Here is a 144,179-nt window from a genome sequence, read left to right as displayed (position 1 = left end):
ATCACACTTGGCTGTACTGCCAAACTAATCTGTGAATATGTTCTGCAATTATTTCCTCTCTACTTACCTTCTACACTGCCTTCTCTCACCCTCCAACCTCACTTTTCCTGCTCACAAACTTCCCTGTTAGTTTCCCTGAAGCTCAGCACAACTGAACAGGAAACAGGTGCTCGCTCTTTCCCTGGTCTCCCAACCTGCCATCCTCTTCAACCAACAGAGAATGTTAATCAGGAAACATGGGAATAATTTCATAGGAAATAATGCCCACAGTGCTGGCATCTAATGCAAATTTCTTATATAGGAGTATAGTTTTGCATTTAATTACACCCATTCTCTACTGCTTATAAACATTATCATATGAGAAAACTGAAATGTGAGTTAACTGTATTAGAAACTATGTTAGAAATTAACTCTAAATTTTTTAAAAATACTAAAATATAAATGGTTAATTTTGGCAATCTTCACAAATGACCTGTGTCCTATTTTTGCTTTTGAGTACTTCCCAACCTCTCTACTGACCTCCACCTCCTCCCCCATCCTTCACTCCTACTCCCTTTCTACATCACTGCCCCCTTTGCCCCTGAAGCTCTCTCCCTTTGGGAGCAGTCTTGTAGACTGACATTCAATCATGTAAGAAATGTTACTTATTTCAAAATGGTTCTGTAGGACAGGCCTGAATGGCTTCGACTGCCTGTGACACTGACATCCCACATGGGCTATTGTTCATGTCCCAGCTACCCTACTTCTAATCCAGCTCCCTGGTATTGTGCCTGAAAAAGTATCAGAGGACAGCCCAAGTGCCTGTGTCCTGGCTCCTTCATGGGAGACTTGGATGAATCTCCTGACTCCTGTCTTGACCCAGCCCAGCCCTAGCTGTTGTAGCCACTAAGGATGTGAACCAATGGATGGAAGATTGATATCTGTGTGTGTGTGTGTGTGTGTGTGCGTGTCTTTCCTCTAACTCAGCCTTTCAAATAAATAATTTTTTTAAAGTTTTAAATAGGGGTCCACACTGTGGTGCAGCTAGTTGACAACATCCCTTGCAGTGCTGGCATTCCATATTAAGTACCAGTTCATGTACTGGTGACTCCATTTCCCATCCAGCTCCCTGCCAATGGCCTGGGATCAAATACTTGGACCCCAAATGGAAGATCTGGCTCCTGACTCATGACTTCAGTCTAGCACAGCACAGGCTGTTGTGGATATTTGGGGAGTGAACCAGCAGATGAAGATCTCTCTTAGAATAGAAAAAAGAATAATATCAAAGAGAACAAATAAAAAATTCCCTCTCTGTCATTCTGCCTTTCTGTTAAAAAGTTTTAAAAAATTAAAAAAAAAAACTGACCACAAATAATTCTGACTCATTTTGACATAAGATGGACCCAAGAAAGCTCCTGCTGACTTTGTCTAGAGCCTCCTCAATCCCTTTCTGCAGAAAAAAACTATTTCTCTTGCTTTCCAAGCACCCAGAGCCAAAATAAGCAGTGCTACCCAGTTTAACTCTGTTCAGGCTGCTCCAGCATTGAAGGAAAGAAGGAGAAAGGGACACAAATGCATGGTGCTTTATATCATAGTTTCAGACCAGAGTCTCATGGTTGGGGGGTGGGACATTCTCAAGATGGAGACTTAGGTGCTCCAAAATGGAGTCTTTACTGTCCAAGTGTTACTTCTTTACCAGCTTATGTATCTCACACAAAACACTTCTCTCTTACACATTTTATAAAACTTGCCAGAAACCTATAGCCATGAAGGGAATGATGTGCCAAGGACAGCCAGTTAGCCTGATGAGTCTAAGCATCCTGTTATCAGCTTTTTCCAAGTCATATTAACAGACAAACAACATGGTTGATCAGAAAGTGGTCTTACAGTTGTTTCATGGGTGTGAAGCAGCTCTTCCCACCAGAAACACAAAAATGCTGGTCCATTTACAAGCACTGTGATAAGGAGGGCACTGGAGAAAAGGTAAAAAACACCACACTGGGGTTGAGAGGAGAAATGCTGTCACCCTAACACCCTCTATCCAGAAATCACTTTCTGTGTTTACTTCCTAGATGACCCCATTATGCTAAATGAGTTTCATAAACTAGTAATCTGGAGACAATGACATTCTATCAGAACACTGGAATCACTCAGTTATTCATGTGAAAACTGCATTACACTGAAACTCACTCAGCAATAGTTTTCAAGGTCACATCTTCCTCTACATCTCTGTGGGGGGAGAGGTGAACTTTTTTTCCCCCTTTTCTTTTTTACCCCTCCTCACATTAACAACTTGTATAGATGCTTCCACAGGCCATGGTCTTTATGAAAATGTTGAACTAATATCATCCTATGTCAAAAACTGTCATGGGTTAAACACAGAACCCAAAATAAAACAAGTAACTAGACTTCTTAATTAATTCAGTGTGGGGTCCAGGGCTGTGGCAGAGTGAGTAAAGCTGCCGGCTTCAGTGCCAGCATCCCATATGGGCCATGCCAGGTGGATTTTTTCAAAGGGAGGGGGGAATTTTTTCTAAGTCCCAGCTACCCCCCTTCCAATCTAGCTCTCTGCTATGGCCTGGGAAAGCAGTAGATGATGGCCCAGGTCCTTGGGCCCTGCACCCAGTGGGAGACCCAGAAGAAGCTCCTGGCTCCTGGCTTCAGATCAGCCCAGCTCTGGCCATGGCAGGCATTTGGGGAATGAACCAGCAGATGGAAGACCTCTCCTTCTCTCTCTTCCTCTGCCCCTCTGTATCTCTGACTTTCAGATAAATAAATAAATTTTCTTTAAAAAAGTATGTACTGTAAGATAATCAGCTTGGTGGAGCACTGGGTGACTAAAGAACTGGGCAGAGAAAGTGCTACTTTTCTGTATTTTTTTAATAGTTCTCCATTTCATGCAAATCCAGATTAAAATGGCTCCCGTTGTTGACATGCACAGTTCACTTCTCACTTTGTAAAGGGATCAGTGACAGGCAATAACAGTTGACATCCTTCCTAATAGGAGAAGGAAGAAGGGCTGATGACAGAAATTGAAAAGCAGCCAATTAAATCATCAGCTAAGATTCTATGGCCTCAAACTGCAGATTGAAAAAGTCTGTTAACTAAACAGGGAAGAAGGATCAACCTGCAAAGTTACTGCTCACCCTTCACGCTGTACCCTCTGGCGAAAAGCTCAGCACGCAGGGCCACAGCTTCCAGGTGTGTCCGTGGGGAATCCAACAGCCCGATGAGGTGCAGAATGGGGGCCATGGAGCAGCTCCTATTCTGATCCTCCTTCCCACCCCTGCTGCCTCCAGCACCCCTCTGAAGGCTGCTGAGCCGAGCCCCGCCCCGCAGAAGCAGTAGCCAGAAGGCATTTTGTGGCCCACCCAAAGTGGGAGCCAGGCTTATTTAAATACAGCGAACTGGGAGCCTCACTGCCTTCCTTCCCTGCCCTCTCATCTGCCTTGCTTGTGCAGTTGCCCTGACCAGTGCTCTGTTTTGTAACCACCAAATAAAGCACATTAAGGAAAATTTGAGCAAGATAACATGCGGACCGGCCAGGCACTGGGAGGCTGGGCAGTGGTGGTGGGAGACACGAGAGCCAAGGTCCCAGCCCTGACCATGCCCTGGGAAGTCACCAGGATCACTGAGAAGCAAGTGAGCCACATGGCAGAGCCACCAGCCACCCTCTCTCCCACCCCTCTCCCACACACACATCTGTGCCCCCTTCTGCTCTCCATACTTGCCATGGAAAAGTCCTGGGAGCACGTACCCCTTCTTCAGGACACTTAGGGACCAAAGCGGAGAGTGTGGGGCAGATAAAGTCCCTGGCATGTGGGACCCACAGGCTGCAGATGAAGAGGAACAGAAGCAGCGGGTGGCGGCTTGGGGTGTTTCCGCAGACTTCCTGGGATTGTAGTGCAGAGCAAGAACCGCAGTGAATGTGGGAGAAGGAGCAGCGTGGTCTCTCTGGCTGACTCCAATCAGTCAGAACTTCCTCTGTTCTCAACTCTGCGCCAGAGGGCAGGCACTGACATGCGCAAATGCAGGCACAGGTACTCCCACGTCCACACGCACAGGCATTCGGAACGCAGAATACGTCAGGGCACCTGGTGACTCTGGGAAATGGAGTCCAGGCCGCTCATTTCTAGAGACAAGCGGGCGATCCCCAAGGGCTTCAGTGTGGCGTGGATGGAGAAATACTGGCCAGCAGAGGACATTCGCTTCTGTTCACATCCATCCTTCTTTTCCTTCCCACCCCAAAATCTCAATGATCAGTTGTGTTCTTTCCTGAATAAAATCTTAAAGAGTGGTACTCACTTCTGCTAACTGACCCAAAATCCTAGCTCCTTCATAACCTCTATCTTCTTCCAGGAACATCTTACTGGTTGCATTCTTTCTGGAAACTTCTTTCAAATAATAAATGATTATGAAAGCAATATACCTTTTAGCAGAGGTGTAGAGGGTATAGTTTAACATGAAAATTTGATAATACAACTTTTATTTGTGTTTATTGATGTTTATAGTTCTTCTCAAATCATTTTACACCTCTTTTAATTCCTCAAGCATAGAAACAAACAACAGAACTGGATATAGAACTAACATTGCTAAGTATCTTCTAGGAGCAAGATTAAGTGACCAAATGCCTTACCTCATAGCATTTATACATTAGATTAATTCTGAAGACAGTATAATCAGGAGTTCACAAAGGGGAAACTTAGGTGCAAAGAGTTTAGAATTTGCCATGGCAATATCATTAAAAGGTCTAGGTTAAAGGCTAACTAAAATATAATATTGGTCTAAGAAATTCTTTTGTCTTGGGGCTCAGTTTCTAAAACCCCAGATTTGTCATCTGGGTTAAAAAAGTGAAAGTGAGGCCGGCGTAATCCTCCACCTGCGGCACCAGTACACTGGGTTCTAGTCCCAGTCAGAGTGCCGGATTCTGTCCCAGTTGCTCCTCTTCCAGTCCAGCTCCCTGCTGTGGCCTGGGAAGGCAGTGGAGGATGGCCCAAGTGCTTGGGCCCTGCACTCGCATGGGAGACCAGGAAGAAGCACCTGGTTCCTGGTTTTGGATCAGTGCAGTGCGCCACCCACAGTGCACCAGCCGCAGAGGCCATTGGGGGGTGAACCAATGGCAAAGGAAGACCTTTCTCTCTGTCAATTTCTCTCTGTCTCTCACTGTCTAACTCTGCCTGTCCAAAAAATAAATAAATAAATAAATAAATAAAAAATTGAGAGCGAGGGAGGCTGGTGCCATGGTGAAGCAAGTAAAGCTGCCTCCTGCAGTGCTGGCATCCCATATGGGCACATATGGTTTGAGTCCCAGCTGCTCCACTTTGGACCCAGCTCTCTGCTATGGTCTGGAAAAGTAGTAGAAAACTGCCCAAGTCCTTGGTTCCCTGCACCCATGTGGGAGACCTGGAAGAAGCTCCTGGCTCCTGACTTTAGATGGGCACAGCTCCAGCCATTACAGCCAGTTGGGGAGTGAACCAGCAGATGAAAGACCTCTCTCTCTCTCTCTCTGCCTCTCCTGCTCTCTCTGTGTAACTCTGACTTTCAAATAAATAAATGAATCTTTAAAAAAAAAGTGAGAGAGGAAAAGTTCCTACAACAATAATCTACACTGTGGAGAACGACATAGGATTATAACTTGTCTAAAAAGGAAGGCAATTCAAAGTTGCTATTACTCCATGATCATTTTCATTTTTTTATGTTTAATATCAAGATAGCATATATATATTATGCAATCTTAGGTATATGTATGATTTTTTAAAATGTTTAAGTAGAAATGCAAATTGATAACTGGATGACATGGAGTTCTATATTTATGATTGCTTCTGTCAATTATAGTTCATGGGATTAGATTTGTTGCTGGATTAGGAATGCTTAAATATTTATCCATTGGCTTCACACTAATCTTTACTGTATCAGGCAATATTCTTTGGGTAGATTGCTCTTTCTTTCCAAATTGAAAATTTCATGAGGGCAAGAAACATGTTTGCCTTGAAATTAACTCAGCATCTGGACAGAGTAAGTCTCAGTTCAATGAATTAATGAGGATATAAAAACAAGCAAATAAGAGTTGTGACCCCCAAGAACTGCCTAGTAGAGAAGACAAGGAAATAGAAATCTATTTGAAGACTGTCACAATTAGGGTTGAAGTGTATAAACAGGAACCATCCAGGCCAACAGGTCAAATGCTCACCCTTCCTATGTAAGGCATTCCACTCATTTATTTAATAAGCATTTATTGAGCAACCTTCTGTGTTGTATGTGGAAAGAGCTACCAGCCAATTGATTTCCCTAGAAATTTATGTAAGAGACAATGAACAACCAGATACAGGCAGGGAGAGTGGGCTGAATCACAAAAGGCTTTGGACACAAAGGTAAGGAAAATAAAAGACAGGGAGTAAATTAGTCTATTAAAGATAATTTAGTAGGATCCACGCAGAGGTACTGTGTCAGTGAGAATGAAGAAAAGGCAAATATTACATTGAGATCTACATGTGGAATCAACGGGAGTTCAATGCTTTAATATGGTGGATGAAGGAGATGGAAACTCATGTGTAAATCTTAATTTGGATTTTATTTTTAAAGGACAAGATGTTCTCATTACATTAATGTTCATCAGTAACAAAAGGCTACCTCCAATCAACTTACAAAGTTTGCATAAATCTAGAACACAATCTCATGGGTAAATGATATGTATAAGCCCTGTGTAAATCATCAAGCCTATCATTTTAACTGCTACCATATACAATGGTCCTCACTATGATGCAGTTACTTAAAAATTAGAAGACATGGTGTCAGCACTGTGGTGTAGTGGGTAAAGTCTCTGCCTGCAGTGCCAGCATCCCATATCGGCACCAGTTCAAGTCCCAGCTTCTCCACTTCTGATCCAGCTCTCTGCTCTGACCTGGGAAAGCAGTAGAAGATGGTCCAAAGCCTTGAGCCCCTGCAACCACATTGGAGAACCAGAAGAATCTCCTGGCACCTGACTTCATATCACCTTAGCTCTAGCCATTGCAGCCATCTGGGGAGTGAACCAGCATCACAAAGATTTCTGTCTCTCTCTTTCTCTCTCTGCCTCTGTAGTTCTGCCTTTCAAATAAATAAATAAAATCTAAAAAAAATGATGATGAGAAACTATTTAAAAAAAAAAGGAAACTAGAAGACATAATCAGTGGCTATACGAACAACCTAAATAAAATTCAAAATCTTACAAAATTATATAATTCATAGCTGAATTTGGAATAAGCAATCTCAAGTACTCAAAGTACAATGAAGCAGGACATAAGTGAAAATGTTCCCAGAATAGTCAAAATATGCATTATAAAGTCCAAGCGAGGTGTCGTGCCATTGGCTCAGCATCATGGCTCTTAAACTAGCTCATAAACTGGTGACTCTGGCAGGCATGAATGGGCACAAAGAGAAGAAGAAAGCAGTAGGTGTGAACTGTGAATAAATACACAGGGCTCCAAGAACAGTGATGCAGAGCTCTGTGACCCCTAGCTGGATGTAATATGCAGGCAGGCATTTTGATTTCTGAGAGACTACCATGCTCTGAGTTGTCAGGGGCCATCAGAACTGAGCAGAATCAACACATTCAAGGCCAACATCCACAATTCATCTAGTGATAATGGAGCACAGGAGCTTGGCTTTATGGGTACAAGTAAGCCTCACTCCCTTACTATATCTTTCTGTTTGGAGCCACTGGAACTGGAGAGCACATGGGGTCAGAGGGGGTAGAGGAGCATGGTGTGTGGGGGTCTAAATGTGGCAGCAGTGTGCAGAGGGAGGTGTGGAGGGGAAGGAGAAAACCAAGAGCATCTAACACTATGGGCATAAGGAGCAGAGGAGGAAGGGAGACAGGGATGATTTGTCTTCATTATGCCTGGTACTCTCCTGGGTATAACTGGTACAACCTGAATGATGTGAATATAGTGCTTACCCTAAAGACACTTCAGTCCTGGGATACAGATGACAAAGACCTAGGCAATTACAAAACAGTGTGATAAAAGGTTAGGTGCACAGTAGAATCACTACATCATTTGTGAATTTCACATCCATGTCAGGTAAGAACAATTGGGTTAAGATCAAATCTCAGAGGAAGCAGAGCCCAGAAATGACACAGTTGTCTGAAAAGAAAATAGGCAGGTGATAGACAGAGGCTTGGTAACTGCAGCTGAGGCCAGAGAGTGGATCCTGACTGGGAGGCTGTCAAACTGTCATTAACCTGTACCAGGCTGAGATGTCCTAGCTTCTATCTTGCTGCTCATGTCTGTAGAGAGGCATAACAAGAGAAACTCATCTCTGGCTGTGGTTGGCCAGAGGGACAGTGGGAGGTCCTGCATTTGAGGCCAGAATCATTTTACCCTGAGGTTTCCTCATTCATAGGAAGGCTCTTTTATTTTCTTTTTTGCATTAAACTCTTCTGCCACCAAATCTCCCACATACCAACAGAAGGCAGATGATAATGACTTATTGAATGAACAGAATCTTGAGGTGTCAACTAAATAGAAGACTCATCTTATGAGTCAATACTCACCTTAGAGGTATACTACAATATGAGAAAATTGAGGCAGGGGATTTTGGTCACACTCTACCTAAGAGTCCTTCTTAAAAATCAAAATAAATAGGAGCTGGTGCTGTGGCGCAGCAGGTTAAAGCTCTGGGCTGAAGCGCCGGCATCCCATATGGGCACTGGTTCAAGTCCGGGATGGTTCTTTTCTGATCCAGCTCTCTGCTATGACCTGGGAAAGCAGTAGAAGATGGCCTGAGTCCTTGGGCTCCCGCACCCACGTGGGAGAACTGGAAGAAGCTCCTGGCTCCTGGCTTCAGATCAGTGCAGCTCCAGGTGGTGCAGCTCCAGCCATTGAGGCCATCTGGGAAGTGAATCATTACATGGAAGACCTCTCTCTCTGTCTCTACCTCTCTCTGTAACTCTGTCTTTCAAATAAAATAATTTTTTAAAAAAGCAAAATAAATAAATAAATAAATAAATAATCCCTTTCACAGCTCAGAAGTGCCCAGCTGCCAATCTCCTGAGTATAAGCTCCCAGAAAATGACAAATCCCCTAAGACTAGAGGTGGGCAAGTACTATCTTGACACTTTCAAAACCATTTGAGGAGAAAAAGCCCCACCCTACTAGAACCCATTTGTCCAAGGATACAGCAGAAGCCTCAGAGGCTGGCCTCATTGCACATTTGCCAACAGGGTAGGCAGGGCACAGAAGGCATGAAGATATTTGTGGCCTCATGGTGCTGGCTTCAGCTGTTGAACACAAATGGGTGATAGGCAGGAGTTTGAGCTAGTCCTACCTCTGCCTCGCCAGCACTTCAGTAAGCATGGACCAAATCAGCATCTGGAGTGCCTGCTGAGGCCAGGGGATACATGGGAACCTACAGTCAAAGGAAGTCTGAAGCACTAGCTTCAAGGTGGAGAGTTGCCATAGCAATAACACTTTTAGGGGTTGATGTGACAGGGATAGCCCTGGGAAGGTGAGCTGGTCTCCTAACCCCATGTCTTTCCATTTATGCTCCTCTGACCTACAACAACGTGGGAGAGGGGTGACAGTATGAAGCTGCCAGATGAGATTCTGGTTAATGTAGGCAGGTTGTGGGTCCTAGTGCCAACAGTATCTGCAATGTTGGATGCTGGCCAATGTGGTCACCCCAGTGCATGATCTGAATGAGGGTCTGACAGAGGGAGAGTGGGGCATGAGGTTTGCAAGGCAGACAGGTGAGCAAGTGAAGCAATCTGACTTCTTACCTGGGAATACTAGAAAAGAGGAGAAATTTGCAGGCTGGAAATGGAGCAAAGAGACAGCAAATAATACATCCCTGTTGCCCCTTTCCCAAGATGCACACCAAGGTAAGCAACTGACCCCTTAAATCAGAATTGAAGGTATTAGTGATGTTGGAAGTTGTGAGTGAAGGGCCCAGTGTGGCTAATTGTCTGTCTTTCCTGCAAAAGGTATAGCAAATGATATCTACTTAAAACATACACATAGCTTGAGGCTTAACTGAGAATTCTTGCAAAATATAAGTACAACCTTATGAACTTGAAAGATGCTAAATGTGTGGCCCCTCATTGGGGATTTGGAGTTCTGTAATTAGAGCTAGATTTTGTCACTGGTGGTGCACATTGTTGTCTCTACTAGAATCTATGGCCACTCATGGCATTTACCCTTGTTGGCTATTTCCTCAGATTCCCAGCTAAAAGGCACCAAACATGAATACCTTTAACTAAAGAGTGAAATCTGTCTGAACGGCAGCAGATTGTGATTGGATAAATTTTTATTGTAGCATTTCTACCAGAAATCGCCTTCATCAAAGCATGCTTTGTTCTGCCTTTATCATACACAGTGATGGAGCAAGGACAAAAAGCATTGCATTCATGTTGACCTCTTACATAACAACAAGCAGGCCCCTGTTTTTCTGTCTTGCCAATACAGCTCCAGCCTACTTTAACCAGGCCTCTCCTGCCTTGACTTTTGGACACGTTACTATCAGAAGACTCCCACTGTCAGCCCGAGATCTCACTCCTCTCAAGCTATCTCCCAATATCTCAGCAGGTCAGCCTCACAGTCCAGCCTCAGCCTGAACCTCTTCCAGCTCACACTGTTATCTTAAGTGACCCTGAAATCTAGCCCAAACTCTCCCTCTTTCTCATCATCCCAGCATTAGCTCAGATCTCCAAGCCCTTTCAGATGACTTTGTGCTATATAAACCACTGTTCTCTAAGGCAGGGGATCTTCTGACTGCTGTATGTTCACTGGCAACTCTCTCCCATGCACTCACCCATTCATTGTCCTATATGGGGTCTAGAGCACTCTAGGGAGGGATACAGGAGACATCAAGTCTCTGCAGCTGCATGATGTGTTGTTGATTGGGCTCATAAGCTCAGAGTAGGGGAACTCAAGTGTAGCCCACTGGATACAATCTGATAGCACAGTAGTAGTAAAAATGGTAAAAATAGTATTCATTGAGTCATTATATATTAGACATGGCTATTAGTGTTTTAAAATGTGTTGTCCCAATTCATTTTTGCTTAAGCACTAGATACTATTATTGTCATCATTTTCCAGGTGAAGATGAATGAATATTACCCAAGATACTATTGCTAAACAGTGGCAAAGCCAGCATTCAAACCTGGAAGCATTTCTTAATGATGATGGTTACTTTTGGTTGGATTTGTCAGAGTCCAGTTGATTATACATACTCTATATACTATCTACACACTTCAGAAGTTTTTTTTTTTTTTTTTGACAGGCAGAGTCATCCTCCAAGTCCTTGGGCCCCTGCACCTGCATTGGAGACCTGTAAGTCTCCTGGCTCCTGGCTTTGGATCGGTGCAGCCCTGGTCATTGTGGCCAACTGGGGAGTGAACCATCAGGTGGAAGACCTCTCTCTCTGCCTCTCCTCTCTCTGTGTAACTCTGACTTTCAAATAAATAAATAAATCTTTAAAAAAAAGCACTAAAATTCTAAAGGAGAGCAATCAAGTTTTAGTTACATAAGACTGAATAAATCAAACAAATTTATGGATATATGTTTTTATTTAAAATATTGTTGGTTCTGTATTTGTTTCATCTAAGTTCTGGAATATATCTGTCCTTTCTATTGATTATTAAGCTTTGATATACTTTTGTATATAGATGGAGTGTTCACTTTTTCCCCTAATTAATTCTTCTAAAATGTAAAACTTTTAGGAGAATTTTTAGTTTCTTATGACATTGTGATTGTGTGAGTTCAGTAAGAATTTGTACTCATGTTATCATGTTATAACTGAGAACATTAGCATATCACAAATTAAGCACAAGATAAATGGCTTCAAGTGTTCCTAGACTTTAAGTGAGTGACTAGAAGTTGTTACTTCTTAGTAGGTCTCCCAAATATCAAAACATTAGATACTGAAGTTAAAAGAAAATATAAGGGGCTGGGCTGCAGCAGAGAGGTAAAGATGCCACTTGTGATGCCAGCATCCCATGTGGATACCAGTTCAAGTCCTGTCTGTTCACTTCTGGTCCAACACCCTGCTAATCCACCTGGAAAAGCAGTGGATATGATCCAAATCCTGTACCCATGTGGAACACTCAGAAGAAGCTCCTGGCTCCTGGCTTCAGATTGGTGCAGCCCTGGTCATTGTAACCAACTGGGGAGTGAACTAGAAGTTGGAAGACCTCTCTCTCTTTATGAGGCTGTCTTTCAAATAAACAAAAATCATAAAAAAGAAAATATAATTCCTTCTTAGATATTTAACTTGGAGAGATTCTGAATCATAGCTCATTATATGTGTTTAATGCATTTAACAAATAGATTATAATGTACTTGCTTTTTAATTGCAACTTTGTTCATTGTTTTTAGATTTGCTAATTTTAAAAGTTTTATAGGGAGCTGGTGCTATGGCATAGTGGATAAATCCATTGCTGCAGTGCTAGCATCCCATTCAGGCACTGGTTCAAGTCTCAGCAGCTCCACTTCTGATCCAGCTCTCTGCCATGGCCTGGGAAAGCAGTGAAAGATGGCCCAAGTGCTTGGGCCCCTGCACCCACATGGGAGAACTGGAAGAAGCTCCAAGGATCCTGGCTTTGAATTGACCCACTCTGGGGAGTGAACCAGTGGATGGAAGACTTTCTCTCTCTGCCTTTGCCTCTACACAACTCTGCTTTTCAAATAAATAAATCCTTTTTTTAAAAAATGTTTTATGGGGCTTATTAATGTATGATTAATCAACATTTCTAGTTTCCTTATATAATGTCAATAGTATAATATTTGGCTATTATGATGTAACTCTGTTCATTCTTTAGGATGACAACTCATGTCATGATCAATTCCTGGCTTATGCCACCATCTGAGAAGTGAACCAGCAATAGAAAATCTCTGTCTCTCTTTCTTTCTCTGTTAACTTGATTATTAAGTAAATAAATAATGAATAAAAGAAACACCTAAAACTTTGTCTCCTTTCATTCTTACAATATGCCAGTCAGCCTCAAACCCTGAGGTTTGAGGAATAACAAGAAATAGAGGCAATTGAGACAAAACTTCTATAATAAAAAGTCAGGGCTCAGGCTCTTGTCTGTGTCTCTTAGCCCAAAGTTTCCTTGCTTGTAGGGTATCAAAAAAATTTGGGACCAATACTGTGGCATGGAAGGCTAAGCCTCTACCTGCAATGCCAGCATCTCATATGGGTGATGGTTCTAGTCCCAGCTGCTCCACTTTTGGTCCAGCTCCCTGCTAATGGCTTTGGAAAGCAACAGAAGATGGCCCATGTCTTTAGGCCTCTACATCTATGTCAAAAGAATCTCCTGGCACCTGGCTTCAGATCAGCTCAGCTCTGACCATTGTGGCAATTTGGGGAGTGAACCAACAGGTGGAAGACCTCTCTCTCTCTCTCTCCCTCCCTCCCTCCCTCCCTGTCTGTCTGTAAACTCTGCCTCTGAAGAAAATAAATAAATCTATTTTTAAAAAAGGGAATGATACAGCTGGCCTGACAAGCTAGTAATCGCTGGACAAAAGAAGTCATTTGTTTTTGCAATAGATAACCCTGTTAGCCAAAGTTGTCTGGAAAGGTTTATTTAGGGGAGTTTCAGATCCAGGTAACAAAAATCCAAGTCTGGGCAGTAAATAACTACCATTTACATGTAAACCCCAGACAAACTGAAGCCCACCTGGACATCACAACAATCCCCCAAAGAACATGTCATTGCCAACCGATAAAAGGAAGATCACAGCACCACTGCACAATCAGGAACTTGGCCAAAGCTCAACATGCACCTGTCAGCGCCAATTTTAATGTATAAAAACATTTACCTCTAACTTCTTGGGGAGCTCTGAAATCAAGCAAAAGGTTCTCATCTGTCGCTCCCCCTCTTCACAGAGGAACAACACTAAACCCTGCACTGTTCTTTTGTCTGCTCGGCCCTTCCCGGGTTTGCTGCTGGTTCTTCCCGGGTTGGCTGCCGATCCTTCCACCTCCGTGGAGGGGCGGCACCCCCCGCCGCTTTCCCCACTTCCGCGGGGGAGTGGCACACCGCCGGCCGGCTCTCTCAGGGGCTGCTCAGATGTTCCTCAGGTGTTCCCTCAGATGTTCCTGGTGCATGTTGTCTCTCTCCTCCTTTATAGTCCTCTTCCACCAATCCCAACTCTGCTACCCACACGCCGAGTATGCTGCTCTCCTCCAATCAGGAGCAGGATCAGCTCTTGCAGGTTATTGGTCGAACTGGAGGCAGCTGTGTAAAAGTTGTTTCCTCCTCTCCCAGCGCCATATTGTGGGAGAGCAGATGCATAGAATAAGTCTTAATTCCAGTAACTTAGTCTAGTCCGAGTTGCTCCCCACACTCATCTTACTTTGGACTTTGCCACAAATACCTCAAGCTACCACCACTCAATGTCAGTGATTGCCTTCTGTGTGTTATGCAAGCACAAATAGGTTAGGGAGTTCTTTTTGTTTTGTTTTTGTTTCCATTTTAAAGATTTATTTATTTATTTGAGACTCAGGGTTACACAGAAAGAGAAGGCGAGGCAGAGAGAGACAGAGACAGAGAGGTCTCCCATCTGCTGGTTCACTCTCTAATTGACTGCAATGGCTGAAGCTGTGCTGATCTGAAATCAGGAGCTTCTGCTGGGTCTCCCATGTGGGTGCAGGGCCCAAGGACCTAGGACATTTTTCACTGCTTTCCTAGGCCAAAGCAGAGAGCTGGATCAGAAGTGGAGCATCTGGGACTCAAAGTGGTGCCCATATGGTATGCCAGCACTGCAGGCAATGGTTTTACCCACAATGCCACGGGGCAGATCCTGGTTAGGGGGTTTTATAACAACATTGCCAATGAGTTTGGGAGGATTGTTCTGCAATAGGAGCAGAGATGGGACTTGAACCCAGGCATTCTGACATAGAATGTAGGCATCTCAAGCAGCGCTCCAATCACTGTGCTAAATCCCATTCCATTAGTTTGTTAAGTTAAATTGCTATTTGAATGCCAGAGAGACTGAGAAGACAGCAGAGATGATCCATCTGATGATTTGCTCCCAAAATGCCCAGAATAGCTGGGGCTGAGTGAGGCCAAAGCCAGGAGCCAAGAACTCATTCCAGGTCTCCCTTGTGGCTGGCATGGATCTGAGTAGTTTAGCCTCCAAGGGTGCACATTAGCAAAAGGATGGAATTAGGAGAAGAGCCAGGACTCTGTCCTAGGCACTCTTATAGCTAAATGTGGGTGTCCCAAGTGACAGCTTAACTGTTGTGCCAAATTCCAGCCCAGCTAACTTTTTTGAGATATTTTCCCTCATGAGCCTCTTTCTTTACTTAGAAGAGGGAAAACTGATTTTTCTTTGACAAATGTTGTAAATTAAACAAGGAAATTCTCACAAATGAAAATGAAATAACTCAGTAGTTATTTTAAATACATTATTTTAAAGTTTGTTTTTAATAAATTCAGGAAAGAAAGAAGCTAATAGATTGTTGGTTTGGGTATGAATAATATATCTAAACTGAGCATAATGTGAGTTTTAACACCTCTGCTTTTGAAGACGTTTACAACCACGTTGAAGTTGTATAGAAGAGAATGATATAGAATTAATGAAAGCATGAATGCAGGAGAACAGGTTTTTCTTTTCACCTCAGGCTCCAATGCAGGACCATCAAGTCCGTACTGCAATGTTCTGATACACTATGTATATTTTCACACTATTTTTGTCTGCCACTCTCTGAATCTATGTTGGAATTTCTGCCCCAAGCCCTCTTGAGTCTGTAGAAATATCACAGCATGATATAGCTCCATCCCATTAACACACTCAAGAATGGATATATGACTCTTCCTTAAACTTTATATGAAGTAACACAGAATAACTAACCTGGAAGCATTTCAGAAAAGGAGATAAACATTCAGGGAAAAAGCATTTGGCATGGTAGTGAAAAGACCCACATTCCATGTTATGGTACCGGGGTTCAAGTCCCAGTACTGATTCTGATCCAGCTTCCTGTTCATACACAGCCAGGTGAGCAGCAAGCTCAATAGTTATCTCTTTGTTACCAGCGTGGTGGATTCAGAATAAAATTCTGGCTTCTGACTGCCCTGGCCGGTCCCAGCAGGTGCAAAGACAATCTTTCTCATTCTCTCATTCTCTCTCTCTCTCTGTGTGTGAGTGTGTGCCATCTGTCTCTCAATCTGTATCTCCACCTTTCAAATGAAATATTTTTTAAAGATTTGTTTATTTGAAAGGGAGAGTTGCAGAGAGGAAGAGGCAGAGAGTTTGAGAGAGAGGTCTTCCATTCACTGGTTCACTTCCCAGATGACTGCAACAGTTGGAGCCACACCAATCTGAAGCCAGAAGCCAGAACCTATTCCAGGTCTCCCACATGGTTGCAGGGACCTAAGGATTTTGGCCATGTTTTACTGCCTTCCCAGGCCATAGCAGAGACCTGGATCAAAATGGGAGCAGCTAGAACACAAACCAATGCCTATACTGGATGCCAGCACTGCAGGTGACAGCTTTACCGCTAACACTATGCCACGGTGCTGCTCCATGAAATGTTTTTTTAAAAATGAGAAACATCATGGACAAGGAAAATATTTTCTCCTAAGCCATCAGGGTCATGTTCAGCATCTTTACCTACATGTGGAAACTGCCCAAGTCTTCCAGAAGCTGCAATCATATCTTAGCTCAGTCTTGAGGGAAAAATGCTCTTGTTTTTCCTGTAGGTGCTGTACATACATCACTGGTAGTAGCAAACCTGTGCTTGGGTCCTCCAGGGTGAGTTTTGGTGCAAAGCTCACTGTTTAGCGGTGGCTTATTGCCCCCTGCTGGCCCTCTGGTGGAACTAATAAAGTTTTTGGCAGATACAAATTGTTTACAAACTTTAAAGACACTACATAATGATGAATAGCAAAGTTAAAGTGGTCAAAACTTCCCATTTTATAAAGCTATAGGAATGGAGAGACTGGTCCTCCTCTAACCTCAGCTTCAACTGTATCCCATTACTTTTTTTAAGTGCCATTTCATTTCCAATCATTTCACAATGTTTGCTAATGTCCTTTGTGATTTGTTTCTGTAGCTCTTAGGAGTGTGTTCTTATTTTCCACATATTGTGCACTTCTCAAATGTTCTGTTATTGATATTCAAGATGAATCTATTGTGATCATAGGATCTTCTTTTTTATTTTTATTCTTTTAATTTTTATTTAGGTTCTTTTGTGATGTAGCCAAAGGTCTTCTGCAGACAGTGATCTGTGAGCAAGTGAACAGAATGTGTATTCTTTTGTTCAAGTACTTGGTCAGTTGCTTTATCCTTTCCAATATTTTGCAAACCTGTTCTGTCCATTATTAAAAGTGACATATTTATATCTCCTAATATTAATTTTTTAAAAAATTATTAGATATAATGCTGAACTAGAGAGAGAGAGAGAGACCTTCCTTCTTTCAAAATGGCTACAAAGCTGGCCAGTGCTGTGGCATAGTAGGTAAAGCCACTGCCTGCAGTGCCAGCATCCCATATGGGTCCTGGTTTGAGTCCTGGCTGTTTCCCTTCTGATCCAGCTCTCTGCTATGGCCTCAGAAAGCAGTGGAAGAAGGCCCAAGTCCTTTAGCCCCTGTACCCAACTCCAGCCATTTTAGCAATCTGGGGAGTGAATCAGTGGATGGATGACCTCTCTCTCTTTCTCTCTCTCTCTCTGCTTGACTCTCTGTAACTCTTTCAAATAAATAAATAAATCTTTTAAAAAGGTGAGTTAGCCAGGAGCTGGATCACTAGAACTGTCAGGACTAGAACAACGCCACAACTGGTGGCTTTACTCTCTATGCCACAGTGCCCCTTCCTAATACTAGTCTTGACCAGTCTTTTCTCTTTGATTTTTGTCATTTTCTTTCACTTAATGCTGGGCTTCTTTGTTAGATACCTGCATATCTAGAATTAAAATCTTATCTGGGTTGATTGACCCTTTTATTACTCTATAATGTAATTTATCTGTAGTACCTTTATTTTAGAGTTTATTCTCTTATTAGAATGGTCAGCAAGTATATACATCTCTTTTATAATTACCTTACATTGCATATCCATATTTCATGCTTTAATGTCTAATACTTTTGTTTAGAAGCACGACTGTTCTGGTGCTTAAGGCTCATTTGCTCCATGATTCTGGCTTTTTCAATTTATCTTAAAGATTTATTTTATTTTATTTTGAAAACAGCTACATCAATCATGAAGGGAGTACAGTCCAGAGTAGGCAAACCAGCCCCTGATACAAATCTCCCCTGTGAGCTGTCTTGCTACTTCCTGAATGTTTCTTTGAATCAGAAATAACCTGAGCAACTAATTGCTGACCTGGTGTCATTGGCCTAAGGTGTTTTAGATTGGCAGAAACCAGATTTAAATTCCAACTGAAATCTAGGGAAATGCATTTGGTAAGTATCAAAGTGGTACATGGTACTACCAGGTATTATCTCTTTTTGTTCAGCTGTTAGTTGGCGCTTTTTTTTTTAACAGAGAGAGAGAGAGAGAGAGAGATCCATGGTTCACTCCCCAATTGGCCATAATGACCAGGATTGGGTTGGTCCAAAACCAGGTACCAGGAGCTTCTTCTTCCAAGCCTCCCACATGAGTTCAGGGGCCCAAATTCACAGATCATTATCTGCTGCTTTCCCAAGCACAATAGCATGGAGCTGGATTGGAAGTGGAGTAGCTGACAACATAGGATGTGACTTTACCCATTATGCTACAATGAATGCTGACCCCTGAACATTGCATTGGGGCTGGGGCTGTGGTGTAGCAGATAAAGCCACTGCCTGCAGTGCCAGCATCCCATATGGGTGCTCCACTTCCAATCCAGCTCTCTGCTCTGGCCTGGGAAAGCCAGTAGATGAGCTAAGTCCTTGGGCCCCTGCACCTGTGTGGGAGACCTGGAAGAAGCTCCTGGATCCTGGCTTCAGATAACCACAGCTCTGGCTGTTATGGCCAATTGGGGAGTGCACCAGTGGATGGAAGACCTCTCTCTCTCCCTCTGCCTCTCCTTCTCTCTGTGTGTAACTCTGACTTGCAAATAAATGAAATAAAATAAAAAGAAAGAGAGTTCTCCCTTTTGCAGTTAGGTATCTCTTCTCTGAAAAATTGCTTTCTTTTTTTTAAAGATTTGTTTTAATTATTTGAAAGACAGAGTTACACAGAGAGGTAGAGACAGAGAGAGGTCTCTCATCCTCTGGTTCACGTTCCCGATGGCCGCAACAGCTGAAGATGTGCCAATCCAAAGGCAGGAGCCAGAACATTCCTCTGGGTCTCCCACATGGGTTCAGGGGCCCATGGATTTGGGTGATCTTCTACTGCTATCCCAGGCCATAGCAGAGAGCTGGATTGGAAGAAGAGCAGCTGGGACTAGAACCAGTGCCCATATGGGATGCCGGCACTTCAGGAGAGGGCGTTAACCCACTGCACCACAGCGCCAACCCCAGAGAAATTGCTTTCTAATTTGGTTCTTTTACAGGTCTTGCCTAAACAGCAATTGTGATCAGAGCTCTATTCTTATTGCCACTTAGTGTGTGGGCCAGCCACACTAGTCAAACAGAACCTGAAGGAGAGAGTGGGAATGAAAAGAGGGACAAGGGCGCAGAGAATGGAGCCAAGACAACAAGGCTGATCAAGGCTCATTTATTCTAAAGTCCCAGCAGTATTTATACATAACCAGCTGCAGAACAAAGAAGCACAAAGAAGCACAAAAGATAACATACGTAAGCAACTTATCGGGGCCTCCGGTAGCACAGATGATTTTAATAGGGTGTTCCTGATTAACATCCTCCTTCAGTATGTGACTTTCTTATCCCAGGAATTCCACAAGCCAAGATTGGCCTTAACTTGTCCAAAGGCTGCCTACAGCTTAGCACTTATTTTCTAAAATTAAATTGTATTTGGAAACTACGAAAGAAAAAGATGTTTTACTATAATACTGCTTGACCTCCTTAAGACTGAATTAGAAATGGCCATTTAAAATATCTCTGAATGGGGCTGGGGCTGTGATGTAATGTGCTAAGCCACAACTGCAGGTACCTGCATCCCATGTGGGCATGATTTCTAGTCCTGGCTGCTCCTCTTCTCATCCAGCTCTATGTTGTGACCTGGAAAAGCAGTAGAGATTTGCCAAGTGCTTGGGCCTCTGCACCCGCGTGGGATACCCAGGAGGAACTTTTGTTCCTGACTTAGGATTGGCCCAGCTATGGCCATTGTGGCCATTTGAGGCATGAACCAGATGGAAGACCTTTTGCTCTGTCTCTCCCTTTCTCTGTAACTCTGGTCTGGATGGAGGCTTCTTGGTAATAGAGTTCAGTTGTTTGCAGTTGATTGTTACATATTTTCTCATGAGCTGTCAGTGAGGTCTGCCTTCTATCATTTCCTTTCAGTGGGCTCCTGAACTTCCATGCAAACATAGGTCATTCAAAACACCAGCAGCAGTGAGTGTCAGCCAAAATATGAAAAGAGAATGAAAGATCTCAGTAAGGTTAAAATTATGTTCTGTGTATTAAGTACAAGGAATCAGAATCAACCTTTTGAGTTTTCTTTCATAGGAAAATTGTTCAAAATTATAGCTTTAAGGATCTGTTACTGAGTCATAGCTGGTAAAACCACTGCCTGCAGTGCCATTATTTCATAAGGGCATTGGTTTGAGTCTCGACTGACCCCGCCTAGGAAAATCCTAGGATTTGCCTAGGAAGGCAATAGAAGATGGCCCAAGTGCTTGGGCCCCTGTACCCATGTGGGAGACCCAGAAGAAGCTCCTGGCTCCTGGCTTTGGATTGGCCCTCTTCCAGCAGTTGTGACCATTTGGGGGAGGGGAAACAGCCAATTGAAGACTTCTCTCTCTCTCTGCCTCTGCCTATTTGTAACTTTTTCTTTCAAATAAATAAATAAATCTTGAAAAAAAAATGTTGCTGCTGAACACTCCCAAAACTGCCTGGACGAATTGCTACAGCAACTTTAAATGGGTTCATTTTCTGAAGACATAGCAAGTCAATCACTGACTCTGCGGTGCGCCGGCCGCAGCGCGCTGACCGCGGCGGCCATTGGAGGGTGAACCAATGGCAAAGGAAGACCTTTCTCTCTCTCTCTCTCTGTCCACTCTGCCTGTCAAAAAAACAAAAAAATAAAAAACAAAACAAAAAAATATATATATAGCTTTAGTTATATACTATCTAGGTTTCTTCAGACATCTAGGTATTGCTGTTAAGTATAAACTGGGTAAAGCAAATGAGATAAATGTTTCTAAATATAAACTTAAGTACTCTTTTTTTGTTTGCTGATAGATCAGGATTTCTTTTATTTGTCAGTTTATAATGGCTAATCAGAATAAAAAATGAAAGGGACTCTGTGAAAAGGCTGGGGTCTCCCCTATTTATAGATTAGAACCCAGGTATCCCCTCTACCAAGCACCATACTAAGGTGGGCTGAAGGGCAACCCCCAGGGGACATCTGGAAGGACCTAGGCCTGCCACTCCTTTCCTCTATCCCATTTTTGGCATGTGATGAAAAATATTGCATTTTGGATTTTTCTCTCCTATCCTTGGATTTTAAAATCACCTTAAGTGTAGGTTAGAGGAAGCTCTGAGGGGCTCACTTAAGAAAGCCACCCTAATCCCTCTCTCCCAAGAAGGAGGGGGGGTTTCTTTTTTTTTTCTTTTTTTTTTTTTTTTTTGACAGGCAGAGTGGACAGTGAGAGAGAGAGAGACAGAGAGAAAGGTCTTCCTTTGCCGTTGGTTCACCCTCCAATGCAGAGAGCTGGCCTGGAAGAGGGGCAACCGGGACAGAATCCGGCGCCCCAACCGGGACTAGAACCCGGTGTGCCAGCGCCGCTAGGCGGAGGATTAGCCTAGTAAGCCACGGCGCCGGCCTGGAGGGGGGGTTTCTAATAGTGTTTCAAATGAGGCCAGATGCTTTTCCTGATCCCCCTCCTACCACCACCACCAATGTCATGGAGCTGTGACCCCTTTCCTGGGAAACTAAATGCCAATAAGCCTAGAAAACTAACTTTCCACAAGTCCTTTCCTCTTCTAACCAAGAACTCAGACTCATCTCTCCCCAGGTTTCTTTCCTGATCATTTAGCACCAACAGGAGGTTCTACTACTTCCTTAGTCAGTAACAGACAAGCGAGGGAACCATGGGGGGAAAGGAAGACTCCGGTGTCTCCCCCCTCTTTCTGCTGGTCTGAGGACCAGGAACAGTAAGATCCTCCTTCTTATACATATCCCTCCCTCATTTTCCCATCTCAGGACAGATATATACAATTTCTTCAATATTTACACACATACCTGGTAACACAGAAAAGGAAAAAATAGAATCTGTAACAATAATAAAAAATTATTTCTGGTTTAAAAAATGATCTGGTTCCTTCCAGGGCAAGCAATTGCACAAATGTCCAGAGTCTGGTAAAGGGATTAGGGAAAAGGTGGTCTTAAAAGGTAAAAGAGGTCGAGTTACTACCCCAGCCTCAGGCCCCAACTCTCCGACTCCCCAACCCTGTTGCATTTTATAAACACTCAGCCTCTGGGAATTTGTGTTTTAAAAAATGTCCATGCAGGGGAGGGGAGCCCCTTGAGGGAAGGGATGTGGCCACCTGGGGCCCTTTGGTGTAGACACAGTGGTGTGGGAAAGGGGAGGCGCTGAAGGCTCACACCATAATCTCATAGGTGGTACCACCTGCTAATGACAGACAGTTTCTTGACTCCTCCCCTTGTAAGGCCAGGGGAGGCTGAGCCTATGCTCTTGGGTTGCCCATTGGATTTGCTGTGGGTGGTATTGAGCTGTACTCCATCTTTAGGTGTCAGTAGTGGCTGCAAGGCCACTTCCTCTATCTCAGAGACACCAGGTAGGGCTTTTTGGCTGCTGTAAGATGTTGAATGGCCCAGATATAGGGTGGTTGGACATGGTTCAGGGGACCCTAGTCCCCAGCTCCTTAGCCTTTCTGGCTTCCCAAAATGGGGGACAGCTGGGTGTCCAAGTGGAGTCTTGCCCAATGGTGATCTCTTCGAATCACCTGAGGAGGAACTCGTATGAGGGGCATGGCCCAAGCCAGGTGTTGACTGAATGCCTGAGTCTCCCAAGCCTGATTCTCCCTCATGGACTGAGAGAGGGGGTGAATGGCACCGTGGCTTCTCATTGATGGAGGGAGGCCACAATGTGGCACCACAAATTGTCATAATGGACTGGTGAGGGCTCTCGTGTTGGACCTGTTGTCACCAAACGTGGATGCCTCTCAGCTTCCCATTGCTGGACCAGGCAGGCTGACAGGAAGGCAGAGGTATAGCTTAAAGCTATGTCTGGCTCAGGCCCTGCCTGTACTGATTCAAAATCAGGACTGTCCAAAGAAGTGAGTAGGCTGTCATAAGACAGGCTTCTGTTGCATGTCTGGTTGGCCAGGCTCTTATAGGAGGTGGAAATGGTGCTCTCTGGACAAATGGACTGCAACTGGTCCAACACAAAACCTGTTCTATGGGCCGACTTGAGGCTGGAAGAATGAGAGCCACTGGAAAGTGAATTGAAGTCAAAGCTTTTGCCAAAGTGGGAGAACAGAAACTTTAAGTAATTTATCCTATGTGAAGCAAGTAGAAAAACAAGCTGTTTTTACCTTTTGAAACTCTTGGAATTTTCCTCTCTCTTTGCTTCCCCAATTAAGCTGCAGCTGTCTCCTGACTTGACCTGATGCCCTGACCCTGTCTCATGCAGTTTCTTAGCTGTACTTTCATTGGTATAGTATTACAGTCACAAATGCAAATAATGAAATAAAACCTTCAGATAACCGGAATGACCAAGCAAAAGTGACAGCCAAGCCCCAAACTGTTGACCATTCGTGGAATCCTTCTTTGGCAGAGTTTTGAAGTGCTGATACTGACCGACTCTTCTTTTCCCTCTAAGCTCTATAAAGGTCCTTAAAGTCTCATTATTTGCAAGACCATAAAAATAATGATGTCATTGTAAGATGATACAAATACATTAACAGAAGTTAAATTTCCATCAATAAATTTATGGAAAATATGCATTTGAAAAATTTTATTTAAGTCACACAAATTTCATATATTTCATATATACAGATTTAGGGACATAGTGACACTTCTCTCCTCTACCCTGTCTTTCAATTTGCATTTTTTGAAGACATTTTTGAAGCCCTCACATATATTATGTCACTTAATATTTAAAAAAAATGTATTCAACTTTGAAATATCAAAGTATTATTCCTTCTTAACTCCTTAGGTGAGTACAACAAAATCTATTTTTTTAAAAATTTATTTATTTTATTTGAAAGGCAGAATTACAGAAGGAGAAAGGACCAGAAAGAGGGCCACCAAAAAGTTGGGGGTTAACCAGTACGCTTTTTAAAAAAATCATACAGAAACAGGGTCAGCATCCTGGCAGAGTGGGCTAAGCTGTCAACTGCAATGCCAGCATCTCATGTTACAGCATCGGTTTGGGGCCAGACCAAATTCATCTTCCTCATGCTTCCCAGGTGGATTAGCAGGAAGCTGGATCAGAAGCAGAGCAGCCAGGAATTGAACTGGTGCCCATATGGGATGCTGGTGTCTCAGGTGGCAGCTTAACCCACCACATTACAGCACCAGCCCCTACAGTAAAATCTTCCAGTTCATATTTCATATATGAAATTATAATTTAGCACAATACCAAAATCATACTGTTGAGAGTGAAGTTCATCATACTGAATTTATTTTTAAGTGGTTTTAAATGAGTGTGTTTCTTTTTAAAAAAAAACATTTTTTAAATATAATTGAAAGGCAGAATGACAGATTTTCCAACTTCTTATTCAGTCCACAAATGACTGTAACTGCTTCTGCTGGGCTAGGCCAAAGATAGAAGCCTGGAATTCCATCTGGGTTTTGGCAATGGGTGTCATGGTCAGGTCACAGACATTTGAGGCAATATCTGCTGCCTCTAAAGGTGCATCAGCACAAACCTATATCAGAAGCAGAGCAGCTAGGACTTTGAGCCAGCACTCCAGAATGGCCCAGTTTTGCTCAGACCTCTGCACTGATCTGGGAGACCTGGATGAAACTCCTGGCTCCTGACTTTAGCCTGGCCCAGCCCCAGGTGTTGCAGCCATTTGGGGAGTGAATCTGCAGATGGAGGACCCCTCTGTCTCTCTCTGTCTCTCCCTCTCTCTCTCTAACTCTGACTTTCAAATAAATAAAAAATAAACCTTAGAAAATTTAAATCCCCTTTATTATATAAACCCTCCCCACATTAGGTATAGAAGGAATATATATGACAGCCATGGTTATTCATCCAAGCTTTATTGAGTTTCTGGATCACAGTCCTGGACATTACAGACATTTGGTGAGCAAAAACCAGTGAAAAGGAGCTCATCCTCTCTCTTTCTCTCTCTCTCTCACTCTCGCTCTCGTTCTCATTCTCGCTCTCCCCCTGTCCCTGTCTCTCTCTCTTTCTTTGTCTCCCACTCCCTCTCTCTGTCTCTCTCTCATGTGCATGCTCTCTTCTCAAATAAGTGAAAAGTATAATTAAAAATTATAACAGATGGTAATTACTGATAGGGTAACTTTTTGTAGAAGACAAGGGAGAAAAAGTGAGTTTGTCCTTTGAAGAATTTACCAAAATATTCTGATGGATCCCATACAAAATTCTGTAAGTTTAAATAAGTAATCACAAATAATGAGTATTTCTTGCTCTTCTGTCCAACTCTCTCATTTCTCTCCCTACTCAAGGCTGCTCAGCCTTCTCCAAGTACCTCTAACACTAGATTGATTGAACTTGTGGAGGAAGCGTCTGCCTCTCCACTGGCCCCTGTACCCATGTAGGAGACCCAGAGGAAACTCCTGGCTCTGGGCTTTGGCCTGGTCCAGCCCTGGTCACTGCAATCATTTGGGGAGTGAACCAGAGATGGAAGATCTCTGTCTCTGTCTCTCCTCTCTCTCTGTAACTCTGCCTTTCAAATAAATTAAATCTTTTTTTTTTAAAAAAAGACTAAATGTACAGCTCAGTAGTGTTACACAAAGACACACACACACACACACACACACACAAACAATTTTCTAGAGTATTATCTAACAAACTCCATTGTTACTGGATAGCAAATCCTTCCTGCCATCCATAACTACCTTTCTACTTTCTATTTCTAGTATTCTTACTGCTTTAAATACTTCATATGAGTGGAATCTCAGTATTTGTCCTTTTGTTACTTATTTTTGTAGAAATTTTGCTTAGCACAATGTCATCAAAGTCCATCCATGTCCCAGAATTCCCATCTCTTCCATAGCTGTATAGTATCATACTGTGAGTATATGACACATTTCCTCTATAAACTCACCTACTCTTCTTCCAAATTATGACTACCCTTCTACAAACATCTACCCTTCTAAATCTTGGCTATGGTGAGTCATGCTATTTGAATAAAACTCACACATCTTTTATATTGTGCTTTGAATACTTTAGATATATACTCAGAAATGAGATCATAAGATCATATAAAATTTCTGTCTTTAATTTTATTGAGAACCTATATACTGGGAGCTGGCACTGTTGTGTAGCTGATAAAGCCACCACCTGCAGCACCAGCATCCCATATGGGCATCAGTTCAGGGCCCAGCTGCTCCATTTCCAGTTCAGCTCCCTGCTAATTGCCTGTAAAAGCAGAAGATGGCCCAAGTGTTTGGGCCCCTGCACTCATGTGGGAGACATGTTTCCTGGCTTCAGTCTGGCTCAGCTCCAGCCATGAGGTTATTTGGGAAGTTAACAAAAAGATGGAAGACCTTGCTTGCTCTGTCTCTCTCTCTCTCTCTAACTCTGCCCCTCAAATAACTAAATAACCATTTTTAAAAATAACCTACATACTGTTTTCCATAATGGTTGTACCATTTTACATATCCACTCACAGTAAACATGTATTTGAAAATCTCTGTATCATCACCAAAATATGTAATTGCTGTACTTTTTATATCACAATAATGGGTATGAAATCATATTTCTTTTAAGAATTAATTTTCATTTCTCCTATTATTGGATATATTTACATATTTTTTTGGTGGCCATTAGTCTCAGCACTGTTCTCTCCTTTTACTATATACTTTGTTAGAACTCAAGTACTGGGGCTGGTGCTTTAGCACAGAGGGTTAACACCCTGGCCTGAAGTGCTGGCATCCCATAAAATTTCTTTTCTTTTTAAACTACTAATTCTGTGGTATTTTTTTTTTTGGACAGAGTGAACAGTGAGAGAGAGAGACAGAGAGAAAGGTCTTCCTTTGCCATTGGTTCACCCTCCAATGGCCGCCATGGCCAGCGCACTGCACTGCTCCGAAGCCAGGAGCCAGGGTGCTTCTCCTGGTCTCCCATGGGGTGCAGGGTCCAAGCACTTGGGCCATCCTCCACTGCACTCCCTGGCCACAGCAGAGAGCTGGACTGGAAGAGGGGCAACCAGGACAGAATCTAGTACCCCGACCAGGACTAGAACCCAGTGTGCCGGTGCTGCAAGGCAGAGGATTAACCTAGTGAGCCGCGGTGCTGGCAGTTCTGTGGTATTTTTATGCAACCCAAAACATAGTAAGAAAACAAATCAATAGTTGTTATCCAGTCTTTATAAAAGAAAAATGAGCAGAGGTCCAAGCACATGGAGTGATTTACAAAGCAAAGGAAAATACATTTGCTTATTAATTCCTTTTTAAGTATTATTTATTGAAAGGCAGAGTTAAAGAGAGGGATATACAAAGAGAAGAAACCTTATATCCACTGGTTTACTTTGGTCCAGATCAAAATCAGGAGCCAGAACCTTCATCTGGGTCTTTCTTCTGAGGGGCAGGGGCCCAGGCATTTTGATCTTCTACTTCTCTCTGAGATGCATGAGCAGGGAGCTGGAATGCAAGTGGAGTAGGCTGAACTTGAACCTGTACCCATGAGGGAGACTCAGAGGAAGCTGCTGGCTTCTGGCTTTGGATCAGTGCAGCTCAGGCCATTGCAGCCACTTGGGGAGTGAACCAGCATATGGAAGACCTCTCTCTCTCTCTCTCTCTCTCTCTCTCTCTCTACCTCTGCCTCTTTGTAACTCTGCCTTTCAAATAAATAAATCTTTAAAGAAAAAAAAAAAAACTAGGGATGCCTTGCCACACCCGGCAAATTAGTTCCCCAAATTATATTTGAAATAGCAACATAGTAAGGATGCATTAGTGACTAAAACAATTAAATTCAACCAGTTGTAATTATCACTCACACTTGATCTTAGCCAAAAGGCCGAGAAGCGATCCGTGAATCACCCACATTGTCACTAATGTGCTCTGGAGGCTTTGCAGATAGAAGTTGATGTGTGTATACTCATACTTTTAAACTTTAATTAATTAAATTATTTGATTAGAATGATTTAATAAATTACTAAAATTAAAAAAATTTTATTTTAAATTAACTATATTTAAATAATGGTCATCACCTGTTAATTCAATAGCCAAACTAGTGCAAGTGTTGAAAAAATATTAGGTGTCATGAAAGACTGCCAAGGAACTGAAAAATCCACAATGATCACTGTGAAATTAATTTAACAGATAATGATAAAAAGATCAAAACAGCCTTCATCAATTTTTTTTTTTGTGGGAATAGATTTGTGATTTATGGGATAGTATTTTCCTATGTGTCACATCTTAAGAATTAATTTTGACTAAAATTAGTTTTTTTTTGTTTTTTAAAGATTTATTTTATTTACTTGAGAGGTACAGTTACAGACAGTGTGTGGGAGAGACAGAGAGAAAGGTCTTCCTTCTGTTGGTTCACTCCCCAGATGGCTGCAACATCTGGAGCTGCACCGATCCGAAGCCAGGAGCCAGGTGCTCCTTCCTGGTCTCCCATGTGGGTACAGGGGCTTTACTGCTTTCCCAGGCCATAGCAGAGAGCTGGATTGGAAGAGGGGCAGCTGGGACTAGAACCAGCGCCTATATGGGATGCCAGCACCACAGGAGGAGGATTAACCTACTGGCTCCGATGAACATTAGTTTAAAATGTGCAAGACCTTTAGGAAAACATGTCTCATGCTGACTGGTCTGTATTACTAGAGGTATAAATTTTTATATAACTTTTAGTTCTCATTCTTCATTGCTTATCTTTAGTAAATGTGAACATCGAATATCATAATACTCATAGGTGATTAATCATTTTTCTACTTTTCATCAGTTTTTTTTTTAGAGAAAGCATGCAGGTTTTTTTTTAAGGTTTTATTTATTTATTTGAGAGGTAGAGTTTCAGACAGAGAGAGGGAGAATAGAGAGAAAGGTCTGCCATCTGCTGGTTCACTCCCCAGATAGCCACAAAGGCAGGAGCCAGGCTGATCCAAAGCCAGGATTTCTTCTGGGTCTCCCATGTGTGTGCAGGGCTCCAAGCACTTGGGCCATCTTCCACTGCTTTCCCAGGCCATAAGCTGAGAGCTGAATCAGAAGAGGAGCAGCTTGGACATGAACCAGCATCCATATGGGATGCTGATGCCACAGGCAGAGGCTTAGCCCACTAAACCACAGCACCAGCCCCCTCATCAGTTTTAATGAATATTCCATACTATGGATTGTATTAATTTTATCTGTACGTGATCACCAGATATTTTCATTCTAGTTTGTGTAAATGTAAACAAATGTTTGTGTGACTGTGTGTGTTCCCAGATTATGCAGTGATAATGAAATTATTACTATGAGGAACCCTTGCTCTCATTTTCAACACTAAGTCCCTGTGGAGCTGGTTGCCTATGCAGCAGAGCCCTGGGCCCCTTACTAATGTGGTGGACTAAATATTTTCTCCCCAAGGTTTATACCTTAAATCCCTGAGCCCCTGTGTGACTCCATGTTGAGACAGGGACTTTAATGAGGTTATTAAAGTCAAACGTTATCAAAAGGGTGAGGCCATAATCCAAGCTGGCTGGTATCCTTCCAAGGAGAGGCACCAGTGTGGACAGAGGAAATGCCATGTGAGGACACAGCAAGACGGTGGCCCCCTGGAAGCCTGGGGGAGAATTCCCAGGAGGAAGAAATCCTGCTATCATTCCATGTGGGATTCCAACCTCCAAAGCCATGAGTCATAAGTCACTATCACTTAAACCACCCTATAAGTGGTATTTTATTATAGGAACCATGACAAGTAAGTACACTCTCATCTTCGTCTACTTTTCCTGCAGATAGCTAGAAGGTCCATGCTATGATGTAACAGCAATACAGATATTAAAACTGTGACTTCAGATGTCATTGCACCTAGACCAGGAAAAGAGAGAAAAAAGAAAAGAAGCCAAGAATAAATAAAAAATTTGTAAAAATCTAGACATAGAAGAATAAAAACTGAATGAATGTATTAATTTTTGAAAACTCCATAATCTGATAAAATTGGAAGTCTAAAATCTACTTAAAAGTGGTATCATTAAAAGCTGTTTAAGGTATACAAATTTCATGTATTTCATACAGATAGATTTAAGAACATAGTGATGTTTCCCACTCTAATCTCCATCCTGCCCCTTCCCATCCTTATTCTTCTTCCCTCTGCCATTTCCACTCATTTTTTTACAAAGATCTATTTTCAGTTTATTTTTATATTCATAAGATTCATTCTACACTAGGTAAAGAGTTCAACAAATAGTATGAAGAAAAAAACCCACTGTTCCTCAATAGTAGAGACAAGGTCTGTAAATGTTCCTTAAATCTTAAAATGGCAATTTCACTCCTTATGCATTACATTTTGGGTATTCTATTAGTAACCACAGGTCAGGGGAAATGTATGGTATCTGTCTTTTAGGGACGTTATGCTTATTCACTAAGCATAATGGTTTCTACTTGCAACCATTTTGTTGAAAAAGACATGAGTTTATTTTTTTTAACCATTGAATAGTATTCCATAGTGTATATATACCATCATATTTTTTATCCAGTCTTCAGTTGATGGACATCAGAGTTGAACAAAGCTGGAGGCAACACAATACCACTTTCAAGACATATTACAGGGCAGTTAAAATCAAAGCAGCCTAGTACTGGCAAAAAAATAAAAAATAGATGTGTAGACCAATGGAACAGAATAGAAACTCCAGAAATCAATCCATGCACACATCTATAACCAACTTATCTTTGACAAAGGATCTAAAACCAACCCCTGGAGTAAGGGCAGTCTGGTCAACTGCCCCTACTCCCACCCCCACCCCTAGCCCTCCTAAGATAAAAAAAGGCTGGGCCGCTTGTGTCTGGGGCCTCCCGCCATGTGTTCCACCAATGTGCACGCCTACAGTTGGTCACCCACCTCTGTGGATTTATTTTCTCTGAATAAATTCAGTCTGGCTGTAAATTCATATTCTGCCTCCTCTCTGTTCTGTGCCTCTTTTCCTAACACAGGGTGTGGAAGCACAAGCAGGAATATATGAGATTTCACATAAACCAGTGCTTGGAGAAAACTATACACTTTAATGAATATGCTAGAATTGAAGACAGAAAGCCCATCATTTTGGTTCATTCTTAAGAATATATGCACCATAAAAATATAGAAAAAAGAAAAAAGATAACAGTAGGCATAGGTGAAATACATACAACAAAAAACAGTTCTTAAAACAATAAAACTAATAAAAACTACCAAAAGTGAATAATGAAAGAGAAAAGTAACAAAATCGACCTCAGGAATCAAAATGAAATCATTATTTACTGAGTTTGTAGATCTTAGCAAGATATGAATTTTCTGAAATATTTAAGAGTAACTTTTTAAAATAGACATAAAAAAATCCACTGAATTTTGGAAGTCATTTTATCAAAACATAAATTTAATATAAAAATAGGAAACTCTTATATAAATGACATATATTTAATTGACATTTGAAAAACCATAGCAACCAACAAAAAGTATTTTATTATAAAGATTTTACTTTTTTAGGATTTATTTATTTCAAAGAGTTATACAGAGAGAGAAGGAGAGGCAGAGGCAGAGAGAGAGAGAAGTCTTCCATCTGCTGGTTCACTCACCAATTGGCTGCAATGGCTGGAGCTGCGCCAATCCAAAGCCAGGAGCCAGGAACTTCTTGCAGGTCTGCCACGTTGGTGGGGGGGGGGGGGCAAGGACTTCTGCTTTCCCAGGCCATAGCAGAGAGCTGGAGAAGTGGAGTAGCCAGGTCTTGAACCAGCTGCCATATGGGATGCCAGCATTGCAGGCAGCGGCTTTACCCACTATGCCACAGCACCAGCCCCCAAAAAGTTTTATAAGCAAAATTTTAGGCCTAGATTTAATGAACATTCTAAATTTTTTAAAGATGGAAAAAAATTTCAAAATTCTGCAGATTCACACAAAGTGAAATTAAACACAATAGTCTGAATTCCTTTTTGAAAACAAAATTAATGATCCAGGACATGACATAAAATAATAGGTATTTAAGGAGCATATGTTACATAAACAGATGTACAGGGGCTGGCACTGTGGTGTAGTAGGCTAACCTCTCCATCTGTAGCACTGGTCCATGTCCAGGCTGCTCCTCTTCCAACCCAGCTCTCTGCTATGGCCTGGAAAAGCAGTAGAAGATAGCCCAAGTGCTTGGGATGGTGCACCCACCTGGGAGACCTGGAGAAAGCTCCTGGCTCCTGGATTTGGATCTGTTCAGCTTTGGCCTTTGTAGCCATTTGGGGAGTGAACCAGTGGATGGAAGACTTCTCTTTCTGTCTCTCCCTCTCTCTGTAACTCTCTCAAATAAATAAAATTTTTTAAAAAGTATAAATATTTAAGTAAAATATTACATCAATTAAACCACATATGAAAGTATAATAGACTAATTACAAAATGAATATACTATAAGAAACTATTAAAAAGTAAAGATAAAAAGTAACACTAAAATAAATTATATAAATAATCATCCATGTGGGTGAAAAATACAAGAAACTCTATATGATTAATTAATTATTAAACAGTATTCAGTAAAATTCAGCATCTAGAAATCATCAAGCAAGTGATAGCATAATAGTAAAAATAGTACATTGTGGCCAGAGCTGCGGCTCACTAGGCTAATCCTCCGCCTTGCGGCGCCAGCACACCAGGTCCTAGTCCCAGTCAGGGTGCCGGATTCTGTCCTGGTTGCCCCTCTTCCAGGCCAGCTCTCTGCTGTGGCCCAGAGTGCAGTGGAGGATGGCCCAAGTGCTTGGGCCCTGCACCCCATGGGAGACCAGGAGAAGCATCTGGCTCCTGGCTTCGGATCAGCGCAGTGCGCCGGCTGCGGCGGCCATTGGAGGGTGAACCAACAGAAAAAGAAAGACCTTTCTCTCTGTCTCTCTCACTGTCCACTCTGCCTGTCCAAAAAAAAAAAAAAGAAATATAGTACATTGCTTATTCCAGTTAAGGCTGTGTACAATTTTCCTGTAAGTAGCAGTATAGTTAACACAGAGCCTTCAAACCTTTTTCATGGGAGGAGACCATCGCTCATTCTCTGCTCAACAATTTACTGGAGATGCAGTGAGGAAAACAAAACACAAAGGAAACATTAGATATGAGGAACGTTTTTTAAGAAACTAAATTGTCCATATATGTGGAAGACACTACTATACACAGAGATAATCAACATATTCCAAAAACAAATCCAAACTGATAAGCGAGTGGAAGACGCTCCTGCCTCCTGCTTCAGATGGGCGCAGCTCTGGCCATTGCGGCCATCTGGGGAGTGAACCATCGGATGGAAGACTCTCTCTCTCTCTCTCTCTCAACTCTGCCTTTCAAAAAAATAAATCTTAAAAAAAAAGAAACACATAGGAAACAATTTTAAATGACCAAATACAGACTAGGAAAGGATTTTTTAATTAGCATGACTTTTTATAAGAGAAATGAGGCAAAGGATCAATCTATGTAGTATTCTGAAACATTCTTCAAATCAGTGATTGCTGCAGGTCCCAAGCTCCCAGGAGGCGGGGGCATCAGGGAGGAGACAGCGCCCCCTGCTGTCCGGACAGTCAGGCCCGAGGACACAGAGGCAGGGTTGGACCAAGCCCAGGCCTCTCCCTTCACTACCCGCAGGGGTCACAACCCCAAGTGACCGCCCCCGTGCTCGGGGCGATTCTGTGACGTCGTGCGTGCTCACTGGCTGTGCGAACTGTCTATTCAGGCGCTCCGGGCTACACTGCAGAACCAGGCGGGCTCTTCTCTGGCCGCCACACTGGGCTTCGCTGCTGTGCGCTGAGGGAGGCCGCAGGTGGCTTAGGCTTCGGCAGTCAGTGAACGTCCGCACTCCTGAAGCCCTGCGGAGCGCCCGGGACTCCGTGGAAGCCGGAAATGGCGAGTGTGGGGGCCGTTCCCGGTGGTCAGCGGGATGTGAATGCGGCCTACAGCATACATATATATTATTCTAAGGGGGGAAATGTTATATTTTTCTGTTTCTATACGAGATGAATACAGTGGATACTTTTTCTCTTGGTAACGATTGACCTCACCTCTTTCAGAAGACATTTTCTTTCTCTTCTGAGTAATTCAAATAAAATCTGGCCCTTGTGAAACCCTGGAAATCTTGGCTGTTGAAATACCAGGTTAAACACATTCAGAGATTTGAAGTTCTTTTGTATGCTTCCAAGGTGCCTGAAAAAAAAACATGGTTTTTGATGAGAAGATGTACTTATCTTGGAAATTGTGTTCCAAGAGTAGCTTAATATTTTGTGGAATGAATGCTTATGAAGCTGACATGAGGCCATCTCAGAAGAACCAGGCAGGTTCCTTGAGTTTTTGCTTGCTTTTCTGAACACTGTGAATATTACACATTCTTTCTAAATTATTCTAGAATATACAAATGTCAGTTATGTGAAACACCACTGTACTGGAAGAATTAATACACTGCTTTAGTAATGTACCTGAGCTAATTGAGGCATTGGGGTGCATAAAAACCACCATAATTCCTATGACATTTTGAAATGAATTTATTATTTTTGAAAATGCTTCTTCAAAAACCAGTGTTATATTTTTCAAATCAACACAAAGCACAATGTTATTCTAAACTTAGTATTTTCAAATTCACATATTTAAAGTCATGTGAGCTGCAACTTCCCTGACAAAATTACTGCTTGCCAAATTTATACCTGTTTCCTCACCTGTAATTTTTGATATTAGAATTTTTAAATTTCTGTAAAGTAGATTTTGTAGAATGTAATGTGTTCACTGCCTTTGTGAAGTGGTATATAATTGTATAATTTCTGTGTGTAAACTTGGCTTAGGCATTCAATAAAGTATTCATATAAAGCAATACATATTAATGCTATAAAATATTGGAGTACATTTGTATCAAAACATAAGAGAACACCTTTTTTAGTTTCAGATACCTGAAGTACACAGATAAACTTATAAAACTGATGCAAATAATTCCTGACACTATACCATATGCTTTTGGGCTGTTTGGAGGGAAACCACAAAATTTTGCATTTTATCAAGTAAAATTGCTATGACTAAAAATACCAGAATGATTTGGATCCATAAAAGTTTGTAGGATAATATACTACTGACTAACTTGACTGTCAAATTCACGGCAGCTAGGTAATATATTTATGAATATGTCTTGTAGTTGAAATAAAAACTGAATAATGAGTCGCTGTACTTGAGGGAAGAAAAAGCAAACAATTTTTCAAAATTTTTTTGCAAAAATGTTAAGATGAGGCTAATTTTAAATGTGACATCCATTTTATAGTGACCTATTAATTTTATCAAGGGATATTTTTCCAATAGGAACAGATTTTAAACATTCTAAATTTAGAAAATCTTGAAATTTTCTTTAGAATATTTATGAGATTATTGTCAATAAACCTATTCTTTAAGATCCTGTGGCCTTTTGATATTTTTATTTTTATTGTGCCATGGACCATTTGCAAACAAGTCAACTTAGTTTTCTTGGTTATTAGTTGAAGATTTAACATCACGACTTTTGAGGTCTGTGGTTTTATTTGTAAGCTTGCAATTAACTGTTTTTGCAAGGGCAAATGTATTTTTTTATTAAATAAAGTACAATAATGGTGAGTGTACCAAAATGACATCACTTAACTCTATGAGAAATCCTGCATTTTACTCTATAGTTAATAGTTTTATTATTTATTAGATATTCATGTTGATCATAGATCAAAGTTGTTTCTGTTTATACAGATAATTGTAGAATGCTAATGGAGTATCTTCTTTAGGATAGGTGGAATACTTCTGTAGTTAAATTGGGAAACCTTGTTCAGCTGGTTTTAGGTACTGATGACAATTTGAAGTAAAGTTCCTCAGGTATGTATAGGTGCACTTAACGTAGTCTTTGCTTAATGAAATTGTCAGTTCCAATTTATTTGTGAATTTTAAAAAGGCAAATTTTAGGCACATTTTCTTAACAGACACCAAGCAAAGTCCTATTAAAAGATTGAAGTGAAGAATCGAGACCTTGGTGATTAAAGACATTTATTTTTGACATTGAACAGATTGTTTGCCAGTTACTATAGACTCTGAATCTAACATGTCACAAGAACTGGACGATGCTAATGAGGAAAATGAGAGTATATATATATATGTTTTTAGCACTCTTCTTTCTCAAAAAGTGAAAACTGCCTCATACATTTTTGAAGAATCCAGTTCATTTCTAAAGTTGTAGCAGAACAGAAATATGTAGTGAACATGTCCTATTTTAAATGTTGATTATTAGATTAATCCACCTACTGTTGGTCATAAAACTACACCTATCAAGTGTACCTGGAGCACTGACTTGCCATTTGGGGGACCGTTAGGGTCCTTTGGCTTGGAAAGGTGTCCCAGCAGCCATGGGCCAGAAGATGTGGCCTCTCACACCAGTGAGGTTCAGAGTAGTTTATTTTGCCAGTGTAGATGGGCATGTATTTATGCATTTTTGAATTTGTAAAATCAACAATTTTTCAAAAAATTTAAATGTAATATACTAGCTTACTTACAAAGGTACTTGGACAGAATCTAAAGCTGCTACAATGTGAAAAACTGTAACGTGGTAAGATGAAAATGCAACTTGTATAACCAGAGGAATAAAAATTTGGGGTAGTTTAAATTGTTTCTTCTTAAGTACGTTGATTTGGATGACATGAAGGTCAGTTCTCTTAAGACACGTGCTGATCATAAAATGGTTGAATGCAAAAATATCTGTAATTTCATATGGAATTATTACAATTAGGTTTACTGGGTTATTGGCCTCCTTATAAGAATGCAAGTATGTATTGTTTAGAGTACATCTATTTCACGTTGAAAAAAAATGAGTACACTTCAGATTTTATTTCAAATTGGAGTCTAGATTACTTTGCCAAATAAATGTATTATTTTCATAATGCAATAAAGTATAAATTAGAAGATTAGAAAAGAGTAAATAAAGCAGCACGTGTACCTCAAAATAATAATATCTGGTTCTTTATTATTTTGGAGTATATTTCATTGGAAGACACATTTTGTTTAGAATACAGAGTGTCATGTGGATTGTTGCTGTTTTTCTCTACACAAGCCCCAAAGTGTAACCTTTGAGTGATTTCTTCAGCTCTAATCAGTATCAGCATTGCATATGAATGCCAATATTGTCTAGTCTGCATCAGTTTATGGAGGTGGTAGGATGACTTTGAAGTGGAGTGGTATTTCCTAATGAGCATCTTCAGTCTTTGGAGAGTTGGGTAAAACCACACCAGGGTTTTGTTTTTGATAGCTATAGACATCTTGGTGCTGAGGGATATAGAAGGGGACTATTTCCTTGTTCTGCAAGGCATGTGTGAATGATGTGGGAGCTATACGACATCTAGTTTTGGCTCTGAGAGTAGTTGATGTTGATTGAATATTTCCTAGCTCCTGATTTGTGGTTGTGAATGATAACTGCACCACTTCTGATCCAGCTCTCTGCTATGGCCTGGGAAGAAAGTAAAGGATGGCCCACATTCTTGGGCCCCTGCACCCATGTGAGAGACTCGAAGGATGCTCTTGACTCCTGGCTTCAGATCAGCATAGATCTGGCCATTGTAGTCAATTGGGGAGTGAACTAACAAAAGATCTCTCTCTCTCTCTCTCTCTCTCTCTCTCTCTCTCTCTCTACCTCTCCTTCTCTCTGTGTAACTCTCACTTTCAAATAAATAAATCTCAAAAAAAGCAGCAAAAATGGCCCAAGTACTTGGGCCCCTGCCAACCATTTGGGTGACCTGGATGAAGCTCCAGGCTTCTATTTATGGCCAATTCCAGCCCTGGACATTGTGACCATTTGGAATATGAACCAGCAGGTGGAATATCTATCTGTCTCCCACTCAATAACTCTACCCTTCAAATAGATAAACATTTAAAAAAAAAAAAAGAAATCTTAGAAACCAATGAAATGTCCTTTGTGGGTTCATCCTGTATTTACATAGTATTCAAGTGATTGTTCAGATGGAGCCTTGATATTCAAGACACTATTGTTATTTATCTGAAAAGAGTAAGTGGCATAAATGAGATGTGAACCCAAGTTTCTTAATTTCAAGCCCAGTTCTCTATGACTTGTTAACATGTAAGTGGAGATCTTAAAGTGGGTCCTCTGTAATAAGTGGAATGGTATAAATGGAATTAGCAGGAGAGCCCAGTAGTAATAGCATCAGAGAGGAAGAACAAACCTGAAGAAAAAGAAAAACACTGGCAAGCATAGGAAGAGGAGTTTTAGCAAAGTGATCACAGTACTTCTCCTGGTCTCCCATGGGGTGCAGGGCCCAAGCACTTGGGCTATCCTCCACTGCCTTCCCTGGCCACAGCAGAGAGCTGGCCTGGAAGAGGGGCAACCGGGACAGAATCTGGCGCCCCGACTGGGACTAGAACCCAGTGTGCCGGCGCCGCTAGGTGGAGGATTAGCCTATTGAGCCGTGGCACCTGCCCACAGTAGAGGTTTGAGGACATATTCGATAAAGGTAAGGTACAGGAATGAAGGCTGTAAGATATTGGGATTTAAGTAGAAGGGTGTATAAAGGTATGGATTTCAAAGGAATTCTAAAAAGTTTGTTGAGTTTAGTTTTCTCCTTTGCAGGAGCTACAAACTCCAGACTCCTGTTGAAAAATACTCAAATAATTTGAATGCTGGAAAAAGTCTGTACAGCAAATACTAGCATTGTGTCATCTACTTCCACCCTAATATGCAGAGGTGGCAAGTTACTCTTCAAGCACTTGGGGCATGCAGGTTGCTGAAATGCATAGAATAATGGTTTAGGGCAAATGTGCCTCACCTCCCCTTCTTTTCTCAATTTTCTTATGTGTTGTATGTAGGGTAGGTCAAGAAAAAAGGATTGGGAGGAAATTAGTTATAGAGCTTCAGTGGGTATCTGATTCTATGCCTGTGATGCAGGCAGATGATGGAGAATCGTATATTCTGCTTTTCAGTAGAAGGGAAATGAGAGCTTCTACTCTTATATATGTGAGCTAAGCCTTTTTCAGATTATGTGTCTAATAGCATGGATAAAGGGTTGAGAATTACTGCGAGTCAGCTTTATTAAGCTTTAAAGTAGCTGAGAGAAACTATGTTATAAACAAGCAGTTTACTTTGATGAATTGTTTTGGAGATTTGTAGTCTAAGAACAATTGACTCTTTTTTAAAAAAATATTTTATTTATTTGATAGGTAGTTACAGACAGTGAGTGGAAGAGACAGAGAGAAAGGTCTTCCTTCTGTTGGTTCTCTCCCCAAATAGTAGGTTAAACCTCCAGACTGTTCCACTTCCAGTCCAGCTCTCTGCTATGGCCTGGGAAAGCAATGAAAGATGGCCCAGATTCTTGGGCCCCTGCACCCACGTGGGAGACTGGGAAGAAGCTCCTGGCTCTTGGCTTCGGATCAGCGCAGCTCCAGCCATTCAGGCCAATTGGGGATTGAACCAGTGGATGGAAAACCTCTCACTCTCTTTTTCCTCTCCTCTCTTTGTGTAAATCTTTCAAATAAATACATAAATCTTTTTTAAAAAAACACAACATATACACTTTTGACTCTTTTACATTATCCTTTCAAAATTTTCAGGTTGCAGACATTTCCAGTATAATTTTTTTTATTTTTTAAAAGATTTTTACTTATTTTACTTGAGAATTAGTTACAGTGAGACAGACAGAGAGAAAGGTCTTCCATCCATTGGTTCACTCTCCAGATGGCTGCAATGGCCGGAGCTGTGTCGAACCGAAGCCAGGAGCCAGGAGCTTCTTCCTGGTCTCCCATGTGGGTGCAGGGGCCCAATGACTTGGGCCATCCTCCACTGCCTTCCTGGGCCACAGCAGAGAGCTGGACTGGAAGTGGAGCAGCCAGGAGTAAAACCAGTGCCCATATGGGATGCTGGTGCCGCAGGCAGAGGATTAACCTACTGTGCCATGGCGCCGGCCCCATGGTATCATTTTAGCATAAAAGGGACAATGAGGCTTCTCACTAAGTGAATCCCATGCTGAGTGACAATATGGCTACTTTTGAATTACACAGTTTAATATTTGAATCAAAGGTAAACAATCGAGGAGGGACACTGTATCCTTTTTTTTTTTTTTTTTGACAGGCAGAGTGGACAGTGAGAGAGAGAGAGACAGAGAGAAAGGTCTTCCTTTGCTGTTGATTTCACCCTCCAATGGCCACCGCGGCTGGCGCGCTGTGGCTGGCTACCCGCGCTGATCCGAAACCAGGAGCCAGGTACTTATCCTGGTCTCCCATGGGGTGCAGGGCCCAAGCACTTGGGCCATCCTCCACTGCACTCCCTGGCCACAGCAGAGAGCTGGCCTGGAAGAGGGGCAACCGGGACAGAATCCGGCGCCCCGACCAGGACTAGAACCCGGTGTGCCGGCGCCGCAAGGCGGAGGATTAGCCTAGTGAGCCGCGGCGCCGGCCTCACTGTATCTTTTTCTAAAAAGATTTATTTTTATTTGAAAGACAGAGGTACAGAGAGGTAGAGCCAGAGAGGGAGAGAGGGAGAGAGGGAGAGGGGGAGAGGGGGAGAGGGGGAGAGGGGGGAGAGGGGGGAGAGGGGGAGAGGGGGAGAGGGAGAGAGAGAGAGAGAGAGAGAGAGAGAGAGAGGACTTCCATTCTGCTGGTTCACTCCCCAGATGACCCCAATGGCCAAAGCTGAGCTGATCTGAAGCCAAGAGCCAGGAGCTTCTTCTGGGTCTCCCATGTGGGTGCAGGGGCCCAAGGACTTGGACCATCTTCTACCCAGGCCATAGTCGAGAGCTGGATTGGAAATGGAGCAGCCAGGACTGGAACCAGTGCCCCTATGGGATGCCAGTACTGCAGGCTGGGTTTTAACCCACTGCGCCACAGTGTCGACCAGTGCCCACCCCAGGACAGTGTATTTTTACAGTTTATTTTTGTGTTATCAAATTTTTTTCCATTCAGGTAACAAAAGTTTTCTTAGTTGTCAGATTTTGAGTTGATGGATGAATGAATTCAGATGGATGAATTGTAAAGATAAATCATTTTCAAGGTCTGTGGATACATTGGCTTTCACTCTTTGGTGTGAAACTAAGAATGTGCTAGTGTGAGTACTGCAAAGGCAGAAATAGGTAAATAAAAGATTTTTTGAAACAAATTTCCAATGTTGTTAAACCAGGAAATTTTACTTAATCTAGAAATATCCAATCTATTACAAGACTATTTTTAATGAAATTAATTTATTCATTTAATAAATACATATTTTTCGGGGCCAGTGCTGTAGCATAGTGAGTAAAGCCACTATCTGCAGTACCAGCATCCCATGTGGGCTCCAGTTTGAGTCCCAGCTGCTTCACTTCCAACCCAGTTCTCTGCTATGGCCTAGGAAAGCAGAAAATGGCCCATAATCTTTGGGCCCCTGCACCCACATGGGAGACCCAGAAGGGGCTCCTGGCTCCTGGATTTGGATCGGCACAGCTCTAGCCATTGATCCCAACTGGGGAGTGAACCAATGGATGGAAGACCTCTCTGTCTCTGCAAGTCCTTCTCTGTGTAACTCTTTCAGATAAATAAATCTTCAAAGAAAAATACCTAAAAATATGTAAATATTTTTCCTGAGCATTTTTCATGTGTCTTTTGGCCATTTTATATTTCCTCTTTTGTTAAATGCCTGTTCATCTCTTTTCCTATTTTGTTCTACTCCTCTGTCCCTTCACCTCTCAAATATATAATTTTTAAAATATGTCAGATGATTCAACTAAGACAAAGGATAGAGACCAGTCTTCAAACTATAATTTATGTTATTGGTAATCATTTGAAAAACTGAATATAGTAATTTGTAGCGTCAATGAGCAATGGAATGATTTTCCTCAAACTATAATTTTGGACAGTCTGAAGTTCTACCTGTATTTATAAACTAGCTGAGAGAAATGTATGGAGAATTCTTAACGGACCTATAGATCTATTTTCTACATATTCCTGGTACTATCCATGGGTCAATTACAACTTTCCAAGATCTATTGAGAACCATATTTTATCAATTACAAAAAGTCATATTAACTTCTTTTTGTTTAAGGACCAGGTAAATATTAACACAAGCCAGCCATAGAAACACAAATACATAAAATTACTTATATGTGCATACTGACAAAGTCAAGTTTGTATACACCAAGAGTACAACAGTGGTTACCATATGTTTGTAGAAATGGTAGTGTACAGATGAAGGCAGACATTTCTCAAAGGGTACAAAGTTTCCAGCAGAGAGAAGAAATTAGTTTCATTGCTGCCCTATACAGTGGAGACTACTATGTTTTGCCGATTGAAATTTACATGAGTGGTTTCTAAAATACATGGAGATAAATTAGACTGATACTGTAATTATAGAAGGTATATATTGATTAAAATGTTAAATTTTGTTTACAAATATATGCAACCTATTGTCAGTTGTAAATAAAAATTTAAAAAGGCTAAAAATAAAAGTGCCACTGTCGTGAAGTGGCTAAGACTTTGCTTGGAATGCCCCCATCTGATGCAACAGAACACAGTGTGAGGGCTTTCCCTGCTCTGCAATTCCCATCATCTTCTAGCTAATACACCCAGCAGGCAGTGGATGATGGCCAAAATATTTGGATGCCTATTACACAAGTGGGAGACTTGGATGGAGTTTCTGACTTGAGCCTGGCCCAGCCTTAGCCATTATGAACATTTGTAAAGTGAAAACAGGAATGAAAAATGTTTGTCACTCTGCCTTTCAAATAAAGAAATGTTTTTAGGTCAAAGATTTTCATGTAGTCTAAAATAATAACATCAAATAACATACTGTCTGAAACAGAAAACCTTTACACTCAAAGACACAAAATGTGAAAAGTAAAAGGACAAAAAAGCTACATCAAAATGTCAGAGAGATGGCTATACTGGTTGGCCATCCTAATATTGGGCAGAATAGAATAAAAATGGCAAAACCTGTTAGTAGAGACAAATAAGGGCATGACATAATAATAAAAATGTTAAACAATGTGGATACCATAATTATATACATTATATAAAGAAAAAGACAAAGGAATGGACAAACCATCAATAGCAGTGCTTATGGATGACAATACCCCCTTTCATAAATGAACACAGTTAGGAAAGCAACTGAAATGGATGTAGACCATTTGAACATTATAAATCATCAATGGCAAATACTACACCATTGAACCAGAGAATATGCATTCAAGTGTATATACATTTTTTTAAAAGAAAACAATTTTCTAGGTTATAAAATGTCTAAACAAATTTACAGGATAAAAACCATGTAAAATATTTTCTCTGACCATAATGGATTTCAGCTGAGAAAAAAGGTGAGTGGCCCAGTGGTTAAGATGCCACTTGGTATGGCCACATCCCATACCAGAGTGCCTAAGATTCAGGTTTGCTCAATCCACCTTCCTGCTAATGTGCATACCAAGAAGCAGCAAGTGATAGATCAAGTACTTTGGTCCCTGCCATCCATATGGACTGAGTTCATGACTTCCAGGTTTGCCTGTCCCAGGGTCATCTGTTGTGGGTACCTGGGAAGCAAATCACCAGAGGAACAAAGTCTCTGACTTCCAGACATATCTTGTATGCATGATGGGTAAGGGGTACAATAAACCTGAATGCCAGTCCCCTCTGATAGGCAGTAAACTCAATGGAGAAAATAAATGAGCTCCTACCCACACCATCCACTGTTCCTTGCACAACCTAGCTCCCCAGACATCCAGGAGCTGAAACCATCTGCATCAGATCACAGACCACACTCAAAATTTGGCTAGAATGTGTGAAGGCTGGCTTGTGCCCTCACACATAATCCAAACTGCATCTATACAGTAAAATCATTCCCAGTCATACCCTTTATCCAACTGCAATCATTCCTGAGACTTGCCTAATATGGAACCGAGACCTAAGAAGCTATGCAGTACCATCACACCCTGTGAGCATGGCCACATCTTCTGTTCTGTCCACTGCTAGTCCCCTTTGAAGTCTTACCCTCCACCTGATTGCCTGAAGAATCTTGTTGGACCTTAACAATGGCTATTTCACTTTTATTTGGGTTATTTTCAATAAATTAAACACTTATCTGTCTTTAAATTTTATCTTGGTATTCGAGGTTGGAATCTTATAACAATTGGAAGTTGACTACTGTCAATGAGCTGTCCCCAGTGGGTTGCAGTGGAGGTGGAAGGGATGACAATCCTGTCCTCTTGATGGAAAATAGAAAAGGAGCAAATGCAGCTAGATCATTTGTTACATTTTCAGTGAAGGCACCAAAGAAAGACCATGCAACCCGGGTAAAAAGTCCATCCGTGTATGTCCTGAGATGCCAGAGAGAATTTATAAATCAGGAAGGGAATAAACACAAATTTTAAATAATTTGCAGGTGACCTTGAAGAGAGGGGTAGTATACATGTCCTGGTTTCTCCGTTGCAGGGGACACTCTGTATACATTTCAGTACAAGTTCTTGATTTTGTGAAACCATAATTTTTCCCTGATTGGTGGTAACTAATAGAGTACCTAAAATGGATTGTTTTAGAATGAAATTGGCATTTTCAGATTAGATCATTTGCAGCCCTTGTCTCTACTGTTGAGGCAGTTTCTTTTCTTTGTATTATTTGTTGGACTCTTTACTTGGTGTAGAGTTAATCTTATTAGTATAAAGTAAACTGGAAAAAATTTGTAAAAATTAAAACAGGGAATAGGAGGAGGAGGAAAAAGGGCAGATAGGGTGAAAAGTCTATGTTCCAAAATTCATATTGATGAAAAACATGAAATTCATATACCTTAAATTTCTTAATAGAGTCCCCATCTTTGAGAAACATTTAAAGGGATAGTACACATTTAAAAATGTGGGCAACATCAGAGAAAAAATGAGCTGCAATTTATAAGACATAATGTTATCTTTATTTTATGGGTGGTATGTGATACAACACCTGAATATGGAAATAGGATTCTGGTAGGCAAATCTAGACACACACAAATACATCTAGGTCAGAGATTCATTCTATACCCTAGGAAAAACACTCATAACACAGCACTGGGGGGGAGGGGACAGGATTAAGACTGTCCCATGATTTCAAGTGACATACTTGTGATCACGCCATTCATTTGTGCTAAACTGGAATGGAATCATGGGTAGATAAAAAACCACTACACCAAATAATTTGTAATTGTGAAGATGGTATTTCAAGTGTTATAGACTGAGTATTTAACAAATCTTACATATGGCACCACAATTCATTTACTTGGTCCCACTCAATAAGTGGAAACAAAACAGTGCAGAATTCTTATGCAAAAAGAGAAAAAAAAGTAGTTTTGAAGAACTCTTATCAGTTTTTTGTCACACAGTATTACTCCATCATGTTAACTGCCTTTTATCTACTAAGGTGTGATTCCAGTAAAGGGTTTCTCCACACAAATTATATTTGTTGAAGACTTTTAAGTGGAGTTCCAAAAGGGAAAAAGATCTTCTACAGAGTGGTTTATCCCCCCAATGGGCAGAATGGCCAAGACTGGGGCAGAACAAATCCAGGAGCCTGCAACTCTCTCCAAGTCTCACACGTGGGTGCAGTGCCCCAACTACTTGGGTCATCTACCAACTTCCCAGTAGCATTAATAGTGGCTTGGGTATGACATGGAGCAGCTGAGACTAGAGTTGGTTCTAAGAGATGGTGGCATTACAAGTAATGACTTACCCTGCTGTGTCATAATGCTTGCCCCAAGTTACATTTGCAGTACATTCTGAAATTTTATTGAAGTTTACTGTATAGTAGTGGTTTTCCCACTTCTATTTGTCCTAGGACTTTTACTATGTACATGTTCTCTGATAAGGAGAAATGACTTATGGCAGAATGTTTTCTGAGGTATGTTCACTTCCTCATCTCTAAAGTCTCTTGGTCTAAGCTAACTACTGACTTTGGCAAAGAGATTACTCATATTCAATATAAAGCTAGAGCTTTCTTTTCCTTTGTGGAAGCCTTCTGATGTCCTTTTCATCTACTTAAAAGATTTTTTAAATACTATATTCAAAAGGTTTCCCTGCTTTGTGAAATCTAAGCCTATGTACGATTCAATTCCAGGATATGCTTTACCACATTCATTAACTTCACAAGATTTCTCTGCTTTGTGAATCATCTGATATTAAGGAGAATTGATTTCTGTTTAAAGATTTCAACATTTATTTCAAAGAGCCATACAGAGATAGGAGAGGCGGAGAGGGAGAGGGAGAGGCAGAGAGGGAGAGGCGGAGAGGGAGAGGGAGAGGCGGAAAGGGAGAGGTCTTCCATCCACTGGTTCATTCCCCAATTGGCTGAAACAGCTGGAGCTCAGCCGATTGAAGCAAGAGCCAGAAGCTTCTTCCAGGTCTCCCAGATGGGTGCAATGGCCCAAGAATTTGGGCCATCTACTGCTTACCCAGGCCATAGCAGAGAGCTGGATTGGAAGTGGAGCAGCCGGGACTCGAACCAGCACCCATATATGGCAGTGGCCCCATCCACTACACCACAGTGCCAGCCCCTGGCTAAAGGATTGTCCACATTCATTATATCTACAAGATTTCTCTTAGTTCTTTGATGTGTGATGAGGTGTGAATTCCAGAAAAATGCCTTGTCACACATATTACATTGATTTCTTGGAAAACAATCTTCTACAATTGATGTATTCATGGTTTCATTCCCACTTGGATTCTGTTAAGAGGTACCCTGGTAGAAAGCTTTTCCAGTATTTAGTGTAGTCATAAGATCTTCGATGCTGTATGAATTTTCTGGTGTGTTATGAGGTTTGACTTCTGGCAAAAGGCTTTTCCACACTTGTTGCATTCATAAGGTTTCTCCCCTGTGTGAATTCTTTCATGCCTACTGAAAGATGACGCAAAAGGCTTTTGCACACGCAGTACATTCCTAAGGTTTCTCTCCTGTGTGAACTCTCTGGTGTCTTAGGAGATGTGACTTCTGGTAAAAGGCTTTTCCACATTTTTTGCATTCATAACGTTTCTCCCCTTATGGCGTCTCTGATGTATACAGAGAATTGATTTATGGCAAAAGGCTTTCCCACACTCATTACACTTATGAGGTTTCTCTCCTGGTGTGTAATTAAGTATGACTTCCAGCAAAGGTGTTTCCACATTCATTACATTCATAAGGTTTTGCCCCTGTGTGAATTCTCTCATGTGTACTGAGCATCAATTTATTACCAAAGGCTTCTCCACACTCACTACATTCATAAGGTTTCTCCCCTGTGTGAATTCTCTCATGTTTTACAAGGTCTGATTTGCACCAAAAGGCTTTCTCACAAATATTACATTTATAAGGTTTCTCTCCTGTGTGAATTCTCTGATGCAAGATGAAATATGACTTCCAGCCAAAGGCTTTCCCACATTCATTACATTCATAAGGTTTCTCCCCTGTGTGAATTTTCTGATGTGTTAAGAGGTGTGACTTCTGGCAGAAGGCTTTTCCACATTCATTACATTTGTAAGGTTTCTCTCCTGTATGAATTTTCTGATGTGCACAGAGGAGTGACTGATTACTAAAAGCTTTTCCACACTCCTTACATTCACAAGGTGTCTCCCCAGTGTGAATTCTCTGATGTCTAGTGAGGTATGCCTTTTGATAAAAGGCTTTTCCACACGCATTACATTCAAATGGTTTCTCTCTGGTGTGAATCCTCTGATGTGCTGTGAGGTGTGATTTCCGGCCAAACACTTTTTCACATGTGTTACACTCATAGGGTTTCACAACCATTTTCATTCCAGTGAGGTTTGACTCCTGGTAAATGTTTTGTCCACACTCATTGCACCCAAAGGGCTTTTCTCCTATGTGAGTCCTGTAATGGATCATGCAGCAAGATTTACAGCTAAAAGATTTCCCACAGGCTTTACACACATAAGGTTTCTTTCCAGTATGCGTTCTCTGATTCACTGTAATGTCTGATTTGTTACTGATAGTTTCCTCATACACACTGAATTCAGAGTTTCACTGTTGTGTGAGGTAACAAACCCACTTGCTGCTTACTGAGGTCGGAATTTTTATGGAAAGTTTTCTTTCCTATGTGAGTTATCTTTCCAACAATGACAGCTGACTTCTTATAGGTCTCTTCCATATGCTCTCTCTCAAATGTAAACACTACCTTCTTCCTTTTTAAGGCTTTTGTTTGTGCACTGTGTTCTAATGGTAATGGCTGCTCTGCAGTCTGAATCTTGTGAGGTTGACTAGAAGGTTCACAGCATTGGGAAGAGTTCCCAGGTACATTACTGTCACCAGATTTCTCACCAGTTTGCATCTCACTAGGGTCATTAGGGAGATACACATCATGGAATGTTCTGTATGCCTCAGGTTTCATTCTCTTTTTGATAACTGATTTTGAAATATGGCTTGAACTTAAATTAGGTATTTTTCTTAATTCAACTCTCTTGTGAACTGATGTATTGTTATTTGTCATTACACCTGGAATCAAATTTATGTCTTCACTTTCCTGGTTGGGGCCACTGAGGTCATATCTTTTCTGGGCTGCTGAAATGAAAAAGCAAACAAAAACACTGTTCATGAATCACATCTATGTGTTTCTCTTGGAATGCTCATGTAAAAGGAATGAAGGGACTTGATATCTCAGTGTCATTTAGCTTTAGTATAATTTGTAAGATATTTATGACCACTAAATGGCTTTTCCTCTTAATACATTAACATAATAAACCATACCAATAGGTTTTCCCAATGTTCAGTCATGATCTCTTTACTATTTTAAATGTAAAAAAATGAGTTATATGGTAAAGTGGGTTAAACGAGTGCTTATAATGTCTGCTTCATATAATGGACACCTGTACCCATTCCACTTTGAGCTCCAGCTACACTGCTTCATATGCCATTTTCTGGAATGTAAACTGGGAAGTGGCATATGATGGTTCATGTGGTTGGATCCTACACACATTTGAGAGACCCAGATGGGGTCTTGAGCGACCCAGGCCTTTGTCTTTACACTGAGTGCTTTCAAGCAGTTGATTTTTCCCTGTCCTTTTTCCTTACCTTTTTTTCTCATAAAACTTGTGTTTAGAGATTGTCCTGTGGTGTATAAAGTTAAGCCTCCACCTGCAGCAACAACATCCCAGGTGTTCACTGGTTTGAGTCCTAGCTGTTCAACTTCTGAACCAGCTCCCTCTTAATGGTCTGGGAAGGCAGTGAATACACAATTATTCTTAAGTGCTGAAACTTAACTGAAAAGTGATCACTGTTAAATATAAGAGTGGGAATAAGAGAGGGAAGAGATGTGCAATTCGGGACATGCTCAAGCTGACTTACCTCAAACAGTAGAGTTAGAAACATACCAGGGGATTCCAATTCAATCCCATCAAGGTGGTATGTACCAATGCCATCTCACTAGTCCCAGTGATCAATTTCTGTTCACAATTGATCATAATGATAGGACTAAGAGCCAAAGGGATCACATAAACAAGACTAGTGTCTGCAAATACTAGCTGATAGAATAAAAAAGGGAGAGAACGATCCAACATGGGAAGTGAGATACACAGCAGACCCATAGAATGGCAGATGTCCTAAACAGCACTCTGGCCTCAGAATCAGCCCTTAAGGCATGTGGATCCGGCTGAAAAGCCCATGAGAGTATTTCAGGCATGGAAAGCCAAAACACTCTAGAGAAAAAAAAAAAAAAAACTAAATGAAAGATCTCCGCGAGTGAGATCCCAGTGGAAAGAACAGGTCATCAAAGAAGGAGGTACCTTTCTCTGAAGGGAGGAGAGAACTTCCGCTTTGACCATGGCCTTGTCTAAATATGATCAGAGTAGGTGAACTCAGGGGGCTTCCATAGCCTTGGCAACTCATGACAAGAGCCTAGGGTGATTACTGATGCCATAAACAAGAGTGTCACTTTGTTAAGTCAACAACAGGAGTCACTGTGCACTTACTCCTCATGTAGGATCTCTGTCCTTAGTGTACTGTACATTGAGATTTAATGCTATAACTAGTACTCAAACAGAATTTTTCACTTTATGTTTCTGTGTGGGAGCAAACTGTTGAAATCTTTACTTAATGTATGCTAAACTGATCTTCTGTATATAAAGAGAATCGAAAATGAATCTTGATGTGAATGGAAGGGGGGAGGGAGAGGGAAAGGGGAGGGTTGTGGGTGGGAGGGACATTATGGGGGGAAGCCATTGTAATCCATAAGCTGTACTTTGGAAATTTATATTCATTAAATAAAAGTTAAAAAAAAAAAAGAAAGATGGCCTGAGTACTTGGGCCCCTACAACCACTTAGGAATACCTGATGAATCTCTTGTCTTGTGGATTCAGTCTGGCCCAGTCTTGGCCATTGTGGCTATTTGGTGAGTGAACCAGTGGGTAGAAGATATCTCTCTCACTCTTTGTATTTCACCTTCCCAATAAAATAATTTTTTAAAAGCATTTTGTGTTTTCCTGCTATCTTTCAGTCTAGAAGATAGACCAGTTTATTGGATCATTTACTTGCAGGTAGTGGAGAGGGACAAGTGCTTATATCCTAAGCAAGATCATAATTTAGGAAGAGAAAATGGACCTATGGTTGTTTCATGTTCAGTCATCTCGTTTGAATGGCATTTGTGGTTTTTCTAGTGAAAATCTGATTTTATCTGTACTCTGATGACAGCTCTCTCCATTTTCACAGGGAAACATGACATCTTCAGCTTCTCTGAACCACAACAGATAAAGAAAAATCCCAATACATTCCCTGAGTATTAGCTCCCTACCAGATTAAGGTACTGTTTTTGTAATGCAGTGTCTGCTCATCTTGTTTTAGAATTGTTTACTCTAGCTCATTCTGAGATCAACAGCCCTGCTTCTCTCCTATCAATTGCCTATATACACAATCCTCCTTGATAATTTGAGTTTCTGAAGGCCTTTGTTTTAAGTATTGTAGGATAAGTTGTCTCCTAGTTTCACAGAATATTGTTTCTCTTACACCTTTATCTTTTTATTTTTCAATTACATTGAAAGAAGGGAGAATTCACACTTCAAACTCAATTAGTAAACAAAACTGGGCCATTCAACAAAAGCATGGTCTGACTTGAACTCAGGACCCAGAATCTCCACTTCTGTTAGTGAAGAATTATTACTGGATATCAAAACAATCAAACAGCATAGTTACCAAGAGTAGGAGAGGGAGAGAAATGTATACTTCTGAGTCTTCCCTGGATACTACAGAATACTTATGTCTGATTCATGAAACCAGCTGTATTCTGGGCTGGGATTTGGAAAAGTTAATGAGAAGAGACCCAGTCAACATCTGCTTCACTCTTTCTGTCAAGGCCTCCCTGTACACTATGTGCAGACTGACCTGGGAGCCTCTGATATAGGCCTTCTTCCACTATCCATGGTTCTGCTCCTTGCTCCAACTTGCAGATCAAGTGAGGTTTGGTAATGCAGTGCCCTATTAATGGGAAAATAATGTAAGACTTGGTCAAATCACTAACTTAGATTATTTAAAGGATAACAGGTAGGTCTTGCAGCTGTATGATGGAGGTTCTGATTTGAATCCTTTCCTAGAAAGTTGATACTCATTCTTTACAGACTCAAATTCTATACCCATCCAGCATGAAACTTCAAAAGCATTCACTGATTTGTCAAATCAGAAAACGTTTCAGTTGGGCACAGCAGGGGTGTTACTCACCTAAGGACTGCAGGTTGTTGTAGATCTCTAGCATTGTATCCCTATACAGGATTCTCTGAGCACTGTTCAAGTTTTGCCACTCCTCCCAGGTGAAGTCCACAGTCAGGTCTTCAAATGATACCAACACCTGTAAAAAAAAACATTCATTAGGGGTCGGCACCATGGCTCACTTGGCTAATCCTCTGTCTGCAGCACTGGCATCCCACATAGGCACCAGGTTCTAGTCCACAGCAGAGAGCTGGACTGGAAGAGGAGCAACTGGGACTAGAACCTGGCACCCATATGGGGTGCCAGCGCCACAGGCAGAGGATTAAGCAAGTGAGCCATGGTGCCAGCCCCAAGAATTTTTTTCTTTTTTTTTTAAAATTTTTAATTTTTTTAAACTTTTATTTAATGAATATAAATTTCCAGAGTACAGCTTATGGATTACAATGGTTCCCCCCCCCCATAACTTCCCTCCCACCCACAACCCTCCCCTTTCCCTCTCCCTCCCCCCTTCCATTCACATCAAGATTCATTTTCAATTCTCTTTATTTACAGATCAGTTTAGCATATATTAAGTAAAGGTTTCAACAGTTTGCACCCACATAGAAACACAAAGTGAAAAATACTGTTTGAGTACTAATTATAGCATTAAATCTCAATGTACAGCACATTACGGACAGAGATCCTACATGAGGAGTAAGTGCACAGTGACTCCTGTTGTTGACTTAACAAAGTGACACTCTTGTTTATGGCCTCAGTAATCACCCTAGGCTCTTGTCATGAGTTGCCAAGGCTATGGAAGCCCCCTGAGTTCACCAACTCTGAACATATTTAGACAAGGTCGTAGTCAAAGTGGAAGTTCTCTCCTCCCTTCAGAGAAAGGTACCTCCTTCTTTGATGACCTGTTTTTTTCACTGGGATCTCACTCGCGGAGATCTTTCATTTAGGGTTGTGTGTTTTTTTTTTTTTTTTTTTTTTTTTTTTTTTTTTTTTGCCAGAGTGTTTTGGCTTTCCATGCCTGAAATACTCTCATGGGCTTTTCAGCCAGATCCGCATGCCTTAAGGGCTGATCCAAGAATTACTTTCAATTAACTTCATAGCGTGTGTTTCTTGCATGCCTCTGGTAAGATGCTGCTACTTTTGCGAGCTATAACAGAAAGCAAAATCTAAATGAAAATATCTGCCTCTATATTAATTGAATAATTCCAAAATAAATCACTACAATAGAGTATCCTTTATTATTCTGTAAGTAATCCTTCTCCTAATAATTCTGAAAGAAATGCACAGTATGATCTGCAGACATAAAGTATGACCATATTATTAAATTAACATGTTAGATGGAGGCACAGTTTCAATATCAATCACCATAAAGTTAAAAGTTTTAAACAGATTTTTCTATATTCTCAGGTTGCAGTTCACTGAAACACCAAAAACATTTTTAGATATTTTGCATGAGTATGTTTTCCTGAATAGGATACAATGTAAGAGCACAAAGAACATGGGCCAGTAATTCTTCCCACCCCACCCTCCCTCCTGCCCTCATTCCTACCCTTCTTCCTCCTTCCTCTCATATTCCATTTCTTCATTTTTTACAAAGAACTATTTTCAATTAACTTTATACTCATAAGATTAAACCTACACTAAAAAGGAGTTCAAACAGGGGCTAGTGCTGTGGCACAGTGGGTAAAGCCGCTGCCTGCAGTGCCAGCATTCCATATGGGTGCCAGTTCAAGTCCTGGCTACTCCATTTCTGAACCAGCTCTCTGCTATGACCTGGGAAAGCAGTAGAAGACTGCCCAAGTCCTTGGGCCCCTGCACCCACATAGGAGTCCTGGAAGAAGTTCCTGGCTCCAGGCTTTGGATCGACACAGCTCCAGGCATTGCAGCGAACTGGGGAGTGAACCAGCACATGGAAGACCTCTCTCTCTGCCTCTCCTCTCTCTGTGCAACTGTGACTTTCAAATAAATAAATCTTTATTTAAAAAAATAGCATGAAGAAAAAAAACACACTCTTCCTCAACAGTCAAAACAAGGGCTGTCCAAAATCATCACATAAAAAACACACACACTCTATTAGTTACCACATATCAGAGAGAACACATGGTATTTGTCTCTTTGAGGCTACCTTATTTCACTAAATATAATGGTTTCCAGTTGCATCCATTTTGTTGCAAATAAAAGGATTTCATTTTATTTTTTACTGCGTTCTAGTATTCCATAGTGTATATATACCATAATTTCTTTATCCAGTCTCCAGTTTATGGACATCTGGGTTGATTCCGTATCTTAGCTATTGAGAATTGACTGCAATAAACCTGAGCATACAAATCACTCTTTCATATGCTGATTTTGAGCCAGTGCTGCGACTCACTAGGCTAATCCTCCACCTTGCGGCACTGGCACACCGGGTTCTAGTCCCGGTTGCCCCTCTTCCAGGCCAGCTCTCTGCTGTGGCCAGGGAGTGCAGTGGAGGATGGCCCAAGTGCTTGGGCCCTGCACCCCATGGGAGACCAGGAGAAGCACCTGGCTCCTGGCTTCGGATCAGCACGGTGCACCGGCCGCTGTGGCCATTGGAGGGTGAACCAACGGCAAAAGGAAGACATTTCTCTCTCTCTCTCTCTCTCTCTCTCTCTCTCACCGTCCACTCTGTCTGTCAAAAAAAAAATGTAACTTTTGCTTTTCAGGAGTTTACAATAGAGGAACATATGCTGATTTCATTTCCTTTAGGTAAATTCCTAGAGTAAATTGCCTGGGTCATGGTGTAAGTCAATATTCAGATTTCTCCAAAACAAAATTCTATAAAAGGATTGGCTATTATGGGGGAAGAGAAATTTCAGTATGTCATGACCATGGCCCACTCATCTTTGATATTATTTCTTTTGAGATGATCATATATCCTAATCCATTCAGGGAAACTCTTACAGGGAATATGATGTCAGCCAAGCAACTGGGAGTAGAGATACACTCTGTCACTTCTGAATACGGTTCTACTTGGTTCAATTCCCTCTTCTGTGTAAAGCAAAAATAGCCAACATAGTTCCAAAAAAGGCAATTCTAGCATGCTGACAAAAATAGATTTCATACACATCTTGATGGTGGAAGCCCTGTGGAGGATGATTGTTACATAACAATAATTTACTTCACTACCCTGATATTCTGAGGCACCCAGAATAAGCATCTGCTAGAGCAATTGATCCTCTCAGAAAATGGCACTGCAAGTCTACAGAATGGCCCTATGGGCTTTTCAATAGTCTTAGAGACATGTATCAAAAAATGCCACAGTTAATCCATAGTTCACACTAAGTGTCTAAGAAATTAAGAACTATATGGAGTGTAGACAAAGCATGATGTTCTAATTGAGAATGTGTTAAACTTGGGTTAAATATCAGTTTATAAATAAATAATAATCACTTCATATTTCATGTTATAATATGAAGCCATAATTATGAATTAAAATGTTGAAAATAAACAGAGGAGAGAAACAGTAACAGCTGGTGGGGAATAACTCATATAAATAGCCTCTATACTGCATAGGAAACAAAACAGGGGAAAAACTATAAAAAATTAAAACCTTTTGTATGTGAAAAGAATCTCAGAGTGAAAAGGAAACCCATTTGATGGGAAAATATTTGTAAATTGTAAATTGATAAGAGAATAATATTGGGAATATATGGTATACAGGAAACTCCTGCAACCTCAAAGCAATAAAAACAGATTTTAAATGGGCAAATTACTAAAGAGACATTTCTACAAAGAAAATACATAAATGGTTCAACCCACTCCTCTGCCCCCACCAGATGTTCATAGGGATGGGGTTTTATATCATTTATAAGAGCATAAACAAAGAATGCAGGATATGGTTTCACTTTAGATTTCTTGAGCTTTTGGAAAGCTACAAAAAACATTAAACAGAGTCGAAACTATGATCGAAAGGCTGTGAAAAAGGACCATGAGGGAGGGAAACAGGAGTGCTGGCGCACAAAGGGCCACATCTGTCAAGGGAAATTACACAGCAGCCAGAATGGGAGATCAGATGGAACCCTGAATGAACCATGTTACCTTCTTTTCCAGAAGAAACTAGACACATTCAGAGAAAAAGATAAGAAATCATCATTGAAGCTGTGATAGCAATAGACAAGAATTTATAGAAAATGATCATACATAGTCATTTTAAAAATGGCAGAGAAAAAAAAAGGGTGCAGACATTTAGCCTAGTGTTTATGATGCCATTTAATTAACCCTAGCCGGTGCCACGGTACAGTGGGTTGATCCTCTGCCTTTGGTGCCAGCATCCCACATGGACACCGGTTCTTGTCCCAACTGCTACACTTCTAATCCAGCTCTCTGCTCTGGCCTGGGAAAGCAGTAGAGGATGGCCCAGGTCCTTGGGCCCCTGCACCCATGTGGAAAACAGGGAGGAGGTGCCTGGCTCCTGGCTTCGGATTGGCCGCAACAGCCAGAGCTGCGCCATTTGGAGAGTGAACCAGCAGGTAGAAGACCTCTCTCTCTACCTCTACCTTTCACTGTCTATAACTCTAACACTCAAATAAAATTAATTAAAAAAAAATTAACCCTATTTCTACCTCAGAGTGCCCAGGTTTGATGTCCAGTGACAATTTCTGATACTAGATCTCAACCAATGCAGACCTGAAGAAGTGGTAAAGACATCATGTGGGAGGCCTAGACTCCGTTCCTGGTTCCTGGCTTCAGCACTGCCCCAGCCCTGCTTGCTGTGGGTATTTAGACAGTGAATTAGTGCATGGGAGCTCCCCAGCCAGCCTCTCTCTCTCAAGTACATAAACATTTTTACATAAAGCAGAACACTCAAGTAAGACAAAGAATAGAGAATAGTCTTTAGCTTTGTCTATGATTATGCTACTGAGAGACACTGGAAACATTAAAATAAAATTATTCTGAGTGTGGCTTAAGGTGAAAAATGAACAATGGAATTATTTGCCCAAAAAAATAACTTTGGAAAGTCTGCAATGGAGAGTTTAGAACCTACAGCAGATACTATTTCTCAGACATTCCTGGTCCTATCCAAGAGTCAAGTTCAGCTCCACAAAACTATTAAGCCTATACTATTTGAGCAATTCCAAAACAATTAACTGATTGTCTTTTAGCAGAATGCTGAGTGTTTAATTTCCAGGATGGCACTAAAAAATTGCCTACTCCATCATCTGAAGACTGTTTCACACATCATATCCCACACAATTTAGAATATTCTCAGGCTGAAACTAGAAACATGTAACAAGTGTATATTTTTGCTATGGCAACAGAAAGAGCAGAGATCAAATTGCCTTCTCTGAGACAATTCTAATGTTTTATAATCATGCCAACTCCATCATGTTTGTGTATATTCTCTGAAGGTTAAATTTTATTTGTGTTTACTTTTACTTTTCCATTTTAATTACAAATCACCTGAAAGCTCCTAAAATAAAAGCTGAAAACAATGTGAGAAAAAATAAAGTATGCAACTTACAGGAGATGTATTCACTTCCTTTGTTCTTGGAAACATGTGAATGTTCCTCAAATTATACCTGGAATAGGAGGTATTTGGAGGGAATTAAAAGAGAACTGTTCTGACTTCATTCTAGATTATGCATTGCCAAAAATGACTATGATAGAACAGGCAAATAATGGATACTGGAAAACACCAGCTTCCCTCTGAGGCATAGTCCTTAAAACATAGGAATATGCCACAGAGAGCACTCACAACTCTATTAATCGATAGAGATGAAACACAAGTTATCACTGGGTAAATGAAAACATTTATTTTCTACAACTTTTGTAATTAAAAATGTTACAGCAAAGAAAACAATTTAAAATGCTAAGGGTGGGGGCCAGTGCTGTAACATAGTGGGTAAAGCCACCGCATGCAGATCTAGCATCCCAATGAGCGCTGCTTCATGTCCCAGCTGCTCCACTTCCGATCCAGCTCTCTACTATGGCCTGGGAAAGCAGTAGAAGAAGGCCCAAGTCCTTGGGCCCCTGCACCCACATGGGAGATCCAGAAGAAGCTCCTGGCTCCTGGTTTCAGGTTGGCACAGCTCCAGCTTTTGCTGCCAATTGGGGAGTGAACCAGCAGATGGAAGACCTCTCTCTCTCTCTCTGCCTCTCTTTCTCTCTGTAACATTGACTTTCAAATAAATAAATAAATCTTAAAAAAAAGTAAAGAGTGATTATTCAAATAAGTCAATTTACCAAAGACACAGATATCAGTTTTCATAGAATTAAATAAACTGGTTTTTATTGAAATTTATACTATAGAAAGTATTTCATATGATTCATATTTTTAAATATAATTTTGGCCACAAATATGAAGTTGCAAAATGTGTACTTTCTAGAGAACTTAGAGGTATGAAAAAAATAAGAGTTGTCTAATGTATACATTAAGGTGAAATCCTGTGTGGTACATATATATTACTAGAAAAATAGTGAATCCTGCAAGGGTAACAGACCAAGATCTCAGCTGAATGTCAAGTCAATCAGAACTCAGAAAGAACTTTGTGGAGAATGACAGTCCACACAGATTTTAAATAAAATACAGGGCTGTCTCAAATGGAAATAAAACCAAGAAGACTGTATTAAAATCTACGTAAAGCTACAATAACAGATGTTATTGTATGTATGTACAAGTGTCTCCAAACAGTTCAGGGAAATAAAAGGAGGCTTAGATTCATTCCAGATGAATTTGCTCAAGTTGGATTCAATTACAAATGGAAGTAACCCAAGCAAAACAATTCAAGAAGCCAAAAAAATAAACAAACAAAAACACTGGCAGATACTCAATCCCCAGAAGACTGCCTGGATTTTAGGTCACTCTTTATCATATCAGCAGATCACTGACAGTGGGGGCAGCTCCAGACCTACACACAATTAAGTGCATGATGCTCATGACTATAGATGTCACCAGGGACCCACTCCCTACCCTGGAAAAACACTCATGCAGGGCTGGGGGGACATCATGACTGACACATGAGCCAAGTGGCATGTTTATGGTCACACATGTGGGCTGTGCTAGAACAATGTGGGAGAAGAAATGAGGGGAAGACAATAAAATCTAAACCAAGTCAATGATTTTGGAAAATTATAAAGATGTTATTTCTTGCCAGCGTTGCGGCTCACTAGGCTAATCCTCCGCCTTGTGGCGCCGGCACACTGGGTTCTAGTCCCGGTCGGGGCGCTGGATTCTGTCCCAGTTGCCCCTCTTCCAGGCCAGCTCTCTGCTGTGGCCAGGGAGTGCAGTGGAGGATGGCCCAAGTGCTTGGGCCAACAATTTACTGGGTCATTACAGCCTAACAGCTAAAAGAAATTATATAGGAGGCAGCGCTGTGGCACAGTGGGTGAAATTTTTGCCTGCAGAGCGAGTATCCTATACCAGTACTGAGTCCTGGGTACTCTACTTCTGATCTAGCTCCCTGCTAAGGCACCTGGGAAAACAGCAGAAGATGTCCCAAATGCTTGGTTCCTGCACCCACATGGGAGACCAGAAGCTCCTGGCTTTGGATCAGCTCAGGGGATTCAACCATCAGATAGAAAAGATCTCTATCGCTCTATGTGTCTGTGTGTCACTCCCTCCCTCTCCCTCTCTCTCTCTCTATCTATGTATATAGACACACCCCTCTTTCTATAACATTATCTTTGTCTTTCAAATAAATAACTAAAGAAATCTTTAAAAATAGGTATGTGATATAATGCATGCCATTAATTAGCTTAATTTATCTGTTCTACAGTGTACAACTAGTTCCAAATTTCATTTTATATGGTAAAGGCATGTCTGTCAATTTAAGATATACAATAGGTATTTTAAAAGATAAGCAAAGAGATGTAAATTTAAATAGATACAGAAATATAGATTATCATAACACACAAGTCCAAAGAAATCTAGCATAGTTATATTCATTTTAGACAAATCAGGATTTAGGTCAGATATATTTGCAGTTACATAATGATACAGCAGGTAGTTCTCTGAAAAGACATTATAACGCTTTGTATCTACACATATAATAGAACATCAAACTGAATAAGAGGAAAACTCATAGAATTGCAAAGAAAAATATGGATACACCATTGCTAAACAGTATAAACAACAGTATACCTAACAAACAAGTGGTCATTATTATTTATCAATGTATAATCAGAGAGATGCCAGTTAACATTAGATAGAAGAAAAATCAATAAATAAGGTCACTCCAAGTTTTGGCATATAATAAAATAAACAAACATACATCCATGAAAAGTTATATAATATTTCTACTTTATCAACACTTCCTCCTACTAAATTTCAATTATTCACAATCTACAACAAAATTTTCCCAATTTGTAAAAAAAAAAAAAACCAAAAACCAAAAAAAACCCCACAAAGTTATCATGCATTACCTCTTGTGGAATTAAAACAAAAAAAAATAACATTATCACCAATGTCAAAAATAAACTTGAGGGGCTGATGCCATGGTACAGCAGGTTAAGCAGCTGGTTAAGCTACCAGCTGCAGCACAGGCATCCCATATGGGTGCCAGTTTGATTCCCAGCTGCTCCACTTCCAATCCATCTCCCTGCTAACGTGCCTGGGAAAGCAGCAGCAGATGGCCCAGGTTCTTGGGCTCTATCACCCATGTCAAGACCCAGATGAAGCTCTAGCTTCTGGCTTCAGCCTGGCCCAACCCAGGACACTGCAGCATCTTGGGAGTGAACTCTGCCTTTCAAATCAATAAACCACTAAAATAAATAAATGAATAAATAATCTTGAAACAAGCTAAGTTCCATAAACAGCAGGAGCTGTGAGGGAACTGGGTAAACCTACAGCCTCAGATGGCAGCAGGCGGCAAGTGGAAAAGCCAAGCCTGAGGCAAAAAACAAAATTAATATAGTACCAACAAGTGACATCAACTTCTTGGAAAATTCATGAAGGCAAAACCAAACAAGCCTCTCCTTTGGGAGAAATTGACAATAAGCCACAAAGAACATCAAAAAGATTCAGGACTTCATCATCTCTGAGCGGAGAAGCAGAAAAGATCAGGAACACACCTGAGCTCACCAAGGCCCTTTTATTCACCTGGGTAACTATCCTATGACTGTCAAGAATTCTCTTTCCCGTTTCAGGCCTTATTGAATAACTCAGGTTCCAAGCAAGACAATAAAAAAATCTAAATTCAAAGCATGAAACACAATTCCTAAATAAGTGGGCAAAATCTAACAAAAAAGCAGCAAGCATCCACAAAGCACACAAAAGAACCAGTTCTGGGAAGCAGTCTGCTTAACCTACAGTTCACAAAGGGACCCACATTCAGAAGCTGACACAGGTTTCCATGCCTTGGCAATCACTCTCCATGTGGAAATGGGAGGCTTATGCGAGTTGGAGAATCAGGAAAACATACATAAGCAGCCAGAAAACCTAACTCAGAAAGCTGACATTTCTACTTTTCCTTCCCAGCAGTGTGGAATGATCAGTGGGCTTGATTCAGAGCAGCAACCCAACAATCATCCAAAATCAGTTTAATGTTCTAACCCAGGTGTCTTTGTTTGACATCACTTTTAACACTAAATGTACAATGTTTGCTGAACACCAACCGATTCATCTCCAGTTAATACCATCTCCAGTTAGCAGGAGCCTCAAAGGTTAAAGACTCAGTGCCAACACACAGTCCCACACAGGTGTCAGTGGAAAGCACCTGTTTGCTGTGGGGAATCCCACAGGAGTCCCAAAGACGAGTCGCAGATCACCGCTTACCCAACAACTAATAGCAGGTGGACCATGGAGAAATTTTTGGTAGTCCCAAATGAGTGAGAGAGCCCTGCTAACCACAAACAAGCTAAAATAAGAATGGAGTTACTCATGCTAAACTAGGAGCTGATGACACCACTTATGCTAAGTTTAGTGTCTGCCAAGAAAGACACCTCCTCATCTGACTGAACAGTCACCTCCGGCAGTCAGATAACGTGTGTGCTAAGGATGATAACCTCAAGTCCCCCTCAATACTAGCATGGTGAACCGACAGCACTGGACACAGCTGATACGCCCTGTCCTAGTCAGCAGACTGGTGGCGCCCTGGGAAGTTCCAGAACATGACTGATAGACACCTGGACCCCAACCAGGTGCCCTTTTTCCCTGGAGTGGCAAGGATAAAAGGAGAGCTCTTTTCACCACTCCTCATCCCCTTGGGGATGATGGCCTAGTGAACAAGGCAACTACTAGACCAAACTCCATCAGAGCTGATGTCATCAGCCTACTGCCAGACCTCTCAGCAGGGGACCTCTCCAACTCCTCATCTCCCTTCCAGCCTACTGCCCACAGTGACAGTCATCCCAAGACTTCCTGCCTGTAACTGTTCTGAGATCAATCTCTCCAAGCGGTAAGAGACTTCAGACCCTGGACTCTTGACTTCTCATGACCCTGATACGATCCTTGAGAATGCATTTATAATGATATTCACTATGTGTAATATTAAGGAATGTGTCTCGACCCTATGATTAATACCATATGCTTTGCTGTACTTATATTACTATAGTTGGATTGCCTTTGAGATTGCTTTGATGCTAGGTGTGTGTTAAGATCTGTGGATTGGGGTGGGCACAGCAGGTTAAAGCCTTGGGTGAAGCACTGGCATCCCATATGGGTGCAGGTGTAGTCCTGGCTGCTCCTCTTCCAATCTAGTTCTCTGTTATGGCCTGGGAATGCAGTAGAAGATGGCCCAAGTCCTTGGGCCCCTGCATCCACGTGGGAGAGCCAGAAGAAGCTCCTGTCTCCTGGCTTTGGAGCGGTGCAGCTCCAGACATTGTGGCCACCTGGGGAGTGAACCAGCAGATGGAAGACCTCTGTCTCTCTGGATCTACCTCTCTCTGTGACTCAGTCTTTCAAATAAATAAAATAAATCTTTAACAAAATGATCTGTGGATTAATGAACATAACTATATAGATTGGTATGCAGAGTAGTGAAGCCCTAGTGTGAATTGGTGTGAGCAATAAAAACCTTTCATTGGAAAGACAGTCTGTCCATGGGTTCCTTCTTCCCTGTGCTCTGACATGCCACCCTTAAGCCCTGACAAGCTGAGTGACAGTAGGCACTCAAGACATTTGCTCTTTCTGGTCACCTGCCCCCACATCTAGGGATCTCACCCAGTCACTTCATTAGCATAAACTTAGCTATTATCTGAAAAGGCTGTGTTATGCAGAATCAGAGCCACAAGTATAACTCAGGAAATTCTAAGGGTTTTAGGATCTCTGTGCCAGAAAGTGAGGGCAAATCCAAATAAGTATTTATTATACAAGGAACCCTAAGGAACTCTTTAAATTCATAAACTTTCTCATTCAACAGAATCTGACCGTCCCAAACACTCTCTATTGATCAAACTATGATGACAAAACCAATTCTGAAGATGTAAAACTAAACTGCTGTGTGCCCAAAATGTATTTGCTTTCTAGGTCTCACATCACTTAGCTAGGGTAGTTTTCTTTGTCCTGAAGTTTTTCCTCCCTTCACAAGGCTAAGAGATTCCAGAGTTCATGGATCCCTTCTGCCTTGTCCTTTCAATGTCAGCCTCTACTTTAGCTGATAATTCATCTCCAAGGAATGAGATTTAGAGTGAGGAGGAGAACATTTTACTTTCCCAAGGTGTTAAGAATATAGATGGAGGATATACAGCAGAGACCCTCAACCTCAGGGCACCGGCTACTCCCAGGACAAGCCCTCCTTCCTCCTGCTGCTCTCCAAGCAGACACAGTGGCTGCCATTCACTCCTATGGACTGTGATGACTGGGGGCATCTTGGGTCATTACCCACAGGTGGTTTTAAAAGGACATGGGAAAGAGTAACAGGTTTGTAAGATGACATCACTCTAACTTTCCAGACCTCAAATCTATGACACTTTAAGATTTATTTATTTATCTGAAAGGCAGAGTTACAGAGATGCAGAGGCAGACAAAGAGAGACCTGTGGGAGACCTGGAAGAAGCTCCTGGCTTTGAATTGGTGCAGATCCAGCCATTGTGGCCATCTGGGGGAGTGAACCAGTGGATGGAAGACCTCTCTCTCTGTGTCTCCTCCTCTGTGTAACTCTGACTTCCAAATAAATAACTATTTTTAAAAATAATGGAAGTGGAACAGCCAGGACTGGAATCAGTGCCCATAAAGGAGGTCGGCACTGCAGGCTGTGGTCTTACCCACTACACCACAGCACCGGCCCCCAATCTATGACATTCTGATAAGAATGCAGGAGATGTGCAAAGATTTTTTTTAATTACTTATTTTTTATTTGAAATGCAGACAAACAGAGGTCTTCCATTTATTGGTTCACTCCTGCAAATGCCTGAAACGGCATCAACTGGAGCAGGCTGAAGACAGCAGACCAAATCCAAATCTGGATGTCCCATGCTGGCAACAAGGACCCAACAACCATCATCACCTATGGTCTCCCAGGGAGTAGACCAGCAGGAAACTGAATCTGAAGCACAGGAAGGACTCAAACCCAGGCACTCCAATTGGGCTGTGGCCATCCGACATCTTCTGCTCCAAACATCCATTCCAGCACTATTATATTATATTATATTATACTATACTATACTATACTATATTATATTATATATAAACCCCTGGAGTATCTAGTAGGTATACTCTGCCTTTCTCTCCTATGAAATACCCAGAATAGAAAATAAACCTTTCAAAATGTTATAAATTATTCTGTGGAAAAAAAAAACAATTAAAATATAGAAGCTTAATTAAGTGTAGCAAGGGGAAAATATTTTATAGTGTTGTAAATTTCAGTGGGGAAGCTGGCATTTGGCAAGGTGGCAGAGATAAGAATATTTAGGGATTATCAGGCTTACCCGTGTGGATTAAACATGGTTTAATCCCATCTTAAACCCACGGGAAAATAAACCCAATTATGAGATATTAAGAAGTGGTACCATGGGGCTGGCACTGTGGTGCAATGGGTTAATGCCCTGGCCTGAAGCGCTGGCATCCCATATGGGCGCCGGTTTGAGACCCGGCTGCTCCACTTTCAATCCAGCTCTCTGCTAAGACCTGGGAAAGCAGTGGAAGATGGTCCAAGTCCTTGGGCCCCTGCACCCACGTGGGAGAGCCAGAAGAAGCTCCTGGCTCCCAGCTTTGGATCTGCGCAGCTCCGCCCGTTGCGGCCAACTGGGGAGTGAACCATCGGACGGAAGACCTCTCTCTCTTTGCCTCTCCTCTGTGTAATTCTGACTTTCAAATAAATACATCTTTTAGATGTATTTATTTATTTGCAATAAATATTTTGAATAAATCTTATTTTTAAAGATTTATTTATTTGAAATATTTCAAATAAATAAATCTTATTTTTTTTAAAAGATTTATTTATTCATTTGAAAGTCAGAGTTAGACAGAGAGAGGAGAGGCAGAGAGACAGAGGTCTTCCGTCCAATGGTTCACTCCCCAGATGGCCGCAATGGCCGGAGCTGCGCCAATCCGAAGCCAGGAGCCAGGAGCTTCTTCCTGGTCTCTCATGCAGGTGCAGGGGCCCAAGGACTTGGGCCACCTTCCACTGCTTTCCCAGGTCTTAGCAGAGAGCTGGATAGAAGAGAAGCAGCCGGGACTACACCTGGAGCCCATATGGGATGCCAACACTTCACGCCAGGGCATTAACCTGCTGTGCCACAGCGCCAGCCCCAAATAAATAAATCTTAAAAAAAAGAAGTGGTACCACGTGGGACCTTAGAGGAGGTGATGAGGATACAGCTGCTCATGTTTAACGGCTTTACGCCTTATCTACAGAAGGGCCCGCATACAGAAGCCCTTTAGCGTTGGCCTCTCCTGTGCTCCCTTCCTTGGCCACTTGGTCTCGGGGCCATCTCAGGCCTCTGTCAACAAGGCCACCACCAGATGCTGCCCCTGAAACTTAGACCAAAACCCTAAGACGAACTTCAGCAACCTGTAACACTGTTATTACAGCAGAACACAGACTCGGGTCCCAGAGGAGGGCTGAGCACCAGACTGCAGCCTTGCGACTCTGATTCCCAGCTCAGGAACCGGGGCCCTCGGGGAGAGGAACCACAGGACCCCAGAGACCACAGCGCCCCCCGCCATGAACGCCTCACGTGCATTCCGCATTTCCTAAGGACACTTCCGTCCTCACCGCACAATCTGAGAAGTGGGGCTATGCACCCGGGGCAGCACGGAGAGCGCTCTGGGTCTGAGCCGAAGTCGCAGCGTGAGGAGCAGGACAAAATGGCCAGGGTCCTGGCTGTAGGCCACATTCACATCCCGCTGACCACCGGGAACGGCCCCCACACTCGCCATTTCCGGCTTCCACGGAGTCCCGGGCGCTCCGCAGGGCTTCAGGAGTGCGGACGTTCACTGACTGCCGAAGCCTAAGCCACCTGCGGCCTCCCTCAGCGCACAGCAGCGAAGCCCAGTGTGTCGGCCAGAGAAGAACCCGCCTGGTTCTGCAGTGTAGCCCGGAGCGCCTGAATAGACAGTTCGCACAGCCAGTGAGCACGCACGACGTCATAGAAGAAGCAGCCAATCAGAATCGCCCCGAGCACGGGGGCGGTCACTTGGGGTTGGTAACCAGGCGGGTAGTGAAGGGTGAGGTCTGGGCTCGGTCGGAGGCTGCCTTTCCGTCCTCGGGCCTGACTGTCCGGACACCAGGGGGCGCTGTCTCCTCCCTGATGCCCTCCCCGCCCCCTCCTGGGAGCTTAGGACCTGCAACACGTGCTTCAGGAGTGACCATTTACCAAATGTTTATTGGATGCAGGGTCTTTTTCCTCATAGGCTTGCGTTATTCTTAGGTATTGATTTCAAAAATATTTCAGGATATAGGCTGGCGCCGCGGCTCACTAGGCTAATCCTCTGCCTGCGGGGCCGGCACACCGGGTTCTAGTGCCGGTCGGGGGGCCGGATTCTGTCCCGGTTGCCCCTCTTCCAGGCCAGCTCTCTGCTGTGGCCAGGGAGTGCAGTGGAGGATGGCCCAAGTGCTTGGGCCCTGCACCCCATGGGAGACCAGGAGAAGCACCTGGCTCCTGGCTTCGGATCAGCGCGGTGTGTCTGCCATAGCGCGCCAGCCGCGGCAGCCATTGGAGGGTGAACCAACGGCAAAGGAAGACCTTTCTCCCTGTCTCTCTCTCTCACTGTCCACTCTGCCTGTCAAAAAAAAAAAAAAATTTCAGGATATGACATAGGTTAATCCTTTTTTCATTTGTCTTCTAAAAATTCCTGCTGCTTTTAAAAAATAATTCCTGGGGTGATGATGTGGTGTTGCAGGTAAAGCCGCCGCGTGCAGTAATGGAATCCCATACTTATCCCATATGGGCTCTGGTTTGTGTCCCGGCTGCTCCGCTTCTGATCCAGCTCTCTGCTGTGGCCTGGGAAAGCAGTAGAAGGTGGCCCAAGTTCTTGGGCCCCTGCACCCGCGTGGGAGGACCGGGAAGAAGCTCCTGGCTCCTGGCTTCAGATTGGTGCAGCTCTGGCCATTGCAGTCATTTGGGGAGTGAACCAGCGGATGGAAGATTTCTCTCTCTCTGTCTCTGCCTCTCTGTAGCTCTCTTTCAAATAAATAGACAAATGTTTAAAAAAAAATTCCATTCCTAATCTGTGTCTGGTCATTTAAAATTATTTCCTATGTGTTTCTTGCTGGTGCACAGTAACTCACTTAATTGCATATATTGCTCCCTTTCCTAGTAATTTCACTTTATTCGCTTATCAGTTTGTATTTATTTTTAGATTATGTTATCTCTGTATATAATAGTGTCATCCACATATAATTTCTTAAAAATTACTCTTCATAGTTAATGTTTCCTTAGTTATATTTTCCTCACGATGTCTCCAATACAATTGTTGAGGAGAGAGAATGAGAGATGGTTTCTTTCCATGGATAAAGGTTTGAAGGCTCTGTTAATTATACTGTTACTTATTGGGCTAATTGTAAACAATCTTAATTGGAATAAGGAATGTACTATTTTTACTATTCTGCTATCCCTTGCTTCATAATTTCCAGATGCTGACTTTTATTAAATACTTTTGATGGAACAAAGACATAAGGCTCAGCTATTCTTGCTCACTGCCCAAAACATCGACAAACACTGGAATTTATTCCTTGCCCTTGAATCTAAATTGGATCTCATACCCTATCACCTTCATACTCCATCCCTCAAGGCCACCTGAAAGACCAGTTCCAGGAATTACCTCCACCTGCTACCCCTAGCCCACCCCCACCATCCCTAGTCCTCCTAGAATATAAAAGGCCCAGCCCCTGGGTGTTGAGGCCTTCTGCCATGTGTTCCATCATGTGCACACTGATAGCTGGTCACCTACCTCTATGAGTTTATTTTCTCTGAATCAATTCTGTCTGGCTGTAATTTCAAACACTGCCTCCTCTCTATTCTGTGCCTCTTTTCCTAACAAATTTTTAGTATTTAGTCTAAATGATCACATAGAGTTTCTTGTATTTTTCAGACACATAGAGGAGTTACAGAATTTTAGTGTTATTGACTTTTATCTTGACTTTTTAATAATATAGTATATTCATTGCTATTAATCTATTATGCTTTCATGTGGTTTAGTTTATGTAACAATATTTTGCTTAAATGTTTCCGCTTTTTTTAAAGATTTTATTTATTTTTTGTAAGGTGAAGTTTCAGACAGAGAGAGGGAGATACATAAAGAGAGAAAGGTCTTCTATCCACTGGGTCACTACCCAAATGTCCACAAAGGCTGAAGCTGAGCCAAAATGAAGCCAGGTGCCAGGAGCTTCCGGGTCTCCTCCACTGTTACAGGGGCACGAGCACTTGGGACATCTTCTACTGATTTCCCAGGCCATAGCAGAGAGCTCATCTATCCATTTCTTCTAGGTTTCCCAATTGGTTGACATCCAGCTCTTTATAGTAATTGTTGATGTTTTATTTAATTTCTGTAGCATATGTTGTTATATTTCATTTTGCATCTCTGATTTTATTGATTTGGTTTTTCCTCTTTTTTTTTTTTTGGTCAACTGAGCCAATGGCATGTCAATTTTGTTTATGTCTTTCAAAAAAAAAAACAGCTCTTCATTTCACTGATCTTTTGTATTGTTTCTTTGGTTTCAATTTTGTTTATTTCTTTTCAAATTTTAATTATTTCTTTCCTCCAACTAATGTGGGGCTTGGTTTGTTGTTTTTCAAAGTCCTCTTTTTTTTAAAGATTTATTATTTATTTGAAAGTCAGAGTTACACACAGAGAGGAGAGGCAGAGCAAGGGAGAGAGGTCTTCCATCTGCTGGTTCACTCCCCAATTGGCTTCAATGGTTGGAGCTGTGCCTATCCGAGGCCAGGAGCCAGGAGCTTCTTCCAGGTCTCCCACATGAGTGCAGGGACCCAAGGATTTGGGCCATCTTTTACTGCTTCCCCAGGCCATAGCAGAGAGATGGATCAGAAGTGGAGTAGCTGGGACTTGAACCAGCGTCCATATGGGATGCCGGCACTGAAAGCAGCAGCCTTTCCTGATGTGCCACAGTGCTGGCCCCCCTTGGTCCTTGAGATGCATTGATAGCTCATTTATTTGGTACTCTTCCAGTTTGATATCATACCGGGGATTCTGTGCAGTGAATTCAGGCAGAGGGAGAGGCTGGGCAGCGACCACAGTGCTGCCGAGTGTGTGTAGGGGCTGAGCGGCAGCCGCTGTGTGCACGGATGGGACAGGTTGCCTGGAGACCCCGACCCAGCCCACACCCCCACAGGTGGCAAGGGGCACAGGGAAGACTGTCCCAGCAGTGGACTGAAGTCTGCAGATTGCAGAGCTGACCACGGGGAGGTGCAGGGCCCCCTGCAGGGAGTTCCAGCAGTTCCACCAACTCCACCTCCCCTTCTCGGGACACAAGCTCCACGCACTATTCCCCAGCTTCTGAGGCGTCCGGCTTCCACTACACAGGGGGCAGAGCCAATCAGTATCCTCTGTAGCATGGAGGGCAGTGACCTGGGGTTGTTCGGCCTGCGGAAGTGAGGGGAGAAGCTGCTTCTTCCACCTCCGTGACTTCCCCTGCAGCCGAGGCCGCTGCACCTGCTGTTCCCACAGGGATCCGTGAGCTGGAGCTGGCAATGACCTGCTGCAGGTGTCTCCATTTGCTGACTGCTTGTTGACTCCTGGGCCCTTGTCTTTCTTCGCATTCTTGGGTCATTGTTCTGTTCGGTCATTTACGTTTTATAAATTGATTTGAAGAGTGCCTGAAGATATTAAATAACTTCATCTTTTTTGATTCATTGTCTTGTGACTATGTGTCTCCTAGTCTGCCTGTTTTCCACTAGTATTTTCTCTTTGTTTCTTTCTGGTACTTACTAGTCCAGTTGGTTTTATATACGGATCTGCTACCCAGAAGTGTGCTACATCCAATAATCAGTTGCAGTTTGGGAAGATTAAGCTAGTTATCTTTGTATATAATAGTGTCTTCCACACATGTTGACAGTTGTATTGCTAAAAATCGGATCTTTTATCTTACATTTCTTTGTTTCCCTGACTATAGCTCCAGTACAGTGTAAAGGAGAGATCATGACAGGAAGCAGCCTTGTCTGGGTGGGCTCCTGAGGAAAAAGCCTTCAGTGATCCTGTATTAAGTAATCTGTTGAAGGCTAACTTTAGACAATCCTGATCTGATTAAGTGAATCATTATTTTTAAATATTCTTGCTAACAGTTTCTTTTTATGGCTGGATGCTGAATTTTATTAAATGCCTTTTAACATTTAAGCTAAATACTCCTGTAATCCCTTGTATTCTTCATCTACCTGGCCGATTTACATGTTTTTTGTTTCTTTGTTTGTTTGAGACTGTTAAATACTCTTGTACTTTTTAGTGTATCTTGCTTGTCATCGATCTATTAGGTTTTCATATGTCTCTTAATTTATATACTATTTTGTTAGAATATTTGTATATCTTTATGAACGAGAAGGTCTTTAATTTCACTCAATTTGTATCCTGCTTCAAGTTGCATCATATGTGTAATAGTGGCTTCCAAAAAGAAATTTTAAAATATTCAACTTATTTTCAGTTGGGGCAAGTGTGGGAAACATTTTATTTTTCTTTCCTTCCTTAGAAGTTTGGACTATTCCATAAATGTGGACCTTCAGTTTTGCTTGTGAAGCCATTTTCAAGTTCTCCTAAAATTGGCTCAACTTATTTTTAGATTATATAGTTTTTTTTTTAAACTTAAATTTTTTTTAATTTTTTTTTTTATTTTTGACAGGCAGAGTGGACAGTGAGAGAGAGAGACAGAGAGAGAAAGGTCTTCCTTTGCCGTTGGTTCACCCTCCAATGGCCGCCGCTGCAGCCGGCGCACCGCGCTGATCCGATGGCAGGAGCCAGGATCCAGGTGCTTTTCCTGGTCTCCCATGGGGTGCAGGGCCCAAGCACCTGGGCCATCCTCCACTGCACTCCCTGGCCATAGCAGAGAGCTGGCCTGGAAGAGGGGCAACCGGGACTAGAACCCGGTGTGCCGGCGCCGCAAGGTGGAGGATTAGCCTATTGAGCCACGGCGCCGGCTCTATATAGTTTTTTTTTTATTATTTATGTCCTATATGTGTTTTTGGGAAACTGGTTTTCAAAATATAGTGAATTTTGGTATCTGTAGTCCAATTTTTACTCCTAAGAATTTCATAAAACCCTCTTAGTATCTTTGTAAGTTCTATGTGCTCTATGAAAATGATTCTGTTTTAATTTCCTGAAATTGGCTATTAGCTAATTAATTTTCTTAATATTTTTAAGATATGTTTTATCCTTGTGTATTTCTGTGGTATATATGCTACTGTCAGCAGTTCATTGATGTCTGCTGTTATCTTTCATGACTTTATTTTATTCTTCCAGCTTTTTCTTTTTAGATTTTTAAAAATATTTATTTTTTATTTATTTGAAAGGCAGAATTAGAGAGGAGGAGAGACAGAGAGATCGTCTATCTGCTGGCTCACTTCCCAAATGTCCTAATGGCCTGGGCTGGACCAGACTGAAGCCAGGAGCCTGGAGACCCCTCCAGGTCTCCCACCCAGGCACAGGAGCCCAAGCACCAGGGCCATCTTCCACTGCTTTCCCAGGTGCTTTATCAGAGAACTGGATTGGAAATGCACCAGCTGGAACTCAAACAGGCACTCACATGGGATGCCAGCATTGCAGGTGGCAACTGAAACCACTATGCAAAAACTCCAGCCCCTGTCTATATTTTCATGTTATATTTCATTCTAACTGGGTAAATATATAGAAGCATATATGCTGCATACTATGGTGATACTTGGCTGGCTTCCTAGTTACATGTCAAGATTGTTGTGGGGCGCACCAATTAAAACACAGTGAGTCTTTGAGGTCAAATTGGAGTCTTTATTAGGCAACTGGCGACTGCCTTTCTTAAAGAGCAAGTCTGGCAAAAACAGCAGCAAGTTGCAATAGTGGGGGTTTTTAAAGGCAAAACCACATTCTGTTATCAGCAGTTCATCATGATACATGACCATTTGCTGGTCATTCTCTAAATGGTTTCAATAACCAGAGCTGGGCCAGCACAAAGCCAGGAGCCAGGAACTCCATCCTAGTTCACACAAGGAAAAATCATGACTGGCAGGAGCCCAAGTACTTGGGCCATCATCTGATAGTTTCCCAAATACCTTATATGGCATTTGTATTGGAAGCATAGCAGTCAGGACTGACACAGACATTCTGGTAAGGGATGTTAGCAGTGCACGTGATGACCTGACCTGTGGTGCCGCAATTCTGGCCCCATGCAATTCCGTTAAATATGTATTTTTCACAAAGTAAAAAGTGGTTATACTCTCTTAATCTTCAAATTCCTTTAACAGCAATAGCTAGAGTAGTGTTTGAATGAGCACTTCAAAGTCAGGCATCTTGGGACACTTTAATTAAGTCAACCAACAGAGAATCAACATTTAAAAGCTAACTGTTCTCAAGGGTGGCACTGTGGTGCAGTGGGTTAAGCCACTGCCTGCAATGCTAGCATCTCATATGAGTGCCAGTTTGAGTTCTAGCTGCTCCTCTCCTGTCTAGTTCCCTTCTAGTTGACCTGGGAAGGCAACGGAAGAGGGCCCAAAAGCTTGGGCCCCAGCTCCCATCTGGGAGACCTGGATGAACTTCAGGCTGTTGGCTTCCACTTGGTCTAGCCCTGGCTATTATGGCCAGTTAGGAAGTGAACCAGAGGAAGGAAGATCTCTCTCTATCCCTGGCTCTCTGTAACTCTGATTTTCAAATAAATGAATACACCTTAAAAATGTTGAGTTCTCACATGCCTTCCAATTCCTTCTTGTTTGAAGTCTAAGAAAACAGTCATCAAAATGTGCTTGCTTCATACTATTACCCCATCAATACCCAGCTGCTGTGGAACACATCAAGTACTAACCCACTGGGGAGCAATGTAATGCCAGTCCATGGATGGAAATTTAGAACCCCACACTTGGTGCTAGAGCCAGTTACTACCATTAACTCACCACGTTAATTTTTTCTAAATTCTGTGTCCCATGACATCACAGAGTTGTAAATCTGCCTTGGTAGGAGCATTTACATTGGCAAATCTTACAGAATATTCCCCTTCCTTGCTTTGGAGAGCTGATTTAGCAGCACACCACTTGAAACTGCAAACTTGAATCATAATTGAAATACATTATATGTGCTATGATGAAGCTTTGCAGACTTTAAGGAAGCAGTTAAGTCAGGCAGGTCGAGCCCAGAGGATATTTCTTTGTGACAGCAATGCAATAAGCATTTTGAAGTTTCACATATGTTTTTTATTGCTTTTAGAGTCCCACTTGGAGAGGGTAGCAGACACACTAAATCATACATACTGCCCGAGTGAGCTGGAACAATTGAGGTCATCTCTAAATGTTACAGCCTCCAAATCTGTAAAATTATTTCATAGGTTTTTATATATTTAAACATTTAACAAATCCTAATTAAGTACTTTCATGTGATCTATAATGGATTAGATCTGAGAATTAGATGGTGAGGATTAGCTTTTGTTAATGCAAAAAGTGTGTAATGAACATTTTACAGAAACCAAATTTATAATAAATATGTAGAAGTGAATGATAATTCTTTGGGTATTTGGATCTCTTCAACAACTTAAAGACACTTGAGAAAATTTTTGAGAACATGTATGCCTATACAAGCAGTTATATACAATTTTAGAAAATTCATGAACCATTGTATGCCATTCATTGCCTTTGTGTCTTTGTAACATTTATTAAAATTTTGGAATTTTACAAGAAAATGGAAATAATGTAGTGAATCACTTTCATGAATGCAGCAGAGAGAAACATTGGGGAATAGACTGAGGACATGGTTTGTTTAGATTTAGAGTCAGAGGATGTAAGTGTAGGGAATAACAGCTGGTATTGTGTACAGTTGGTTAATCTGCTGCCTGCTGGCATTCCATCTCAGACAAGTTCCCATCTCAGCTGCTCTGCATCCAATCTACTCCCCTTCTTTGTGCCTGGGAAAGCAACCAAAGATGGCTCAAGTATTTGGGCCCTTGCCACCCATGTGGGAGACCTAGATGTAGTAAAAGGCTCCTGGCTTTGGCCTGGCCCAACCCCAGCCATTGTGACCATCTGGTGAGTGAACTGGAGGATGGAAGATCTTTGTCTCTCCCCCTCTCTGTGTCACACTGCTTTTCAAATCAATAAACTAAATCTTAAAGAGTGAGGGAGTCAAATCAAAACCATAGATGGTAGTGGATGTTGTGGCATTGCAGGTAACACCACCACCACCTGCTAGCATCCCATATTGATGCCGGTTTGATTCCCGGCTGCCCCACTTCTGATCTAGCTCCATGCTATTGGCCTGTGGAAAGCAGAGTATGGAAGACCTGGAGGAAGCTCCTCTCCCTTGTCTTCAGCCTGGCCCAATCTTGGCCATAGAAGCCATTTGGGGAGTGAACCAGTGGGTGGAAGACCTCTCTCTCTCTCTAGACCTCTCTCTCTTAACTCAAATAAATAAATCTTTCTAAAAAACAAAGATGGTTTTGTGTGTTAATGTGGAGAATTGAGTGCATAAACTTTACTCTTGGGTTCAGATTTTTTATATTGCTTTTTTTTGTCTTTTGAGTGGCAGTGTAAGAAAAATCCACAAGTAATTTTCTTTTCTTTTCTTTCTTTCTTTTTTTTTTTGTAAGGAACATTCCTTTCAAAAGTCTGGAGAATGGTTGCATGATTTCCTCTAAGCTTTAGTGTAGAAGGTTTTCTAAATCCCCATAAGCTATTTCCCTTGTGTTGATTGTTCCCTACTTCTTCACTCAAAGTAATTGGTAAGTTTTACCTTACCTGAGAGTTTTCAAAATATTTAAATGAAGCATTTTAACTAATCTGCAGTAAAGCAGCGAAAACTTTCATTGCTTTTTATAAGCTTTGGACAGAAAAACATAAACTTTACTTTGAAGTGGTTTTTAGAATTCTAAATACAGGGGTCGATGCTGTGGCATAGCATGTAAAACTGCTACATGCAGTGTCGGCATTCCATATGTGTGCCAGTTCAAGTCCCAGCTGCTCCACTTCTGATCCAGCTCTCTGCTATGGCCTGGGAAAACAGTAGAAAATGGCCCAAGCCTTTGGGCCACTGCACCCACGTGGGAGACCCAGAAGAAGCTCCTGGCTCTTGGCTTCAGATGGGCGCAGCTCCGGCCATTGCAGCCATTTGGGGAGTGAACCGGCAGATGAAAGACATCTCTCTCTCTTTCTCTCTCTCTCTCTCTCTGCCTCTCCTTCTCTGTGTGTAACTCTGACTTTCAAATAAATAAATAAATCCTAAAAAAAGAATTCTAAATATTAATACAGAATAGATAACTACTATATTATCAAAGAAAAACTAAGGATTTATACTTTCAACAAATTCATAGTTTTATTAGAAGGAAAGGCTAATTATCTTACTGTGAATTTAGTATTAAAAGAAAACCTTTTCCATGCAAAATTATATATATTTAAAGTTTTATTTATTTGAGAGGTAGAGTTACAGACAGAGAGGGTGAGACAAAAAGAAAATATAGGAATTCTTCCATCCACTGGTTCACTCCCCAAATGGTGCAGTGGCTGGAGCTGTGCCGATCCAAAGCCGGGAGACAGGAGCTTCTTTCAGGTCTTCTTTGTAGATGCAGGGGCTGAAGCACTTGGGCCATCCTCTGCTGCTTTCCCAAGTACATTAGCAAGGAGCTGGATCAGAAATGGAGCAGCAGGGCAAGAACTGGCACCCATATTGGATGTTGGCACCACAGGCAGAGGCTTAGCCTACTAAGCCACAGCGCTGGCCCCACACAATTCTGTTATAATTTGTATTTTTAAGAGCAACAACTTTAATGGCCTCTCTTGCTGTGGAAAGCCTTTCCCACACAGCAGACAGTGTGGAAAGGAGTCTTAATTTCTCAGCTTCTGTGTCATTCTTCTAGGGAAAGATTTTGGTTGGCCTTGTTTGGACCTATCACTCCTGCCAAAGATGTGACAATCTATATCATCTATATCTATATTTTTCTATATCTATATCTATAGTCAACTTCAAAGTTAATGGAAATGCATATAATGAACAAACTATGAATGAATTTCAACTTTATTTTGCATAAACTTATCTTTTTAAAAAGTTGTGTTTATTTTCACCTACTTGAAAAGGAGAGAGAGAAAGAGAAGAGAGAGGGGGAACCAGATCTTCTATTCTCTGGTTCACTTCCTAAATGTCTGCTACAGCCAGGGCTGGTCCTAGCCAAGGCTAGGAGCCAGGAAGATGATCTTGGTCTCCCATATGGGTGAAAGATGCACAAGTATTTGGCATCATCTGCTGTCTCCCAGGATTCATTAGCAAGGAGCTGGATCAGAAATAGAGTAGCCAGGGGGCCAGTGCTGTGGCATAGCAGGTAAAGCCACTGCCTGCACTGCTGACATCCCAAATGGGCACCAGTTCAAGATCTGGCTGCTCTATTTCTGATCCAGTTCTCTGCTGTAGCCTGGGAAAGCAGTGGAAGATGGCCCAATTCCTTGGCTCCTGCACCGGTGTGAGAAGACCTGGAGGAAGCTGCTGGCTCCTGGCTTCAGATTGGTGCAGCTCCATCCATTGTGCCCATCTGGGGAGTGAACCATTGGATGGTGTCGCTCCCCATCTTCGTGGAGGAACGACACAGGACCCTGCGCTGTTCTTTTGTCCGCTCGGCCCTTCCCGGGTTTGCTGCTGGTTCTTCCTGGGTTGGCTACTGTCCCTTCCACCTCTGTGGAAGGGCGGTTCCCCCTGGCCACTTTCCCCACTTCCGCAGGGGAGCGGCACACCGCCGGCCGGCTCTCTCGGGGGCTGCACAGGTGTTCCTTCAGATAGATGTTCCCTTTAGATGTTCCTCGTGCATGTTGTCTATCTCCTCCTTTATAGTCCTCTTCCACCAATCCCAACTCTGCTACCCACACGCCGAGTACACTGCTCTCCTCCAATCAGGAGCAGGTCCTACAGTTTATTGGTTGAACTGGAGGCAGCTGAGCAGAAGCTGTTTCTCCCTTCTCAGCGCCATATTGTGGGAGAGCAGATGCATAGAATAAGTCTTAATTCCAGTAACTTAGTCTAGTCCGAGTTGCTCCCCACAGATGGAAGACCTCTCTCTCTCTCTCTGCCTCTGCCTCTCTCTAGCTCTGCCTTTCAAATAATAAATAAATCTTTAAAAAAAGAAAGAAAGAGTAGCCAGGACTTCAGCCAGCAATCCAGTATTGGATACAGGTGTCTCTAGTAGTGTCCAGCTTGCTGTGCCACAAGGCCTGTGCCAGAATTCTTTTAATTCTATTTTCTCATAATTTTTTGAAGTATCTCCAGATATATGTGTGTGTAATGTATGTATACATGTGACAGCAAAAGCATATATATATATATATAACATGTATATTAAGACACTAATACAAAGAACAAGTCATTTCAATATACATCTTTCAAATTAAGAGGCAAAGAATAACTTTATCCTCTAATCTAGACAGGTTGGGGTAAATAATAGTAAACCAAACCCTTCTATTCATCGTAAAACATATGCCTCTCTGAAGACTTACAGATTTTTAAAAACGTTATGAGGAATTAACATTTAATTTTACAATCTAATTCCTTTGATAGTATCCACAGGGACTGAAAGGACTGAGCCCTTGGGTGGATGCTATAATTGCATGGGGACATTTTGAGAGACGCAGTTAATTCTGAAAATGGCAGAGACATGAGCCCCTGGGGTGGGGTGGGGGTATAGGTTGAATGAGGTTTCTCTGATGAACTGATAGGGGTATAGTTCCTTGTCTTCATCCCTCTCCATCTTTATATCTGTGAAACCAACATCAAATTTACTGCTCCCACCACACCCACATAAACTGGCAGCAAGTGGCAGCAAATGCTTGGCAAACTCTTAAAGAAATTCTATTTCAGGCCGGCGCCGCGGCTCACTAGGCTAATCCTCTGCCTTGCAGCGCTGGCACACAGGGTTCTAGTCCCGGTTGGGGCGCCGGATTCTGTCCTGGTTGCCCCTCTTCCAGGCCAGCTCTCTGCTGTGGCCCGGGAGTGCAGTGGAGGATGGTCCAAGTGCTTGGGCCCTGCACCCCATGGGAGACCAGGAGAAGCACCTGGCTCCTGCCATCAGATCAGCGCGGTGTGCCGGCCTCAGCGCGCCGGCCGCAGCGGCCATTGGAGGGTGAACCAACGGCAAAAGAAGACCTTTCTCTCTGTCTCTATCTCTCACTGTCCACTCTGCCTGTCAAAAAGAAAAAAAAAAGAAATTCTATTTCAAAAATAGGGGAATGGGGAGCATAAAGAAGTGACTAGAAATTCAGAACTCAGCAAATGCTGGGACTTTATTTATATTTTTAAAGATTTATTTGAAAGACAGAGTTAGAGAGGGAGAGAGAGAGAGAGAGAGAGAGAGAGAGAGAGAGAGAGATGTCTTCCATCTGCTAGTTCACTCCCTGAACTGCCGCAATGCCTGAGGCCCAGACTGGCCAAAGCCAGAAGCTGGGAGTTTCTTTCCAGTCTTGCACGTGGGTGCAGGGATCCAAGCACTTGGGCCATCCTCAGCACCTTTCACAGATGCATTGGCAGGGAGCAGGATCAGAAATGGAGCAGCTGGGACATGAACCAGCACCCATAAGAGATGCCAGCACCTCAGGCCACAGCCTAACCCACTGATCCACAGTACCGGGACCTGCTGGGTCTTTCTTGATGAAGATTCAGTAGGAGAGAGAAGCAATGTGGAATCCAGGAGTATCAAAATATCAAAATCACTAAAACTAGAGTCCTGTTTAAATTAATATGGATGTCTTTCCAAAGGCTGCCTCAAAGAAAAAGATAAAAATCATGTTTAGCTATTTAAAATAAGACAAAATTAGGTGAAGCTATATGGATGTACTGGACTCAAGGAAAGATTAATATAAATTTGACTAGGAGCTGGCCCTGTGGCATAGCTGGTAAAGCTGCCACCTTAGGTGCCAGCATCCCATATGGGCACCGGTTCTAGTCCGGACTACTCCACTTCTGATCCAGCTCTCTGGATCCAGCTCTCTCTGCTATGGCCTGGGAAAACAGGAGAAGATGGCCCGAGAGTTTGAGTCTCTGCACCCATGTGGGAAGACCTGGAGGAAGCAGCTCTGGCTGTTGTGGCCAGTTGGGGAGTGAACCAGCGGATAGAAGACCTCTCTCTCTCTCTCTCTCTCTGCCTCTCCTTCTCCCTCTGTGTAACTCTGACTTTCAAATAAATAAATCTTTAAAAAGTAATAAATAAAAATATAAATTAGACTACATCAAAAAATGAAAATATACTATACCAGTATCAACTCTAGACAGATACATACTTTGTTCTTCCATAATGCTTTTGACTCTGTGACACCTCACAATTTAACAGGCACTTGAGACTGAGCAGCTGTGTTGCCGTGTAACAAGGAACCACCAGTTACAGTCACTCACAATTCCATGGTCACATTCCAGGCTGCACAGCCAGACCCTTCCCGCCACCCTGCTTCTCCACCTTCACCCCAGCAAGGAGGTTCTGGTGGTTCTGAGTACAGTAAAGCAATTAATGTAAACTAAAGCTTTAAGGAAACAGTGTAATTTAGTGCAAAAATTCTGTGCAGCAAGTAGGGTCAGTCAAGGAAGCCCTTGCCTGGCCACGGGGTTCTCAGACAGACTTCCTCTACCAAGCCTGGCAGCCAGTCCCATGGGGAGTTAAGGCACGGAAGCCACCAATGAATCAAAGAGCTCAGCACACAGCATGGCAGGTGCTACTTTCTCTGTCCAGTTTGTCTCTGTTGTGTCTCCTTGTGGCATGCTCGCAGCTCCACAGGCCTCTGATCTACCTGGCAGGGCAGTTTCACAGGGGCCAAGTGCTCTTCCCTGCCCTTGGGTGGGGATGACAATGTGAGGTGAAGCAGTGTTGACCTACTTGCCACCCTCAAAATCAGGCCCTGTATCTCTGCAGGATGCCTGGGCATAGTGGTCGTCTCACTTCCCACCAAGGCCCACATGGCCACCCTGTCTCTAACCAGCTGTCACAGCACCACAGTGACCACCATATCTGCATGGCAGAGAGGCAGGAGCTAAGAGTCTGGGATTCCCTTCCCTGTGAGTATCCTCCGTGCCCATGTCTCTGCCCTGTAATTTTGCTTCTTACTCCCTAAATGGTTTAATAGTGACTGGGGCAGGACAGAGGAGCAGGGAGCCTGTGGCTTGCAGAGACCCAACCTTGGCATGCACTGATGTTCTAAATGGTCTGTTCATGTCCTCCAGGGGGCACTTCTGGGATTTTTGCTGTTTAAAATGTGCAATACATGAAAGAGTCAACTCTGGGTGTACACCAAAGACTAAAGCCACTCACACCCCCACCAAGCCACAGAGGAATCGAGTTGCCTCCCCAAAACCCGCACGGAGGACTTTGAGCACCTATTCAGTCCTCCCAGACTGCCCTGCAGCAGGTGCGCTGGGCTTCCATGCTCCAGCAGGCTGGCCTCTGCTGCAGGCATCTGTGGCTGCAAGCTGGACCATATCTAAGCAAACCGAGGTGACCCTGGAGCCTGGCTGGGACTTGGGACCCAAGTGGGTCTCAAGTTGACAGAGGAGGTCTGGAAGCTAAAGGAAGGCTCAGGCAGACAGGGTGGGGTGAACTGTGTGGCAGTGTGGTGTGTCCCTGAGGCTCCTGGGCCACACCCGCCTCCACCGCCAAGTCTCCAGGTGTGGACTGTGGAGGGGGAGGTCTCACAGAGGTTCTGGAAGTTCTGACTGGACCAAGGCATGCACAGCACAGGGCGCCTGAAACAGGGTGAGTAGCAACCACAGGCAGGGGTCACTGCACCAGAACAGGCACACAGGCAGGGTGACGGCAGACAGCCAGCAGGGGACAGTGTCTCTGTTCCAGGAGAATCTCAGGCCTTTCTCTCCCGTGCAGGACCTGGGCAGCACTGCTGCTGTGGGCTTCGGCCCTGGCCAGTGGAAGGGAGGGGAAAGGAGACGGCCTTGGGCTGCCCCGCCCCATCCGGAGAAGATGGGTCCTGTCAGCGAAGCACCCGCAAAGACCGTGAAGCGCCAGCCCAGCACCCTGACTAGTGGCAGGGTCACGTGGGTGCGGTAGAGGAGCAGCTCCTTCCTGAGGTTGAAGTCGGCTTGCAGGAGGCCCAGCAGCAGCAGGACCCACAGTTGTAGCCGGAAGTGCAGCAGAGCACATGCGCCCAGGGACCACAGGCTGCCCTGTCTCTCGGGGTATCAAAAGGACACGCAGGTGGGAGCTGGGGGCTGGGCGGTGCACGAGGCTGCTCTACTTGGCCGCAGGCTGCTCAGACTTTCCTGCTTCCGGGCCGCCGATCTGGGTGACTGGGATGGTGATCTCCACCGACTGCGTGGCCGGCTTGGGCAGCGACGCTTCCACGGTGAGCGTACCCTCAGGGGACAGGGAGGAGGAGACCAGCGTGGGGTCCACGCCAGGGGGCAGCGTGTACTTCCGGGTGAAACAGCGGGCGAGGTAGTCGTGCTCATCCTGTCGCTCTTCGTGTTTGCCCGTGATCTCCACCACGCCGTCCTTGGTCTTGACCGTCAGCTCGGGCGCATCCTGGGCCCTTCTCCTTAAGGTGAGGCGGTAGCACTGAGGGCTTTAAGCAGGGGCATAAGGTGACCAGATGTGGGCCCACTGGAAGCCTCTCCACCCTGTTACTGGTGATCTGACTGGCAGCATGAGACCAAGCTGGGCAGGTGCTGCTGGCTCTGACCCGGCTCCTCCCTGCTCCCTATGCTTGGCTGAGAGCCCCTCCCAGGGACCAGGGGACACTGGTGCCAGGACTGCTGGCCCCTGGGAGAGTTCTGTCAGGCCTCAGGACCCACAGAGAGAAGACACTTCCTCCTCTCTGGAAACAAAGCTGCTCAATAGCTCCCTCAGTCCTTACTCCTCAGTGTGTTCAGGTCCCACGCACGGGGCCAGGGCAGGCCGACTGGGCCCCTCTTCCGTAGGGGTCCCGGGGCTTGGTGCTCAGAACACTCCTGTGAGGAGCAGAGTCAGAATTGGACCTGTTAAGTGCAGCTGTCAGCCTGAAGCCTGGATGCTTTTCTTCTTTCCAAGGAGGCTGCCTCGGCCAGCTCTCATCTAGGGGCTGTGAAGAGTCATTGGCTCCAAAAGCACTTTCATCAAAGTAGGATTTTTAATAAAGGAAAAATAAAAGTAACGCAAAGTTGAAGCACAATTTAAGAAGCCGGAGCTTCTATCCACCCATGAATACGGGGAGCACAGGAGCTTGTCTCGGATCTCAGAGTTCTATGAAGTGTCCCATCCTGTCTCTCTGTGGAGAGCTGGACATAAAATAGTAACTTGGTCAAATGTAGCACTCTAGTAATACAATACTCTAGTTAATAATTTGGGTAATACAGTGCTGCAGGCAGTTTTCTGTATTTAACCAATGCACTAGAACAGGGCAGCGTATTTATGTATAGAATTATGTACCTCAGCAGCAAAGCTATGGCTTACCAAGATTACAAAAATATTCCTTTATTTCAAACCATACCCCAGACAAATGATTGTTTTTTTTCTTACCTAGTAGGTGCCTTGTCTGACTAGAGGCCACTTTTGTTGGTGTTCCTAATGAAGAGGAGCTGCCTGAGCTCAGGTGGGCCAAAGTGCTAAAGTAGTGAGGTCTGCAGAGTGCGGAATGAACTTAGGAAGCGCAGAACCATGAAGCATCAGCTCTCCAACTCTCCCTCACTCCCTGAGTCACAGAAAAACAGCTATGTTTTCCAACTTTTTACCCAGAAGTTTGGAGAGAAGAAAACCTCAAGAGAAGTGTGATTTCTCCATGGTTTCTGGAAAGAAGTTATCTCATAGGTGCAGATACAAAATGATTGAAAGGTGGTTCCTGGGAAACACATGGATTGATACATAGACATTTTACTAAACTGGACAGAAATTTAGGCTGACAATTAAGATTTTTGTCTTTCCTCTTTCTGTAACTCTTTCTAAATAAATAAATCTTTAAAAATTTAATCTGGACAGTGCTGTGGCTCAATAGGCTAATCCTCCACCTGCGGCGCCGGCACACAGGGTTCTAGTCCTGGTCAGGGTGCTGGATTCTGTCCCGGTTGCCCCTCTTCCAGGCCAGCTCTCTGCTGTGGCCAGGGAGTGCAGTGGAGGATGGCCCAAGTGCTTGGGCCCTGCACCCCATGGGAGACCAGGAGAAGCACCTGGCTTCTGCCATCGGATCAGCGCGATGCACTGGCCGCAGTGCACCAGCCACAGTGGCCATTGGAGGGTGAACCAATGGCAAAGGAAGACCTTTCTCTCTCTCTCACTGTCCACTCTGCCTGTCAAAAAAAATTAATCTGGAGGTTTCACATAGCAATCCATTAAAGTGGTTATTTACATTTTGCAAAAATATTTGAAACTATAGTTACGTTGTCAAGTTTCTTCACATTATAAGAGGTGACTTTGAAAGCTGGTCTCAGTGTAATCTTTGCTACATTATTAATATACAGTTTTCAATCAGTCATTTAGCTGTGTCTGTGCAAAGGGATTTTGTAGAGACTGTTAATATTTACAGTCAGTTAATTTGAAGTAAAGGAGAGATCCTCAATAATGTGATTGGGCCTTCCTATCAGTTGAAAGTGTTAAGAGAGAAATCGTCACCCTAAAAGAGGAGAATTTCTGCCTCAAGACTGCAGCATCCAGTCCTGCCTGAGTTCCCAGCCTGCCCAGCTGCCCTGCAGACCCCCACTTCACAGGCTCCACATCACAGGAGTCAGTCCTTTGAAATCATGAATCTTGTATATCACACATGTCTGTTCTATTGCTTCTGTTTCTATGAAAAACTCTGACACAGTGGACAAATATATTGCATCATGATACTATTAAGAACAGAATGAAAAAAATGGTCAACGTAGCAAAAGAAATTGACTGCTTGGATTTTTAAACAACCATCTTAAGAATAGATATGTGGGTTGAGGAATTAGATAAGCCATTTTTAAAGATTTATATATTTTATTTGAAAGTCAGAACTACAGAGAGAGGAGGAAAGAGGCCTAGAGAGAGGAGGAGAGAGAGAGAGAAATCTTCCATCTGCTTGTTCACTACACAGATGGCAACAATGGCCAGAGCTGGGCCAGGCCAAAGCCAGGAGCTTCTTCTTCTGGGTCTCCAATGTAGGAAGCAGGGGCCCAAGAACTTGGTTCATCCTCTGCTGATTTTCCCAGGTCATTAGCAGGGGGCTGGATTGGAAGTGGTGCAGCCAGGACTCGAACCAGGCTGCAGTTTTACTAGCTACACCATGCTGCCATTAGGGTTTTTTTTTTAAGATTTATTTTATTTATTTGAAAGACAGAGTTACAGAGAGAGGTAGAGACAGAGAGAGAGAGGGGTTCCATCTGCTGGTTCACTTCCTACATGGCCACAAAGACCGGAGCTGCGCCAATCTGAAGCCAGGAGCCAGGAGCTTCTTCCAGGTCTCCCATATGGGTGCAGGGGCCCAAGGACTTGGGCCATCTTCTACTGCTATCCCAGGCCATAGCGGAGAGCTGGAGCAGAAGAGTAGCAGTGAGGACTAGAATCAGTGGCCATATGGGATGCTGGTGCTTCAGGCCAGGGTGTTAAGCCAGTGCACCACAGTGCCGGTCCTGCTGCCATTAGTTTTTAAAGAAGTAATGCAATACGAAAAGAATGCTAAAGTTAATTGGTTATTGCCAAGCACACATTTTTGGGTAGAATGGAGCAATAATTACATTGGAGAAAAATACATGGCTTTGTCAGTAGTGAAATATATCTTATTCTCCCTAAATGAAAATTTACTGGAAAGCATGGAAAATGTCTCAGAATGCTTTTCATAATAAGTACACAATAAATGATTAGAGAATGAAAAGAGTAATAAAGTTGCATGCTGAATATTAGTTATTCCACACATTATTGACTAGATGTCTTCTATATTCACCATTGTGCCAAGTTTTAGGAGTACAGGGGTAAGCATAGGGTCCTTCTCTAATGGAATCCTGTGGTGGAATGAGGTGAAAAGGTCATATCAAGATGGCCACTATGGTGAAAAGTTCATGCCAAGATGGCCACTGAGGTGAAAAGGTCATGCCAAGATGGCCACTGAGGTGAAAAGGTCATGCCAAGATGGTCACTGACAACAGAAACTGCCTGGCAACAGGCTGTGATTGGATGGCTTCAGAAACCACATGACAACAGAGGAAACCACATGACAACAGAGCCTGACTGATGGCAGGCCATGATTGGATGGTTTCAGAAACTGCCTGGTGACGAGAGCCTGACTGGCAACAGGCTGATTGGATGGCTTTGGAAACTGCCTTGCAACAGGCTGTGATTGGTTGGGGCATAGACCACCCCTTGACCGGATTGGCTGGTCTTGGTTATATAAGCTGTTGTACTAACTCAAATAAAGGAGTCTGTGGGCTGCTCGCCTCAGGCCTGCTTTCACCCAACTCCCAGGGTCTGTGTGGTGACTCCACACATCTTGCCCCCACCATGCTCCTCCTCTCAGAAACGAATCCACTGCAACATTGTTGAGAAATCAACGGCAACAGAATCCTATTGGACCCACGAACTGACAAAAGTGCTTCTGGAACACGAGAAAAGGAATTTATTGTCATGATTTATGTCAAACTCAGAAGGCAGTTTATTTCCCAGAACATTGAGTTTAGCTTAGTAACCATAATACCCACATACTTAAACCATTTGGGGGGCGATATGGAGATGAGTGGATAGTTGGGGTTGACAAACCGACACAAGCCTATATCCTGGAGTTAGGCTGTGTGACCTGGACAAATTGCTTAGTGTCTTTGAACCTCTGGATTCCCAACTATAAAATGAGAACCATACCTAACTGGCAGTGTGTGTGTTTGCATGCATGTGCACATATGTGTAGTGGTGTGGATAAATTACTGCTATTAGAGGAAGCAGCTATGTGCCTAGCATACAGAAATTTGGCAATAAATTTTAACTAAAAGGGATATACTCCATCTTTAAAAGCTACACAGCTTTGGGGTGACAATTTTGTTTAGCAAAGTAACAAACTCAGGGGAGATTCCCTTCTTCATGACTTTGGTATGTGCTTTTTTAAAAATTATCTATTTTATTTATTTGAAGGACAGACTTACAGAAAGATGTAGAGCCAGAGAGAGAGGTCTTCCATCTGCTAGTTCACTCCCCAAATGGCTGCAATGGTCAGAGCTCAGCTGATCCAAAGCCAGGAGCCAGGAGCTTCTTCTGGGTCTTCCATGTGGGTGCAGGGGCCCAGGACTTGGGCCATCTTCTGTTGCATTCCCAGGCCATAGCAGAGAGCTGGATCAAAAGTGGAGCAGCTGGGACTCAAACCGGCACCCATATGGGATGCTGGTGCAGCAGGCCAGAGTTTTAACCCACTGTGCCACAGCACCAGACCCCAGTATGTGCACTTACCATTAGTTTATCCAAACAAAAATCCCCAAGATGTAATGATAACACATAAAAAGAAAAATTTTTAGGAAAAAATACAAATGTAGGCATCAAGTATTGGTAGTATAGGCTCATAAGGATCAGAGACTCTTAGAACTGAAACAAGTACTGGAAGTCATGTAGGTCTCCTTTTACAGAAGTTTTCAAAGCAGAAAACCCTTTCAATAGGCACTAAGTAGTTAGAGGCAGAGGGAGAACAACCACCAGGCAGGAGACACATTCTCATCTCTCTTTTACCCACAGTTTATCTCTGTACTTTAGATCCTTGTCTTTCAAAGGAATAAATGCCATTCTAAAAATCAGTGTTACCACTTAGGTTGTGTAAAAATAAAAAAGACAATGCCTTTTCCACCCTGGTGCTCTGTCAGAGAGGGTTTCTGTCCCCAGGATGCTCATCACTGTGTGGGAGGCCCATGGGAATTCTAGGGGGTGGGGCCAGTCAGTCTGTCATTCACCACATTGGCCCTTGTGCTAAGTGCTTTGCCTGTGCTTTCTCATTTAATCTTTACCCAGGACTCTTTGAGGCACACACTTTTATTTTCAACATCATCCACCTGGGTTAATCAAGGCTTAGGGAGGTTTGGGAGTGTATCAAATCCATGGCGCTACCAAGTGGGAGGGTGGCATTTGAGGATGTTCAGTCTGGCTGCAGGGACCACAGAGATTTGGGGGTTTCTTGGCACTGCAGATTGCTAAATCCTCATCTTCCACCTTACTATCAGGAGTCTCTCTGCCCATTCAGGATAAATGATGCTGAATGCACGACTGATTCTCTAGCTGTCTGGTGGGCTATCATAGTCACATCATTCATAACAAACCAGCCCAGTATCGTGTGCTGATGCAGCTGGAATGGGTGTGTGTCTTGTGCTTCTGCAGAAGGACAACACCCGTGTGGGCTCATACTGTGAACAAAGGACCACCCAACAGGAGAATCCTGTAAGACCTGGATACAATCAAAACATATGGGCTTTGCAAATCCCTAAGGAAATGGCATGATCCAAACACCTTTAAAAGGCCACTACCTTTAGTTCTCATTGTTAACCTGTATAATGAATTTGAACAGAAGGTGCCTAGAGGATGTGAGGAAGTGGACCTTTCTCCACCATGGTTACCACAGAGCACACTAATGTCCCTGCAGTAACAGACAAGGAGAGTTGGGCAGAATGCTCTCGCTCACACATAGGAAACATAACTGCAGTGGTAAACAACACTTCCACAGATCCACTATTTGTAAAGAACACAGAAATTGAAGTTGTAAAGTTGGTTCTACCTCCCCTTAACCATATAACCTTAGGTTTGTCATTGAAGCTAGATGAACTTCCCTGTCTTATATAATGGAGCTGGTTTATTTACTTTTACTGTTATGGGCACCAAGTAAGAATAATTTGGACATGGATGTGAAAATTATCAAATTCTGTACAAATATATGATCAAGTGCACATGGGTATTTCACTGAGGTTGAAGCACATCAGCTGAGAACATTGCTGTCACCCAATCCTCCTGACTAGGAAGAGGTCACACACTGAATGGTAAAACTTGGAGGGACCTCTGGGAGGCATCTGATGATGCACTGTGGAAAACAAAGCCTTGGAGAGACCAAAGAGGATACTCAAACTCACAGAGTCTAATCAAAGCAAAGGGGAACTAGAATTCAGTTTTCTGGAATTTCAGCCTCATGCTATTGTAATGCATAGTTTATGGTTTTCTATATTTTAAATTTAAATTTTAAATTTTGAAAGCCAATCTTCTTTCAAAATAATCTAAAAGGAAAATTGTTCCGATTGACTCAGAGGTTTCTCATGGCCATCAGCCTTCTGAAAACATCCCAGGGTGATCCAAATGGAAAGACAGTGAACCATTATGGCGGCTATGAGATGAGGGCACAAGTCATGACAAACATCAATCTTGTTCCTAAATGATGTAATCATAAACAGTGTGACTCTGTTCCCTGTTACTCAAGAAGTAACAAAGCACCAGCCCTTGGGAAATTTCTGGGAAAAACATAGTAGAAATAGTAGAAGGAGACAAGATGAGGCATTTTCTCCACTCAGGTTCATTAAAAACCAAACGACATTGATGGTCTCTTTAAGGGTATTAATCACCCCTCCTTTCCTCTCAAACACTTATTTTTAACTCTCACAGACTACTTTTAATAAATAAGACTGTTTAGCAACTGAATAAAGGAAGTAACTAAGTCTACTGTTGTTCAATAATTTCATGTTTACAAACTCCAAAGGATTCCGACAGAAGACTTTAGTACCACACATAAATTCTTTTTTAAAATATTTATTTATTTGAGGGGTAAATTTACAGACAGGGAGAGACAGAGAGAAGTCTTCCATCTACTGGTTTACTCCCTAAATGGCCACAATGGCCAGAGCTATGCTGATCTGAAGCCAGGAGCCAGGAGTTTCTTCTGGTGTCCCATGTGGCTGCAAGGACCCAAGTACTTAGACTGTCTTCCATTGCTTTCCCAAGCCATTAGCAGGGAGCTGGATTGGAAGTGGAACAGTCCAGATGCTTAATCTACTATGCCACAGTGCCAGTGCCCACACATAAATTTTTTAAGATAGAAAGAACCTTAATAGGTTCTCTCATCCAATCTCACACTGGAGGAAAATATTCTGTCTGTGAGATCCTGCATAGAAAGCAACCTGGCAGCTACTAGAACTACCTAGGGATAAGGCACTTCTTACTGGGGGTGAGGACTAGGACTTGCAAGTCCACATGGTTTATTTATGGTAACAGTGAAAAATCTGACTCCTCACAACTCCTAGCAATTGGCCCCACTGCTGTGTGCACCCAAGGAATCACAAGTAGCTCCCCTCTTGGCATTTATCCATGTCATTTCAGGAGTTACACCCTCTCTCTCACTCTTCCAATGCACTCTTCCTCCCTCTTTCTTTGCAACTAACATACTACTTAGCAATATATACTTTTTGTTGTTGTTGTTGTTTAAAGATTTATTTATTTATTTGAAAGGCAGATTTGCATAGAGAGAGTCTTCCATCTGCTGGTTCACTCTCCAGTTGGCTGCAACAGCCAGAGCTGTGCCGATCCGAAGCCAGGAACCAGGAGCTTCTTCCGGGTCTCCCACATGGGTGCAGGGGCCCAAGGACTTGGGCCATCTTCTACTGATTTCCCAGGCCTTTGCAGAGAGCTGGATCGGAAGTGGAGCAGCCAGGACTCGAACTGGCACCCCTATGGGATACCGGCACTGCAGGCGGTGGCTTTACCTGCTATACCACATTGCTGGTCCCAGCAATAGATTCTTAACAATTCTTAACAATTTAATGCTAACACTTTGGGTATCTGTCTTAGAGACCTACACAATTAAATTATTTTTCCAGGGGCCAGTGCTATGGCAGAGCAGGTTAACACAAAGCAACTGTAACTAGAATCGGCACTTCAATATGTGCTGCAGGAGTTCCAAGCAGCTGTTTGTATCTAACCCTAAATTTATCTTTTTGTTAAGATTTATTTATTTATTTGAAAGGCAGAGTTAGAGAGAGGCAGAGGTAGAGAGAGAGAGACAGGTCTTCCATCTACTGGTTCACTCCCTAGATGAATGCACTGGACAGATCTGAGCTGATCTGAAACCAGGAGCCAGGAGCTTCTTCCTGGTCTCCCACGTAGGTGCAGGGGATAAGGTCTTGGACAATCTTCTGCTGCTTTTCCAAGCCATAGTGAAGAGCTGGATCAGAAGTGGAGCAGCTGGGACTCGAACCAGCACACTTATGGGATGCCAGGACAGCAGCTTTACCCCGGTAAAGCTACTACACCACAGTACCAGGCCAAATTTATCTTTTAATTCCATTTTTCTTTCTTTTTCTTTTTTTTTTCTTTTTTCTTTTTTGACAGGCAGAGTGGACAGTGAGAGAGAGAGAGACAGAGAGAAAGGTCTTCCTTTGCCATTGGTTCACCCTCCAATGGCCGCCGCGGCTGGCATGCTGCAGCCGGCGCACTGCACTGATCCAATGGCAGGAGCCAGGTACTTATCCTGGTCTCCCATGGGGTGCAGGGCCCAAGCACTTGGGCCATCCTCCACTGCACTCCTGGGCCACAGCAGAGAGCTGGCCTGGAAGAGGGGCAACTGGGACAGAATCCGGTGCCCCGACCAGGATTAGAACCCAGTGTGCCGGTGCCGCAAAGCGGAGGCTTAACCTAGTGAGCCGCGGCACCGGCCTAATTCCATTTTTCTTAAAAGTGCTTGAGGTACATGCAAATATTCATCCTCTGTTCTACAGAAAACTGCTATATTCTGCTGTTTACAGGTTCTATACCTTGTGTGAATTGTTCTGTGGGATCCAGAAAAGATACAGCACTTACACAATACCAAGGGTAGGATCTTTCTTCCTTCCTTCCTTCCTTCTTTCCTTCCTTCCTTCCTTCCTTCCTTCCTTCCTTCCTTCCTTCCTTCCTTCCTTTCTCTCTCTCTCTCTCTCTCTCTCTCTCTTTTTTTTGACAGGCAGAGTGGACAGTGAGAGAGAGAGACAGAGAGAAAGGTCTTCCTTTGCCATTGGTTCACCCCCCAATGGCCGCCACGGCCAGCGCGCTGTGGCCGGCGCACCGCGCTGATCTGATGGCAGGAGCCAGGTACTTATCCTGGTCTCCCATGGGGTGCAGGGCCCAAGTACTTGGGCCATCCTCCACTGCACTCCCTGGCCACAGCAGAGGGCTGGCCTGGAAGAGGGGCAACTGGGACAGAATCCGGCGCCCCGACCGGGACTAGAACCCGGTGTGCCGGCGCCACAAGGGGGAGGATTAGCCTAGTGAGCCGCAGCGCCGGCCTCTTTCTTTCTTTTTTTTGACAGGAAGAGTGGACAGTGAGAGAGAGAGATAGAGAGAAAGGACTGTGTGGTCTGCATGGGCAGACACCCAGGAAGGGCTTGGTAGGAGGGCACTGGAGGAGTACTGGGCCCTCGTGCACAGCCTGCTGTAGGCATCCAGGGTAGCAGAGTCCTGCGGGGTCCTTAGAGATCCTGGCCGCGCAGTGACAACCGTGGAACAAAGTACTGTTCTGCGGCATCTGCCTCCCAGGAGCGTTGCGGGTGGACAGGGGTCACGGGTGACAGGTGGCACCTCCTGTGCACGGTCTCTTGCCCGTCCAGGACCGAAAGTGGAAAGGGAAGCAGAGGAGCCAGCTCAAGGCAGTCCCGCTGCGGGTTCCATCAGGTGCAAAATGTCTCCCGACTGCATTTAACCTTGCAGAGAAACTGTCCCCTTTTGTGGGCCAGAGACAGCATCTGCTTTATTAGCTGTGCAGTGTATTCAAAATTAAAATTTGGCCAGTCCTATCTTTAATCCTCACAGTGTAGTTACATTCTGAGGAATTGATGAAACTGTTCAGTACTTTGGGGCTGAATTTAAATATTAGGTGGGCAAGCCTGTTGTTGGCTTTTGGTTTGTCTCATTTGGTTTGTTTGTAGCTACTGGGCGACTTCATTTGGTAAAAATGTATTCAGGCTCAGTAGTGTATTCAAGGATGGCCACTTAGTGAGTTGTCTTTTTTTCAAAAGAGTAAAAGATTTGAAGACACGATTGAGCTACTTACTGCAAAACTCCACCACTCCTGGCAAGAAAAGCAGGTAGCAAGCTTTCATCAAGTAAGCTGAGATTCCTGTGTTTGTAATCTGAACAGCTCACTGGTGAGCTGGGAGGGGAACTGCTCTGAGCACAACTCACTCCAGAACTGCTCTTGCAGACCTTCCCTGAAGGAAGCACTGTTGTTGTCAGAAGCATTCCAGGAGCTGCTGGCCAGCAAATGTGAATTAGTCTTGAATTTAATCCATTGCAAGTATCACAAGAGTGCAGAAAGGCTGTGTCCTCAAATGAGCAGCTCACCAAGGAGAATTTGACTTAACCTAGAAGTTCTGTTTATCTCCATTTATTTCTCAGCATATTCACCCCAGGTGGGGGAGATAAATCACCCTTCAGCTCTGCAATGGCAGTGCTCTTGGTTGAGGCTGAGGATGCTTTTCATTGCATGCAGTGTTTGTAAGAGACTTAGTTCCCTGAGGATTTGTGCCTCTCCTACAAATACATTTTTGGCATTAAGACAAACTGAAGTATTTATGTTTTAGTAGTATGGCACCAACTTCAAGTATTTTGCCTACTGGCATCTTTGTCTTTAAAGAGCTCAATCCGCAGGATTACAGGATTGAGTAAAAACTAGAGAATAGCTAATCCTAGTACTAGAAAAGCACAGGGATTATTTGATCACTAGCTTCCTCATATTCCTCATGTTTCTTTTTATTTTTCTACCTTCTCTTCCCTCCCTACAGATGGTCTGGCTGTATTGAAGGCTTTTTTTTAAAAACTGAATTCTGTGAAGAAAATATAGGCTACTGGCTGGCTTGTGAAAACTTCCAAAAAATCTACCCACTCCAGAAGCTATCCTTAAATCCAAGATAAATATATACAGTCTTAGAAAAAACCCAAAAGAGGTAAGACACAATTCCTCATTTCAGCACAAAGTGTACACTCTTGGCACCAAGAAGCAACAAAAGAAGTAAGACTAAAGCAAAGGCCAGGGAATCTGAAAAGCTTCCTCTGCTGGTGCCCTGGCTTTCAACTAAGTATCCCAGCCCTGGCAGGTGGAGCTCATCACACATTACAGCTTCTGATTTTTACTTTCAAAGAGCAGAGCCCCCTTCCCTAACAAAGGATAATGAGTGATCTTTGTTTCAGATGAACATGCTTTCAAACCAAAACTCTTATTATCCAAAATATACAAGAAGCTACAACTCCCAGCTTTACAGCTGCCTGGAAAAGGGTGTATTGCTTGATGGAGAATAACTTTTTGAAGTTGTATTTATTTGCAAGGCAGAGTTACAGAGAGAAAAAAAAGAGGGAAAGACAGAGAAGTCCATCTGCTGGTTCACCCCCTAAATGGCCACAATGGCCAGGGCTGGGCCAGGCTGAAGCCATCAGCTTCCTCCAGAGCTCCCATGTTGGGGCAGAGGACCAAGCACTTGGGCCATTCTCTGCTGCTTTACCCAGCAGGGAGCTGGGTAAGAAGTGGAGCAGCTGGGACTCAAACCGGCATCCATGTGGGATGCTAGTGCTGCAGGCAGCAGTGTAACTTGCTATGCCACAGCACCAGTCCCCAGAAAGAACTCTTATCCCTGTTTTTTTTTTTTTTTTTTTTGAGTCATAATGCTACCAGGACTTGTGTTGAAAACCACAGACCACCACAGAACCCCATGAGAAGAAAAAGGGAGCCCCAGAGTAGAGGACATGTTCTGTTTCCTAAGGCAGAAGTTTGTGACTGACATTGAATTTAGCCTGGGTGTTTGGGAAACGTCCCTCACAACTGTTGGTTCCAGTTCAGGTAGTGAATCAGGGAGCTGGAGACTGTCCAGGAGACGGTTGTATCAGAACAGCTTCCACCACTGTACAGACACAGGCAGGAAATACGTGGTCTGAGTGGGCTGGGTCTTGCTGGAAAAGCAGGACTCTGAGAGGGAAGATAATGCAATGGAATGCTGTTGATCTAGACTCAAAATCAATAGGTCTGGGATTCTGTGGCCTTAGCTACCTAGCTGTACATCTTTCCTTAAATCCGTCCATGTTACCACATGGTTTTAGTTCTAGGTTTTAAGTCCAAACTAATGTAACATGTTTATTATGTAGAATCATCCATTCTATTGTTGTGTATTGCTGAACCTGAAGTGATGTTTGAATTGTTAAATGGTATATAAAATAGTGCTCGTGTATAGAAAACCACGGTGTCTATTACAAGTGCCAAAAACTCTTGAAGGCAGTTAAGCTTTGAAGTGGTCTTTGAATATTTGAATACATTTATTTTGATAAATAATGTCATTGAATACTCAGAGTCCAGGTGTGAGTTGATTTGATTTTGGTAACTGGAAATATGACCAACATAACATCTTTGTAGTAGAGAAGAGGCATGCACTACTGAATCTGTGCAGGGAGAACTGGCAGCCCCAGAGCTGAGATGAGGGTGGCAAGGAAGATGCTCTTTTCTAAACCTAAGTCACAGCATATCTTTAGAACCACCCAGGGTTAAAATTACTAACAGAATCTTTTATTAAACATAAAGGTCATTTATGAGAATAGAACATTGACCTAAATCCCTTCTTGAGGATTAAGAACCAGCTAAATAGGAGGCTGCAGTGGTGACCTCGAAGGGGTTGGGGCCCGGGGTTGGGGATCATGGGTCCCAACAGCTGGCCCGGACCTGCCGAGAGCTCCCCCGGTCATGGGCCGGCACTGCGGCTTGGGGCTCCAGAGGTCTGGGGAAGCCTGCGGGGGCCGCTTCCTGCTTCCCTCTTGGGCCAAGGTCAGGGGTCACAAAGTGACCTAAAGTGACCAGTTCAGGGCGGAAATCCCTGAGGTGCCACTGGGGCCTGGGCTGGGCCCGCAGGCGGGGCGGAAGCAGAGGGGAGACGCCCGGGATGTGCGCCCAAGGCCACAGGTGTTCCTGTTGGCCCCTGGGGCACCCGCGTGGCCTCAGCCCCACTCACAATGGAACTGCGCGTGCACCTCAGACCATTTTTACCCCTAATTCCACTTTAAAGAAAGGTTTATCGAGGTCGGCACCATGGTGTGGGGGTGCAACCATGGCCTGCAGGCCTGCATCACTCACGGACACCAGTTCGAGTCCCGGCTGCCCCACTTCCTGTCCCACACCGGCCAAGGAGTGCAGTGGTGATGGACAGGTGCTTGGACCCCGAACCACACGGGAGACCTGGGCAGGGGCTCATGGGCCTTCAGCTTCACCCAGACATTGGGGGATCGAACCAGCAGATGGAAGACCCCTGTCTCTATGCCTTTCAAATAAATCTCTTAAAATAAATAAAAAAGAAACGCAAAAAAAAAAAAAAAGAACAAGATAAATAGCAGTGAACTGCATGGAGACAAACACCAATGTTACATTTCTCAACTCTCCACTGCTCCAGTGAACAAAGAAGACAAATAAGAGGGATAGAGGCCTCCCCTTTTTTGTCATCCTTCCCTTGATTCCAACTAGCATGGGCTTCCAGAAAATGTACAGGGAATACATTCTCTTCTGTGGTCAATACATGATCTCAGAATTTCCCTTATTCATTTGCCTAACATATTTTGATTGTGTTGCTCTAGGTAAAGGGAAGGCAACAGAACTGCCCTTTTCCCCCATTTTTAAAATCTATTATTTATTTGAAAGGCAGAGTTACAGAAAAGGGGTAGAGACAGATCTTCCATCTGCTGGTTCACTTCCCAGATTGGCCTCAGCTGAGCCAATCTAAAGCCAGGCGCTTCTTCCAGGCCTCCCACATGAATGCAGTGGTTCAAGCACTTGGGCCACCTTCTGACGCTTTCCCAGGCACATTAGCAGGGAGCTAGTTTGGAAGTGGAGCAGCTGGGACTTGAATAAGCACCCATATAGGATGCTGGCATAGCAGGCAGTGGCTTTACCCATTGTGTTGGGCCCGGGTGTGTGTGTGTGTGTGTGTGTGTGTATGTATATTTCAAAGACTCATTTATTTATTTGAAAGGCAAGGTTAGAGAGGGAGAGACATAAGAAGAGAGATCTTTCAACCTCTGGTTCACTCCCCAAATGTCCACAACAGCAGAGGCTGGGCCAAGCCAAAGCCAGGAGCCTGAACAGTGGAAAATCTTGTTATTAGTTTAAAATTAATAGGCTGTAGCTGGTGCTGTGACATATAAGGTAAAGCCACCACCTGCAACACTGGCATCCCTTATGGGCACTGGTTCATGTCCTAGCTGCTCTGCTTCTAATCTAGTTACCTGCTAATGTGCCTGGGAAAGCAGCAGGAGATGGCCCAAATACTTGGGCCTCTGAATCCATGTGGGAGACCTGGAAGAAGCACCTGGCTTTGGATTAGCCCAGCTCCAGCTGCTTGCAGCCACTTGGGGAGTAAAACAGCAGATGGAACATCTCTGTCTATTTATGTGTCTCTCTCTCTGTAATTCTGTCTTTCAAATAAATAAATCTTTAAAAAAAGGTTTTTTAATGTATGCTATAATCCAATCCAGTAAAAGTAAGAGAAGCATTAAATATTGCTACCTATATTTTTATATAGTCTAAGTATTGTATAAACTAAAATATACAACACTAGGAGTATGCTATCAGTAATTACACTACCAATCTTAGTGATTATAAATAAGAATTTTAGTAACTATACTGATTCTGAACAGTAATTCAATGATTCTGTTTTTAAATTTAAAAATGCCCATTAACTTAAATGTTTCTGTGTAGCTCCTAATAGTACTACAAGCTTTAGAAGTTCTATGCTGTTTAACATTTCATCTTCAGTGCCAACTTGATTATTACACTGCCAGTTTATAAAACATTTCACAGTCTTGTGAATCTTACCATAAGATAGGACTGTGTAGAATAAATCCTTTAACTATAAAGACAATCTTATCTCACAAGGGAGGAAGATCCAGAGGGGTAAAATGACTTGCTAATTTCACTTAGCTCTGTTGGCACAGAAACAAGGAAAGTTCTCAGCTTCCTGCCACCTCCCTCTATACCACCTACCTCAACTAGATAAGCCTGTAATTGTAAGGACACTCAGGCCCCATGAGTTTAAATGAATTTTTCAAGGTTACATGACAAAGAAGTACCAAAGCCAGAAGTAAAAATTATTGCTTCCATTTTTCTCTTCCTTATCCACTATGGAAGTCTGATTTACAGTTATGCATTATTCAAATATCATTTACAACCAAGAAGCATTATTTTTCCCCCAAATTTAACAATGAAACTACTTTTCTCCATTGAGGAAGTTATTTTATTGGATGATACAGACATACTTGTTTTGTTTTTTAATTTGAGATGCAAAGAAATGAACAAGTAGACAGAGAAGTGGTATTCACCCTCTAGTTCACTGCTGAAAGGTCCACAGTGTCCAGGGCTGGCCCAGGAGCAGGGAACCCAATCATCTGAGCCATCACTTGCTAGTTCCCTGGGTCTGCATTATCAGGAAGCTGGAGGCAGGGGCTGGAACCGGGAATCAAACCCAGACACTCCAATGTGGGACACGGACATCTGAACCACAAGGCTACACCCTGGCTTCCAGACTGGTTTTTTCACCAGTCATCTGAAAATGAAAGTTAATTACAACCTGAAATCCAAGACTCTAGAGTCCTCAGGTGTGTGTGTCTATGCAAATTTATGCATGAGAGTTAGTTAGGTTGCCCAGGAGTCAGCAGTTTAGAGAGAACCGAAGAGTGAAACGTATGTCAGAGGATGTCAGCATTGGAGAGGTGGCTGTGCTCTAGTCAGAAGCTGAGGAGGACAAGTCCACAGAGAGCAGCAGCACCAACGGAGAATGCTATACTAGCAAGTAAGGAGAAAAAATGCTGAAAAATAAATATTTTAAAAAGATCCAGGACCAGCGCTGTGGCTCAGAGGGCTAAAGTCCAGGCTTGCAGTGCCAGCATCCCATATGGGCACTGGTTTGCATCCCAGCTGCTCCACTTCCAATCCAGCTCTCTGTGATGGACTGGAAAGCAGGAGAAGATGGCCCAAGTACTTGGACCCCTACACCCACGTGGGAGACCCAAAAGAAGCTTCTGGCTCCTGGCTTTGGATCAGCTCAGCTCTGGCTGTTTCGATCATTTGGGGAGTGAACCAGGTGATTGAAGACCTCTCTCTCTCTCTCTCTCTCTCTGGCTCTACCCCTCTCTGTAGCTCTTTCAAATAAATAAAATAAACCTAAAAGAAATTTATTGGGAGTGGTGCTGTGGTATAGCGTGTTAAGCCACCGCCTGCAGTGCCGGCATCCCATATGAATGCTGGTTCAAGACCCACTTGTTCCACTTCTGATCCAGCTCTCTCCTATGGCCTGGGAAAGCAATAGAAGATGGCCCCAGCCATTGGGCCCCTGTTCCCACAAAGGAGATCTGGAAGAAGTTCCTGGCTGCTGGCTTCAGATCGGCACAGCTCTGGCTGTTGCAGCCAACTGGGGAGTGAACCAGCGGATGGAAGACCTCTCTCTCTGTGTCTTCTCTCTGTGTAACTTTCTCTCTGACTTTCAAATAAATACATGTTTTAAGAATTATTTATTTGGAAGACAGAGTTATAGATAAACAGATAGAGACCAGGAGGGGGAGGGAAAGAGGGAAAAGGAGAGATCTTCCATCTGCTGGTTAACCCACCAAATGGTCCCAGTGGCTGGGATTGGGTCAGGCCAAAGCCAGGATCTGGAACCCTGTCTGAGTCTCCCTCATGGGTGGCAGAGACTCAAGAACTTGGGTTGTCTGCTGCTTTCTCAGATGCATTGGCAGAGAGCTGGGTGGGAAGTAGAGCAGCTGAGATGCAAACCAGTGGCCATATGGGATGCCAGCATCACTGGCAACAGATGATCCTAATGCATCACAACACTGGCTCCAACAAATTTAGGTAAAGCAATTAAAAATGCCAGGGAAATATCAAATAAAATGCCAGAGATGAGCATTTTGGTGCAGCAGGTTAAACCACTACTTGGGAAGCACATGACAAATATCAGAATGCCTGGGACTGAATCTTGTCTGTTTCTGATCCACCCTTCTATTAATATGCATGAGTGGCACCAGATAATGGCCCAAGTACTGGGCCTCTGACACTCATGTGGGAGATTTAGACAGAAGTCCTAGCTCTTGGCTTCAACCTGGCCCATCCCGAGCTGTTGTGGGCATTTGATGGGTGAACCAGTTGTTGAAAGAGCGCTCTTGCTTTCTCTCTCTCCCTCACTCTCTGTCACCCCTCTCCTTTCTCCCTCTCACCCTCCCTATCAGTCTTTCAAATAAATAATGCTTTAAAAATGTTAATGGCCCATTGGACCTAGGGTTTCCATAAATATCTGCCTAAAAATTTTGTACTTAAGCATATTTATATATGCTGTTTATAGAAAAATAGAGATAAAAGCAAATAGGAGTTTCAAAAAGTTTGGGAAATGGAATTAAAAATAAGTTTCTTTTGTGCAACTAATTTTGAAATCATGCATGTGAAAGGTCTTCAGAAAGTTCATGGAAAATGCCTTTTATACAAAAATGGTGCATGGATTTCAAAATAATTTTTTAAAGAAAATCTATATTTATATGAAAGGCAGTTATGGGGGTGGGAAGGGGAGATATAGATCTTCCATTTTCTGGTTCACTCCCAAAATGACCACAGGAGCCAGGTCTGGCCCAGGCTGAAGATGGGAACCAGAAGTCCATCCGAGTCTCCCACAGGGGTGGCAGAGGCTCTAGTAGTTGAACCATCTCCTTCTGCAGGTGCATTAGCAGGAAGCAGAACAGCCAGGACTGCAACTGGAGCTCAGATATGGGACGCTGGCCTCACATGTGGCAGCTTAACCTGCTGTGTCACAAAGATGGTCTTTCAAAACAAATTCTTGGGGCCGGCACTGTGGCACAGTGGGTTAAGCCACTTTTTGCAGTGCCAGCAACCTATAAGGGTACCAGCTTGAGTCCTGGCTGCACTTCTGATCCAGCTCCTTATTAATATGCCTGGGAAAGCAGTGGAAGATGGCCGATGTGGAAGACTCAGAAGAAACTCTTGGCTTCAGCATGGCCATTTGGAGGCTGAATCAGCTTTGACTTCCAAATAAAACTTGAAAGAAAAAACATTCTTATTCACTTAAAAGACCTGTTGCAATCCAAGTACTCGGTTACTTGCTCAGCAGAAATGCTAATTCAGGTGCAAGAAGTGCTGGAATCAGGGATGCCTTGGTAAAGAAGTAGTGGTTTGGAGAGGTCACTTAAGGGGCTTTTATGCAGAAGCCAGGCAGCAGTGTTTTAGAGTTTAAGAGAAAGTGTTGGTTTAAAAATTACATATTGGGGCTGGTGCTGTGGCATAGAGGATAAGGCCACTGCCTGAGTGCTGGCATCCCATGTGGGTGCTGGTTCGAGTCCTGGCTGCTCACTCTGATTCAGCTCTCTGCTATGGCCTGGGAAATCAGTAGAAGATGACCCAGGTCCTTGGGCCCCTGTTCCCACATTGTAGACCTAGAGAAAGATGTGGGCTCCTGGCTTCAGATCAACCCATTTCTGGCCATCATGGCCGTTTGGGGAGTAAGGTAATGAATGGAAGACCTCTCTCTCTGCCTCTACTTCTCTGTAACTCTGCCTTTCAAATACAATAAATAAAACTTTTAATAAACAATTTTAAAAATTACATATTAACTTCCAACTGGGAGATCAGTAATTAAGTCAAGGTAGTTAATCATGTAAACAGGCATCTAGGGGCCAATGCTGTGGCACAACAGGTAAAGCCACTGCCTACAGTGCTGGCATCCCATGCGGCGCTGGTTCAGGTCCCAGCTGCTCCACTTTTTATCCAGATCTCTGCTATGGCCTTTGAAGGCAGTAGAGGATGGCCCACATCCTTGGGACCCTGCACCCACATGGGAGACTCAGAGGAGGCTCATGGCTTCTGGCTTGAGATTGGCACAGCTCTGGCCACTGCAGCCAATTGGGGAGTGAACCATTGGATGGAGGACCTCTCCTATCTCTGCATAACTGACTTTCAAATAAATAATCTTTAAAAAAATTAAATAGGCTTCTAGTCAGGCAGTAATGATGACCCTGTTTCATTTCTAAACACAGAAATTATTTTAAATGGCTTTAGAGATGTATTTATCAAAATAATGTGGGCAGGACTCCCTGGGGCAGCACAGAGGCTACAGGAGAATGCAGAACACTTGAACCAGTGAGCCCTGGGCAAAGTGTGTGTGCAGTTGATGCAGGACTCCCAGTCTAGATGACAGACACATGGTTCAAAACTGGAACTAGAAGAAAACTGCCTGAGAAGAAGCATAGCGATAGAATAGGCACAGAACCCTGGTATGCTAGGGTATAGTCCTTTTGGTCCTCTGCTGTTACTTCCCCTTAGCAACAGGCAGAGCCTACAGCCTTCTGCCACCCACCCTCTCCCCACATAAAGTTAGAGTTGGAGGGGCCCATGGAGAAGTGGTGCATCTTGGGAGCTGAATCTCTGGAAGAGATGGCAGAGCAGGTGCAGAGCTCACCTGGCAGTGCTTGGGGACAGTTTCCCCACTACTGCATTTTATTGGGGATATCAAAATGCTTACCACCATCACACACACACACATACACACACACACACACTGCAGTGGCTTAATTGGTAAATCCTTCCAGACAACAGTGATTACGCCAGGAGCTAAACATAGCAACTTCCCCTAGAACTGTAGCTGGGGGAACAGGTCCCACTCACAGATGGAGAGAATGGGGACAGGCTACACCCCACTCACAAACAGGTCAGGTCATAAGGCTCTCACCAGCTAGCAGCTCTCTGGTCTCACCTCCCTGGTCTTTCTAGCTGACAAGCTCTTCCCAACCTTTCTGCCAGGGAGGGATACACTCAGGTATCACCTTCATGGAAGACCTAGAAGTTTTTTTTTTTTTTTTAAAGATGTATTGCTTTGAAAGAGTTACACAGAGAAGGAAAGAAAGAAGTCTTCCATCGGATGGTTCATTCCAAAATTGGCTGCAATAGCTGGAGCCGCATCGATCCGAAGCCAGGAGTCAGTTTGGGTGCAGGGACCCAAACACTTGGGCCATCATCTACTGCTTTCCCAGGTCATAGCAGAGAGCTGGATCAGAATTGGAGCAGCCAGGACTAGAACTGGTGCCCATATAGGATGCTGGCATTGCAGGCGGTGGCTTTGTCCTCTACACCACAGCACCAGCCCCAACCAAGAAGTTCAAGTTGACGTAGTGAACAGCACACTGTGCTTCCCAAGTCTAATGTAATCATGGGCAATGTTAACAGAGGTGTTGCAGGCTGAGGGAGGTGACAGGCATGCTTTGCTGCAGAGCTGTGATGTAGGAGAAGCAACTCCAGACCAGGAGAAAGGGGTCCCTGGGGTTCCAAGCCCTTCCTCTCTCCTCAGTGACCACTCTCCAGACCACCTCTTCTCTGTGGCCACAGACAGTTCTGATAGCAGTGTCCTGGGGCAGGGGCATTCAGTCCCTAATGAAGACTACTGCAGGGTCTGGCAGGGAGGGTTGCAGGGAAGATCTCTGAGTAGTTGGTCTTGAGGGAGCATTCCTCTTAAAACATTACAGTCCTGTCTGCCACAGGCAGCCCTGGCCTTGATGGTCATTTGTCTATTATTGTTTCACTTCAGATGATACCTCCAACCTTTGCTATTGGACAGAAGGTGATTGGCAAGAACATTCTACCCTAAAGTTTTAAAAGATTTACATATTAGCACATCCAATCACTGGCTCTCTCCCCAAACATCTGCAAAGCCAGGGCTGGGCCAGGCTGAAGCTAGGAACTCCATCCTGGTCTCCCACATGGGTGTCAGGAACTCACACACTTAGGTTATCACCATTGCTTCCTAGATGCATTAGCAGGAAGCTCAATTGGAAGCAGAGGTGGGACCTGCTTTCAGATCCTCCAATAAGGGCTGTGGGCATCCCAAGTGGCAGCTTAACCATTACACTAGAACACCCTCTACTTTGATATTTATTTATTTACTTATACATTTATATGCTTATTTATTTGAGACAGAGAAAGAGACATTCTGTACACCATTTCACTCTCCAAAGGCCTGAAATAATTAGGGCTAGGCCAGGCTGAGGCTGGGATCAGAGGACTCAATCTGGTCTCCCCACATGGTTGGCAGGGACCCAACTATATAAGCCATCACCTGCTGCCTCCCAGGTTGCACATTAGCAGGAAGTTGGAATTGGAAGTTTGCCAAGACTTGTACCAGGCACTTTAATTCAGGATCCAAGTTTCCCAAGAGGCATCTTAATCACTGTGTCAAACACTCACCCCCACCTCAGTTTATAAAGACAAGGAATTCAATTTCTCTTTCTACTACCAATTAACAGGAGTATGGATAATCTCAATTGCTTGCTCTAAGCATAATTTTTGTTGCCACAAAGGGAATCCACTTCAGTTAATGGTAGTGCTGTGAGTGACAGAGCAGAGGTGAAAAGAACCCATGTTCTCACTGACATCACTCAGCTGTTGAATTTGCTGAGCCCAGGGCCACTGTGTCTGACTCTCCTCATTGTTCAAGCTGGTTTGTGAAGGGCTTTTAGTGACCTGAACTTGAAACACCATGTACTCTCTACAAGGTGTTGGTAAGGATTTTGAACTATCCATGGTCACCTAAAGGGCCACTAAAGAGTTGGACTCACAATTTTGTCTTAGTACAAGGTGTCCTAACTGAGGACAAAGCCACCAGGATTTCCTCTGTTTGATTCATCTTACATTTGAGGAAGGTACTGTAGTGCCTAAAAAGGGGTGCAGGAACCTCAGTTTTCCCACTCAGCTGTGTGGCCCTGAGGAAGGTATTTAGATTCTATGGCTCCACTTTCTCCCCTGCCCATGGAGAGTATCACAGTGCTTGTTTAGAGGGTTATTGTTGGTATCAAAGGAATGAAATGACTCACGTGTATTAGAGTTTATTCCAGCTATGAGTAGCACACAAAGTAAATATTTAAAAGTGTAGCTTAGGGGCCAGCATTGTGGTAGAGTGAGTTAAATCATAGCCTATAACTCTGGCATCCAATGGGGGTGCCAGTTCAAGGCTTGGCTGCTCCACTTCTGATCAAGCTCCCTGCTAATACACCTGGGAAAGCATTGCAGAACCCAAGTACTCAGGTCCCTGCACCCAGGTGGGAGGCCTGGATGAAGCTGCTAGCTCACACTTTCAGCCTGGCTAAGTCCTGGTGGTTGCAGCTATTTGAGGAGTGAACCAGCAGATGGAGGATACCTCTCTCTGACTGACTTCTGTCTCTGTAACTCTGCTTTTCAAATAAATAATGTCTAAAAAAACCACTTCTCTCACATTTAAGGATTTAAAGATATTCATTCCAGGAGGGGATCCTTTGCCTTGTTGCCTCATCCATAAGGTTTCCTCATGGTACCAAACGGTTCCTGCAGCTCCAGTCACCCACTCTCCACCCCATCCAGAAGGACAATAGCAAATAAGAAGAGCATGTTTCTACTGTAAGCATATTTCTTAGGGTTGGGCATTTCACCTAGCAGATAAGATGCTCCTTTCCCATATGAGTGCCTAGCTTTGAATCCAGGCTCCAGCTGCCAAGTCCACCTTCCTGGTGATGTTCACCCAGGAGTTGGCAGTGATGACTCAAGTTATTGGGTCCCTTTCATCCCATGGGAAACCTGGATTGGGTTCTTGGCTCCTGATTTAGGACCAGTCCCATCCCAGCCCTTGCAGACACTTGAAGAGTGAACCAGCAGATGGGAGCTTTCTCCATGTCTATCTGTCTCCTTCTTTTTGCCTGTCAAATAAAATGTTTAAAGAACATTTCCTGGGAGTCACACATCATGGCATCAGGTATGCCGAACTGAAAAATTAAGGAATCTGTTATGGGAGATGGGCAGGAAGTATCTAACTTCTGCTGCCCCTGCAGAGGATGAGCCCAGTGTATCCACACAGGGCAGGTGTTCTCTTTAAAAATCTCCACTCAGCACAACACTCAGTCCCCAGTCCTCTGTCAGAATCTCATCATGTCCTTTAGGCTCATCAAGCATCCATTTATGCTGTAACTGAGCTAACATACTGTATAGACACACAAAATCTGGGTAATTTCACTATGAAGCCATAGTTGCCAAGTCATTGCCTATGAAGCTGCACCTGGTTCACAGGAAGCACTCAGTGAATCTTTGCAATTACTGTCCCTGTGGTTAAAGAACTAGTCTATCAGGCTAGCACTGTGGTGTAGTGAGTAAAACCACTGCCTACAGTACCGGCATCCCATATGGGTGCCGGTTTGAGCCCTGGCTGCTCTTCTTTCAATCCCGCTCTCTGCTATGGCCTGAGAAAGCAGTAGAAGATGCCTCAAGTCCTTGGGCCCCTGTACCCATGTGGAAGACACAGATGAAGCTCCTGATCGGTGCACTTCTGGCCGTTGTGGCCATTTGGGGAATGAACCATTGAATGTAATACCTCTCTCTCTCCCTCTGCCTTTCAAACAAATAAATCTTAAAAAAACAAATAAACAAACAAAAAACTAGTTTATCAGGATCTGGAGGAATGGAGCTTGAATTCCTCCTGTACCAGTTATCAACTGTGTGATGCTGGGCAAGTCCTTAAACCACTCTATGTAGCAGCCCTACTTATGTGTTTGAGAGCTGCATTTAGCTCCTTGCTACATGCATTCCTTTCTAACCTCAGCATTTCTTTATAAACTCAACTTTTCTGTAACAAGCCTTGTAGGATCACAGCACTATAAAAAGTTCTTGTCATTACCTGAGAAAATGTTTCTCAAACTTTTTCTTTTGTGTACTGATACAAACATGTCTTGGCAAGTAGTTGAGGTTCTCATAAATGAGAAGGATGCTCATACAAAATAACAGACAGCCTATAAAATATGTAAAACAGCTTAGTCTAAATGTGTTCATCTTCCTTGGAGAGATAAGGCAGCTAACTTTTATGATCATGTGGGTTGGAAACATAAAAATAACTTTTTCATAAAAGGCCAGTTTTACATCACATGAAATATAGAAGAAGTTAGATAACTTAGGTTTGTTGTTGTACCCATAGTTATATATGGTAATCCAATCTAAGTATGAATAAAGATACGATTGAATGGGTTCAGTCAATTCATTTTTTTATAATGAAAAGTTTAAGGATAGATCAATGTTTCCAGGAAAATCACTGTCTGCTTTTGTTAGCATGAGAATGGAAGGGAGAGAGGTGAAGGAGAAAGAAATAGTGTCTGTATTTGTAGGAAGCTTGGGAATCACGGCTCCAGTGAACGAGAGAGTCCAGTCTTGGTGTTGTAGAGGAAGGTGTGTTTCCCACTCCCATGTCCTCCATTCAACACATGGGAGAGGAAGCTGAGTGCAATTAGAACATATCTGATTGTCTTCTAGAGAGTTTGCTCTGAAGTTATCAGAATTGCACATCGCGCCTTTCCATGATGAATGAATCTCTCAGGTGAAGACTGTAATTAACAATGTGGTACGTAGCTGAACTCCTTTGGGAGACCCTACAACGTGCCTTATAAGGAAGTTATCATTAATCAAAACCCAAGTAAGAATATTAACAAAGTATTCACAAAAAGTGTCCAATAAACTCAATCCTGTGAGGTGTCTCAGACGTCTAAGTAAACAATCCTGCATGAGGGCGCCCTGATCAAAAGAGCATATCTCATTGTTCCTTGTTTGTTATTGTGGCCCAGGTAAATGAAGTCTTGCAGTAACACACAAGAGTGAGCAATATAAGATTGACATTTCACAAAGAACAGCTCAGAGATAACAGAATTTATACATCCAGTCTAGAACCCAAAAGGATTTACAGGACCCAAGATGTTAAAAGGCCTGGGGAAAGTGTTCTGAATGTATTACAGTTGGCAATGAAGCTTTTGTGTAGAAATCACAGTAAACCTGATTCAAATGGCTGAAATGTTAACACCAGAAAAAAAGGAACTTCAAAAACCTTTCACATGACATTAAACAGAAACACATACAGAAAAATACACTCAAAATCAAGATCTTGCACTGTATTCCCTGAAACTCTTAACCACTGCAAACATGAAGATGAACTGTACCTGTATCTTTATGGGGAATCAAGAAGGCAGGACTGCCTGTTGCTCAACCACCTACACCCACACCTGAGCAGTTTCTGGACCTGTAGGGAAGATGTTTTAGAAAGGGAAATATGGATCAATGATGCCATATTTCTGACACCCCCACCTTCCTTATGAGCACAGAAGCCATCATTTACTTCCCCTCAAAGTACTTATCTTCCCCATATACAAATGATAGCATTTGTTGCCTATTCTTCTTTTGTCAAAAAAAGAGGCACCAGATTTCAAGATTTTGTTTTATAAGTCTATATCTAGAGCCCTCCATGCCTGAGTTATTTTTGCCAATGCCATGCAATTTGAGTTTAAAATTCTGGTGTATGGGAAATGTTGTCAAATTAGCATTAACAACATATTTTCTAAACCAGAAAGACTTTGACTGGAATAATGATCATGTTTCTTTTTTCTTTTTTTGTTGGATTTGCGTTGACAATTTATTTACTCAAATGTTTGGCCTTACTTGATTATAAAGGTGATTCTTAGTGAAATGTTACATAATTTCTAAGAAGAATGGGAATTTACTTTCACTGGATTACCTAGTGGAAAGCAGCGTGCAGTACATTGCACGCATTCCAGCCCACGTTTAGCTGATTGGTAAAACAGGTAAAACAGGGCCTGAAGGCTGGAGCTGGCCTCGCCTCAACAAAAGGCCACAATGCAGTCCACTCTACCGATATCCCTCCGTCCTTTCCACCCAACCTGAGGAGAGGCAGACCTCGCGCATGGAGACGGAGAGGAGGCTCTGGAGCGAGCCGAGGTCGCTGGTGCAGGCACGGGGCCTGTCGCCCATGTCCGGAGCTGGCCCAGCCCTCAGCGGTGGGGTCTGCGGATGGAAGAGCTCACTGCGGGGGAAGTCCAGGTCCCTCTGTAGCTGGTTCTGGCAGTATCCATCCGCCCACGGCCACCTTCTGGGAAACCTAACCCCACACAATCACCACTTCCCGCTCACGAGGTCTCCGGCTTCCCTTTCTCAGAGTGGAGAAGGCCCAGCCACCGCGGGGACGCTCTGCCCACTGTAGGCTGGAGGCCACTAGGACACAGGGATCTCCCGAGATGAGGAAGTGGTCCGCCACCCTCACCAGGGCCCCTGATTGGACAGTTGCAAAGCCGATGGACTTGAGAGGCATCACAAAAGCCGTAGCCAATCAGCACGCTCGCTGGCGCAGTGGGCGTGGGGAGGTTGTTGCCGGGCGACGGGAGTGCGGGCCGGGTTTGGGATCTGAGGCCGCCCAGGTGCCTGATTTCCGGACAGGGTCGCTGTGGCCTCCGTGTTCCTCGGGGCTCTGGGGACCTCCAGAGTTCACCGTGAGCTGCAGAAGCCGCTCCAGGTGAGTCACCGCTAACTGCGCTTCATCGTATTCTGGTCTTTGTGTTTCTTCTTATTCTGAACGATTTCTCCTTTGGGAAGTTTCTGTAATGTTCCTTTGAATGATGTTTAAAGATATTGCGTGGTTAAACCTCTTGGTTCATTTCTCTTGTAGATACGTGTCTTCTAGACTGTCTTTTGTCTTTTTAATATTTCCTATGTGTTTCTTGCTGTTAGTAATGACATTAAAAAAAAAAAGATTGTTTGAAAGGCAGAGTTACAGAGTGAGAGAGAGAGAGGGAGAGAGAGAGAAGGCTTCCATCCTCTGCTTCACTCCCCAGTTGGCCACAATGGCCGGAGTTGCGCAGATATGAAACCAGGAGCCAGGAGCTGCTTTCCTGTCCCCAACGCGGGTGCAGGGGCCCAAGGACTTGGGCATCTTCCACTGCTTTCCCAGGGCATAACAGAGAGCTGGATCGGAATGGAGCAGCCGGGATTCGAACCGGCGCCCACATGGGACGCCCCAGTCATATTTTACCCAGTGATCTGGTTACCCCCTCTTATCAGTTGTATGTAGTTCGGGATGACACTGGATTGTCTGTATGTAATGGTGTCATCAGGGTACATTGACAGTTACTGGTGTATTTAGGGTTGATGCTTATTGTTTTTGTTGTTGGATTTCCCTGTTAAGAGAGATGGGGGGAAGGCAGGCATAGCTGGGTCTGTTCCCAGGGGACAAGCTTTCAGTGATCCTGTGTTAAGTAGTTTGTTGTAGGTCCATTTGAGACAATCTTGATCACATACAGCATATCCCTCTTTTTTGCAATTTTGCCAGAAGTTGATTTTTTTTTTCTGTTTGGATACTGAATTTTGTTAAATGCTTTAATACTTAATCTGAATGATCATGTAATTACCTTACATTTTCAGCCTACCTGGATGATTTACAGGGTTTGTTTGACACTGTTGAATGCTCTTCATTTTTTAATGTGTCTTGCTTGTTATTGATCTACGATATTTTCCTATATGGTTGAATTCATATAATGTTTTTCTCAGGATATCACCTATTGATGAAACAAATGCTCATTAATTTCATAACCTGGTACTGTTTGCATCATATATACAACACTGGCTTCCCAAAAAGTAATTTAAATACATTCTCTGTTTATTTCCACTTAAAATGAGCTTGAGAAATTTAAATTTATTTTTCTTTCTTAAAAATTTAGAATATTCCGTATGTTTGGGCCCAAAATTTTACTTGTGGAACTTTTGTTGTGGTTGGTTTGGCTTTTCAAAAATTCAATCATCTGATTAAATTATGTAGTTTTTTTTTTCTGTTTCATGCTATATTTGTGTTTTGGGAGACTGATTTTCAAAGTGTAACAGATTTTTGAACTCTGGAGTCACATTTTTATTTCTAAGAGTTTAACAATATCCTCTTAGTATCTTGGTAAGTTCTGAACGTTCTATAAAGAATGGCCCTGGTTTAATTTCTTCAAATTGGTTACTAGCTTCTTGATTTTCTTAACTTTTAAAATATATTTTTCCTTACATGTTTCTGGAGTACTTCTGTGACTAGAAATATTTCATTGATGTCTGTTGCATCTGTGTCCTGCCTTTATTTAAATATTCTTTCAGCATTTTTCCTCTTTAATTCTTGAGAAGGTAGCTGAGATTTCTGTGTCCTAACATATTCATTTAAGGATTCCCATTTCCTCCAAGCACTGTATCCGTATTCCCTTAATTTTCTCATATATTTGCAAAGCCTGTAAGTGTAGACCCTGTCTACCCCAGTGTCTCCATCCCCATGAGCCTGCAACCATACCAGGCTTCATGTATCTCCTTTCCTGTGCCGGAAACCCCATGTGTTTTCTCCAGTGTCACTCTTCATATAACTGTGACCTCTATTCACTGTTTTGTGTTGTCATTTGTAAAACCTCTGTACTCCATGTCAGCCCTTGAAAGTCCTATTCCATGTGCCTTCGTGAGTCTCCAGCCCCTGCATCTCCAGCACCTCTTTTTTAAAGATTTATTTAAAAATTACATAGAGGGAGAGACAGAGGCATAGAGAGACAGAGCTTCCATCTGCTGGCTCACTCCCCAGTTGGCTGCAATGGCCAGGATTGGGCCAGACTGAAGCCAGGAGCCAGGCATTTGCAGCTTTTTCTGGTCTCCCACATGGGCAGCAGAGACCAAAACACTAGGGCCATCTCCCACTGCTTTCCCAGGTCTTTTGCAGGGATCTGGATCTGAACGGGAGCAGCCAGCATACAAACCAGCACCCATTTGAGAAGCCAGCATCATAGGCTGTGGTGTAACTCACTGCACCACAATGTCAGCCCCTCCATCACATCTTTCCTTGAGTGTCCATCTGTGCCTGAATCCCTAGCCAATTGTCATGTCCTCCAGCCCCTCTGCATGAAGCCCTGATCTCCCGTCAATTATCTGCTTCCCTACTCCAGAGTATTTTCCTACTACCATGGAGTGACTTCATTGCCTGTGCCTCCAGCTCATGGCAGGCTTTAGATACCTCTCTGCCCTTGGCTTGAAGTCATTGTCTTCCTTAGGCATATAGAACCCCTATGACTGTAGCCTAGGCTTTTCTCTTGTGTCTCCATGCTAAATGTCTACATCCTAAGCATCTCATGTGTCTTCATCTCCTGTTCTCTTCCCAGGGTCTCCACTCACTTTGAAGGTTTGGTTATGTGGTTAACTTTTGAAGAACAACTTGGTTTTATATGAGTTTTAACCATTGTGAATAAAGCTGCTATATGTATTTTCACATCAGTTTTATCAAGGCATACGTTTTCACACCAACTGTGAAAATATATTAGAACACATATGGTGTATGACATGGTGTTGGATTCCTAATAAAATGTCAAGATGTCTGATAAAGCATCTGTCTCATGGTGCATTCTCACCAGTAATGAATGAGATGTCCTGCTACTCTATCCTTGCAAAGCATTTGTAATGTTTATTTTTAAGTATAACCATCCTGATACACAGTGTATCCATCTTGTTGCTGTCTAAATGTGCTCTTCCTTTATGTACAGTACATTTCTTTTTCTCAGAATTCTCTAATATTCAGAATGGTTTATATGCTTTTTAAAATTTATTTGAAAGATAGAGTTAGACAGTAAGAGAGAGAGACAGAGAGAAAGGTCTTCATTCCATTGGTCCACCCCCCCCAATGGCCGCTACAGCTGGAACTACACCGACCTAAAGCCAGGAGCCAGGTGCTTCCTCCTGATCTCCCATGCAGGTGCTGGTGCCCAAGCACTTGGGCTAAACTCCACTGCCTTCCTGGGCCACAGCAGAGAGCTGGACTGGAAGAGGAGCACCTGGCACTAGAACCCAGCACCTATATGGGATGCCAGCACTGCAGGCAGAGGATTAACCAAGTGAGCCACTCAGACTTTGAACCCTAAGTGTCAATATGATTGCACCAACACCCTCTACTGAATATTTAAAGTCATTTTCTGATATGTCCAAGCTGCACACTGCTGCACCATTCAGAGGAAGAAAAGATCCCAGTGTCTCTCCTCCAAGTTCCCCAAGGCTCAAGCAATCAGTGTGCTGCATGATGCTGCTGATCCCCACCTTTGTACCCATCAATCCTGCCAGTAAATACAGCCAGCATTTCCAAGTGTTAAGGACAATCCCTTTCAAAGAACCCACCTAAATGTCACTCTGCAGGGGAAAACAAACCTTGTGCAGCTGGGTCAGCAAACAGATAGAGATGTGGTGAAACAGTGGCAGAAGTGGAAGAGAAAGTGGGTTCTTACTTTATGACTTTTCTGTGCCTATCTCAGAGAGAGTCATGTGTAGATATCAGCCAGCCCATGTCCTCATGACAAAAGCTGATGATGCTTTCTCAGGTGCCCAAAGCAGTTGTCATATGTCTTGTACCTCAGTGATTGAACAAACTCCATAGCTGCCAATGGTGAGCTCAGATGGTACCAGGCTCTCCCATTGCCCCCATTCCTGGGTTTTCTCCTTTAGCAGCTAAAGTTTTTCCTCAGACTGACTCTTCCAGGAAAAGAAGTCCCATCTGTAGTTATCCAGGGTGTGGCAAGACCTACTTTAAAATTTCTCATGTGGGACTACAGCTGTGCTGTCTGCAACAGCCTGCATCACCTGTGGGTGCCAGTTCAAGTCCTGGCTGCTCCACACTAATGTATCTGGGAAAGCAGTGGAAGGTAGCCCCAGTACTTGGGCCCCTGTTCCCATATGGGAGACCCAGATGAAGATCCTGGCTCTTGGTTTCAGCCTGGCTCAGCCCTGACCATTGTGGCCATTTAGGGAATGAACCAGCTGGATGGAAGGTCTCTATCTCACCCTTGCTTTCTGTAATTCTGACTTTCAAACAAATAAATAAATCTTTTAAAAATTCTCATGTGATAGTCCCCAAGAGAACATATACAGGGAAAAACCCTTTTAGCTGTAGGTGGAGAGGTTGTGAAAGGTGGTTTGCCTCTTCAGATGAACTGTCCAGATGATGGCAAACTCACACAGGTGAGAAGCAATTTGCCTGCCCATATGTGAAGTAGAAGCCTCAGGAGTGAAGGCCCATCTTGAGTTGGCCAAGTGCTTTGGCCACAGTAAGGTCACAGAATGTAAGGTTTCATTTGTAATTATATAAGAAAGAGGAGAAAACTTGTGTTCATTTGAATATTTTTTGAAGGTTTTAGATGAGGTCAACATAAGTAGTACAGATTTTGAGTTTGTGTGGACTTTAAAAATTTTTTTTTGCTGTTTATAATTGAGACCAACTTTTTTTTTTAAGATTTATGTATTTGAAAGGCAGAGTTACAGAGAAAGAGAGGGATAGAAAGAGGCTACTTGTTCACTCTCCAAATGGCCTTAATGGCTCCAACTAGGCCAAGAGCTTCATCTGAGTCTCCTAGGGCCCTGTTCTGCCTTCCTAGGTGCAGTAGCAGGGAGTTGGAAATGAAGTGGAGAAGCTGGGACTTTACCTGGCACCAATAGGGGATGTTGGTGTCACAGGTGTCAGTTTTACCTGCTATACCACAATGCTGGCCCTAATACCAACTCTTCAATGTGATTCTTCTCAACTGGTCTCAAGAATTTAGACTAGAAATACATGTTATGGTAAAGAGATATAGTCATAAAAACAGTTTCTATTGTTCCAGATACTGTTATCTTTCCGTAGAGTTATCTTGTTTACTGTTTCTAGTAATTCCAATCAACATGGATGTAGTTATTTAATGTATCTACAACTATTGTTTTTACACTATGGATATTTGGCATTCAAAGACTACATATTGCTAAAGAGGGTTCAACAATGGAATTCCCACTAATTCAATTGCTCTTAAGTGTGTAGCTACCACTTTTTATTTTTTTTGAAAGCTTTACAAATGATTATATCCAGGCATTTTATTGTCATTTGAACTTCAGTTTCCCTGGAGTTTCTTGTGTAGATTTTTTTTTTTTTTTGACAGGCAGAGTGGACAGTGAGAGAGAGAGACAGAGAGAAAGGTCTTCCTTTGCCGTTGGTTCACCCTCCAATGGCCGCCGCTGCAGCCGGCGCACCGCGCTGATCCTGGCAGGAGCCAGGAGCCAGGTGCTTTTCCTGGTCTCCCATGGGGTGCAGGGCCCAAGCACCTGGGCCATCCTCCACTGCACTCCCTGGCCATAGCAGAGAGCTGGCCTGGAAGAGGGGCAACCGGGACAGAATCCGGCGCCCCAACCGGGACTAGAACCCGGTGTGCCGGCGCCGCAAGGTGGAGGATTAGCCTATTGAGCCACGGCGCCGGCTTCTTGTGTAGATTTTAAAATACTATGCCAATGTGTTTTCTATAGACTCTAGGATAAACTGCATTTTGTTTAGAAAAAAATTGAACATGAAATATACATTGTAAAGAAGGATATCAAGATAACTCCTTGCAAATAAACAGATTCTCTCATCAGTAAAATGCCCTTATGTTATGATGATGCAAGATGTGCTTTATTGAATTAGTATATTAGCATTATTCACAGGTGGACAATGATATCATGTTAACTTATAGGAGGTTTTTGGGATACAGAATAGATTGATAGAAAAATTAGTATATTCACTTATGTTAACAATATTTTTGTTCTGTTATATAGCAGGTGATAAACACTGTGGTAAAGAGATAGAAGGATCTTCTACCTACTGGTTCACTCCTCAAATTTCTGCAACAGCAAGAGCTGTGCCAGATTAAAACAAGGGCCCATAACTCAATCCATGTTCCACATGGGTGGGCAGTAATGGAAGGACTTGAGTCATCATCTGCTGTTTCCCAGAGTGTATATTATCAGGAAGGCTAGATCAGAAGCAGAGTAGCCAGCACTCAAACCAGGTGCTCTGATATGGAGCACAGGCTTCCCAAATGGTGATTTAAGCTACTGTGCCACATGCCCATCTCCAGAGAGTCATTCTTGCCTTAGGAACTTAATGGCCAGAAAACTAGGGAGTTTGAGTAGTCCTGAATTCAGATACTGAAATATGTTGTACAAATTAATGTCTACTGAAGGATACTGCTGCTTGCAATTTTGATTGCTTGATTTCACCACAGTTTGAATGGACTTGTGGGGTTTACAGAATGGAATATGCCCTGCATTTTAGCCTGATAGACTTCTGACATACAGAATATCAGAATGTAAATTTGTGCTTCTCTAAGACACTAAGTCTGCAGATATTTGCTATTTTAGTTATAGAAAATGAATACAGGGTGGCGCCAGCTCACTAGGCTAATCCTCCACCTGTGGCGCCAGCCCCCCGGGTTCTAGTCCCAGTTTGGGTGCCGGATTCTGTCCCGGTTGTTCCTCTTCCAGTCCAGCTCTCTACTGTGGCCCGGGAAGGCAGTGAAGGATGTCCCAAGTGCTTGGGCCCTGCACCCACATGGGAGACCAGAAGGAAGCACCTGGCTCCTGGCTTCGGATTGGTGTAGCACTTAAGTGGCCATTTGGGGGCTGAACCAATGGAATAAAGACCTTTGTCTCTCTCTCTCCCACTGTCCAACTCTGCCTGCAAAAAAAAAAAAAAAAAAAAAAAAAAAAAAAAAAAGGAGAGAGAGAGAGAGAAAATGAATACACAGGAAAGCAGTCTAGTGGGGGTGGAGAAGATAGAATGTTGGAAAATAGAATTCAAAAATTATTTTATATTTGGTGTTGTAGATATCAAGATAAATGTGTAAATAGATAAGTTACTTTGAAGCAGGTAAATCTTGTAATCACACTCAAGTTCAACTATGGTGTTCCTTTCATTTACACTTAGAATCACACCTGCCTTTAATTGTTACATCACATGGGAAAAATCCAATTTGGATTAATGTAGGAAATAATCAGTAGAATTCAATGTTAAAATAACTTTTTCTCCATCATGAATCAGCCTAACCTGGTTCCAGTGAGAACTGACAATAGGATCAGGGTTATGCTGGAGATAAGACAGAGGATTCTTATTGAGGAAGTTTGGCATGCTTACTGGTTTCATGTTGTCCTTCATTTCATGGAAATCTAAAAAGATCTGGCCAATGCCCAGCTATATTATAAAAGATTTTGTCAGATTTTATAGGTAGTGCAATTAAAGCAGCCTCCAGTGTACAGTTGAAATTTACATTTTTCCAACTTTAAGCAGCAGAGCTAGGTTAGCAGGAAGTGGGATGAAGGAGAGAGAAAAATGAAAGATAGCACTTGCTTGCTTTATTACTTAAATTATTTGCTTTAAGAGGTCCTAGATTGGGTCCAGCATTGTAGTGCAGCAGGTTAAGCCACAACTTACAATGCCAGCCTCCCATAGGAGCACCAGTTTGTATTCCAGGTGCCCCACTTCCAATCCAGCTCTCTGCTAATGCAACTGGCAAGGCAGTACAAGATGGTCTAAGTACTTGATCCCCTGCCACACACATGGGAGACCCAAATGGAATTCTGGGCTCTTGGCTTCAGCCTGGACCAGTCCTGATCTTTGTGTCCATTTGTGGAATGAACCAGCAAATGGGACATTATTGGTCTCTCTCTCTCTCTCTCTCTCTCTCTCTCTGTGTGTGTGTGTGTGTGCGTGTGTGTATGTATCCCTCACTCCTTGTAACTCTGCTTTTTAAATAAAAATGTTTTAACAAGAAATAAACAAGAGGTCCTGGCTTGTGCTTATGAACTACTGCTATTTGATGGCATCCAAGATCCTCCTACAGAATAATAAATCTACATTTCACTATAAAAATGTAGCATCCTGACCCAAACTTCAAAAATGAAATTGCATGCATTCTTTAGTTTTATGCCTATAGCTTTCTCCCAAGAGTAACTCTTTTGTAAGAACATCTGGAGGGTGATTAATCTAGTACAATCTAGTAACCTGACTGGAAAAGAAGAAAAATAAAAACACAAGGTCATCTAAAGATTCGAAAGATTTGGAACCACACAGATTAATATAATTACATTTTAGCATTTTATTTTTCATAGTTTATATGAAAAGCAAGTTCCTAGCAAATTTAGTTTACATTGCTAAGATATTTTCCTCAGTGAATAATCTTTTGTAGTGCAAATATGTTATTGGACCATCAAATTGAAGAATTATTTTTTTAGGTTTATTTATTTATTTGAGAGACAGAATCACATACAGAAAGAGGGAGAGACAGAAAGGTCTTCTATGTGCTGGTTCACTCCCCAAATGGCACAATGGCTGGAGCTGGGCTGATCCAAAGCCAGGAGCCAAGAGCTTCTTCTGCATCTCCTATGTACATGCAGGGGTCCAAGCACTTGGATCATCTTCCACAGCTTTCCCAGGCCATAGCAGAAAGTTTGATTGGAATAGGAGCAGCTGGGACACAAACTGGCACCCATGTATGGGATGTGGTACCACAGATGGAGGCTTAGCCTACAGCACAGTACCAGCTCTAATTAAATTTTTGTGTAGGCTTTTGGATCTGAATATTACATTCTTCCTTATAGCTAAACATTCCTTTGTAATTATTTGACTTTATTGAAAATATTCAAGTATTATGTTTAAATATTTTTTGGAAAGTATATTATAATCAAGATATCATTACCTGTGAATTGAATTCAACATAAAGAAACTTGCTTACATATGACAATTTAACAGACATATATTTAAGGAAATTTCTTCCTTTTATTTTTGAATAAACAATTTCCTAGGACCTAATAGAATTTTAAGACACATTATTAGGATCAATATTATAGAGTTTGACTTTGTGTAGATATAAGTAATAAAAGTCTTTTGAAATAATATTTTCATTTTGAATACAAATAAAGCTCCAGTTTGCAGCTCATGTTCAAAGGTTCTGATATATGTGAACAACTTTTTAAAAAGACATCACCAAGGCTGGTGTGGTGTGTGACTATAGAAGTTGAATCAATGAGCAGAGACTAATGCCATTGACAGATCCATTGCTCATATTAATAGTACTATAAAAGATAAAGCTTTGTTTTTATAGCTCAATATTTTTAATAGCTGTGATATTATTGTGAATAAGTACTTTTCTAGAAATAGAAACTGACAAATCAATTTTTGGTAAATTTTGTATAACCTAGAAAATGTGTATCTTTCTGAATAGTATACCATTTTCACTGAATATTAGAATTTTATGGGAATGCAATGTCAATAATGATGCATAGGGATAAAATTAATATAGTAGTACAAAATATAAGACAAATCAAGGAAAAAATGTTTAAGGGGCACATCTTTGGGCCACCATGAAAGATGCCACTTTGGATGCCTGATCCAATGTTGGGGTGTCTGAATTTCAGTTCCTGTCCCTGATTCTGACTCCACCTTTCTTTCAGTGTGCAATCTGAGAAGCAGCAGATGATGACACCAATATTTGGGTCCCTCCTACCCACAGGTGAGACCTGGATTGACCTGGGTTTCTTTCTTGGCCTGACCCTGCCTCAGGTTTGGCAGCCATTAGGGAAGCAGATCAGTAGACGACAGATCTCTGTCTAACTTTCTCTTTGTTGGTGTCTGCTTTTCAGGTAAATAAAATGATTAAATGGACTTTGGAAAGTATAAAGTCATCATATGAAGTGCTATACAGTGATTAAAATAAAAAGTAAAACAGATGTGATGCCCACAAACTTCAAGACAGATTTTAATTGGTTTTGGAGTAGGAATATTGGCATGTGAGAAGAATATTGGAGCTCTCATGGTGGACGGGGAGCTAAGCTGCTACCTGCAATGCCAGAATCCCAAGTTAGACTGCCAGTTCAAGTCTCAGCTATTCTGTTTCTGATCCAGCTCCCTGCTAATGTGCCTGGGAAAGCAACAGATGATGGCCCAAGTACTTGGGTCCCTGCCATTCACATGAGAGACTAGGTTGGAATTCCTGGCTCCTGGCTTCAGCCTGGTCCAGCCCAAGTCACTGTGGCCATTTGTGAAGTGAATCAGCAAATGGAAGACTGATTTCTTTCTTTCTCTCTGTCATTCTGTCTTTCAAGTAAATAAATATATATATACACATATATTATCTCTCTCTCTCTATATATATATATATTTAGAGAGATATATCTGTAGAGAGAGAGAAAGAGAATATATATATGAGAATATAAATCTATTTCTAATAATTTACTGAAAATTTGAATATAGGAAGCATTATTTGATAGGGTTTTGGACTACAATTACTTTGTCATATTTTAAACAATTTTTTACAAAAAGAAATTCTAAGAAAATAGAAATACATTTTGTTGACTTGCTTAATGGAACATGTTAGTCACTCATCAGAAAATTCAGATGAGCAGCATATTGACTGCATGTAATGGCTCCAGTTCTTCAGCTTTCCTTTGTTCACGTCTGCTGCCACATAGCATTCTTGTGGCTTCCCACTCTTCTCTAGATACCAGCCGCATTCCCTGGCTTGTACAGTGAGGTGTGTGCAGGTAAGACAGAAGAAGAGATTTGGAAAATCATTTGTACATCTCCACCCATGCTCTTGATCTTTTATCATGGCCATAACCGTATGCCTGAGCAAGCCTTCTAGAGTCTAAAAATCATGACTGCGTTCCTCTTTGGAGTCGGTTCGTATAGAGCCAGATGTAGAGCCAAGGAGCCCTAGTCAGGAAAGCTGAGGCCATCCTAGGTTAGCTGCCATCCAGATGAATTCCAGATATATAAGTGAGCCCCAGTGAGACTGGTTGAGTCTAGCCCAAGAGAACTACACCTCACACACACATGCCCTAATTATATATTTCTTGCTGTAGATCACTGAATGTTTGGTATTGTTAGAATATATACTGATATAATATCTTTATATTAATATCAAGAAAATGCATCTTTAAATTTCATTAGACTTTCCGGTGTGTTTGTGACATTTCAAATATAGCAAGAAATATATTAACTTTCTCGCATATTTTAGTAGAAAATGACCTATAACTGTTATTTAATTTTACGTATCCCAGTAAAGGATAAGTTAGCAAGTGGATATTAAGACCTGTTCAAGGGGCCGGCACTGTGGCATAGAAGGTTAAGCCACCACATGCAGTGCCAGCATTCCACACGGGCACCTTTTGAATCCTGGTTGCTCCACCTCCCATCCAGCTTTCTGCTAGTGCTCCTGGGAAAGCAGTGGAAGATGGGCCAATTCTTTGGGCCTCTTCTACCCACATGGGAGACCCAGAAGAAGCTCCTGGCTCCTGGCTTTGGCTCAGCCAAGTCCTAGCTGTTGTAGTCATTTGGGGAGTGAACAAGTTGTTGGAGGCTCTATCTCACTCATTCACTCACTCACTCTTTATCTCCCCCTCCCTTTTCTTCCCTTTTTCCCTCTCTCCTGTTTAACTCTACCTTTCAGATAAATGAATACATTTTTGAACAATTTTTCAGAATTTCCTTGGTGACACTTATTCTCATCAGGGAAAAAAATTACTAGTCTCCCTTAACTCAAGCTCAGGTTTGCTAATCTTCTTTTCACATGGTATAGGATGAAGATTTCTGCTTATAAGCATATTTAAAGTGACTTTTGCAGCCCTTTCCCCCTTATAAACATTCCCATTGCATAAGGCCACTATATACCTTAGCCTGCCAAACTTTCTACAGCTCCCCATCTCTCTTCTATGTTGGACCTTGGACGTGTGTCCTCCCTTTAAATTCTGTACTTTGATAAAAATCCCATTTATAATCAATAGTTCTAACTCCCAATGAAATCATTTTGAGTCTACAGATATTTTCTCTACATATTTCCATTGAGAAAGTTTGTCATAGGATTCATAGATTGTCTCTCTCCTTAAAGTCAGTGAAAAAGCATTGAGCTATCATAATTTTAATTCTACTTCAAGATTCATTTCAGAATTTTGGAAAATTTCCAAAAATTTCACCTTCCTTTGCCATTGATCTTCTAAAAATAAGTCATGATCCTTTTGTAAATTGTGTAATGATGTTTACATGTTTGGAGAAAAGAAACCTTTTTCACAAGTGTTTTACTACTTGGGAATCATTATTCTGAAAATTTATTTTTCCCTATGTATTTTTTAAAGATTTATTTATTTGAAAGGCAGAGTTACATAAGTTGTTACCTGGTTCCAAATGATTGCAAGACATGGCTGTGAAAATTTAAAAATTTAAAAAAAAAAAAGGTGATAAGGAAAATACCTTGAGATATTAAATTTTTTTAAACTTTTATTTAATGAATATAAATTTCCAAAGTACGGCTTATGGATTACAGTGGCTTCCCCCCCATAACGTCCCTCCCACCCGCAACCTTCCCCTTTCCCAATCCCTCTCCCCTTCCATTCACATCAAGATTCATTTTCGATTCTCTTTATATACAGAAGATCAGTTTAGCATACATTAAGTAAAGATTTCAACAGTTTGCTCCCACACAGAAACATAAAGTGAAAAATAATAGATGATTTTTTAAATGATGATGAAATCAGATCAGACCTATTGTCATGTTCAATCCCAGTGAGAGTCAAGTTGGGAATTGATAATTTCTTCTTCTTCTTCTTCTTCTTCTTTTTTTTTTACAGAAGATCAGTTTAGTATACATTAAGTAAAGATTTCAACAGTTTGCACCCCCATAGAAACACAAAGTGAAATATACTGTTTGAGTACTCATTATAGCATTAAGTCTCAATGTACAGCACATTAAGGACAGAGATCCTACATGAGGAGTAAGTGCACAGTGACTCCTGTTGTTGACTTTACAAATTGACACTCCTGTTTATGGCATCAGTAATCTCCCTATGCACCAGTCATGAGTTTCCAAGGCTATGGAAGCCCCTTGAGTTCTCCGACTCTTATCTTGTTTAGACAAGGTCATAGTCAAAGTGGAGGTTCTCTCCTCCCTTCAGAGAAAGGTACCTCCTTCTTTGAAGACCTGTTCTTTCCACTGGGATCTCACTCACAGAGATCTTTCATTTAGGGTTTGTGTTTTTTTTTTTTTTTCTGCCAGAGTGTCTTGGCTTTCCATGCCTGAAATACTCTCATGGGCTTTTCAGCCAGATCCGAATGCCTTTAGGGCTGATTCTGAGGCCAGAGTGCTGTTTAGGACATCCACCATTCTAGGAGTCTGCTGAGTATCTCGCTTCCCATGTTGGATCACTCTCCCCTTCATTTATTCTATTGGTTAGTATTAACAGGTACTAGACTTCTTTATGTGCTCCCTTTGACTCTTAGTCCTTTCATTATGATCAATTGTGAACTGAAATTGATCACTTGGACTAGTGAGATGGCATTGGTACATGCCACCTTGATGGGATTAAATTGGAGTCCCCTGGTATGTTTCTAACTCTACCATTTGGGGCAAGTCAGCTTGAGCATGTCCCAAATTGTACATCTCTTCCCTCTCTTATTCCCACTCTTATGTTTAACAGGGATCACATTTCAGTTAATTTTCAACACTTAAGAGTTACTGTGTATTAATTACAGAATTAAACCAGTCATATGAAGTAGAACAGACAAAAAAAACTAAGAGGGATAATGTATTAAGTTGTTCATTAACAGTCAGGGCTATGCTGATCAAGTCACCGTTTCTCATAGTGTCCATTTCACTTCAACAGGTTTCCTTTTTGGTGTTCAGTCAGTTGTCACCGATCAGGGAGAACATATGGTATTTGTCCCTTTGGGACTGGATTATTTCACTCAGCATGATGTGTTCCAGATTCCTCCATTTTGTTGCAAATGACTGGATTTCGTTGTTTCTTACTGCGGTATAGTATTCTAAAGAGTACATATCCCATAACTCCTTTATCCAGTCTACCGTTGATGGGCATTTAGGTTGGTTCCAGGTCTTGGCTATTGTGAATTGAGCTGCAATGAACATTAGGGTGCAGACCGCTTTTTTGTTTGCCAATTTAAATTCCTTTGGGTAAATTCCAAGGAGTGGGATGGCTGGGTCGAACGGTAGGGCTATATTCAGGTTTCTGAGGAATCTCCAGACTGACTTCCATAGTGGCTTGACCAGTTTGCATTCCCACCAACAGTGGGTTAGTGTCCCTTTTTCCCCACATCCTCGCCAGCATCTGTTGTTGGTAGATTTCTGTATGTGAGCCATTCTAACCGGGGTGAGGTGAAACCTCATTGTGGTTTTGATTTGCATTTCCCTGATTGCTAGTGACCTTGAACATTTTTTCATGTGCCTGTTGGCCATTTGGATTTCCTCTTTTGAAAAATGTCTACTGAGGTCCTTGGCCCATCTCTTAAGTGGGTTGTTGGTTTTGTTTTTGTGGAGTTTCTTGATCTCTTTGTAGATTCTGGTTATTAACCCTTTATCTGTTGCATAGTTTGCAAATATTTTTTCCCATTCTGTCGGTTGTCTTTTCACTCTCCTGACTGTTTCTTTTGCAGTACAGAAACTTCTCAATTTGATGCAATCCCAATAGTTGATTTTGGCTTTGACGGCCTGTGCCTCCCGGGTCTTTTCCAGAAATTCTTTGCCTGTGCCAATATCTTGAAGGGTTTCTCCAATGTTCTCTAATAACTTGATGGTGTCAAGTCGTAGATTTAGGTTTTTAATCCATGTTGAGTGGATTTTTGTGTAAGGTGTAAGGTAGGGGTCTTGCTTCATGCTTCTGCATGTGGAAATCCAGTTTTCCAAGCACCATTTTTTGCATAGACTGTCCTTGCTCCAGGAATTGGTTTTAGATCCTTGATCAAATATAAGTTGGCTGTGGATGTTTGGGTTGATTTCTGGTGTTTCAATTCTGTTCCATTGGTCTATCCATCTGTTTCTGTACCAGTACCATGCTGTTTTGATTACAACTGCCCTGTAGTATGTCCTGAAATCAGGTAGTGTGATGCCTCTGGCTTTGTTTTTGTTGTACAAGATTGCTTTAGCTATTCGAGGTCTCTTGTGCCTCCATATAAATTTCAGCACCATTTTTTCCAGATCTGAGAAGAAGGTCTTCGGTATCTTCATTGGTATTGCATTGAATCTATAAATTGCTTTTGGGAGAATGGACATTTTGATGATATTGATTCTTCCAATCCATGAGCATGGAAGATTTTTCCATTTCTTGGTATCCTCTTCTATGTCTTTCTTTAAGGTTTTATAATTTTCATCGTAGAGATCTTTAACATCCTTGGTTAAGTTTATTCCAAGGTATTTGATTGTTTTTGTAGCTATTGTGAATGGGATTGATCTTAGAAGTTCTTCCTCAGCCATGGCATTGTCTGTGTATACGAAGGCTGTTGATTTTTGTGCATTGATTTTATACCCTGCTACTTTGCCAAAATCTTCTATGAGTTCCAATAGTCTCTTAGTAGAGTTCTTTGGGTCCCCTACATAAAGAATCATATCATCTGCAAAGAGGGATAGTTTGAGTTCTTCCTTCCCAATTTGTATCCCTTTAATTTCTTTTTCTTGCCTAATAGCTCTGGCTAGAACTTCCAGAACTATATTGAATAGCAGTGGTGAGAGTGGGCATCCCTGTCTGGTACCAGATCTCAGTGGAAATGCTTCCAACTTTTCCCCATTCAATAGGATGTTGCCCATGGTTTTTCATAGATTGCTTTGATTGTATTGAGGAATGCTCCTTCCAAACCCAGTTTGCTTAGAGTTTTCATCATGAATGGGTGTTGTATTTTATCAAATGCTTTCTTGGTGTCTATTGAGATAATCATATGGTTTTTCTTCTGCAGTCTGTTAATGTGGTGTAACACATTGATTGTCTTGCACACATTAAACCATCCCTGCATACCAGGGATAAATCCCTCTTGGTCTGGGTGGATGATCTTTCTGATGTGTTGTTGCATTCTATTGGCAAGAATTTTATTGAGGATTTTTGCATCTATGTTCATCAGGGATATTGGTCTGTAATTCTCTTTCAATGCTGCATCTTAGGAATTAAGGCTTAGGAATTAAGGTGATGCTGGCTTCATAGAAAGAATTTGTGAGGACTCCCTCTTTTTCGATTGTTCTGAATAGTTTGCGAAGAATTGGAGTCAGTTCTTCTTTAAATGTCTGGTAGAATTCAGCAGTGAATCCATCTGGTCCTGGGCTTTTCTTTGTTGGGAGGGCCTTTATTACTGTTTCAATTTCTGTCTCAGTTATGGGTCTGTTTAGGTTTTCGATGTCTTCCTGGTTCAATTTAGGTAGGTTGCATGTGTCCAGGAATCTATCCATTTCTGATAGGTTTCCCTGTTTGCTGGCATACAACTCTTTGTAGTAATTTCTGATGATTCTTTTTATTTCTGTGGTGTCTGTTGTTACGTTTCCTTTTTCATCTCTGATTTTATTGATTTGGGTCTTTTCTTTTTTTAGTTAGTTGGGCCAATGGGGTGTCAATTTTGTTGTTTTTTTCAAAAAACCAGCTCCTCGTTTGGCTGATTTTTTGTAATTTTTTTTTGGATTCAATCCTGTTGATTTCTTCTCTGATTTTAATTATTTCTCTTCTCCTACTAGATTTGGGTCTGGTTTGCTGTAGGTTTTCTAGATCCTTGAGGTGAATTGAAAGCTCATCTATTTGGTGCCTTTCCAATTTCTTGATGTAGACACCTATTGATATAAACTTTCCTCTTAACACTTCTTTTGCTGCGTCCCATAAGTTTTGGTATATTGTGCTGTTATCCTCATTTACTTCCAGAAAATTTTTGATTTCTCTTTTAATTTCTTCTATGACCCATTGTTCAGGAGCATGTTGTTCAATCTCCATGTGTTTGCGTATGCTCTAGGGATTCCTGAGTTGCTAATTTCCAACTTCATTCCTTTATGGTCTGAGAAGCTGAGACTTGCTTTATGGCCTAGTATGTGGTCAGTCCTAGAGAAGGTTCCATGTACTGCTGAGAAGAATGTAAAATCTTTAGCTGTAGGATTGAAAGTTCTGTATATATCTGTTAGATCCATTTGGGCTATAGTGTTGTTTAAATCTACTGTCTCCTTGTTGATCTTCTGTCCTGTTGATCTGTCTATTTCTGAGAGTGGAGTATTGAAGTCACCCAGTACTATTGTATTGGGGTCTAAGTCTCCCTTTAAGTCCCTTAACAAATCTTTTAGATAAACCAGTGCCCTGTAGTTAGGTGCATATACATTGATAATTGTTATATCTTCCTGTTGAATTGATCCCTTAATCATTATATAGTGTCCCTCTTTGTCTCTCTTAACAGTTTTTGTGGTAAAGTTTATGTTGTCCGATATTAAGATGGCTACGCCCGCTCTTTTTCATTTCTGTTGGCATGGTATATCTTTTTCCAGCCTTTCACTTTCAGTCTGTATGGATCTTTGTTGGAAAGATGTGTTTCTTGTAAGCAGCAAATGGATGGGTTTTGTTCCTTAACCCAATCAGCCAATCGGTGTCTTTTAACTGGACAGTTCAGGCCATTAGCGTTCAATGTGACTAATGATAAGTGGTAACTTTGCCCTGCCATTTGCCAAAGATAAGTTCTAATATATGCTTTGAATTCCCTGTGATCTTTTGCTGTGAGGTTTCCTTCCTTTACCTTCTTTCAGATTGATGACCGTGTTTCTGTGTTTCTGTGTGCAACACATTTTTAAGCATCTTTTGCAGGGCTGGACGAGTGGCGACAAATTCTTCCAATTTCTGTTTGCTCTGAAAAGTCTTTATTTCACCTTCATTCACAAATGAGAGCTTTGCAGGATATAATATTCTGGGCTGGCAGTTGTTCTCTCTTAGTACCTGGGCTATATCTCGCCATTTCCTCCTGGCTTGTAGGGTTTCTGATGAGAAGTCAGCTGTGAGTCTGATTGGAGATCCTCTGAGAGTAATCTGATGTTTCTCTCTTGCACATTTTAGGATCTTTTCTTTATGTTTCACTGTGGAGAGTTTAATTACAACGTGTTGTGGTGAGGATCTCTTTTGGTCGTGTTTATTAGGGGTTCTGTGAGCTTCCTGTACTAGGATTTCTCTGTCCTTCTCCAAACCTGGGAAATTTTCTGCTAATATCTCACTAAAAAGGCCTTGTAATCCCTTTTCTCTCTCCATGCCTTCAGGAACTCCTAGAACCCGGATGTTGGGTTTTTTAATAGTATCCTGAAGATTCCTGACAATATGTTTTAGATTCCTAATTTCCTCTTCTTTTCTTTGGTCTGACTGTATCCTTTCCTGTTCTCTGTCTTCTAAGTCCGATATTCTCTCTTCTGCTTCACCCATTCTGTTTGTAAGGCTCTCTATTGTGGCTTTCATTTGATCTATTGAATTCTTCACTTCATTATGATTTCTCATCACTATCACAGTTTCCTGCTGTACTAGTTGTTTCGTTTCATTTTGATTCCTCCTTAATATTTCATTTTCATGAGAGAAATTTTCTATCTTGTCCATTAAGGATTTCTGTAGTTCAAGAATTTGTTTTTGAGAACTTCTTAATGTTCTTATCAATTTTTTGAGATGTGCTTCTTGCATTTCTTCTATGTCATCATCTTCATAATCTTGAATTGGGGTGTCTTTTTCATTTGGGGGCATCATGGTGACTTCCTTGTTTTTATTACCTTGGTTTTTGCATTTGTTATTTGGCATATTGGAGATATTTGGTTTCTTCACTGTGGTGCTTTTTCTTGTTATACTATGACTCTAGATTAAGTGGACTGTCTGTTTTTGATGGAGCCTTAGCGGCTTGAGATGGGTGTGGCCTGAGAGCTCTGTTTGGTGTGCCAAAGGTGACACTCCCAGGTTAGGCGTGGTAAATCTCTCTCTCTCTCTCTTTCTTTCTTTCTTTTTTTTGATTCAAAAGGGAAGTAATTCCGCACAGCTGAACGAAGTTGGAGGTAGTTAGCAGGCAAATGATATACCCACAGGAGCCAGAGATCAGAAGCTCTTTCCCAAGGACCACACAGGGAATCTGTTCGGCCCTCAGAGTGGGCTCAAATTCTCCTTCAGTCTCCCACTGGGTTGCCAAAGTTATGGACTTGTAGCGTCTCTGGAGAGTACTCACGTGAATTCCATGAGTTCTCTCCCCCACCGTCTCTTTTTTCACAGTCTCAGTTCAGTAGCACCACAAATTTACTAGGTCCTAATCTCCTGTTAATTCGCCCTGCCCAGAGTCAGGTTTTTCTGCTAGGCTCAGGGCAGGTGCAGACCTGAGGTCGCTCTGCTTATGACGTATGTCCAAGATGGCGCCTGCTCTTTGTCTTGCTCGCCCTTGAGAGGTGAGCGGAGAGAGAGAAACCCGTGTCCGTACCAGTCACCTTTTTTTTTTCTCTCTCTCTCTCTTCCAGTTAGCCTGGTGAACTTTTCCCCCCCGGGGGTCATTCCCTCTAGTCTCCTCTCCATTTGCCTGCTGGTGTCTCGTGCTATTGAGGTTCGGCTCACCTCGCGTTCCAGCGCTGGTGTGTTGATTCTGCCGCTGGTGTCCCGAACTGTGGGCTCCCACGCTCTCCACGCAGGTCCACTGTGAATCACGCATTCCGCAAGAGTTTCTTCTGCTGTTTTCTCCCCTACTCTTCCTTGAACCTGCAGTATCTCCACTTTTATTAAGCTGTCTCTCCCCAGACTATCAGTGTGTTCCCTTCCTATTCTGCCATCTTGCCTCCTCCAGTCCGAGATATTAGATTTTGTGTTTTTCCACACCCCCTTGTCTGTCAGTCTTCTAGAGACAGTCACTGTGGGGAGCAGGGCCTGTCTCTCGTAACATGGCAGGGCCCATCGCCTGGGAGACAAATAAGTACTAAGACTGTGGACAAATAAATACTGAGGACAAATACTGAGATTACCGAGACTAGACTAAACTACTGGAACTGCTAAGACTAACTCTATGCATCTGATCTCCCACCATATGGCACTGAGAGGGAGTAAACAACTTCCACACAGCTGCCTCACCAATTCGACTAACAAGCTGTAGGAGCTGATCCTGCCCCTGATTGGAGGAGAGCAGCGTGCTCAGCACATGGGGAGAGAACGCCAGCAGAGTTGGGATTGGTGGAAGAGGACTATGAAGGAGGAGAGAGACAACATGCGGGAGGAACACCTGAGGAACCCCTGAGAGAGCCGGCCGGTGGTATGCCACTCCTCCGTGGAAGCAGGGGAAGCGGCGGGGTTAACACCCCTCCACGGAGGAAGGGGGGAGTGGCAGCAAACCTGGGAAGGGCCGGGGAAAGAGAACAGCACAGGGTCCAGTGTCGTTCCTCCGCGAGTGGGGGAGCGACAAGTCACAATTTATTTTTTATGATTATCTCTACTCCTTGCTTCTAAAGTAGGCATTAAGGACACATCTTAGCATAAGAGACAAGGGGTATGTCATGTGGCATCTTTAAATGGCAGTTGCTCAAAGGGAGGCTTTATTATGACAAGCAGATGGTGGAGAAGTAGAATTCTGACACATAAACGGCCTCCCTAGACACAGTTTACAGGAGTTCTGTAGCCTGGGTGCAGAGAGAAGCAGTTTACGGGAGTTCTATAGCCTGGGTGCACAGAGAAGCAGTTTACAGGAGTTCTGTAGCCTGGGTGCAGGGAGTGTGGAAGACGCAACAAGAGCTCCAGGAGGGCTCTCCTGGTCCAGTGACTGACAGCTGCATACATCCTGTGTTCTAGCTGATTTCCTGTGTATAAGGGCCTTGCCCCTGTGAGTACAATGTTTGAAGATAAACCTTTCTTATCTGTGGTAACTAATAGAGTACAAAACAAATGTAATGTATAGGGCTGACATGGACATTTTGAGATTCTACGATTGTTTACAGCCCTTGTCTCTACTGCTGAGAAACAGTGTTTTTTTCTTCTAATTGTAGAATTCTTTACTGAGTGTAGGATTAATCTTATGACTATGAAATAAACTGAAAGTACATCATTGTAAAAATTAAAATAGTAAAGAAAGGAGGAGGAAGAGGGGGAGCATGGGTGGGAGGGAGGGTAAGGTAGAAAGTATCACTATGCTCCTAATTCTCTATATATGAAATTTGTTCACCTTAAAAAATAATAAAAAATAAAAATCTAAAAAAAAAAAACAAAAAATTGAAAAAATGTTTTCAAAATGATGAACTGGTAAATAGGTTATATCACATCTATTTGATAGGATATGTCCAATTCATATTTAATAAAATTGAGAAATACTTCTAATATTTGGGGTTAGAAATAGAACAGTGCAAAAAAGTATAATAATTTTGCCTATATAAACATGCAGAAAAACTAACTGAATGTTAGCAAGTGCTGTCTCTAGGTGCTGGTATTATAGATCATTTTAATTTTCTTTTTGCTTTTTTTAACTTTGAAAATTTCAATGATAAACATGCATTACTTTGAAAAAACAAAAAAGAATCAATCTTTCTGAAACATCCTCTGGAAAAAAAAAAGAAAACTCATGATAATCTGAGTTTACAAACTCTCTCAGAATCTCTGCCTGTTTTCCAGAGCCCTTTTTGGCCTGAATCCTACACTTCTGGTTACATTGTCATAAAAATAATTTGTAAATTTCATTTGCAAACAAGGGTTGTGTTGGGAGGCCTTGTGACATAGAGGGTGTCCCACAGAACAAGTGTGGAAAACAGTAGCAAGAGTCAGGTAAGTTTTTTTCCTGAGAACACCAGAGGAGGACGATGCAGGCTTTGACTTGTGTGTGAAGGGATGATGGGTAGGTTCACCTGCAACATGGTGGTCCTGGAGCAAGGGTACAAATGCCATTGTTGTAAATATGTATGCATCTGTTTTTTAAAGATTTATTCCGTTTATTTTATAGTAGATTGACAGAATGAGAGAAAGAGAGAGGGAGGGAGGGAGAGACAGAGAGAGAGAGAGATTTTCCATCCACTGGTTCATTCCCAAAATGGCCACAATAGTTGGGGCTGAGGCAGACCAAAGCCAGGAGGCAGGAACTCCATCCAAGTCTTCCGTATGGATATCAGGAGCCCAAGTACTTGGGGCATCTCCAAGTGCTTTCCTAGGCTCCATTAGATAGGAGCTAAATTAAAAGCAGAGTAGCTTTCTATCGCACTTCTGACACAACTCATTGGGGCCAGTGCTGTAGCGCAGCAGGTTAAGGCATCACATATGGGCTGAGTTCGAGTCCCAGCTGCTCTGCTTCTGATCCAGCTCCCTGCTAATGTACCTGGGAAAGCAGTGGAAAATGTCCCAAGCCCTGGGCCCCTCCTATCTATGTGGGAGACCCAACAGAAGCTCCTGGATCCTGGTTTTGGCCTCTACTTTTCAAATAAACAAATCTGTATTTTTTAAAACTTTAAACATTTTTTTGAGTTATACAAGTTTCACGTACTTCATATATATAGTTTTAGGAACATAGTGCTACTCCCCCCACCTCCTGCCCACACTTCAATCCTTCAAGCAGAGTGGCTGGGACTCAGAAGTGGCAGTCCAGTATTTGTGATGCTGGTGTTGGAAGTGACAGCTTAATTTCCTGCACCACAACACAGCCCTGCAAATATGTGCTTAAAAGTCATGTGGTGCAAGCAAACATTTAAAAATCTTTCACACCATCATGACTATTCAGATGGCGAGGTTCACCTTGATAATTCTCAAGTGCCTCAGCATTCTCTTTGAAGTGGTGAAACGCTGGATTGACAGGCTTCCCAGAAGACCTGCAGTATGTGCTGTTTCTCTTCCTACCCTGGCCTTCCTGCTGCTGTTTCCATACATACACAAGCAGACCCCCAGCATCTGACCAATATCCACACTCATTACCAGGAAATATCTAAGTGTAGCCACCCTCAGGCCTGTGAGGAGGCTCCTGCAGACCCTGGAAACAGCCATAGACTTGTTTGGGTAGGGGCATTCTTGGTGTCTGGGGAATGGTCAAGGAAGGTGGCTTAAACTTCAGGTTTGTCTCAGGTGAAGGACAGCAGGACCTGTGCAAGGCTCTCTGAAGCATAGCACACCTCTCTTCCTCTCCATGTTCTACATCTCATACTGGCAAAGGGGACAGAGAAACAGAATGTATCTCTGGCAGTTAGGAGCAGAGAGGCTAAAAGTAGTTTCCCTGTTGATGTCTGTGTCATATTCAGCAACAAATGAGTTATGCTGCCCACAGATTGTCCTGCAAGCATGGAATCTGTCCATGGTCAGAGAATGAGCCTCTTTCTACTCTTTTGAAAAAGAGATCAAAATCATTAATGAGCTGACATTGTGGCATGATAGGTAAACCCACCACCTGCAGTGCCAGCATCCCATGTGGGCACCAGTTTGTATATACTTCTGATACAGCTCCCTGCTAATGGCCTGGGGAAAGCAGCAGAAGATGGCCCAGGTGTTTGTGTCCCTGCCACCCATGTGGGACAATGAGTGTAGCTCCTGTCTCCTGGCTTCAGCCTGGTCCAGTGCTGGCCATTGTGCCCATCTGGGGTGTGTGCCACTGGATGGAAGATCTCTCTGTTTCCATCTCTCCTTCTCTGACTTTCAAATAAATAAATAACTATTTTTTGTAGATCACAGATAACTAGAGTGTTGTTAGAATGGTGTGGGAATTGAAACCCACAGTAAGTTTGATTTTCATTGCAGAAGACAGTGATTAAAAGTTATGCTTTTGCACTTGTATAAACTCACAAAAATATGTAGGTGTTGCCAAAGTATCAAGTTTACTAGTTAGCTATCCAGGTATGATATCTAAAATCTGTAAATAGTCATAAGGAATAAGCCATTTCTCTGTGCAAAATATTTTCTTTTGTATCCTAAAAAGATGAAATGGTGAAGCAGTTGGGAAAGACTATTAAGATACTCCAGGGGTCCTCACCATTCAGAGCCTGGAATACTTCACATTTCGTACAAAATATCACATGTAATTGAATCTGTTCACTTTTTCTATGAAATTCCCCCAAATATCTATAACCTCAAAAGGATCAGGATTATTGATGTCTATGTTGTACAAATGGAGGCACAAATGTCCTGACAACCCAGGGACCTGCACATGGTGCCAGATCTCTCTCACCTGCAGCCAAGCTATTTACAGTCGTACCAAGCCTGCTGCCTCCTTCTTACCTAAGATTGAAGTTTATACAGCTCCAATTTTACCCTCCTGGTCATAGTGTGTCCCCCAGTCTGCATCATTATCTGATTATTTGAGTTATTTTTTTCCTTTTTGTGACTATGTGTTAATATCTAGAAACAGTGAGAAACATTTTACCACTTGGGCGTGACCCTGAGTGTAGACTCTCAGAATATTATGAACAACAAATCTGTGTTTGAGTTTTCTATATGGAAACAATTTTATGAGCCATTTTATTTAGCTTTTCTCTTGTATTAAGTGTTTTATAAGATCACTTTATGACTAGGTCATGATACTCCTTGACTTAATACATGATTATAGTAAGCAGAGTACAAGGTGAGTTTTCAGCATTAATGTTCAGAATATAGAGCTTTTTAGATTTATTTATTTATTTGAGAGGTAGAGTTACAGTGAGAGGGAGAGACAAGAGAAAGGTCTTCCTTCCATTTATTCACTCTCCAAATGGCCACAACAGCTGATGCTGCACCAATCCGAAGCCAGGAACCAGGTGCTACTTCCTGGTCTCCCACGTGGGTGCAGGGATCCAAGCACTTAGGCCATCTTCTACTGCTTTCCCAGGCCACAGCAGAGAGCTGCATTGGAAAGGAGCAGCCAGGTCTAGAATTGGCACCCATATGGGATGTCACTGCTGCAGGCGGAGGATTAACCTACTGCACCACAGCACCAGCCCCAAGATTTTTAAACATAAACATATGTATGCACATTTTTACTTAGAATTGTTTTTGTATTTTATGAATTTTTTCTGATGTTACAGAGCATTGTCATATACCCCTTGTGCTATTTCTCCTAACTTAGCCTCTTACTTTAGTATTCTTAATTTGTTATAATTAATGCACTCATTTATACAAAAATTACATTAGTGATGTCATGAAACTTCACGCTTTATTCATAACTCTTAATTTTAACCTTATGTCCTTTACCTGTACTAAGACCTCACCTAGGATAATACATTGAATTTAACCAATATGTTTTCTTAGGTTTCTTTTCTTTGATATCAAATAGAGTACATTACTATGGCTGTTACCTCTGTCTGCCTCCTGACTTCCTCTTTCTTTCTCTGTCCATCTCTCTCCCTCTCCCTCTCTTTCAGATTCAGAGAGATAGAGAAGGATGGATATAGATTGAGAAATAGAGGGGCCAGCACCATGGTGCATTAGGTTAATCCTCCACCTGCAGCACTGGCATCCCATATGGGTGCCAGTTCTAGTACTGGCTGCTCCACTTCCAGTCCAGTTCTCTGCTATGGCCTGGGAAAGCAGTAGAAGATGGTCCCAAGTCCTTTGGCCCCTGCACCCACTTGGCTTCTGGCTTCAGATCCGCGCAGCTCCAGCTGTTGCAGCCATTTGGGAAGTTAACCAATGATGGAAGATCTTTTTCTCTGCCTCTTCCTCTAACTGTAGCTCTACCTCTCAAATAAAATAAATAAAATTAAAAAAAAAAAGAAATAGAGGAGGGCCTTTCCCTGACCTAATGCCTGGAACAGCAGATACTTGGTCAGATCAAAGCTAGGAACTAGGAACTCAACTCATGTCTCCTGAATGGGTAACAGGGATCCAATTTCATTTTTTCCTTTTATTTTTTCTTCAAAATTTATATTTATTGGGGCCAGTGCTATGGCTCACTTGGTTAATCCTCTGCCTGTGGTGCTGGTATCCTATATGGGCACCGGGCTCTAGTCCCAGTTTCTCCTCCTCCACTCCAGCTCTCTGCTGTGGCCTGGGAAGGCAGTGGAGGATGGCCCAAGTGCTTGGGCCCCTTCACCAATGTGGGAGACCAGGAAGAGGCACCTGGCTCCTGGCTTCGGATCAATGCAGTACCGGCCGTGGTGTCCATTTGGGGGGGTGAACCAACAGAAGGAAGACCTTTCTCTGTCTCTTTCTTTCACTGTCTATAACTCTACCTGTCAAATAAAAGAAAATAAAATAATTTTATTTATTTATTTATTTAGTTTTTAACAGGTTCAATATAGTTCACAGATACAGTTTTAAGAGTATAATGATATTCCCTCCCTTTGTCCCTCCCCCCCTTCCTCCCTCCCATTCTCTTTCTTCCCTAACCCCCTTCCCTCTCCCTTTTCCCTTTCTTTCCTTCACTTTTTTTTTTTTTTTTTTTTTTTTTTTTTTTTTTTTTTTTTTGGACAGGCAGAGTGGACAGTGAGAGAGAGAGACAGAGAGAAAGGTCTTCCTTTGCCGTTGGTTCACCCTCCAATGGCCGCCGCGGCCGGCGCGCTGCGGCCGGCGCACCGCACCGATCCGATGGCAGGAGCCAGGAGCCAGGTGCTTTTCCTGGTCTCCCATGGGGTGCAGGGCCCAAGCACCTGGGCCATCCTCCACTGCACTCCTGGGCCACAGCAGAGGGCTGGCCTGGAAGAGGGGCAACCGGGACAGAATCCGGCGCCCCGACCGGGACTAGAACCCGGTGTGCCGGCGCCGCTAGGCGGAGGATTAGCCTAGTGAGCCGCGGCGCCGGCCTTCTTTCCTTCACTTTTGAGATAACATATCTTTAATGTATGTTGCGGTCAAGGACTTAATGCTCCAGTAAATAGAGAGTTCAACAAGTAAAAAGCAGAGGTCATTAGTTTATTGGAAATATAGGCAAGGAGTATAAAAAATAATCAAAGAGTAAATGACTTTCATCTATATACAATAAATTTCAAAGGAATCACAAATCATTAAAACCATAGAAATGTAGCAGCATATAGAACTTTTGATATTCGATTGGATACTTAAGAAGATTTTCATCTCATGGTTCTTTGCTTTCTTTCTGCATTTCAAAATACTAAAATTCAGTTACAATTATTCCTGTAGTATTCAAAAATAAAGACAATACAACTTTATTCACTTGTAGAGAGTGTTGTATTTATATGTGTATACACACACACACACACACATATATATGTATATATATAACAAGCATACACACATATGGAGGTACTTCAAAAACTTAATGGAAAATGAAATTGAAAGATTAAATTTAGGAGTGCTTGTCCTAGTCATTAACATGCTAGTTAGTATGCCCACATCCCACATGAATACCTGACTTTTTTTTTTGACAGAGTGGACAGTGAGAGAGAGAGACAGAGAGAAAGGTCTTCCTTTGCCATTGGTTCACCCTCCAATGGCCACTGTGGCCAGCATGCTGCGGCCGGTGCACTGCACTGATCCGATGGCAGGAGCCAGGTGCTTCTCCTGTTCTCCCATGGGGTGCAGGGCCCAAGCACTTGGGCCATCCTCCACTGCACTCCTGGGCCATAGCAGAGAGCTGGCCTGGAAGAGGGGCAACCGGGACAGAATCCGGTGCCCCAACAGGGACTAGAACCCAGTGTGCCGGCGCCGCTAGGCGGAGGATTAGCCTGTTGAGCCGCGGTACCGGCCATACCTGACTTTCTAAGCCTGAACTTAAGCAAAGCATTATAAGTCCTTTTAAATCTCCTTCTCCCACTGAAGCCATCTCTTCAACTGGGAGAGATGAAAAAGCTATGCAATCATTGTAGGTGTCTTCTATGGACATTGAGCACCCAGAATCCCTCTTTATCAGCATTCCTTGTATCCATAGGTGACCAAAGAGAATTTGTATCATTTTACCAGGATTTCAACAATACAAAACCAACAAGGACCCTGGTAACAAGGTGTCATAGAAAATGTCTGTGTACTGTTTGGTTCTCCTTAATCCTTGCCTATATTTCCAATAAACAGGGAGTTTGTTTGGAAGTAGAGCAGCCAGAACTCAAACTGGAACCCATATGGGATGCTGGTGTTTCAAGCAGCTGTTTTACCAACTATGACACAATGCTGGCCCCAAAAGCTGCTTCTTCAGTAATTTCCTTGTCATAGAAGTAAACAAAAATGTAGAGTAACTTGCCTTTTGGTGAGTTGCTGTTGTAGCAGTGAACCTAACAGCATACAGGGTGCTGACTTAGAGATCTGCATCATCATGAAGGAATTTCTGCATAACTGGCTTGAAGAAAGCATCAGTTGTTTTTCCTGCTCCAGCTGTAGGAAGCAGAGGGAGAATGTTGTATTGCTGGGTGGGTTTACTTCACTAGAGGCATCCTGTAAGAAGCTACTCATTCAGATGTTCACAAATCTTTTTATCTATGTGAAGTTTGGGAAAGATGTTGTCTTCAATTCATTATACATGGATTGAGGGAATGGATCCAACTTTATTTGCTTCAACGTTTCTTTCTCCATTTTCAGGAGTTAAAATAAGAAACAGTCCCTTTCCTTCCAAACTCTCTCACATGCAGTCATTCTGATCAAATTCTGGGAGTGTTTGCTGCATGTTGACCTTGCTTTGTTGGAAAAGTCCTGTTAACTCTTTCTGATTTTGTGATTTAACTGACTGTTGAAAAGACCGTAAGAGGAGAGGAAGATGGGTATCACTTTCCGGTGGTTGAGGCAGTTCTGAAATGCTCCCCAGTTCTGAAATGCTGGCACGAGCTGTGAGCTGTGCAAAATAGGATTTCCCCAAGGGATGGGAACTTCTAGTTTGGGGCACTGATCCAGTCCTTTCAGGAAAGCCTGCAGTGGCTGCAGAGCTATCTCTGGTAGGCAGAGGTCAGCGTGCAAGGGAGGCTCATGGAACAGAGAGGCGACCAAGGGCCCTGGGGAGTGGTCACCTCGGGCAGGACAGAACCGGTGTCCCCAGAATGCACAACAGGCACAGGAGAGGCAGGCAGCGGCAGCCGCTGGGCACGATCAGCTACGGACCCGACCTGAGAGGGACAGATAGGTGGGCGGCCAGACCTATTGACACCCATGGAAGGACGCCTGCTAGGAGGCAGCCGGACGTGGAGATGGCGGCTCTGGTACGGGTTCCTGGTGGCAGGAGCTGAAGTGGGGGACAGCATCGGGACCATAGAAGAGGGTGAGAGCCTCAGGAGGGCAGGGACGGACAAGGAAGGGGTGCGCCTGCGGATGGCCTGAAGACAGGAACCCGGGAGCAGGGTCTGCGGGAAGGATGCGCAGCTGGGCTAGGGCGCCGGAATGGCCGGGACTGGGCCGGTGGACGGGAAGTGGGGGTACGTGGCAGGGGCTAGGAGTCCCCTGGTGACCCTGTCCCTGTGCCCCTGTGCTCGTGGTCCTCAACTCCAGCTGTCAACTGCGCTCCGAAGCTGGTTCCCTCAGGGTCCATCCAGGGTCCCTCCTGGATGGCCGCAGGGCTAGGAGCTGAGGTAGCCGGCATAGCCACGAGCTCGCTCAGGAATCTGGGGGCTTCGGGCGACACCCGGCGGCTGCGGCGCAGGCTCCCTGGGCGCGCTGTGTCTGTAGCTAGGGGAGCTTGTACCGTGCCCCACAGCCCCCGCAGGGCGCGTTTCCACCTGCCCGCCCTTCCCTGTTGTCTCCTGCGCGCCCTTGTCCCTGACCCCCGGCCTCCATGGCACCAACTCTCGTGGTCCTCAAGGAAAGGAGAAAATTCTGGCCGTCCTAATGGGAGCAAAGGGTGTTGTGAAGGTCAGAGGTGCCGACCCTACGCTTCTCCCATCGCCCATCCCCACTCTCCTGACAGGCAGGCCTAGGAGCCACCAGCTGCTGCCCATCACATGACTCTGTCTTCATGCCCCGGTCCCCCTTGAGGAGCCCTCGCTGCCCGCCCTCCCCATTTGGAAAGCCCTCGGCCTGCTCTCCTCCTCCGGGCTGTCGGCTTCTTTCCTCCTTGCCATCTATCTGCAGCCTTCCAGGACTGACCCATGCCTTTCTCAGTATCTGTCTAGTCTCAGCCTTCCCTTCCCACTCCTTTCGGGGGTCAGCTCTGGACTGGAAGCGGCTCCAACTCGGTCTGATTCCATCTTCTGCACCCTGGAGCATCCTCCTTGGCTTCAGCTTTGCCCTCCATTGCCTCAACCCAGAGCTCAGATTACCAGTTACTGAGGGGAGGTCTCCCCTCTAGGCGGTGCCTCCTGAACTGGAGCACAGGCTTGTGCAAGACAAAGACCTGAGATGAACTTCACTTGCCAGGGAGGAGAGCTTAGGGTTCAGGAATGCTGCTGCCCACCTCTGGCCCTTCAGATGGACACTGCACATCTTTACACCCCTGCAGAAGAGCTTCCCCCGGATGACCTCATGGGGCAGAGCCTCTGTGCTCCCCTTATTCTGTCTTCACCTGACTTCCACCCACCTCCACCCCTACTCTAGCTGGCTTCTTTCAACTCTGATTGCCTCTCCTCAAAGAGCTCCCCACCTCCTAAGATTTATCTACTTATTTGAAAGTCAGAGTTACTTCGAGAGAGGGAGAGGGAGAGAGATGTGAGCTCTTCTGTCCACTGGTTCCCTCCCCAGCTGTCTGCAATGGCCAGGGTGGGGCCAGGTCAAAACCTGGTGCCAGGAGCTTCTTCCAGTTCTCCCTTGTGGTATCAGGGGCCCAAATCCTTCAGCCTTCTTCCAGTGCTTTTTGAACAAGCCATTGGCACAGATCTGGGTTGGAGACACAGGAGTCCTGACAGGGTGTTTGGACCACAGAAGTCAGCACTTGGGGGAGAATTATGGCTACATTCAGAGTGGCTGGAGACATATGAGGATTGGAATGGGATGCAGGCATGATAGACTTAAAGAAAGACATGCTGTACACACAAAATGGATGGAGACTGAAGGAGCTGGTATATACTAAAGAAACAAGGAACAGAAGCTTTAAAGAGGTGGCTTGGGTGACAGAGATTGTTAAAATGACAAAATACAAGAATGGACATGGGTTCCAGTCACATGAGATGCTGAAGCTTCAGATAACATATGGGTTCCAGAAATAAGATTAGAAATATGCATAGCTACAGGCACATGGGACTGTATACAGAAGGAAGCAGACAGGGCCCATTAGTACCTGATTTGGAAACACAGCAAGGAATCAAGGAGGTGCAATATCAATTGTCACAGTAGGTGGAGACCTGTTTAGAGAAAATTTATAGCCTCAAGTAACTATGTGAGGAGACTGAGAACCAGTCATGGTGGCTCCCTTCTTAAGAACTAAAGTGAACTATAGAATTGAATATACAATAGAGGAAAGCAAACATAGAGGCAGGCTTCAATTACCTGTAGTAAAACCACATAACAGAAATAAGGAGACAAATTTATTTTTAAAGACTTATTTGAAAGGCAGAGAGAGAGAATCTTCCATCCTCTGATTCACTCCCTAAATTTCCAAGATGGCCAGACTTGGGACTATCCAAAGCCAGGAGCCAGTTTTCTCTGGGTCTTTCATGTGAGTGCATAGGCTCAAGCACTTAGTCTGTCTTCTGCTGTTTTCCCAGGCACATTAGCAGGGAGCTGTTTTGGAAATGGTGCAGCCAAAACTTGAATCAGTGCTTATATGGTGCCAGTGCCACAGGCAGTGGCTATACCCACTGTGCCACAATGCTGCCCCTGGAGAAAAAGACTTTTAGAACATATCAACAAAATTAATGAACCAGTAAAAATCATTAAAGAAAAGAAAGAGAAATGCTACACAAGTAACCAGTTTCAGGAATCCAAACAACATCATTCTTCACAAAATTTATAAACCTTAATAAGATAATAGGAAGATTTTGTGAAATAGGAGTAAGATTTTCTAAAGCAGAAACCAAAAGCCACCACATTTTGAAAACCAGTTTTGGAAACCAATTTCTTGTGGTTTTGCATACCACAAGAAACTTCTATATAAACTAAGTAAGTTGAATCAATATTTGAAAAATCAATTTAACCTATGAACAAATTCCTCAATCAAAAGTTCAGGCCCAGGGGCTGGCACCATGGTGCAGTAGGTTAATCCTCCACCTGCAGCACCAGAGTCCCATATGGGCACCAGTTCAAATACCGGCTGCTTCTCTTCCAATGCAGCTCTCTGCTGTGGCCTGGGAAAGCAGTAGAAGATGGCCCAAGTGCGGGCCCCTGCACCCACGTGGGAGACCATGAAGAAGTACCTGACTCCTGTCTCTGGATGGGCGCAGCTCTGGCCATTATGGCCATTTGGGGAGTGAACCAACAGAAGGAAGACCGCTCTCTCTGTCTCTGCCTCTCACTGTCTGTAACTCCACCTCTCAAATAAATAAATAAAAAAATCTTTTTTTAAAAAAGAAGTTGAGGAGCCGGCGCCGTGGCTCAATAGGCTAATCCTCCACCTTGCGGCGCCGGCACACCGGGTTCTAGTCCCGGTTGGGGCGCCGGATTCTGTCCCGGTTGCCCCTCTTCCAGGCCAGCTCTCTGCTATGGCCAGGGAGTGCAGTGGAGGATGGCCCAGGTGCTTGGGCCCTGCACCCCATGGGAGACCAGGAAAAGCACCTGGCTCCTGGCTCCTGCCAGGATCAGCGCGGTGCGCCGGCTGCAGCGGCGGCCATTGGAGGGTGAACCAGCGGCAAAGGAAGACCTTTCTCTCTCTGTCTCTCTCTCTCACTGTCCACTCTGCCTGTCAAAAAAAAAAAAAAGAAGTTGAGGCTCAGAATTATAGAACATTCCAAATATTCAAGGAATGAAAATGCTCCTCAATTTCCCAGATTCACCCAAAGTGGCAATAAACAAAAATTATGTTTGAATTTCTTCTCTGAATTCAGCATTATATTGATGACACAGATCAGAATATGAAATGCAAAGGAACTTAAAGATCATCATTTATACAGATCAATAACAAGCAGGATACATTAGAAGATGTGAAGGCGAGTGACATTTCAAAATAAATAATGTAAATAATTCATGTGTAAGAAAATTCAAGAAAATCACATGATCATTGAGATTCAACATTGAAAACTTTTATTAAAATTCAACTTCTAATCATAAAAAGATTAGCAAAATAGTAAAAAAAAAGAGAAATTCCATTATTATAATTAAGGTTGGTTACAACAAACCTATAATAAATAGCATAATTAACACAGAACACTGAACAATTTTTCCCAGGTAGTAAACCTGGACAAAGTTTCGTCTCTCAGTTTCTCTTTTCAACATTTTCCTGGATGTGTAGTTAAGGAAATTAAACAATAAAAAAGAAATTTTAGGTATACAGTTCAGCTTTTAAGCAATATGTGTTAATGTTACAGCTGATTTGAACCCTGGGTACTTGTTCTATCCATGATGAAATATGAAGCAGATGAACAAACCAAGAAAGCAACTTTTAGTAAAAGAGTTTATTGAAAAGAACAGAGAGATTGAAAGAGCAGTGGGGAAGCTCCTGGGATAGGGCCAGGAGGGTCTTCTTCAGAAGGAAAATGCTGTTGAAATGAAGTGATCCGGGTGTTTCATGTCCATGGAGAGTTTATACAATGTCCTTTGAGGAAAGCATTTCTCATGTGGTGAGCTCCTCCTGCCTTTTCTCCCAATTTGGTGTGACTTTTACCGGGTAGAGAAAAAATTCTATCTTGGGGGTGTATCAAGGGGGAGCTGTTTATCTTATTTATTTACTTTTTAAAAGATTATTTTCTTATTTGAAAGGCAGAGTTACAGGGAGGGAGAGGCAGAGGCAGAGGCAGAAAGGATCTGGGCCATCCTCCCCTGCTTTCCCATGCACATTAGCAGGGAGCTGGATTGGAAGTAGGGCAGCCAGGGACTTGAACTTGTGCCCATATGGGATGCTGGCTGCAGATGACGGCTTAACCCACTGTGCCACAGTGTCATCCCTGCTGTTGATCTCTACTGTACCTCTGAGACTGGTCACAGACAAGTCCAGCCACCTGCTCTTCTGCGTGAAGTTGGCACCAGTGTCTGGTTTTCTCTCAACTAATCAATGAAATTTTTCATTTCTCTTTTATTATCACACTTGCTTTCTAGCTCAGGCCAATTTCCCAGCTAGGCTAAGAAATGGTCCATGTTACAGGAAGGGCCCTTTGTTTTCTCTATTTTTACCATTCCCACTCTGACTCCTTTCCTTAATGACCCTTTATATACAGATAATCCAACACAATCTACAACCAAACATGAGCTGATAAGAAAATTACACAGGGGCTGGTGGGTAAAGCTGCCTGCCTGTGACATTTGTATTCCCGTATAGGCAGGGATTGAGACCTGGCTAATCCACTGCTGATCCAGCTGCTTGCTAATGACTCTTGGAAAAGCAGTAGAGGATGGCCCAAGTTCTTGGGCCCCTGCACCCATGTGAGAGACCCAGAAGAAGCTCTGGGCTCCTGGCTTTGACCTGTCCAATCTCTGGGCTTTGTGGCCATTTGGGGAATGAACCAGCAGGTGGTCTCTTTCTGTCTTTCCCTCTCTGTAACTCTGCCTCTGAAACAAATAAAAATATCTTTTTTTAAAAAAAATAATTAAGTGGGGTTGGTGCTGTGGTGAAGTGGGTTAATGCTCTAGCCTGAAGTGCTGGCATCCCATATGGGCACCTGTTCTAGTCCCAGCTGCTCCTCTTCCAATCCAGCTCTGCTATGACCTGGGAAGGCAGTGGAAGATTGCCCAAGTCCTTGGGCTCCTGCACCCACGTGGGAGACCTGGAAGAAGCTCCTGGCTCCTGGCTTCGAATCGGTGCAGCTCCGGCCATTGTAGCCAACTGGGGAGTGAACCAGCAGATGGAAGGCCTCTCTCTACCTTTCTCTCTCTCTGCCTCTCCTCTCCATGTAACTCTTTCAAATAAATAAATCTTTAAACAATAATTAAGCAAGATTACTGAGTACAAGATCAACGTAAACAATCAAGTGTGTAACTATGTACCCATAAAAAATAGGGAACAATATTAAAGGACAACGTACAGACTAGAAAGTGAGTATCTGTCAGAGAAATGAGACAAAGATTGATTTATGTAATATCTTCAGATAGTCTTCACATGATGTTCAACAAACCATGTGACAGGAGCAAAAACCAAGAACACAAAGACAAGACCCAGATTCCAGTAAATAGTCGTCAGTTGTAGCTCAGGTGAAGAGTATTGCAAGCTAGCGGGCTTTCCGATTCCAATAGGATCATGGAGAAGGGGGAGGAGAGATCCCTGGCAATGGGATCATCAGGGAGGCGACAGCGGCCCCTGCTGTTAGGAAGGTGAAGCTGCGAAAGATGAGCCTCACCTGGCACTCTCTCCACCCAGCACCTCAAGGGACCGCCTTCATGCTAGGGGCGATTCTGATTGGATGCGGCTTCTCGGACGTCGTGCATGCTCACATTCCGTCTGAACGAACTGTCCAATCAGGGAAGCAGCACAGCCCGGAGCGGGATCTCGTTTTCTGGTGCTGCAGTAGCCGGCTTCCTGGTTCTCCTCCTGAGGGGGCTCCAGGCGGCTCCGCTGGTGGTGCTGTTTGCATTTC

At 43.0% G+C, this 144,179-nt stretch overlaps 1 protein-coding gene, 1 non-coding gene and 2 pseudogenes across 2 annotated transcripts in view; 1 reads left to right on the top strand and 3 right to left on the bottom strand.

The window, feature by feature from the left end:
* Positions 1-28,068: 28,068 nt before the first annotated feature.
* Positions 28,069-28,194, bottom strand: LOC127488449 (U2 spliceosomal RNA; annotated as a pseudogene).
* Positions 28,195-45,056: 16,862 nt separating this feature from the next.
* LOC108175847 (uncharacterized) lies at positions 45,057-66,242 on the bottom strand. The gene is given in 6 exon segments (XM_089327385.1): positions 45,057-48,256; positions 48,258-48,798; positions 51,610-51,702; positions 51,943-52,069; positions 57,410-57,467; positions 66,042-66,242. Coding segments are annotated over 6 exon segments (1,860 nt in total). The 5' UTR covers positions 66,206-66,242; the 3' UTR covers positions 45,057-47,379.
* A 13,510-nt stretch (positions 66,243-79,752) lies between these two features.
* LOC149127965 (heat shock protein beta-1 pseudogene) lies at positions 79,753-103,905 on the bottom strand (annotated as a pseudogene).
* A 40,063-nt stretch (positions 103,906-143,968) lies between these two features.
* The window catches only part of LOC127488447 (transcription initiation protein SPT3 homolog), a 5,666-nt gene continuing 5,455 nt past the window's right edge, over positions 143,969-144,179 (top strand). Inside the window, exon 1 of the transcript XR_016230136.1 lies at positions 143,969-144,179. This exon is cut by the window's right edge and continues 54 nt beyond it. This is a non-coding gene — a transcript (transcription initiation protein SPT3 homolog).

Source organism: Oryctolagus cuniculus, chromosome 2 (genome assembly GCF_051225735.1).
Source record: "Oryctolagus cuniculus isolate XC-2025 breed Fujian yellow rabbit chromosome 2, ASM5122573v1, whole genome shotgun sequence".
In the NCBI taxonomy this organism is placed as follows: Eukaryota; Metazoa; Chordata; class Mammalia; order Lagomorpha; family Leporidae; genus Oryctolagus; species Oryctolagus cuniculus.
The sequence above is the reverse complement of the archived record's forward strand: the minus strand, read 5'-3'. Positions and strand labels throughout refer to the sequence as shown.